This window comes from Mesoplodon mirus, assembly GCF_964341445.2.
Source record: "Mesoplodon mirus genome assembly, chromosome: 3".
Classification (NCBI taxonomy): domain Eukaryota; kingdom Metazoa; phylum Chordata; class Mammalia; order Artiodactyla; family Ziphiidae; genus Mesoplodon; species Mesoplodon mirus.
The window spans coordinates 8,922,663-9,051,093 of NC_138978.1; the positions used below are offsets into that span (position 1 = coordinate 8,922,663).

General features: G+C 53.1%; 5 protein-coding genes across 14 annotated transcripts; 3 read left to right on the plus strand and 2 right to left on the minus strand.

The window, feature by feature from the left end:
- Positions 1-55,814: 55,814 nt before the first annotated feature.
- FBXO2 (F-box protein 2) lies at positions 55,815-62,187 on the minus strand (the record flags this gene model as incomplete). The annotated part of the gene is made up of 8 exons (XM_082612092.1): positions 55,815-56,235; positions 56,467-56,605; positions 57,062-57,157; positions 57,229-57,358; positions 57,804-58,265; positions 60,241-60,308; positions 61,111-61,308; positions 61,637-62,187. 8 exons carry the CDS (start codon positions 62,185-62,187, stop codon positions 56,101-56,103), a joined length of 1,779 nt encoding a protein of 592 aa, XP_082468218.1. The 3' UTR covers positions 55,815-56,100.
- Positions 61,382-67,062, plus strand: FBXO44 (F-box protein 44). Of its 4 annotated transcripts, none has more exons than XM_082612531.1 (6): positions 61,382-61,462; positions 62,789-63,060; positions 64,260-64,386; positions 64,529-64,624; positions 64,714-64,869; positions 65,927-67,062. In XM_082612531.1, the coding sequence occupies exons 2-6, from the start codon at positions 62,796-62,798 to the stop codon at positions 66,093-66,095; spliced, it is 813 nt and encodes a 270-aa protein (XP_082468657.1). In that variant the 5' UTR covers positions 61,382-61,462; positions 62,789-62,795; the 3' UTR covers positions 66,096-67,062. The 4 variants fall into 4 exon arrangements, with proteins under 4 accessions (XP_082468657.1, XP_082468656.1, XP_082468658.1 ...); XM_082612530.1 differs by lacking the exon at positions 61,382-61,462 and adding an exon at positions 61,766-61,846; XM_082612532.1 differs by lacking the exon at positions 61,382-61,462 and adding an exon at positions 61,766-61,846 and having other exon boundaries at positions 64,734-64,869.
- A 1,582-nt stretch (positions 67,063-68,644) lies between these two features.
- FBXO6 (F-box protein 6) lies at positions 68,645-83,914 on the plus strand. 6 transcript variants are annotated; one of them, XM_082612536.1, is made up of 8 exons: positions 68,661-68,771; positions 70,174-70,307; positions 76,097-76,186; positions 78,969-79,264; positions 81,509-81,635; positions 82,120-82,215; positions 83,103-83,238; positions 83,500-83,914. In XM_082612536.1, the coding sequence occupies exons 4-8, from the start codon at positions 79,000-79,002 to the stop codon at positions 83,671-83,673; spliced, it is 798 nt and encodes a 265-aa protein (XP_082468662.1). In that variant the 5' UTR covers positions 68,661-68,771; positions 70,174-70,307; positions 76,097-76,186; positions 78,969-78,999; the 3' UTR covers positions 83,674-83,914. The 6 variants fall into 6 exon arrangements, with proteins under 6 accessions (XP_082468664.1, XP_082468662.1, XP_082468661.1 ...); XM_082612538.1 differs by lacking the exon at positions 76,097-76,186 and having other exon boundaries at positions 68,645-68,718; XM_082612535.1 differs by lacking the exon at positions 76,097-76,186 and having other exon boundaries at positions 68,661-68,786.
- A 92-nt stretch (positions 83,915-84,006) lies between these two features.
- Positions 84,007-89,485, minus strand: MAD2L2 (mitotic arrest deficient 2 like 2). Of its 2 annotated transcripts, none has more exons than XM_082612544.1 (9): positions 89,377-89,485; positions 88,910-88,961; positions 88,697-88,815; positions 87,155-87,226; positions 86,460-86,560; positions 85,568-85,662; positions 85,170-85,243; positions 84,581-84,673; positions 84,007-84,339 (listed from the first exon to the last, which is right to left on the minus strand). In XM_082612544.1, exons 2-9 carry the CDS (start codon positions 88,947-88,949, stop codon positions 84,298-84,300), a joined length of 636 nt encoding a protein of 211 aa, XP_082468670.1. In that variant the 5' UTR covers positions 88,950-88,961; positions 89,377-89,485; the 3' UTR covers positions 84,007-84,297. The 2 variants fall into 2 exon arrangements, with proteins under 2 accessions (XP_082468670.1, XP_082468669.1); XM_082612543.1 differs by having other exon boundaries at positions 89,317-89,485.
- Positions 89,486-96,619: 7,134 nt separating this feature from the next.
- On the plus strand, positions 96,620-121,277 carry DRAXIN (dorsal inhibitory axon guidance protein; the record flags this gene model as incomplete). Its single annotated transcript, XM_082615125.1, has 7 exons — positions 96,620-96,700; positions 110,429-110,889; positions 113,281-113,471; positions 114,852-114,963; positions 115,382-115,471; positions 117,218-117,307; positions 121,165-121,277. Exons 2-7 carry the CDS (start codon positions 110,439-110,441, stop codon positions 121,275-121,277), a joined length of 1,047 nt encoding a protein of 348 aa, XP_082471251.1. The 5' UTR covers positions 96,620-96,700; positions 110,429-110,438.
- Positions 121,278-128,431: the final 7,154 nt, after the last annotated feature.

Below are 128,431 nucleotides of genomic sequence, written 5' to 3' on the forward strand. Positions count from 1 at the left end.
CAAATAAGGTACCAAACGTGCACATAAAGAAACCATCTTAGTCGACCGGCCCTGTCGAGCTTTTAGGTGACTCCAACTCGAGCCTCCATCTGGCTGTAACCCCATGAGAGATACCAAGGAGAATCCACCCAGCGGAGTCTTGTCAACCCACAGAAATGCGAGCGTTAATAATAAATTATTGTTTCAAGCTACTGTGATGGTTATGTGATGGTTTATGTGTCAACCTGAATGGACTAAGGGATGTCCACATAATTGGTCAAATATTATTTCTGGGGGTTATCTGACTCACCAAGCCAGAAAGTTGGGTGTGCACAAGAACACTCCATTAACAAATGGACATGGTAGATACAAGATCAGGCCCGAGCACAAGTAAGTAATGAAGAAATAATCCAGATGCCCGTGGTCCCCACTCCTGCTACTCTGCCTTCTCTCTCCCAGCCTGCACCTATGGCCTCACGAGGAGCTCACTATGATCAGTTGACAGAGGAAGAAAAGACTCAGGCCTAATTTACAGACGATTCTGCACAACACCCAGGTACCACCCAAAAGTGGGCAGCTGCCACACTACCTCTGGGACATCATGAAGGACAGTGGTGAAGAGAAGCCCTCCCAGTGTGCAGAACTTTGGGCATTGCGCCTGGTTATTCACTTTTCTTGGGAGGAGCAATGGCAGATGTGTGATTACACACTGATTCATTCAGGACACCTCCTCCACTGTCACGGTATCCCACACAGCCTTGCTTGCTACCCAGGAACTCACTTCACAGCAAAAGAAGTGTGGCAGTGGGCCCGTGCTCATGGAATTCACTGGGCTTGCCATGATCTCCACCCTCCTGCAGCAGCTGGCCTGACAGGCTGGTGGAATGGCCTTTTAAAGACTGAGTCATAGCACCAGCTAGATGGCAATAGCTTACATAGCTGAGGCCAGGTTCTCCAGAAGGCTGCATATGCTCTGAGTCAGCATCCAATATAAGGTGCCGTTTCTCCAATAGCCAGGATTCATGGTCCAGGATCAAGGGATGGAAATGAGAGTGGTACCAACCACGATTATCCCTAGCGACCCGCTAGAAAACGTCTGCTTCCTCTTCCCGTGACTCTATGGCCCAGAGGTCTTACTTACAGAGGGACAAATGCAAAGGGAATACAGAATGCATAACAAAGAAAGGCAGTTATAAATACCAACTATGACCGCATGACCAGTTACAAAAAAATCGAGCACTGTAATTGTCATGAGTATTTCCTCGCTATCTGTTACAAATACTTTTGTGTGTGTATATACATATATTAAGCGAATATCTTTGTTTTCTTTCCTCTCTTATTCCTTTATCATGTGACATAAAATGTACTGACTTTATGTCAGTATTTACATATTGTTCATTTTACATCATGGTATTTAAGTTATGGCATATCAGGAGAAGAGTAAACATCACTCAAGGACTTTACCTCCTCTTCTGGGAAAGGGATCAGGGCATTTTGGGTTGTATGAAGCATAGTTCTATCACGTTAGGTGGAATTATGACCCTGTTATTGTCTTTATTCGGAGATTAAGTACGTTTAAGGGGCTGTATATGGGTGCCAAGTTGACCAGGGGTGGACTTGCAATGGTTAATTTTCTGTGTCAACTTGGCTGGACTAAGGGTTGACCAGATAGCTGGTAAAACATTATTTCTACCTCACATGTCTGTGAGGGTGTCTCCAGAAGAGATGAGCGTTTGACTTGGTAGACTGAGTAAAAAAGATCACCCTTCACCAGCGCAGGTGGGCATCATCTGATCCATCTAGGGCCTGAATAGAACAAAAAGGCAGAGGAAGGGCAAACCTCCTCTCTTTGCTTGAGCTGGGACATCCGTCTTCTCCTGCTGTGGACATCAGTGCTCCTGGTTCTGGGGCCTTCAAACTCAGACCGGGACTCACACCACTGGTCCCCTAATTCTCATGTTTTGGGACTCAGACTTATACCATCAGCATCCCTGGTTCTCAGGCCTTTGGACTCGACTGAATTACACCACCAGCTTTCCTGGTTCTCCAGCTTACAGATGACAGGTGGTGGAGCGTCTCAGCTTCCATAAGTGTGTAAGCCAATTCCTATAATAGATACCCACCCTTCTATTATATATATATATCTCTCTCTCTATATATATATCTCCTATTGGTTCTGTTTCCCTGGAGAATGCTGACTAATACAGCTGCTAAGTTTGGGGGCAGTTTTTTACACAGCAATTTATCATCAGCATATAACTGACTTTCATAAGAAGGAGAAAGAGTTGTCAGAAAGCTCTAGCAGTGGGAGACTAGGGTGTTCGGTCGCCTCCTTCTGAGTTTAATGTGGGTGAAATTTGAACTCTAGATCTCCCATGAGACCCACCATTCCCAGGTCCAAGTGAACCTGTCAGAGTTCCTGGAGAAACTGACCCTTTGGCTTATTTATTAAACAAATATGAATTAAGTTCCACCATGTGAGCAGTAAAGATACAGCTGGGAGAAAAACAGACACTGATCTCACTTTCTGGGACTTACAGTTCAGCAGGAAAAACAGACACAAATCAAGTGACCCTGAGGGTCCAGTTTCAGAGACAAGTGCCCGGGTTCCATGAGAAGTGGCACCAGCCACCCTCCCACATCCCCATCCAGCCCCGATTGCCTCAAAGGAGTTGACACATGACAAGCCACCTGGGCAGGCCCTCTGTGTGCCTTACCTATAGCCTCATTGGGGTGAGGGGATTAAATAAGAAAAATGTTTATAAATTACTCCTTGCAAGAGGGTGGTGCTAGCGCCCAGTAAATGGCAGCCGTTGCTTTTATCTTCATTATTACCAGGATCATTAATAAAAGTGGGCGTGCTTTACAAGATTCTCCTATTTTTTCCAAATTCATGGAGCACCTATGGAGCATCTTCTCGCCGCCTACTTTGTAACCTGTCTGCACCAGGATGCTCTCCAAGCCCCTGAAACTAGCATCCTCAAATCCTCCTCCTCTCAATCTTTTTCCCAACACTGCTCATCCTGACTTCTTAGCTCTGCTAGCGGCTCCAGTATCCATGACTTGTGGACACTTCGAGCCAAGAGAAGGGACAGGGTGATAGGGCTCTCAGGGGGAGTAAGACGGGTAAGCTTCCAAGCCCAGGGGGCTGGTGGACACCCCATTTCTACAGCCCTTCAGGGTCCCTGGCAGCATCAGCCTCCCCCGGGCGGTAGCCTCGACCAGCTTCCTGATCCAGGAAACTAATTTCTCTCTTGGAAATCAAGCAAGATCTCACTTCTCATTTTGTCAGTCACTCTGTGTTGTAGGAGTTGAGGAAGTTCCAGGACTTCTGTGTTAGGACAGGGGTGGGTGGGTATTCATGCTCAATCAGTTTTAACCATGATCCCTTACATTTGGAGGATGACTCATCTTTCACCTCAGGAACCCTCTTAATCCTCCCCCTTCCCTGTGTGACAGATACTGTCGGTACCCTACCCATGCCCCTTGGCACTCACCTCTACACACAGAAGCTGCCTCCCGCAAACACCTGCAACTCATTCCCCAAGTCCTGGAAAGCATGGGTACCCGCTGACACGGCGGCCACTTCAGCCACACCCAGGGCACAGCTTCCACAGGGGATCTTTGGTGGGTTAATGAAGGTGGGGTTGAACTTGAACTCTAGATCAAACCATGAGAACCACCACTTTCCAAACCTTAGCAATGCTAAGACTTACTCAGCTTCTTACACCCAACCCCAAAGCTCAGAAGCCAGGACCAAAGTGGAAGCCATCTCCCTGTCCATTCATTCATTTAAGACACATGTATTGACCACTTACTCTGTGCCAGCAATGTGGTGGGTACTGGGAACACAACAGTGAACACGAGGACTTTAATCCCTGTGCTCTCTAGGTGAGGTCTTAGAAGATGGGTGTGGCAGAGCCCAACTAAGTACTCACCAATCCCCTTTCCTCTTCCTGAGCACACAGGAAAACTACATTTCCCAGCTCCCCTTGCAGTGGGGGTGGGGCCATCTGGCTAGGTTCTGGCCAAAGGAGAAGCAGGCTGAGTGTTGGGTGTCATTTCTAGGTGTGGCCATAACCCCCCATTATTTTCATCTATATTCTCTCTCCCTCTTATACACTGACTTCAAAGGCACAAGTTTAGGATGGAAGTGTCGTAAAGCAGAAAGAACCAGGATCCCCTATTTCCTGCATGTGGGAGGGCAGGCAACGGGCATTGGCCAACCCACATGGACTACCAGTAGAGTGAGAAATATGGCTTCCACTGAGATTCAAGGCAAAGCTTCACCTGTCCTGACTAATGAAAAGACTAGTGGTTGAGTGTGGAAGAACATACTTTCCAAAGATGGATGAAACCATACCTCCCATCCCAGATGCTCTTCTCATAATGAGACCCTGATACTCCTCCTATTGAGTATTAGGTTCTATGTCCCCTTCCTTGAGTCTGGAGGACCTTCATGACTGTTTCAATAGAAGCAATGTTATATGACTTCCAAATCTTGGTCATAAAAGGTGAGACAGCCTCTACCTGGTTCTCTTGGGATGCTCACAATTAGAATCCAGCCACCATGCTGTGAGGAAGCCCAAGCAGGCTGCAGAGAGACCCACATGGAGAGAAAATGAAGCCCTTGACCCATCCCAACTTGTCAGCCAGCACCAACTCATCAAGATATGAGTAGCTCCTCTTGAACATGGATGCTCCATCCCCGGTCCAGCCTCCCCTCCTGATACCACACAGAGCAGAGATGAACTGTTGCCCTCAAGCCCTGCCCATATGGAGCAAAATAAAGGCTTTTGTTTTAAGCCACTACGTTTTGGGGTGACTTTTGTATGCAGCAAGAGATAACATGAACACCGGAGACACAACCCCAGAGATCTCTCCACCACACCACCTGACTGCCCACCAAACCACCACAAACATGGTGCAGTTTTCTTTAAATAATAAAAGCTCATTTGTTCAATTGTTACTACATCTCAGGCACTAGGCAAAGTATTTATACGTGATTTCTTATTTCATCCTCCCAACAACCCCATGACATGGAGAATAGCATTATCCTCATCTTACAGAGAAGGAAACAGGCTCAGAGCAGCTCTGAAATTTGCCCAAGGGCACACAGCTAGTGAGTGGGGAAGGCAGGACTTAAATCCAGGACCTCCTGACATGACACCAGAGCCTGCCTTCCTGTGGCTGCCTCTCACAGCCTCCCAACACAGGCAGAAATGTGTAGTAGATGCTCTGATATAGTCCTGATTTCATACTATTGCATTCTTTTCAATAAAGGCAATTGTGTAAATATACACGTACACTGATGTAATTTTTAGACTTAATATCTTTCTTTTTGTTGTTTTTGTTGTATGCGGGCCTCTCACTGTTGTGGCCTCTCCCGTTGCGGAGCACAGGCTCCGGACGCGCAGGCTCAGCGGCCATGGCTCACGGGCCCAGCCGCTCTGCGGCATGTGGGATCTTCCCGGACCGGGGCACGAACCCGTGTCCCCTGCATCGGCAGGCGGACTCTCAACCACTGCGCCACCAGGGAAGCCCGACTTAATATCTTTTTCTATAAATCACTATCAAATACCATTGCAGTTCTCTGAAGGCAGCCTGCATTCGAATCCTGGCTGTACCATTCACTGGCTATGTGACAGTAACCTTTCTATGCCTCAGTTTCCCCATCTGTAAAATGGAGATTATAGCAGTGCCAACCACACAGGACTGTGGCAAAATTAAATTAATTAGTAGCACAGGCAAAGCCCTCAGAACTACCAGGTTAGCAACTGTTTGACAAATGTTGAGTACTGTTGTTTCCATTTCCTCCCCAGGGGGAAATAGTTCAGCACAGGTAGGGCAGGCTGGTCAAGGCGGAGGCCAGTGGTAAAATCTGTTTCTCCCTTTCCACCACTGGAAGATCAGGTCCCGGCTCTCCCCCGACACACTCTGCAGTCTTGGGCACCTCAGACCCCTCCCAGATGGGCTGTGAATGTCCCCTCCCACGTCCCAGGGCTTTTGACCAAGAGGTGTGTGAGAAAGTTCTGAGAACTGCAAACCGTGGAAGAAGCACAGCGGCAGAAGTGATGCTCCCTGGCCTCCTGGCCTCCTGGGTCAAGGCTAATCAACAGAAGCCTCTAAAGAGATGAGAGGGAAAGGGCAGGTGGAGGCAGGCACAGGGAAGGGGCAAACAGAGGGCCCCCGGAGCATCTGAAATTCCACGACCTTTCCTTACCACCTGTCCCCCGCCCCCGGTCCCTGCACACACAGATCAGGCCTTGCTAGCTCTGGGCCTCCGGGGCAGGGGTCGTGCAGGACAGTGAGGCCTGTCCTGTCCAGAAGCCACCTCCCTGCAGTTCCAGGGGTTTCTAGAAAACAGCTGGGAGGGAGGCCCCTGGGAGCAGCAGGGGCCAGCAGGGAGGAGTGCCTAGCTCACAGCCCTGCCCTGGAGCCCAAGCTTCCTTCCTGTCAACAGCCTGCCCGGCTCGAGGGAGACGCCGGCCTGCCCACAGAGAGAAAACTAGCGCCAGAGGCCCCTGTCAGGAGCAGCCACGTCCAGAGGTGGCCAAGAAGAGGCGGCCGTCAAGGCCCCCTGATGAGTGACAGAGGTGGGAGCTCGGGTGTGGGCAGAGAGAGCGATGCAGTCAGCCAGACCAGGGTTCAAACGCCTCCTCTGCCTCTCACTGAACGTGTGGCTTTGGGCAAGTCCCTCAGCCTCTCCAAGCCTCCGTTTCCACCGCCGGGAAATGGGGAAAATAACAGTCAATCACGCGACCGTGTATGAAAAGTATTCAGCATGTGACGAGCGCTTTATTATTATTGCTGTTTTTTGTTGTTGTTAGTCCAGTGAGTCTGAAATGGAGTGGCCTTGTCCCTCGTTGTGAATTTCTCTCTCCTAGCCCAAGGACTCCAGCGACTTGTGTGAAGCTTCCCCCAGGATTTCTGCTTCGGGGACAGGAAGGGCAGGGTGGAGAGGAGGCCAGATATAGACCCAGACCCAAGGGCCAGAGGCCCCTGGAGAGGCGAGGCCAGTGGGAAATAAGGACCTGAGTTGGACAGCATCTTCAAAGAGTCGGTTGCCGAGAGACAAAAGGATGTTTTCCTCTGGGACGCTGGGAGGCCATGGGCCCAAATGCTGCACACGTTCATTCCTCGCACGGTTCCTTCTGGCCAGAGGTCTGATCAGAGTCCTGCAACCAAACCCAGCTGTGGGGAAAAGCTGAGGGCGGGGCTGAGAGGAGAGAGCCAAACCTCTGCCTGGGCTTCTCTGCTGAGATGGGGAGCTGACAGCGACCTCCCTTTCCCCAGAAGACCTGGGGAAGGAGGAAGAGCCAGAATGGGGAGTTTGGAGCCTCTGATCATCGGTCCATCTCCACCCCTGAAGGTGACATTGTTACAATGGGGGTACTGCTCCTGCCCCCCTATCTCTAAGTGGGAATGTTATGAGGCTAAAATACCATGATGGGGATGAAAGCTTTCTGGGGCGGAGGCTTCATTCCAGCACTCTTAGGAAGTGGCATTTGGAGTCTTCTGTGATTATAGATAATAGCTCTATGAAGGCATTAAGTTATTACACAGCGTTGTCATGAAGGTACTTTGTGTCACTGAATTTAACTCGCACCCGCTCCCCCAGTGACAGGAAGGGATTCTAGAGCAAACACTTGGGGGCTGAGATTCCTGCGCGAGAGACACTGGGACTTTCTTTTTCTTTTTCCCCTAAAAGAGGCTCTTGACCTCTCTACTCACTGGCTCCTTCCCTAGAAGAAGCCTAGAAATCATGGGAAAGGAAAAAAGTATTTCAGCTAGCAAATTGTCCAGCCTCTATCTTCAGTCACTAGTCAAGGGAATTTATCTCACACGAGTATGGGAAAGAAGAAGACTCTGACCGAAATGCAAATCAAAACTGTAACAAGGTGTCACCTTGCACCAGTCAGAATGGCCATCTACAAAAAATCTACAAATACTAGATGCTGGAGAGGGTGTGGAGAAAAGGGAACCCTCTTGCACTGTTGGTGGGAATGTAAATGATACAACCACTATGGAGAACAGTATGGAGACTCCTTAAAAAAACTAAAAATAGGGACTTCCCTGGTGGCGCAGTGGTTGGGAGTCCACCTGCCAATGCCGGGGACATGGGTTCGAGCCCTGTTCCGGGAAGATCCCACATGCCGCGGAGCAACTAAGCCCGTGTGCCACAACTACTGAGCCTGTGCTCTAGAGCCTGTGAACCACAGCTACTGAGCCCTCGTGCCACAACTACTGAAGTCTGCACCTAGAGCCCGTGCTTCGCAACAAGAGAAGCCACCGCAATGAGAAGCCCGCGTGCCACAACAAAGAGTAGCCCCCACTCACCACACCTAGAGAAAGCCCATGCACAGCAACGAAGACCCAACGCAGCCAAATATATAAATAAAATTAATTAATTAATTAATTTTTAAAAAACTAAAAATAGAGTTACTATATGATCCTGCAATCCCACTCCTGGGCATATATCTGGAAAAGACGAAAACTCTAATGTGAAAAGATACATGCGCCCCAATGTTCATAGCAGCACTCTTTACAATAGCCAAGAGATGCAAGCCACCTAAACACCCATCGACAGATGAATGGATAAAGAAGATGTGATATATATATAGATAGATAGATAGATGTATATATAGACTATTACTCAGCCATAAAAAAGAATGAAATAATGCCATTTGCGGCAACATGGATGGACCTAGAGATTAGCATACTAAGTGAAGTAAGTCACATAGAGAAAGAAAAATATCACTTATATGTGGAATCTAAAAACAAAAAATCAAAAAAACAGACTCACAGACATAGCAAACAAACTTATGGTTACCAAAGGGGAAAGGCAGGGAGGGATAAAAAAATTTTTTTTAGTTTAAAAATTTTTTCAAACTTTGAAAAAAGAAGACTCTGACCTACTCTCATTAGCCCTGAACTGTGTCTGCCCTGAGGTGCCATTAGCCTCCAGCATAGGGACATCTCTGTTCCAACCTCAGGGCCTTTGCATATGCTGTTCCTTCTGCCTACATGCTCTTCCCCCAAGATATTTACACAGCTTACCCTTCCTTCACTCTCGGTTTCTATTCAAATGTCCTTTCCTTAAAGAGACCTCTCCAACTACCCTTGTAAAGAATATTTCCGAGTGCCCTTTATCTCCTTATCTTGCTTAATCTTTCTTCCTCGTTCTTGTCACTGTTCCTCATTCTACTACATGTTCATTGGTTTGGTTTTGGCCCGTCTCACCCACCGAAGTCTAAGTTCCCAGAGGGCAGGAACATCATCTCATTCACGACTGTATTTCCAGCACCAGGAGAAAAGCCAGGCTCAGAGTAAGTGCTAAGGAAATATTTTATAATGAATACGTGAAATAGATATTTATGCTTTCATTCGCTCCTCAACAACTTATTGAGTCACATCTGCCCCAAAGCTCTGGAGCTATAATAATAATAAAACCCAGTTCTGCCCTCAGGGAGTTCACATTCCAATAGGAAGCAGAGACATTGGCAGCAAAGGGTGAGCACAAAGCCAGGAGGCTGGACTCACATTTATCTGTTAACACTGATCTCTCCAGCCTTGACATCTCTCTTGAGCTCCAGACTCATACATCCAGCTGCCTTCTTGAAATTGTCACGAGGATGGGAATTCAAAGCAGAAATCTCAATGTCCCTCTCCACCTGCTCCTCCCTCCTTGTTCCCCATCTCAGGTGCTCAGAACAAAAGTCCAGGCATCATCCTGCCTTCCACTCTCTGTCCTCACCCTGCATCAAATTCGAAGTCCTGTCAGCTCAGTCTCCAATTCACATCCCAGTTCTGACTGCTTCCTCATACATCTTGTCCTTACCTTCCTTTTCCAAGTCAACTGCCTAAATGATTCCAGCTCCTGCACCCACCCAACAGCCAGAGGGATCCTTTTAAAACGTGAATCAGATAATATGACCCCCCCAACCCTTACCTAAAGGGTGCACCTAGAAAAGGTGACCCCCCCTTACCTAAAGGGTGCACCCTTTTCCCCACTGCACCTAGAAAAAAATTCCATCTATTTGCCCGCTGATTTCTCTGACTTCATCCCACACAGCATTCCATGTGACCCACCACCCTCACCTTGCACTGACTCTCCTGTTGCTTCCCAGACACACCAGCCTCATTGCTTCTGCCTCAGGGCCTTTGCACTTGCTATTTCCCTTTGCCCAGAAAACTCTTCCTCCAGATCCTTGCAAAGTCAGCTCCATCTTGTCATACAGCTCTCAGGTCATTCGTTTTCTCAGAGAGGCCGCCCCTGACTATCAGACACAGCCCACCCCACTCCCAGTCACTTCTACCTCATGTGGCTCCCCTACATCACACGGAACACCACCTGATACTCCTGTTCACCTGTGTGTTCATAAAGTGTGCGTCTCTACCATTCACTGGGGAGTTGAAACTTAGGGCAGGGAAACCAGGTGGCGGGGAGGTTGTAGAAGGAAGATGGCAAGTCCTGTTTGGTTTTGTTGAGCCCAAGGGGCCTGGGATTGTCCAGGTGAGGATGCCCAATGGGTAGAGGACTTTTGGGTTTGGGACTCAGGAAAATGTTCAGAGTTAGAGATGGGAATCTGGGAAGGGGTGAAGAGTGAGGGGTGGTGGTATAGAGTAACACAGGAAGTAGTTGGGAGCCACAGCATGTTCCGAGCAAGCGGTAGGAAGACCTAGAGGGGAGGCGCTGGTCAGGTAAGCCAGCTGGGCAGCAGAGCCTCTGCCCTGGGAAACCCACCTGGTGGTCCTTGCAGAGGGGGACTGGGAGGAAGCCACAAAACAGGACCCCCATCGCCTGGTCTCCTAGGAAGGCGTCCCCTTCCCTCTGCAGACAAAGGTCTGAAATGTCATCAGGACCACAGTTGGGGCCCCAACCCAAGCCATTCTCTTCACCCTGCTCCACAGGGACAGCTCCACTGGCCCTGGGACATTGATTCTCCTCCCCCTTGGCTCTTACAGGGCCCCTGTCAATCAATGACACTTAATGGAGTCAACAGGGCAGGGCCAGGGGCCTCGGGCAGAGAGACCATCGCGGTGGTGTCACTGCCCAGGGCTGCAGGGACAGATTTCCCATTAACCCCACAGGCCTCTCCTGGAGCCTCCCTACTTTGACTCAACCCACAGGTTTCTGGCTCCTGATCTCTCCTGGTCCCTGGCTCCTTGCTAGGGAGACCTGAACGGGGAGCACCTGGGGGTGGGTTTCAAGGGCCAGGCACGTGGGCCTTGGGAGCCAAGGGGAGGGCTACTGGAGTGCCCCCTGCTGGTCAGGCCCGGTTCCTGGAGCCAGGAGGCCCAGAGAAGGAGGGTGGCTGTACCAAGTTTCCCAGTTAGATCCTCAGTTCCCAGAATATTGTCAGACAAAGTGTCAACAAGGGCAGTGTCACCTAGTGGTTAAGGGATAGGGCTGGCCTTAGGCCAGGTACCTGAGCCTCAGCTTCTCCACCTGTAAAGTGGGGATAATAAATAGGACTTACTCTCAAAGGGCTGTGGTGAGGATTAGATAAGATGACACATTTAAAATGGTCAGTACGGGGCCTGGCACATCATAAGCGCTCGAGAAGGGAGGGGATCTGTCTTCCCTATTGGAATCCATCATCCTGTTTGGAATGAGATGAATATGGAGAAAAGAGGGTCACGGTGTTCCCCCATGAATAAACCCCAATTTCGTTTCCTCCCAGATTGTTTGGCTCAGGGGAGCCTGTGTTCCGTGTTATTCAAAACATTCTCCAGAGTCAGCTGACCAAAGGCTGGAAACTCATTGCTGCTTGCTACACCCCCCCACCCCCCGAGAAAAGCTATGCCCAGGTGCCCGGTCCTCAGCCCCGGAAGCCCCACCCCTCCGCATCCCCTCCACCGGGGACCCAGGACCTCACTCCAGCAAAGACCCCAATCAGGAGGCTCCTGGCAACTTTCAGGGACTCTGGACCCTTCGGGCTTTCTGATCAGAGGGGGAGGAGACCGAGGGTGGGAGGGGACAGGAGGGAGCCAGAGCTCAGCCAGTTACCGGCAGCAGCATTTCCACATCGAGCCTAGGCTCCTGGGAGAAGGAGGGGTCCTGGGGGATGGTATTTGTAGCCCCTAGCACCAGGCTGGCCCCTCCTTCCCCCGCCTCTGAAAGGAACAGATTCTTCCTCCTGTCTCCAGAGGAAGTGGCGCTTATGTGACAACTTATAGATCTAATGACATATTTCCTGTGTGGGGGGGGGTTGCTTCCTCCAGAGCAAATGGCTGTTGGCAGCTGTTGCCACCCCACCAGGTGGGCAGAGAGCCCATCTCTGCTCCATTTTATAGATTCGAAAACTGAGAATCAGTGAGATTGAGTGCCTCGCCCAAGGTCACACATCTGTTACGTGGGGAGGAGGTTAGGAAGCCCAGGTTTCTGACTCCAAGTCCAGCGTGCTCTCAGGGGTGGTGGAAGGGATGGAGAAAGAGCCTCTTGGGGGAATGATATGAGGTCACCTGCTCCCAGCAACCTAGGGCTCTGGGTACTTTCTCTACAGGGGCTGGGTCCCTGCAGGAAGGCCCTGTGGTGGGGGAGTGGAGACCCAGGTGGGATGGCATGGTGGGAATCAGAGGGGGCACTGGCCTCACTTCCATCCTATCTCCCCGTGTGACCTTGGATGGATCCCTTACATCCTCTGAAACTCATTCTTTCCAGCTGTAAAATGGGGAGATTTCATTAGCAGACCTCTTCTTTTTTTTTTTTTTTCTTGTATTTTTTTAAAATACCTATTTATTGGAGTATAATTGCTTCGCAATGCTGTGTTAGTTTCTGGTGTACAACAAAGTGAATCAGCCCTATGCGTGCATATATCCCCATATCTCCTCCTTCTTCTTTTTTTTTTTTTGTACGCAGGCCTCTCACTGTTGTGGTCTCTCCCGTTGTGGAGCACAGGCTCTGGACGCGCAGGCTCAGAGGCCATGGCTCATGGGCCCAGCCGCTCCGCGGCATGGGGGATCCTCCCGGACCGGGGCACAAACCCGTGTGCCCTGCATCGGCAGGCGGACTCTCAACCACTGCGCCACCAGGGAAGCCCTCCCCTCCTTCTTGAGCCTCCCTCCCACTGTCCCTATCCCACCCCCTCGAGGTCTTCTTTGCAAAGCACTGAGTTGATCTCCCTGTGCTTTTTAGCAGCTTCCCACTAGCTATTTTACATTTGGTAGCGTATATATGTCAATGCTACTCTGACTTTGCCCCAGGTTCCCCCTGCCCACGCCCTATGTCCTCAAGTCCATTCTCTATATCTGCTTCTTTATTCCTGCCCTGCCACTAGGTTCATCAGTACCATTTTTTTTAGATTCCATATGTATGCGCTAGCATACGGTATTTGTTTTTCTCTTTCTGACTTACTTCACTCTGTATGACAGACTCTAGGTCCATCCACCTCACTACAAATAACTCAATTTTGGTTTTTTTTATGGCTGAGTAATATTCCATTGCCACATCTTCTTTAACCATTCATCTGTCGATGGACATTTAGGTTGCTTCCATGTCCTGGCTATTGTAAATAGAGCTGCAATGAACATTGTGGTACGTGTCTCTTTTTGAATTATGGTTTTCTCAGGGTATATGCCCAGTAGTGGGATTGCTGGGTCGTATGGTAGTTCTATTTTTAGTTTTTTAAGGAACCTCCATACTGTTCTCCATAGTGGTTGTATCAATTTACATTCCCACCAACATTTCCTTTTCATCACACCCTCTCCAGCATTTATTTTTTCTAGATTTTTTGATAATGGCCTTTCTGACTGGTGTGAGTTGATACCTCATTGTAGTTTTGATTTGCATTTCTCTAATAATTAGTGATGTTGAGCAGCTTTTCATGTGCCTCTTGGCCATCTGTATGTCTTCTTTGGTGAAATGTCTATTCAGGTCTTCTGCCCAGTTTTTAATTGGGTTGTTTGTTTTTTTTGATATTGAGCTCCATAAGCTGTTTGTATATTTTGGAGATTAATCCTTTGTCCGTTGTTTCATTTGCAAATATTTTCTCCCATTCTGAGGGTTGTCTTTTCGTCTTGTTCATGGTTTCCTTTTCTGTACGAAAGCTTTTAAGTTTAATTAGGTCCCATTTGTTCATTTTAGTTTTTATTTTCATTACTCTAGGAGGTGGGTCAAAAAAGATCTTGCTGTGGTTTATGTCAAAGAGTGTTTCTCCTATGTTTTTCTCTAAGAGTTTTATAATGTCCAGTCTTACATTTAGGTCTTTAATCCATTTTGAGTTTATTTTTGTGTATGGTGTTAGGGAGTGTTCTAATTTCATTCTTTTACATGTAGCTGTCCAGTTTTCCCAGCACCACTTATTGAAGAGGCTGTCTTTTCTCCATTGTATATTCTTGCCTCCTTTGCCGTAAATTAGGTGACCATATGTGCGTGGGTTTATCTCTGGGCTTTCTATCCTGAATCATTGATCTATATTTCTGTTTTCGTACCAGTACCATACTGTCTTCCCTTCCCTCCTCTAAGACTCATTCTTTCCAGCTGTAAAATGGGGAGATTTCATTAGCAGACCTCTTTTTGCTCTCAAACTTCAAAGGGATGGTCTAATATCCTCAGTTGTCAAGTGAAGGACTGAGGCCCAGAGAGCAAAACTGTCTCACTCAAGGTCACATAGCTCTTTGTGGCAGAGCCAGGCTAAGATATGGTGCTGGACCAGACATGGGCCACCAGTCCAGTCATAGACGTTCTTCCATCGGCCAGTTCTGAGACACCGCTGCCCAGCTGGCACCAAGCCAGACCCAACCCTCCAGCTTTTCCCAAGACCCGCTTCTCCCCATCAAGTCTGTGGCTTGAATCCCAACATTGTCCCTGCTGTGGGATTGCAACTGTGTTCCCAGACTCCAAGGAGCTTTTCTTCACAGGGAGGTGGCAGCCAGCCCTGCAGAGAGAACTTGGCGATGGAATCAGAGGGACAGGAAGGCCTCCTCCGGGTCCTTCCCGTGTCCTCTGAAAGCCCTCCCTCTTCCTCGCAGTGAGGGGTTACTGGCAGTAAAGTTGCCAGAAAGGCTCTGGCTGAGATCTCACAAATGCCAAGGGCAGGCCCCCGACCTGGGACAAGCCCGAGACAAGAGGATTCCTAATGCCCTCTCTTCCATCAGAGCAAAGGGCACCAACAGATCATATTAAATAGAACAGTTTCGCCACGATTTTTTAAAGGATTTTTATAATGTTGCTCTTGGACTTCTTTGGCTGCTGGGCACTGATTTAATTGGCGGTGGTTATGCCTTCCCATCCATTCTCTTGTCTACCCGGGATCTCTTACTGATTGAGAAAAATGTAGCTGACAAATTGCTTTCATGCGTAATGACAGTTTTATGAATACCAAATGCAGTAATTAATGCCATTGACCTAATATTACATTTGGTAGACATTTAACATTGATTAATTTCGATTTCACTGGGTTTCTTTTTCCCATTTTATAGCCAATAAATATTTTAAGGTCTCAGATATTTTTGCAGGTTCCTTAAAAGCTTGTAGTTCCAAAGAGCTAGCGTGACCTTGATTGAGAAAGGGACCAAACCTCTCTGGGCCTCAGTTTCCCCATCCTGCTCTCTGGGGGCCCTGCCAGCCATCGATGAACCCTGCAGTGCTGACCCATCCCCGGGATCAGTACTTAGTTAAGGCCAAGCCCCACAGGGCTGCCAGCCTTGCGGTGCAGAAATGCTCAGAACCATACGAAGACAGATACAAAGACCTCCCTCTCACCCATGAAGAGCAAAGCAATAAAAAAACGTTGTTTGGCCAGTCGGTTGAATTTCATTTGTGTGGTTTGGAGTATATTTTCTAGTTAGTGAACCTGCCACATTTATGACCTCCGTTTTTCAATTGAATGGAGAGAAAGGGGGAAAAGAAAGGGGAAAAGGCTACAGTATTTCCCCTGTACAGTCGGCCAGCTGACAGCTGCCCGTCTGGGCAGGACAAGGCTGCACAAGGGCAAGCTCCCCAGGGAAGTGCTGGTACGTGCAGTGTAAGTGATCTGGGTTAGACCTCAGGGAGAGGGCCCCAGAATAGGGAAACCCCCTCCCACTGCCCAGCCCCCACCTGAAGGGAGCTTTGCTGGGTAAAGGTGCCTGGGTCCAGTGCCTCCTCTGCCAGTGAGGCTGGATGATGCCAGCTCAGCAGTGGTCTCTACCCAAGTTAAGGAGGATTGGAGAAAAAGCCGAAGAGACTGGGACATGCCCAGGGGAAGAAGAGAGGAAGGGATGCCCTGGCAGACTTGTCCCCTCATGAGGGGTACCGTGATCGGGTCCTGAACGACCCATGACATGTGGGACAGTGGCCTCAGCTACACACACACCCAGCTGCCAAGGGGATGGGCTTCTGCAAGCAAGCCCCATCCAAGCTGGAGAGAGCCCTCTTCCTCTCTCAGCTCTCCCTCAATCATCTCGCCTCCCCTGCGGTGCACCAGCAAATCACAGCCCCTGCGCCCTTGGAATTCACAACGTACTGGAGAAGTAGACAAGTACGGCAGTCACAGAGAATGGCCCAAAGCTCTGATGGAGGAAATACAGGCTGCCAGGTGGCCCAGTGGGTCTGTCTCACTAGGACTGGGGAGCGAGTGTTCCTGGAAAATGGAACAGCTCAGCTGGGCAGGGAGGAGGGGATTCTGAGAGGAGCCTAGAGAGAGGGATGAGATACATGATTCAGCAACATCAGAGCCCAGGGCGGGCAGAGCCAGCTCCTGACGAGCGGAGCAGGGTGAGGAACCAGAACCCTGACGCTTGCCTCTAGCTGCAGCATCTCCGGGATGAGGAGGGAGGCTGACAGAGCAACTCTAAGCCCCGATTTCAGGCTGCCAGGGCCTCAAATCTTCCACTTTCCAGGGCAGCAGAAGAAGAAACCGGTCCTCCCAGGGGATTTGCATTTTAAGAGGGATCAGAGCTCCTGGAACAGAAAGACCCATCCCCTGCCTCAGCCTGCTTTCCATCCTCCACCCCTCAATGAGCCTTTGCCTCAAATCTCTCCCTTTCCTTTACCCCCTCTGGTCTCCAGACTCAGCTCCTGGCTGCTCGTCTTTTGGGGGTGATCACCATGGTAACCCTCACCCTGGCTCCTGCCCCCCAGTACTAGCCAGGAGCACACTGGGTCTTACACAACACCCCGAGCCTTGGCTGAGCTGGCACTGAGCCTGGTGACCCCACAAGGCAAGGGGGGGAACGAGGGATACTAGACCCTCCAGGGCCCAGCTCTCTGGTTTGAGGGGGTGGGGGGTCAGGAGGGGAGGAAAGATGGATTAATACATCTTCCAACCTGGTAAGACCTTCACTTTGTAATGGGAGTGTCAACGCCTTAACCACAAGGACAAGAGAAGGAGGTGAAGTGGAGGAAACTGAGTCCCGGAAAGCTGGGGGAACCCACCAAAGTGGCCGAACTAGTAGGTGTCCTGGCCCCCACCTGAATCCAAATCCATCTGGTTCAAAAGTTTGTGCAGCCAACCACGAGGGCATCAGGCCCCCAAAACCACAAAGGCTTGCCGGGGCTGAGCAGGTCGGAGGTGAGCGAATGCAAGCAGTGGGTGCTGTAGGGATCTGACAAGCACACGCCCCATCTATACACTTGGCCCCAATTCAGTTCCAGTTGACAGCTGCCCTGCGGGAATACAGGCCCCATGTTGTGAGGTCATCTGATTTTTTCCAGAAAGCAGGAATCCAGATTTTTATATGAAATACTTTGCTTTGTAAAAGTTATCTAATTAAAATACACTTAATTGGATGCTATGTAGATGAAACAAGACATACTTACCCCAGTTTGCACAAATGTATTCAATAAATATTTAATGAGCACCCACTATGTGACAGACAGGATACCCATATTGTCCCAGTGTGCCCAAGGTCTTAAGACAGAAAGTCCTGTGCCCTGGGAACACCCTTAGTCCCTCAGCCAGGTGTTGAGCTGTGGATCTACAGGGGTAGTAAAACAAAGCCCCTGCCCTAAAGAGCTAACACCGGAGTGAGGAGAGAAAATACACACACACACATCACCAGCACAAGGCAGAAGAAAATAATTGGGGGCAATGGATAGATTTAAGAGTGACTTGGGGATGGGGGTGGCCACTTTGGCCAGTGTGATCAAGGAGGACCACTCTGAGGAGGTGACATTTATTTAAACTGAATCCTGGATGTTAAGAAGATGGTCGAGAAAAAAAATCTGCAGTAACAAAGATACGCTGGCAAAAATACGAAAAGGAGTTTGCACAAGTTATTCACTGAAGCTCTGTTTGTAAAAGCAAGACTGGAAACGACCCAGATAACATCAGTGGGCGGCAGGGGGGAGCGGGGATTGAATGGCGATGTCACAGCCACGGGATGGCGGGGACTCAGCTGTAAGAAAGAATGAGAAGGCTCGCTATACACCGCTACTCAGTGACTTATCATTAAGGATATATTATTGAGTGGGAAGTCGGAGTGGAAAAAGATTTGTACAACATGCTGCTATTTATCTAAGAAACTGCATGCATACATTTTGAAAATACATAAGCACCAGAAGGGTACAGTTCAAATCTTTGCTCACATCAGGTCTGTGAGCGCCCCATCAGCCCCAACAAGCCCAAAGTCGATGGGCAGGAAGTCCTCTCTACTCACCATGAGGCCACAGCCTGCCGGACACATACTTTTATTGAAGAAAAATGAAGAATTGGGAGCAAAAATTCACTCTCCACAAAGAAGATGCTAGATTAGGAGAGGGCTTCTCAATCTTGGGAATACTGACGTTTGGGTCGGATAACTGCTGGGAAGGCTATCCTGGGCATCACAGAATGTTGAGCAGCATCCCTGGCCTCTACCCACCAGAAGCCAGTAGCATCTCCCCATTTGTGATGAGCAAAAATGTTTCCAGCCATTGATAAATGTCCCTCAGGCGCAAAACCACCCCCGGCTGAGGACCCTGGATTCAAATACCAGAATACCAGCCTAATGAGTGAACACATCTGTGCCATGATCATTGGTGGCGGCAAAACTCACAAGAGAGAAAATGTGCAGTTGTGGGCCCCCCGGTGAAAATACACAGCATTACCTTTGACGTATTCGTGCTAAATTATCTCGCCTAATGCTGATCAAGCCTCTAGATCTAGATCTTGTAGAGACAAGGGATGAGGGAACATGTTCAGTGACACCATGAAAGATGCAACCAGCAAACTCCAGACAGCAGGAAACTCTAAAATAGACACAACTTGGTTTCTTCACCACATCGGTTGCAAGGACAGAGAGAGAGAGATGACGGGTTAACCTACAGATTAAATAAGACTTAAGAGACATATCAACAAATGGCAACATTCAGATTATCCTATTAAACTATTGTACAGACGATTTACAAACTTCTAAAAGATGTATGACAGCAGACTGGCCACTATAGGAAACGAAATTGGCAATGAAGCCTCAAGCTCTGGAGGAGATCCTTCTAGCATGCAGAAGAAAACAGTCAGGAAGAGAATAATGAGAAAGGGAGCAGTGACATAAATCATTAAGACTTCATCCTAAATATAATACGTGTTCTCAAGGAAAACAGAACAAATGGGGCTGAAGTCATAATCAAGGGTAAAATAAGGGTTTCCCTCGTGGCGCAGTGGTTGAGAATCCGCCTGCCAATGCGGGGGACACAGGTTCGAGCCCTGGTCCGGGAAGATCCCACATGCTGCAGAGCAACTAAGCCCATGCACCACAACTACTGAGCCTGCGCTCTAGGGCCCGCAAGCCACAACTACTGAAGCCCACACGCCTAGAGCCTGTGCTCTGCAACAAGAGAAACCACCACAATAAGAAGCCCACGCACAGCAACAAAGAGTAGCCCCCGCTCGCCGCAACTAGAGAAAGCCCGCGCGCAGCAACGAAGACCCAACACAGCCAAAAATAAATAAATAAAATTAATTAATTAATTTTTTTAAAGGGTAAAATAAAAGAATGCTTAGCTGAATTAAGAAGCCACCTGGGGGGCTTCCCTGGGGGCTTCCCTGGTGGCACAGTGGTTGAGAGTCCGCCTGCCGATGCAGGGGACACGGGTTCGAGCCCTGGTCTGGGAGGATCCCACATGCTGCGGAGCGGCTAGACCCGTGAGCCACAACTACTGAGCCTGTGCGTCTGGAGCCTGTGCTCCGCAACAGGAGAGGCCGCGACAGTGAGAGGCCCGCGCATCGCGATGAAGAGTGGCCCCCACTTGCCACAACTAGAGATAGCCCTCACACAGAAACGAAGACCCAACACAGCAAAAATAAATAAATTAATTAATAAACTCCTACCCCCAACGTCTTCTTTTAAAAAAAAAAGGTCTCGCAAAAACAAGAATTTCTCCTTTAACAAAAAAAAAAAAAAAAAAGAAGCCACCTGGGGGCTTCCCTGGTGGCGCAGTGATTGAGAGTCCGCCTACCGATGCAGGGGACACGGGTTCATGCCGCGGTCCTGGAAGACCCCACATGCCGCGGAGCGGCTGGGCCCGTGAGCCATGGCCGCTGAGCCTGCGCGTCCGGAGCCTGTGCTCCGCAACGGGAGGGGCCACAACACTGAGAGGCCCGCGTACCACAAAAAAAAAAAAAAAAAAAAAAAAAAGCCACATGAATCTGGAGGTAGGCAGGAACCAACGGTATTCCAAGTGAAAACTCAACAAAAATAAATTGAAATGTTGCTTTTTAAAAAAATAAGTATGGGCCAATGGGGGATAAGTGAACACTGACTTGATGTTGAATGATATTGAGGGAATATAGTTTATTTCTTAGATGTGATAATAGTATTGTTGTTATGTTTTTGGAAAGAGTCTCTTTCTCTTTTAGAGATAATGCTAAAATAGCTACAGATGAAATGACACTTCTGGGTTTTGCTTCTCAATAATATAGTGGGGGAAGTGGGTAGAGCTATAAATAAACCAAGACTGATTGGTCGTTAATTAATCATTGTTGGATCTGGATGATGAATAGAGGAAAGGTTCATTACTATATTGTCTTTCCTATTGTATTTGTTTGAAAACTTTCCATAATAAAAAGTAAAAACAAACAAAACAGCATTTAGGGTGAGAACTTTCTAGGCAGAAGTTATCAGCCGTTACAAAGGCCCTGAGGCTGGTTGACCTTGGCCAGCTCCAGGAGGCCAATGTGGCTGGAGCATGGCGGCTGGTGGTGGGAAAGTCAGATGTGGTCAGAGACATAGGAGGGGCCTGACCAGGCAGAGCCTTGGTGCCAGTGAAGAAATGTGGGGTGTACTCTAATTGCTGAAGGACCCCTTAGAGAGCTGTGGGCAGGGATGCGGTAGGATCTTATCCATGTCTCTAAAAGGTCCTTTGATTAACACCACGTGGTCTGCCACATGATGGAATATTAGCCATAAACAGCAATGAAGTACTGATGCACACTATGTATTGGATGAACCTTGAAAACACACCAAGTGGAAGATACCAGCCATAAAGGGCCATACACTGTGTGATCCCATTTATACGAAATATCCAGAATAGGCAATCCATGGAGACAGAAAGCAGATTCATGGTTGTCAAGGGCCGGGGGGAGGGAAGAATTGGGACTGACTGCTAATGGGTTACAGGGTTACTTTCTGGGGGATGGAATATTCTGGAATTAGATAGTGGTGATGGTTGTACCACATCGTGACTACACTAAAATCTAAAATCCACTAAATTATACACTTTAAAATAGTAATCTTTATGTTGTATGAATTATATCTAAAGAAAAAAAAAGACAAGATCCTTTTGGCTGCTCTGGAGAATAAGCAGCTGGGACGGAACAGGATGCAGGCAGAGCAGTAGGGGACACTGCAGTCATCCTGGGACATTGCCCATGTGACAATGGGAAGGTCCCTCTGCTTGCACCCCAGCCGGCTGGTTGGGAAGGAGGGAAAGAGTAATCAAGGTGACTCTTGGTTTAGGCCTCAGCGTGTGGGTGGGAGGTGGGTTGGGGGATAATCAGGCTTCCACTGTACATTCTTAGGTTCTGGGTTCTAGGGTGTCATCACTGCTGTTCCCCACGTAGTCCCAGCCCTTCTCTTCCAGCCCCCATGGGGTGAGGTGGGCCATGCGGCCAGGTCTGATCAGTGAGTTGCAGGCTGAAATGAAGCACATCCCAGACCCTCCAGGGCTCTCTCTGTTCGAGGTTGCCGACAACACTTAAGATGGTGGTCCGGGACTTCCCCGGCGGTCCAGTGGTTAAGACTCTGTGCTTCCACTGCAGGGGGCTGCAAGTTCGATCCCTGGTCAGGGAACTAAGATCCCACATGCTGGCCAAAAAAAAAAAAAAGGATGGTGGCAGCTCCACCAACTGGGTCCTGGGGGGAGAAGACAGGAGCATGCCCCCCATGCGCCCACGATGGATGATTAGTGAGTGAGAAACACACCCTTGTGTTGGTAACCCACTGAGATGCTGAGGCTCTTATCACAGCACAACCCGACCCACCCCACCCCGTGTGATGCCTCTCAGATGGTCAGCCAGTTTTCTCCCAGCCTGCCCCCCAGCCCAAGGGCAGGGCAGCGTTGAGCCCGGAGCTGACAGTGGAAGAGACGTCCTTCAAGCCAACCCTTCAAAGGTTTAGTTTGGACCCTTCCATGCCCAAGCAGCTTGGGGCCAGGAGGGACCCCCAAAGTACTTGTGGAATGCAACCAAGTGGATGGTCCCAGAACAGGAGGTACAGGTTGAAATCAGGTGGAAAAGATAAGGCAATTTAAGAAAAAGTAAATAACAGTGCTTAACCAAGCACTAAACTGAATATAACCGTACCGAATGTATACAATGTTGACAGTTGTGGCTGCAACCAGTCCAGGTGGGTGGAGAGCAAGGCAGACTGGACCCATCCAAGAAGGCATCCCAGAGGAGGCAGCGGGTTTCATCCTGAGTGTCTCACCCAGACCAGGCGAAGGCAGGGAGGAAGCAGCATGGGGAGGACATGAGAGGGGGGAACTCCCGCACGATCCAGCAAAAACTGCCCAAATTCTATGGGGTCGTCCATGGACCTGACCCCCGTGGGGACCCCCAGGAAGATGAATCTGTTATTCTAGTGGCTTCAGCTCTACCTCTCCTTTGGAGTAAGACCTTGGCTCTAGAAGCCTCTGTTATGATGCACAGTTCTTACTGAGGGGGAGACAGTGTTGACGCTAAGATTAGCCTCCCACCACTCCCTCAACACAGCAGGAAGGCCAGGACCCTGGAGAACTGGGGGTGATGGGGCGACACCAAGAGGGTCTGCCACCAAAGACCGAACTTACCACTTGGCCCCCAGCCTGGAGCAGGGCTGGATTCCTGAGCACCAGCCCCTCTGCATCCTTCTCCCGCCCCCCACTCCCACGTCCACCCCACCAATGACGTTTGAGGTCAGGTACATTGGACACTTTTACTTTTACAGGCCAAGGCCACTTTTACTCTGCATGACCGACACTGCTTCTGGAAAATGGGTCAGGCCCCCGGCCCAAGGGGCTGAATGCCAGGGAAGGAGGCGTCGGCAGGCACTTAACTTCAGTGCTTATCGCCACGAATGGCCTGGGGGGCTCTTTTCTCCCTCTGGAACAGAAGAGATCCAATCCCAGCCCTGGACCTGACCTCAAGGGGGAATTGTTGCCATAAGAAACTTCGGGCCCCATCACTTCCAACTTGCGTGATCTTTGGCAAGTTACTTCATCTTTCTGAATTTCAGAGGTTTTTTATCTGTAAAATGGGGACAAAATAAATATGCCCACCTGAAGAACATCATCCATGGAAAGTGCTGGGGACACTGCCTGGTTCGTGGTGAGTTTCCATCACACGTTATTGTTGCTGCTCCTGCTGCTACCGTTGATGTGGTTGTATTATTATTATTATTTGTGTCTGATTGAAAGCTGGCCTCTCGTCTCTGTCAGACCCCATGTGGATGGCTTCATAGCAGCTCCTGGCTAGAGCTGACTGTTTGGAAACAGGCAAAGCCAAGTCCAAATCCCAGCTCCACCGTTACCTTGAAGTTGCTTAAATTCTCCATGCCTCTGTTCCCCACCTATGAAATAATAGTACCTATCTTCCAGAATTACCTGGCCCAAAGGAAGTGGTGAATGCATGCTGACTAAGTTAATAAAGGAATGAAAGCTGGTGTGCCAGTCAGGTGCTTTCAGTCACAAGCAACAAAACCTCCACCCAAGCTAGTTCATAGGGAAAGGGTATTTAGCAGCTCCAGTAACTGAAAAGTCCAGGCACGACAGAGCTAGCTTTGGACACAGCTGGGTCCAGACACTAAACAATGTCCTTCGACCTCTTAGCATTCTCTCTCTCTCCCTCTCTCTCATTCTCTTCTGCACACAGCTTTCTCCACGTGGTAGGGAGAGAGTGAGGCTACAGACAGCTCCAGCTTACATCATCCCAACTAGTGACTTCAGAGGAAAGAGAGGCTATAAAATCCCAGAGAAGAACTCTGATTGGCCCTGCCTGGATCTCATGGCCACTTGTGTAAGCTGGAAGGGGTCCAGTGATGAAAAGCTCCCCACAACCAAATAGAATGGACAGGAGGGATGTTCCCCTAAAGGAGGGGGCTTCTGGTACCATAAGAGGAGGAACTGATGCTGGGCAGATACAAACAATATGGATATTTTGGATACTCAGGGATTCCCAGTAGGGGGACTGGGCAGTTTCCAGGGCGAGGATGCAGCCTGTGACCACAGGGGAGGAAAGGGTAGGGGAGAGGAGAGGGAAGGAGATGTAAGGGGGTTGAGGAATAGGAGAGGAGGGGAGAGAGGAGAAGGAAGTGCAGGGGAAAAAGGGAAGGGAGTGGCGCCTGGACCACACAGTGCTGAAACTCTGAGCTCAGCATCCCTACATGCCCCCCAAAAAACCCTGTTTATAGGAGGCTAACCCCAGTCTAGCCCCAATCCCCCTTGTCACATGGTAGTCCCATGCCCCTTGCCACAGTAGTTGGTTTAGATAAACCAGGTCTGAGCTGATCCATTCAGGTCATTCCTCTGGCACAAGCATTGGCTCTGAAGTGGGCCAGTCAGCCCACCTCGGCTGAGGACTTCGGCTGGGATTCTGGACGGACTTCTCTCTCCTTCTGTTCTAGGAGTTGTGGCTGGAACTGTGCAGCCATTTTGCCACCATGAGGGGAGCGATTCTCCTGTCAAAACTAACACCAGGAATGGAAAAGAGTGGAGAGATGGGAAAATAATTGGACAACTGGTGATACTCTTGAGCTGCTGAGTCAAATAACCCTGGAGGTTGACTTACCACTGGAGACCCAGAGAAGAGCTGATGCTACAGTTCAAATCCGAAGGCCTCTGCTGCAGGGCTCCTGTTTGTTCAGGGGAGGTCAGTCTTTTGTTCTATTCATGCCTTCAGCTAATTGGATGAGGCCCACCCACATTATGGAGGGTAATCTGCTTTGCTCAAAGTCCACTGATTTACATGTTAATCTCATCCAAAAACACCCTCACAGAAACATCCATAACAATGTTTGACCACGTATCTGGACACCATGGCCCAGCCAAACTGACACATAAAATAAACCATCAGAGCGTCATCCCCAGATGCATCTTTTTGAACGCCCTCATGTATAGACAAAGAAACAGAGGTCCAGAAAGGCCCAGTGGTCTGTCCAAGGTCACAGAACAATGTAGCAGCAGAGCCTGGCTGCTTCCATCCTGACTCCCAGGCCAGTGCTCTCTGGACAATCCCCTCGCTCCTGCCATGGCTCCTGGGAATGCAGGGACCAGATGAGAGCAGGAGCCCCAAGCAGGTGAGCCACACTGCCAACCTAACACACCTGAGTAATAGGCCCGGAGAAAAAATGCTGCTGGCATGGGATTTGCATATCATTTACATGCTGTTCCCTGAAGTTCAAAATATATAGAAATTCCTTAGAACTGCCTTTTCCCCTACAGCCTCCTAGCTTTAGGTGCATCCTGTGGAAGGACCCCAGAGAGCACTGCTTCTGCTGGTTCGTCACCTTTCCCCTTCGTGTGTCTCCCAACCCCCAACCTGGGGCCACACGTGCCATTCGTCAAGAAGTCCAGGTTTCCCGCCAGGTGGTCAACGCACCACTGCCCATGTGGGACTCACTTCAGGTGGTACTGAATGGGCATTTTTTATTTTAATAGTCATGCATTCATTTTTATGTTGCTTTGAATTTGTGACTAGTGATGCTGGTTTCCCATTTATGGTGGTGATATAAAGTTTCCCTTTAAACTAAATTTAAGTTTTTTTAAAGTAAGTCAATGGAAATAAATATAGTAAGTAAATAATAGAACAGGCAGTAGGTCGACATAGCCAAAACAGAGATGAAATGACTGAGATTTTAGAAACACTGGACTAATCGAAATGTCTCCTGCCGCCATGTCAATCCACCTCTACTTGGCCTGTCCTCAGTGGAGGTGAAGGCCAAGGGGACACAGTCCTGTGTGTTGGGAAGACATGTCCATTCCCCCACTTGCATCTGTCTTTGAGACACTTGGCCCCAGCACCATGGCATGTCCAGACACCTTGCCCCAGAACCCAGGGAAACGTTCCCAGCAACAATTCTTGGGACCCAGTATCTACCCAAGGAGCATCTCACCAGGACTCACTTCCTCTCATGCCTCTCAGAAGGGGAGTTCCACCTAGACCACCCACCAACATGGAAATAAGCCATTTCTCCATACATAAAAAAGCCTGCAAGGTAATTAATATCGCAGCCATTTAACTCAGCTGTAATACCCTCGCCATTAATAAGCTAGTTAAGAGCTCCTCTTGAAATTAATAACTTGCAAATGACCCAAGAGCCCTGGTTTCCTACCTTCTTTTTTTAATGCAAAAACACACAGAGAATTTCAACAGAAAATCAGCCTTCATTTATGAGCCAGTATCATTAGTCATAACCGGAGAATTGCAAGGAGTAAAAGCCTTTTCCACTTAATTAGAATCTTGAACATCACAGGAAAAGGGACCACATCTAGCACAGGGGATAAGGAGGCAAGAAGGACAAATCAAAAGGAAGAAAATCCCTCCCGTGTAACTGCAGGTCCGCACAGCCAGGTGAGGAGCAGCACCCGGCCTCTGCATCCGTTGCAGTGAGAGAATCCGGTGCTTGCTGTCACATCCGGGGCTGAGGCTGGCAGGGGAGAAATCTGCAAAGACACCAGCGTGTCACATCCATGTCCTCAAGACAAGAGCACTAAAGTCTAATCTTAAAAACTACAAGGGAAGCCAGAAGGGAGAACACAGAGACAGTGAATGGAGAAGCAGAGGCAAGATTAGAGGCTTGGGGAGGGAGGCTTGGAGGCAGGAGAGGAGGAAGAGGAGAAAGCTGTCCTGTCCTTCTCCCCAGACTGAGGTCCAGCCTGTGGCTCATCCCTCCTGGCCACCCTGTCCTGTATCCTGTGTGCTGGACGCTTGGCAAATGCAATCTCATTTTTAACTTCACAATAACCTGCAAGCTTCACGAAATAGCCCGAATTTTTGTACAGGTGAGGAGGTGAGGCTCAGAGACGTGGAGGGACCTGCCGCAGGGTCACCCAGCTCGTGAGTGGCAGGGCTGCGAAGCAAAGTCAAGTCCCTTTGGTGGCACGCTGGGTGGAGCCACCACAGCCATCAACCCTTTCCGTTTGCACAGCTGCCTCTGCTGGGTTGGTTCCCCGCTCTGCTGTCTCTAAAACCTCCCAGCATCCTGGTAAAATAGGCATCATCATCACACTTCACAGATTTGGAAACTGAGGCTCAGATTACCCGAGGGCAAATCCTGGCCAGGGCCGAGGCTGGGACTTGAACCCAGGCCTTGGACTCAATGTTCAGCTCTTGCCTCACACCAGGGCACAAACATCAGGAACGATGCTGATCAAACCAAAACACACTGAGTTCAAATGAACCCCTGGAGGGCAGCGTCTGGACCTTGGGCTGCCTAGAGGTCCGGGCCCCACCTCCACCCCTGGAGCTTGGAGAAAACAAATCAGAAACATCATTGACATAATCAACTCAGTCCAACTGGATTAATGGTACCTACAATAAGAGTTGATCTTTTTAGAGCGTTTCCATGTACTGGGCCCAATGTTAAAGCTTTCACCTGGGTTAACCCACTGTAATGAAATAGACACCATTCTCCTCCTTTTAGAGGTGGGAAAACTGAGGTATGGGGAGGTCAGGCAACAAAGTCACACAGCCAACCAGTCAGTGGCTTAGCCTCCAGAGGCCTGCTCATAACCACTAGGGGACACTGTCCTCTAATATTAATGACAGTAATGCCAACAATAGCTAAATGCTCATTTAGCACAGTTTTAAGCCCTCAGTCCTCATAAGGACCCCCCCAAAGGAGGTGCTATTACTGTCCCTCATTGTATAGGTGAGGAAACAAGGGCACAGAGAGGTAGAGTGGCTTCCCCGAGGTCACACAGCTGGGAGGAGGCTGAGCTGGGATTTGAACCCAGAAAAAGAAGCTCTGGGGTCTGTGCTTTTAGCTCCTTCCCCTCCGTGGCAGAGACAAGGGAACCCTGGAGTCGTCCTGTGGCTTCTCCCAGGCTGCCCATCAGAAGCATTTCTGCCTCATCACCCCCTCCCCCCACTCCTGAGTTCTAGCTCCCCTGCCCCCACCCTGCCAGATGGGTGCCCACAGGCTCCTGCAGGCTGAGCCCTCCTCCCTGCTCCAACAGCAGTTGCCTTCGCCACCATCCTCCCACCAGCTGCCCTCGATGGCCCCTCTCCCCAGCTGAGCCCTCTCTAGGGGTTAGACTAGACCTGGAATGTCCCAGCTCTAAAGATCTGGCAAGCCATCTCATCCACTCCTACGCCCATTCTACAGGTGGGGAGATCAAGGCCCCAGAGGGGATGACCTGACCTGCCCAAGGTCACAAGCTCCTCCCACTGCCCGCTGGTCTCCAGCAGCCTGTTCCACAGCCTCCTGGTGCCCACCCCAAGCTGGCACCCTCATCTCTTCCCTGCATCCTCATCCCAGGCACTGGCATGGAGTAAGACGTCCAGATGAAACTCCAGGGAAAGCTCCCAGCTCCAAGAGGCTCCATCACATGGCAGGGCCGAGTCCCCGAATGGGCCACCTACCACCCGTGGACACAGAACAGTCACCACCAGGAAGCTTAGACGTGGCCTGGGCTCGGCAGCCACTGTCTCTTCCAATTGCATGTGAGACGTGCCCCGCTGGCCCTCAGGCTAACACAGGAGGCAAACGATGCCACAAACGGGAATCAGTTCATTGTCCCTTTTGAGGAACCAGATTTCTTAGGCAGTGGTGCCCAAATGTCAGCTTAGGAATCAACAACATCAGAATCGCATCTCAAAAATACAGCTTCTCATGGGACTTCCCTGGTGGTCCAGTGGTTAAGACTCCATGTTCCCAATGCAGGGGGCCAGGGTTCAATCCCTGGTCAGGGAACTAGAGCCCACATGCCACAACTAAGAGCCCTCATGCCGTGACTAAAAGATCCTGCATGCCGCAACAAAGATCCTGCATGTCACAACTAAGTCCCTGTGCAGCCAAATAAATAAATAAATATTTTTTTTAAATACAGCTTCTCAGGCCCCACTCTCAAGACAGTGTGATCTGGCAGGTCAAGGAGAGGGTCCAGGAAACTGGATTTGAAAAGCCTCTTATTCCCACTCAGCTCACTCTGGAGAGTGAGCTTGGGAACCACTGGTCAGAGCACTTCATTCACAGAGGGTCAAACTTGGGGACGTCTTAAGGATGCACTATCCCAGCCCACCCATCATACAGATGGGAAAACTGAGGCTTATGGTGCTTGTCCTGAGTCACAGAGTGACTCAGAGATGGTGATCTGACTCAGACCCTGGTGTCCTGGCTCCCAGACCAGGATGCCTGCTCTTCTAGGCCATCTGTGGGAATAGCGGGAAAGTCCTTCTAGCTCAGGGCTGGAGGCCACGAAAGAGCGAGACCTTCACAGAGAACTGTTGGATGGAAATGAAGAGCATTGAGCTGGAGACAGACAGCGCCTGTTTCTGCCCATTTGTCCCCCTTCCGTGTGGTCCTGATGGAGCTTGGTCACAATGCTCTGTGCAACACATTCACACACACACACACACACACACACACACACACATGTGAAGGGTGTGTGACTGGACCAGGCTGCCCAGCATTCTCATCCCCCTGATCGTCTCTTGGATCTGTGAGTAACAAACTATGTTTTCAATGGCAATTGCCTCATGATCTCCTGGTCTCACCACACCGAAATAATGATACAACTATACTTTAAAACACTCTCTGAACCTCAGTTTCCCCATTTGTAACCTGGGCTTGCATCCGCCCACTCTGCCTCACAGGGTCTCGGCAGGAATCAGACGTGGTGATGCTGTGAAGAGCCTGGAAACTGGAAAAGGACGCTGCAGAGGAGAGGAGGCGTGTCCAAACCCACAGGCAGCCGTTTGAGGACCCTGCCATCAGCCTGTCGCCTCATGATACCTCTTTGGAGCAGGTAGGGCCAGAATGATGAGCGCTCTCTCCAGATTGGTAAACTGAGGCACAGCAAGGTAAATGACTCACCCAAGGACAGGCAGCTGGTTATTCAAAGATCCAGGACTGGACATTGAGAAAAGGGATGAAGTGTAATCCAGGCCAGCTGGGGTGAACCACGGAGAGGGTCTTGAAGGAGGTGGAGCAGCTGGTAGAGAGACACACAGTGCCAATGTGCACACACGCGTATGCACACGCATGTGTTCACACAGCCCTTTCTGCCGGCCCAGGCAGAAATAAGAATGCGTGCAGAGCTGAGGACTGGCTAGACAATTACCTTTCACTCCCGCTCCTAATGTCTCCCCCTTTGTCCTTGGACACAATTGGGAATCTCTTTTATTTTTTTTTTTGTTTTTTATTTTTGGGGAACTTCTTTTAGATTCACAATGCAGCCCCTTCTCCAGCTGGCACTGTTTTTGCACCTCCCCACGTGACTCCCCCCTCCCCACGATTTTCCGTCACAGCCCTCTTGGCCCAGCGAAGCCTGACAAATCCTTCCTGCAAACGTGTACATCTCAGGCTCAGCATAACCTCCCAAAGTAAAATTAAAACATGTATGAAGTGACTCTGGATAACTTAACAGGTTCTGCTCACAGCAGCATTAACAGCATCTGCTTTCTCCCCACATCACTAACATTTCTTGTCCACAGTAGCCATTCAGGCCAAGTCCATCTTGGCCAGGGAAGCTTTTTGCCCCAAAGACCCCAAGTAACCAGACCACAATGAATAGACTCCCCTCACCTTCCCACCCAGAGTGTGTTGGGGGTCAGAGGAGTGAGACAGCTGTTCTCTTGTGCAGACAGAAAATGACAACAATAATCATAGTAATTGTCAACGTCACCTACTACGTGCCAGGTGCTGTTCTAAGCACTTTGCATATACTAGCTCATTTCGTCCTCATTCCAACTCCGTGAGACAGATAATATCATTGTGCCATTTTACAGATGGGGGCACTTGCAGAGCCTGAGACCATCTGACAACCCAAGATCAGCATCCTCGCATGACAATGATCCCTGGAGCAGAGAAACGGCTGCCCCTTGAGGTGGGACGTGCACATTCCACTTTGCCACAGTCCCCACCGCACCCTATTGTCATACTGTGTATGCCTGGCTCATTTAAGTCACTTGCTCCATCCCTGCAGGTGTCTGGGTTTCAACCCCTACACCATGCTGCCTCTTCCACCCTCATCCGATTCGTAAAGAATCAGGATCTGACACCTGAAGATCTGAAAAAAGTTCCACCTTTCCCCTTGCTTCAGCCCGACTCCTCCAGGAAGCCTTCCTTGTTTAATCATCAACTCTGCAGGGCCTGAGCTAAGAGGATTCTTGCAGGTCATCTGGTCCTAACTCATCACTTACAGATGAGAGACTGGGATTCAGAGAGCCATGATATTCTGCTCCGCGCTCCCCGGGCATCCAGCCCCGTCCCACCAACACGGTCACAACTCCCATTCCTCCCCGAGGCGGGAAACAGGTCTGGCGTTGTTCACATGCTTATTTTACAGATGAAGGAACTGAGGCAAGACTCTGGGTCCCTCTTTGCAATATACGAGGCTGCTCTCATGTCCCAGGTCTCCCTTGCCACCCAGCCAAGGCTGTTTTCCCCCTCGTCACCCCTGACTCTCCTGGTAGTCCCTGAGCTCTAGGACCAGGTCCAGGGCCCCCTCGCCTTCACCTGGGCCTCAGGGATCTCAAGCCTGGAGCTCCCACTGACCCGATATTTGGGCCCTCCATTCGGCCTGCGCCATTTACAGCCCCCCCGCCCCCGGCTATATTCTTTTTCCAGGCTGAGGCGGGGCCTGATTCTGCCCCTGATTTCCCAGCTGGAGAAGGAGCATCATAGAGAGGCTAAATGTGACTCGAGGTCACAGCTGCTGCTGGCAGAACTGGGAGCAGCCCCTGTTTTACCACGTTCCCCTCTCCGCTCTGCACGGCCCTCCACAGAAGCTGAGAAGGGGCTCTGCCCGTTATCACTGTGATCGTCCCCCCGGCTTGGCCCTCCCTCCCGGGACCCTCACCACTTGGGAAGGAGACGTCCCCTTCTCTGGGGTTGGCAGTGGAGTCTTGGACACCCCCCCCCCCAAGAATAATCATTTTCTCAGAGCCTTTGACACACAAGCCCTGGCAGATCCTTACGATTCTGTTCCCTCCTCCTCTGCTGGGCGCTGCCTGACTCCAGACCCCCCCAGCAATGCCCAGACGGCTGTGCAGCTGGTCACTGTCTACACCCCCACACACACACCTACACGCTGCCGTCCTAATTGTCGCTTACTAGGCATCACCACACGTCCTGCACGGTGCAGCTGCCCACCGCGGGGACTGTTGCACAGCCCGTCACTCCCGCAGACCGGGGAACCTCTCCCCCACCAGGCCACTCAATGCCCTCAAGCAACTGTGGGTGGACCTCTGGGACTGGCAGGAAAGGTCCACCCTGAGCCGGGGAAATCTTGCTTGGCCGTAATTAAACTCCACCACTGTGCAGGCTGCAGACAAAAGGGAACCCTTAATGGGATTAGAATTGTCATAAATTAAAATCATAAATTCAATAAACGCCTTACCTGCCTCCCTCTGGAAACGGCTGGCCCACGGCGGCCAGATTTGATAGGCATAATCGAGGTACTGTGGGAAGATGGGTCAGTGCAACCAGGCAGGCTGCAGGTGGGGAAGCCTCTAACCCAAGTTGCCCGCCAAGCTGATGGGGCCAGGCCAGGGGACTCTTCTCCAGAGAGCCTCCCACAAGGGCAGACCATGACAGCCGATAGCGCTCCAGAACCAGCAGTGGCTCCCTATTACCCCCACAGTCTAATGCAGCCTGGCTCTTCACCAACTTGCCACCTTAGAATTTGCTGACACATGCCTCTGCCACCCACCACATGGGCACCCATGAAATGACCTCAGCTTGAGCTGAGGTCTGAAGGATGAGTCAAGAGAGGAGGGTGGGGGAGGCATAAAGAGCTCTCTGTGCAGGGAGGAGTATGTGCAAATGTCCTGGGGTGGGAGCAGCAGGGGATCCTAGTTTTGTGGGACCTGAAGTTTATACAACTTGGGTGGGAAGTGGAGGCTTTAAAAAAAAAATGCCAAAGTATGCAAAATTGCATTCATCATTCAAAAGAGTGAATTCAAAAGAATGCAAAATTAGGTGTGAAAGTTAATGTTTATTTACAATGACATAAAGCTCTAAATAAAGTTTATCATGAAATAATGTTTATTTAGATGAAAAAGGACAACTTACACAGTTTTTAAAGCTGACAAATACCACAAACATTCCAAAATCCAGGAAAAAAATATATATCATTATTAACTGCCTAACACCTCTATAATAGTTTCTTCTTACATTTTTGGCTGCAAACTGTTGTATTCCCTCTTCGTATGTCAAGATTTTGTAATATTTTCTAGAGAGAAGGTAGATAATTCCTTTAGCGTGGTTGAATGAAATACACCCACACATAAAACACATATAGGTATATTAATCTATATATGTATAATAAATATATTTTGTTATATGGGATGCATGAAACACACTAAACGAATCCCCCACTCAGCCTTGACCTAGATGGATTCTAAAACTGCCCATGGCCACTCCAGAGCCCCCTGATCCTAGGGCAGCGGGAAGGCAGAGGAGCCTGAGTGGACAGAGACAGCAGCCTTAACGGACTGCAGTTAACATCATCGACATCAGCAGATTTTATACACATGCTTGACTGTGGGGACACAATGCTCGGGGAAGGGACCTGCGCGGTAGAAAGACCCTGAGCCTTGAGTGCCAGAGCTTGTGGCACATTCACACTTGCTCCATTCAGGTAACTCAAAACAGGCGTGGTGCTTGTGGCATAGAAGGCCTGCAGGAATGGTGGGGGCGTGAGGAGGGCCAGGGGACTGGAGCCGGACCAGCCGGACCAGCCGGACCTTGAAGCTCAAAGCAGGACCTTGAACCCATCTGATCCCCCATTGGTGAGCAGGACAGTGAAGCTGCTGGGGGCAGAGTGGGCTGGAGGGGTGGGGAGCTGGACGCTGGGAAGGTTATTTCAAGAATCCCAGGAAGGGGCTTCCCTGGCGGTCCAGTGGTTAAGACTCCACCCTTCCACTGCAGGGGGCGCGGGTTCGATCCCTAGTGGGGGAATTAAGATCCCACATGCCACGTGGGCGGCCAGAAAAAAAAGAAAAAAGAATCCCAGGAAGAGGACGTGGACAATGGGGAGGGGAGAGGAATAGGGGGGCTGCGTTGGGAGAACCACTTAGAAACTAGCAGCCGCAAGACTTCAGGACAGATTGGAGGTGGGGCTTGAGGAAGGGGCAATGTCCGGGTGACTCCAAGCTTCTGGTTGAGGGATGGGAGGACTCCAGGAGGCGGGGCGGGGCGGGGCTGTGAGCAAGGAGAGGGGCCCCGAGTTCCTACCTCCCTTTTCCACCCCCGGCCCACGGGGCAGAGAAGGGAACTCCTTCCTGACCTTCCCTGCAGCCACCAAAACACCACACTGGGAAGAGACTGAGAACTTTCCAACACGCTACCCCTACCTTGCGACCCAGCGCTTCAGCCCAGGAGGCAGAGCAAAAATCTTGCGAAATGAGAAACAGGGCTCGCTCGCCATGGACCACGCAGCCTCCCAGGCTCCCTCAGTACCCCACCCACTCCCCAGCCGCCACGTGCTCATCCCCACCTCTCAAGCCCCCGCCCCCAGCCCTCTTGGGGTCGCCATTCCCCAACCCCAACTCCCAAGCCAAACCCAGAGTTGTTGCTAGTGCTTATTAAGCCACTAATGAATTGAATTTTTCCCCCTCATTGCATGCTGTTAATTAGTTTCTTGTAGTAACAGAGACTATTATTCTTGGAAGTAATAACTTGGTTCAAGAGGATACGGGGAGGGGGAAGGGTAAGCTGTGACAAAGCGAGAGAGCGGCATGGACATGTATACACTACCAAACGTAAAACAGATAGCTAGTGGGAAGGAGCCACATAGCACAGGGAGATCAGCTCGGTGCTTTGTGACCACCTAGAGGGGTGGGAGGGAGGGAGACGCAAGAGGGAAGAGATATGGGGACATATGTATATGTATAACTGATTCACTTTGTTATAACGCAGAAACTAACACACCATTGTAAAGCAATTATACTCCAATAAAGATGTTAAAAAAAAAAAAAAGAGAGAGGCAGTTTTAAGATTACTTATACTTGCTGGAGGAGGTGGGGGTTTGGGCTCAAGTGGGCGGGGCTAATTCAGGAAAGGAAGGGAGTAAAGCTGACACAATTCCCTTATCTAAAAGATGACTTTTCCTTTGTCTTAATATTCTGCATTTTCCAAATTTTCTCCAATGGAACGCATTATTTTTATCATATCAAAAGTAAAACAGGGGGCTTCCCTGGTGGCGCAGTGGTTGAGAGTCTGCCTGCTGATGCAGGGGACGCGGGTTCGTGCCCCGGTCCGGGAAGATCCCACATGCCGCAGAGCGGCTGGGCCCGTGAGCCGTGGCTGCTGAGCCTGTGCGTCCGGAGCCTGTGCTCCGCAACGGGAGAGGCCACAACAGTGAGAGGCCCGCGTACCGCACAAAAAAAAAAAAAAAAAAAAGTAAAAAAGAAAAAGATTAAGGCAGGGAAGGCTTTAGAGTGTCTAGGGAAATTGTACCTGGGAGGATCAAGCCACAGAGTGCTGGGCTGGGGGCCAGAGGTGGGTGGGCTTCCTTTGCTCCCAGAGCTTCTGTTCCAGGCTGTCCTTTCCGTTCCTTCCCCATGAGCCCACAGCTAGTCAGCCCCAAAGCCGGGGTGCAAAATCAGGGCTCTGCCACCAAGCCCAGGGACCTAACGCGGATCCAAGCTAAGTTATGAAAACAGCTGGGAGTGGTGTCCGCCCCAGATCAGAAATCAGGAGGCCACAGTGAGGAAATGCCGAATAAAAGCATCCAAAACCGCTTGCCTCGGTTTCCCATCTTCACAGAGCTTGCATTCTAGTGAAAGAAACAAAGAAAGAAGTAAACAGAATTTAAAACAGAAGATTGTGGGGGGCAGAGAAATGTACTGTAGTTAGGATGGTCAGGGTCTCCTTGAGGAGAGGCCATTTAAGATGCATTCAAAAGGATAAAAGGCGGGGAAAAACCCAGCCATAAAAGAAGGGTCTTCTAGAGGACGTGTCTGTGTTTACCTCTGAGGAGGGGCCTCAGTGCACTCCCCCCACCAGATTCCTGCTTTGTCCTCAGAGCCCTGCAAAAAGCTATCACTCACACCAATAAAAGCACCAGTTAACCTTGAGTCAGACCTCAATTAGCCGCAAGGTCTTAACTCCATCATTAGCGGGGCGGGGGGGGGGGGGGGGTTGGAGGGGAAGGTAGCGGGAACCGCATCTGATTCCCAAAACGACCTGTGATGTTGCAAAGCGGCCAGAGGCTGACAACTCCTTTCTCCTCAACGGGAGCTCATTTTGCACTTCCTCAGTTCTCCCAGGATGAAGCAGCCACTTATCAGCAGGAGGAACATCCTTGTCTGCTCCAATATGACCCCCATCCTTTGCTGCTGCTGCAGAGGACAGTATTGGGCAAAGCACTTAGGGGCAGTGGTGTGCTTACCAACCAGCTCTCCAAGGGGGCTGGTTACCAACCAGCTCTCCAAGGGGGAAAAGCCCTGATTTGCAGCATCTGCCAACTTCCATGCTATAAATACCCCCACCCTGGGCAGTTTCAAACTAGCAACTTGACGTCACCGAAGGCTGGGTTGAGAAGAGATGCAGGCTGGAGCGAGTCTGCCCAGCACACCAGTGCTTTAGGTGTGACCCTGTGCAAGTTTCCCCATCTGCACAGTGAAGATTAAATGAGATCAGGTAGGTAACATCACCATCGGGAAGGGCCTGACAGAGGTTGGTGCTGATAAAGTAAGGGTGTCCTTCTCCCACCCAAGGAAAGCAGAGGTGTCCTAGCACAAAGCTGAAAAACGTTACTGGACCATTTAGGGACGGAATATCTTGTTTAACCATCTGAGCAGAGATGAGGTGGGGCGGGTTTGAAGGGGAGGGGGCAGGAAAGAGAACGGAGAATCACTTCCCACCCCCAGCCAGCCTCAGTACAGGGTCTGGCTTACAGCGTGGTAGCAGAGGAATGGAACATATAGCTACTTAGGGTCCCCAAGACAGGCACCAAGCTTGGCTGGTTCACCCTGTATGCCCAGCTCCCAGTCCAGGGCACAGCAGGAAACACAGATGTCCAATAAATGTTTGCCAAATGAGTGAATGAATGAATCACAGGGTCCTCTCCAAGGGGAGGATGGTAGACTCCTCCCTCTCTCCGTCCACGCATGTGCACAACAGGCAGCCTGAATCCTGGATGGGGCTCTGGAACGGATCACTGGGCAAGACCCCCCGGGGACTCTAGGGCCTGCTGATGGGCCTGTGGTGCCGTATGAGAGGAGGTTAGAGACAGCCCTCGGATTCCTTGCAGCAAATGCCCCAGAAATAAATATCATACTGCCCTAGCCCGTCCCACTGCAGCCTCTACTATCCTTTCCGTGGGAAGAGGCCTTATTATTCAGTGCCCGCGGTGACAGCCAACAAGTAAATCAGTGGCCTGGAGATTGCTCCCTGGGGAAATTGGATGTGGCTTCTGGTGATATCCGCTCTGCAGATGCTTCGTGGGAGGAGGAGGGGTCACTTTGGGGCAGGAGTGGGGGCAGGTGTTGGGAATGGAGAGAAACTCCCTGCCCACCTTCCTGCTTTCCATGAAGCTCACCTGACTGGGGATACCACCCCACCCCCATGCTGTCACTTCCCAGGCTCTCACTGGATTGGAAGTACCCCCAACCCACCCCTGCGCTGTCACTTGCCTTCCTGGGACAGAACCAGCTCACAGGAAATAGAGGCACATTTCAAAGGAAGCACCATATGGTCTTCTGGGCACTAGTCCTTTCCAGAGCCTGCCCCCCCAGGCACTAAATCCTATACCAGCATCCACCCTTCTAGGCTGGAGTGGGTGGGAACCCAATCCACCAGGTACAGTGGTAAGAGATCACAACTGTTTTCCCAGCATTGACACCTAATTCTTTACTATTTGCCTGGTACATAATAGCCCCTCAATAAATATATGTTGAACGAATAGATGAATAAATGAAGGCGTGAAGAAATGGTTACAGAATAGAACACGCAGGGTATGCATTTTTCATCTATTTCTCTGCCTTGTTACGTTCCTAATCTTTTCAAGGACACACCACCACATTTCATCACGGCAGCCATGTAATTCACTGAGACACGCTAATTTCTAGTCTCTGGCCTTAAGCGCTGCTTAGTTTTTCTTCCTTTCTTCCAGCTGTCAAAATGACCCTACTCTGAGGGCTTCCCTGGCGGTGCAGTGGTTGGGAGTCCGCCTGCTGATGCAGGGGACACGGGTTCGTGCCCCGGTCCGGGAAGATCCCACATGCCGCGGAGCGGCTGGGCCCGTGAGCCATGGCCGCTGAGCCTGCGCGTCCGGAGCCTGTGCTCCGCAATGGGAGAGGCCACAGCAGTGAGAGGCCCACGTACTGCAAAAAAAAAAAAAAAAAATGACACTACCCTGAGGTCCTCTTCCCCCCTCCTGATGGGCATCATAAGCAAACTGGCCCCTGTGTCCACTGACCTCCTGGCCAGCAGCATGTCTTTCTACATCTAAGCAGGCCCCCACGGGATAGCCTTCATGGTCAGTCAGGATTCCAGATGCTAGGCCAGGCAAGGAGCTACTTTGATGGCAGAGGGCTTTCCCATTGCCTTGAAACTTCATGGGGAAGTTCTGGGTAGAGTGCCCATGGAGCCATGAACTTGGTGAGGATTAAAGGCCCAGTTCCAAACTCTCCCCAGGGTCAGCAGGATATAGCAGCACCAGCCCCGCTACCTGCCACTCTGGCAAGTCTTTCTCCTAATTATATCTGAATTATGCAAATCAATACCAATGTCGATATACGATTTCCTCTGACAAGTCAAGAACATGCAAGAAGTGAAGACCTGGGGAGATGGAAACGCATCTAATTAGGAGTGAGTTTCTCTGTTTTTCTCTTGGCTGAGGGAATAAATGGTCGCATGACAACCCCAGAGAAGAGGTCAGGGCGTAGAGCAGGGCAGAGGGCAGACAGAACGTGAAGGTGGGGTGGGGGCCAGAGGGGATCGGGAGACTGGGGGCGTGCTGAGAGCATGATGGAGGTAGCATCAGTCACAGAACAAAAATGTGATCTTGGAGACTCTCTTTCCACTAAGCAGCTTAAAATCCCCCAAAGCTGGAAGTTGGGGGCCCAGGAACACAGATCGGGCATGGTCTCTTACCCCTGGACATAGACTAAGAGAGAGAGAGGGAGGGAGGGAGGGAAGGAGGAAGGAAGGAAGGAAGGAAGGAATGAAGGAAGGAAGGAAGGAAGGAAGGAAGGGAAAAGAAAAAAAAGGATAGGGAGGGAGGGAGAGAGGGCTATCATACATTGGACCTCTGCTACCTACCTCTGAGAAGCATTGTACCTCCAGGCTCTCATTTAATCCTCAACTATCTGAGTTAAGTACTGTTATGACCCCATTTCAAAGATGAAGACAGGGCTTCCCTGGTGGTGCAGTGGTTGGGAGTCCGCCTGCTGATACAGGGGACATGGGTTCGTGCCCCGGTCCGGGAGGATCCCATGTGCCGCGGAGCGGCTGGGCCCGTGAGCCATGGCCGCTGAGCCTGCGCGTCCGGAGCCTGTGCTCTGCAACGGGAGAGGCCACAGCAGTGAGAGGCCCGCGTACCGCCAAAAAAAAAAAAAAAAAACAGATGAAGACAGTGAGGTCAGAGACATGAAATGTCCTGCCAAGTTACTCTGGCTGTGAGCAGAAGGCTGGGACATCAACTCTGGTTGTCACACTGCACTTACTGCTTTGTTAAATGCAACTGGGGGTCATAGGCAGAGCGTGGGCAGGCAGAGAGCTGCCTTTGGAGGGGTGGAAGAGGGGACAAGGACACCCTCCTTGAAGCCATAGGAGCCTTAGGCCCAAGGACCCCTTCCTGCAGGCCCCTCCTGCAAGGAGGAAGCACCAGAGCCTGAGCTTATCACGAGGACTGGCTTAACTCCCTTTACACTTCATGCTTAATCATTTTATTATGGCTTGTCCTCCCCAGGTAGACTGGAACACACCTGATGAGCAATTTATGTACCCCGTGATCAAACATGCTCCAAGCTGAGGGCCTGGCATGAGGCACTATGGCATAGTGGCTAAAATCTTGGCCTCTGGAAGCAGACTGCCTCCATCCAAGTCCCAGCTCTGCCACTGGTAGCTGTCTGGCTTATAACAAATGACTCTCCATGCCTTAGCTTTGCCATCTCTAAAATGGGACTGATAACAGTCTTTGATACATGGTAGGAGCTGAATAATGTTGGCTGTTGTGATTTCTCGGGGCAGGGCACCAGGTCTCAAGATGAACAACGCACCATCTCTGTCCTTGAGGAGCTCATGGTACAAGGAGAATGGGGAAAAGACAGCACCGTGGTAAGTCTTTTTTTTTTTTTTTTTGGCCGTGCCCCGTGGAATGCAGGATCTTAGTTCCCCGACCAGGGATCTAACCCGTGCCCCCTGCAGTGGCAGCATGGAGTCCTAACCACTGGACTGCCAGGGAAGTCCCCGTGGTAAGTCAGTTACAGAGGTGAGCAAAGGGACCATGGGAGACCAGGAAGGAAGCCCTTAACCTTGCCTGGCTTGGTGCTTTGGGGAAGCATGGTGTAGTCAGGGAAGGCTTCCTGGGGGTGGTGACACTAGGGCTGAGTCATGCATGCTAAGTGGTGCTCACCAGGTAGACAAGAGAAGCCACAATTTTGCAGGCAGAGGGCTCAGCTTGTGCAAAGGCCTGGAGGCATTCAGGATGTCTGCAGCAAGCACTGGCAGGCGCTAAAGCTGGAGAAGTGGGCAGGGCCTTGCCTTCCAGAGGCCACGAGTGCCAGGCTAAGGGGTTGGGATTTCATCCCAAAGTGCCAGGGAGACCCTGAAGAGGGACAAGAAGAGCCTTGCACTTTGGAAATGTCGTCCTGCATTTGAGTGGAGGCTGGAGCAGAGGTGCCGAGGAGGCGAGGCAGGAGGCTGAGTCCTAGAGCCCCAGTCCCTAGTTCCCAGCTCCCAGCCCTCAGTCCCCAGCCCCCAGCCCCCAGGTCCCAGCCCCTAGTTCCCAGCTCCCAGCTCCCAGCTCCCAGCCCCCAGCCCCTAGTTCCCAGCTCCCGGCTCCCAGCCCCCAGCATCCAGCCCCCAGCCCCCAGCCCCCAGCCCCTAGCCTCCAGCTCCCAGCCCCCAGCCCCAAGCCCTCAGTCCCCAGCCCCCAGCCCCCCCGCCCCCAGCCCACAGCCCACAGCCCACAGCCCACAGCCGCCAGCCCACAGCCCCCAGCCCCAAGCCCCCAGCCCACAGCTCCCAGCCCACAGCCCCCAGCCCCCAGCTCCCAGTCCCAAGCCCCCAGCCCACAGCTCCCAGCTCCCAGCCCACAGCCCACAGCTCCCAGCCCACAGCCCCCAGCTCCCAGCCCCCAGCCCCCAGCCCCAAGCCCCCAGCCCACAGCTCCCAGTTCCCATCCCCCAGCCCCCAGCCCCAAGCCCCCAGCCCACAGCTCCCAGGTCCCAGCCCCTAGTTCCCAGCTCCCAGCCCTCAGTTCCCAGCCCCCAGCTTCCAGCCCCCAGCCCCCAGCTCCCAGCCCCCATTCCCCAGCCCCCAGCCCCCAGGTCCCAGCCCCTAGTTCCCAGCTCTCAGCTCCCAGCCCCCAGCCCCTAGTTCCCAGCTCCCAGCCCCCAGCCCCCAGCCCCTAGTTCCCAGCTCCCAGACCCCAGCTCCCAGCCCCCAGCTCCCAGCTTCCAGCCCCCAGCTCCCAGCTCCCAGCCCCCAGCCCCCAGCCCCCAGCTCCCAGCTCCTAGCCCCCAGCTCCCAGCCCCCAGCTCCCAGCCCCTAGCTCCCAGCCCCCAGCCCCCAGCTCACAGCCCCCAGCTCACAGCCCACAGCCCCCAGCCCCCAGTTCACAGCCCCCAGCTCACAGCTCACAGCCCACAGCTCCCAACCCCCAGCTCAGAGCCCCCAGCCCCCAGCTCACAGCCCCCAGCTCACAGCTCCCAACTCCCAGCCCACAGCTTCCAACCCCCAGCTCCCAGCCCACAGCTTCCAACCCCCAGCTCCCAGCCCCCAGCCCCCAGCTCCCAGCCCCCAGCTCCCAGCTCCCAGCTCCCAGCCCCCAGCCCCCAGCCCCCAGCTCCCAGCCCTCAGCCCCCAGCCCCCAGCTCCCAGCTCCCAGCTCCCAGCCAGACTTCCCTCTGTAGGGACCCCTGTGGGAGCCAGATCTCAGTGGGACTAGGGAAGTTATTAATCGCTCCAAGACGCCACAGGCCATGGTCCATTTGCTGCTTTTCTTAGTCTGTTTTGAAACTGTGAAATGAGCCCCAGTCATCAAGGCGGCCATAACAACCATCCTGATTCTGACATTTAAATTACAGATGGCATTTTCAATTAAACAGGCGCTCTCAGCAGGTTTAATTTAGCTATCAGTTCTGGTCTGTTCTTTAAGTGCTTTAAAAAAAAAGGCCAGCAGTGAATTCTAGGTCTCCTTCCCAGGAGGAGGGAGTACCTCTGAAATATGACACAACTCTCATCTTCTAGCTCCCATGGGGATTCATGCAGCCTCCTGCAAACAGTCACACCCCACTGAATAATTCACCCTCATGTACTCCCACAGGCACTCACAAAGCTACACATACATACACAGACCCAGACTCCCAGCTACAAATCCAGTGGCTTTGGGGTCATCATTGCCACAAGTGTGCAGAAGCTTGTGGACTCTCCCATCTGATCAAAGAAAGAGTAAGAGATTCTGGAACCGTACAGACTTGGATTGAGGTCTGTGTTCTACTGCTAACTCACTGTGTGACCTGGAGCAACTTACTTAACTTTGCTGAGTCTCAGTTTTCTCAGCTGTAAAATGAGAATAAAGATGAGACCAAGCTGGAATTAGGTATTAAAGTGTCCAGCACTGGTGCTGGCTGATATAAGTGCCCAATAATCCTTGTGCCTCCCCTCTCTCCTTCCCTTACTTAGACTGTCACCCGTCAACTTGGAGCTTTCCCAAGTCCGTTCCTTGGGTCTCCAGGCCTAGATGGTGGTGAGGCGCTGTCCACGGTGCTGAACCACACCTAACACTTCCTTTCAGCTCCAGGTGAGTTATCTCCTTCCTCCCGCCTGGTCGGCTTGCTCTGAGAATCTCCCCCCACCCAAGGTCGCTACTGCAAGTGACCTGAGTGGCAAAGGTCCAGATCTTCTCCTAAGGTTCTGCCTCCCCAAATCCCAAAGTGGCTAAAATCCAGGTTGGGAAGCAGAGGCTCTCAAAGGAACAACATGTCTGGTCCCTGACCTCCAGCCCCCATTGACACAGAAACTCCTCAGCTTCAGCCAAGAAAAAGTCCAGCTGCTGGGCTCCATCACGTTGTAGCTGAGGTTTCTGTTGTCCCAGGTTGATCCCTGCTCTCCTTTTGGGCTCCGGACAGGGTGTAGACAGGCTGCCTTCTCTGGCGACAATGTGTGCCGGTTCCAGTATCGGGGGAAGCTGGCTTTGGAGAAGCTGCAAGTGGCCAATGACTGTGTATTTGCATGCACTGCCTGTTCCCTTGCCCTAGAACAACTTCTGATCAGGTGGAATTAGGGCTGAGGGAAGGATAAAACAGAGATTATCACCCCTAGTTTACAGTCCAGGTAACACAGGCCCAGAGAAAACCAGAAATCTACCCAGTGTATTAGGTCAGGTCTAATTCCCCAGTCAACACCAGGCCAGCAGAGCAAGTGAATGTTCGCCCAAAGAATTAGAGAGAGATTGGGCGGGGAGGAGGGGATCATGAGGCTGCAGCCTAGAATCTGCTTAAAAAACAGTGTCCCCAAGGCTATGTGTTTGGGGCATGGCTGGATCTCCAAGGGAAGGTTTTATAGGAGAGAAAACTTTTTGGCTCTGGCAGAAATTTGTTTGCAGAACAGTTAAAGTTCACAAAGCACTTTCTCAACCACTCGCCTCCTTGGCTCTGGCAGCAGGCCCATGTGCCAAGGACTATTCTCCCATTTCACAGGGAAGGAAGCTGAGGTTCAGAGAGGTGAAGTAACTTGCCCAAGGCCACCCTGGGAGAAAGCAGCAGCATGTGAACTTGAACTCTGGATGTCGGAAGCCCCATTCTCCTTGTTCTCACGCCCCAGGCCACCTTACTCAGAAGGGAAGAGGAGCTGGCAGAAGACAGGGGGGCCAGATGCCCTCTCGGGGCAAAAATGTGGGGGCCTGAGACTGAAGCTATAGGGATTCAGGCCAGACTCAAAGAAGGGAGATGGGTGTGTATACCCACACGCACACACCCCTAAACCCTGCACACCTGCAATCGGTGCTTTCAAGACTGGGCATATCTGGCCTTCGGTAAGGCTGCAGCACCATCTTCCCAGGCAATGCACCAACTCTTACCCTCTTGCTGTCCTTTCTACCATTTCTAACCAAAGCCTCTGCCCTCTGTCCTCCAAGCCTTCAGGGGCAGCTGTGACCAGCAAGGCCCCATATACAGGGAGACACCTATCTACTATATGCTGGATCCAGTAGGGAATTTGAATGCCTCCCTGTGCACCTCAAAACCACATCAATACGTGGGGTACTGAGCACCTGTGGTGTGTCCGGTGCCTGGCACAGAATAAACTTAACTCTATGGAGTAGGCATTATTATGTCAATTTAAGGGGAAAAAAAATTTTTTTTTTTGGTTTGTGGGTTTGTTTCTTTTTTTTTCTTTTTAAATTAATTAATTAATTTATTTTTGGCTGCATTGAGTCTTCGTTGCTGCGTGCAGACTTTCTCTAGTTGTGGTGAGTTGTTCCGCGGCGTGTGGGATCTTCCCAGAGCAGGGCTCGAACCTGTGTCCCCTGCATTGGCAGGTGCATTCGTAACCACTGCGCCACCAGGGAAGTCCCAGGAAAAAAATTTTATCAAGATTCAGAGAGGTCAATAACTTGCCCAAGGCCACCCAGCTTGCCAGGGTTAGAAACAGATTTAAACTCAGGTTCTGCCTGTACTTTTTCCAACCACGCCCACTGCTCCAGGCTGGTAGCTGTGAGATGGGGGTGGCCAGAGAGGACTGAAGGGATTCTGGAAAGGTATCCTGGAGGCGGAGCACTTCTGAATTGCCGTGGACCCAGCCTCTGCTCTGCCTTGGGTACCCCACCCTTCCTTAGGTCCATAAGCCCTGCAGGTGCTCCCAACTCCCACATGCCTGCCGCCCCTTCCCCAAACCCCTGTGAGCCTCTCACCCTGACCCCTCTTCCAGAGGCCTGGAGTACCTTTTATGTATTAGGGGGAAATACTAATAAAATCTCATATTTCTTTTGAGTACTAACTGCCCAGAGTTGCACTGAGTGCTTTACACACAGCATCCGATTTCATTCTCATGACTGCCCAACAAGCTGGCCCGAAGTTTCTTCCTATTTGACAGATGAGGCAACAAGTTCAGTGAGGTCTGGAGCCTTGCTCGGCATCATACAGCCAAGAAGGGATGGAGCTGGTCCCTCTGCACCCAGGCCTGAGCTGCGGACCTTGATGCTCTGCTGTCTTCCAGAACCCAACTCTAAGTCCATTGCTCTATCATCACCTCTCCTTCTGGCTCCTGAGATCCCATGTCGCTGGTGGACAGGGGCCAGGCAGTCCAATCAGGCACTTGAGGACCCCTAGAACCCAGGTCTCTGTCAGCTCTGCCCACTTCCTACCTCATTTCCTTCCTGACTCCAGAGCCTTCCCACTGTTTCCACACTCCCTTCCCGACCTAGGTCCTCCTCTTCCTCTCAGCCCTTCCTCTCCACCCAGAGGAAACAAGGCAGGGATGCTGACTTCCCTCCCCACACCTGCGCACACAGCTGGTCCCAGAACCGAGGTGGCAGGACCCAGGAGGCTGACCCTCAAAGAGAAGCACATCCATCCCCTCCCCCAACACGGCCTCAGTTTCCTCATCTGTAACTGGAAAATTGCGAAGTGGGGGGATGACCTGAGTGCAAATCCCTAAGACAGAAGGCGCCAACACTGAGGTGGGTGTGAAACAGGACTCTCCTCCTCTCCATCCTCTTCCTCCTCCTCCTTTCTTGATCCCCAGGGCAGATGTTTGGTTGACAGAGTAGATCTCTCTGGATGAGCTTGGGGGTGGGGTTGTAATATAAAAAGGCAGCTGCAATATTATAACACGACCTTACATTGGGGGGAAATAAAACAGATACCCAGGGGCTTCCCTGGTGGCGCAGTGGTTGAGAGTCCGCCTGCCGATGCAGGGGACACGGGTTCATGTCCCGGTCTGGGAAGATCCCACATGCCGCGGAGCAGCTGGGCCCGTGAGCCATGGCCGCTGAGCCTGCGCGTCCGGAGCCTGTGCTCCGCAACGGGAGAGGCCACAACAGTGAGAGGCCCGCGTACCGCAAAAAAACCAACCAACCAAACAAACAAAAAAACAGATACCCAGTGTTCTCACAACACAGGCTACAGATAATCAAGCTTGGCAAAATTGTCTCGGCCATTGGTGGATCAGACTGTGGTGGGGCATGAGGCGGGTAGGGTTACCCGGGGAGTGGGCAGAGCTCCTGTGGGGTGAGAGCCCCCATCGGCCCCCTCCCCAGGGCCCCACTTCCCTCTCCCCGGTCAGGCCTCCAGCCCCTGCAGAACCCCAGCCTGGACCAGACATGGTCCCCTCCTGGCAGCTCCCTTGGCCCCAGCTCATTAGCCCTGAAAAACCTGCTCAAATCCAGGGGGAGGGTTTTTCAGCTAAAATAGCTCCATCTCAGGCTAGTTTTTTCCTCTCTTCCCCACATCATTAGTGAAAGTGCAGCCTCTGCAGCTCCCGAGCTGTGTGGGGTAAGGAATGATCCCCCCCACTGCTCCCTGGGGACCCCTGGCCAGGCTGAGGACCAAAGGCTGGGATCTGGCCTGGGGGTGGGCTGGAGGAGCAGACAGAGCTGAAGACCATGAGGAAGCCAGAGGGAGTCCCTGCAGAGCCCCTCATATCCTGCCCAAAAGGACACTGGGTCCCCCTCAGTGAAAATTGGAAGCCATCGCTGTCAGCAGGGCCGTGGTCAGCTGAGTGCTTGCCCTGCACCAGACACTGAGCCAAACACCCACTTGTCCCTGCCCGAGGCTGTTCAGGGTGGGACTCCAAGTTAGACTTTCATCCCAGCGCCCAGTCCCCCTTCTTCGAGCCCCACAGCGTCTGCCCCTCCTCTCAGCCCTGTGGTTCTCAGTGGGTGACTCCACTCCAGGCCTTTCCCACCAGGATGCCATCCCTCTCGCCATGGTAACTAGCTCAGAAGTGGACATGTGAACCCACTGGACCTAATGCTGGAAATACATAGGCCTGGCAGGTGCCCAGCCCCTTTTGGGGTGAGCCTGCCTGGGACAAAGCCACAGAGAACTGAGAGACAAAGAGAAAAACCAAGTTCTGAATATACTGTTGGAGCCTCTGGATCCAGCTTTACCTGAAAGAAACCTATCCTGGGCTTTTCTGTTAGGTGAGCCCTCAAGTCTGCTTTTTTTTTTTTCCAAGTCTGCTTTTTAATTAAACCACTTTGAGTTGCATTTCTGTGATTTATAGCTGACAGAGTAGCAACAAGCGCAAGGATTTTAGCACGCCTCATTTTTTGGATCAGGAAACTAGGCCCAGAGAGGTTACGCTACTTGCCCCAGGTCACACAGCTATGGATGGGCCAAACCAGTGCTCCAGAGTGAAAAGCTCCCAACCGGAACTTGTTCCCCCTGAGGTTCCTGGAGGAAGGGGAGTCTCTGAAGCCATTTTCAGCAGGACAAGGGACAAAAAGGTAACGGGTTGCCATGGTTACCAGCTCAGTGTGTGGTCCCAGACAAGCAACCTCACCTCTCTGAGCCTCAGGCTGGGAACAAAATGTCTCAACCCTGCAGACCGCAGGTGGCCCTCAGGCAGGCAGGATGGCTGCCTCTTGCCCCCCACCCGAGGTCTGTAAGCTGCGGGCTTCCCCAGCCAGGCAACAGAGGTTTCCCACAGCTGTCAGGCACTCCCCACCACATACACTCCACCTGGTTTTAAATGTCTCTCAAATACCAAATTCGGGGCTTCCCTGGTGGCGCAGTGGTTGAGAGTCCACCTGCCGATGCAGGGGACATGGGTTCGTGCCCCGGTCCGGGAGGATCCCACATGCCGCGGAGCGGCTGGGCCCGTGAGCCGTGGCCACTGAGCCTGCACGTCCGGAGCCTGTGCTCCGCAACGGGAGAGGCCACAACAGTGAGAGGCCCGCGTACCGCAAAAAAAAAAAAAAAATTCAATTTCATATAACTCCAGCAGCTCTGCAGTGCAGAATTCATCGGATGAGGAGCCTGCTTTTCGGGGAATAATTCATTTTTCCGGTGTTGGAGAGCAGAGTAATTGATCCACGGGGCTGATGCCTCCCTCCCTTTCTCTTTCCTCAGGACCATCTGATTCCAAATGCAGCCCTGAGACTGTTAGGTCAAAGTCACAGCAATAAATAGGACTGGGGCTTCTGCTTTAATATATTGGATTATTCCACTCGGTGGTAACGAAAAACAAGATTTAATTCCCCGAGAAACGCCAGCAGAGAAAATCATTTCCCTGCCTGCTTCTCCCCTCTTTTCTTTTTGTCCTTTTTATTTTTTTCAGGAACAAAATCTTTGTCTTTGTGCAGGTTTTCAGCCTCGCTACACCCTACACGACCAGAGATTTCCCTGCACCTGCCCACCCCATCTAGGATCCCTTCTCCCTCTCTGCCCAACCCCCCCTCAATCATGGGTCCCTGAGGACAGAGGTTTCTCTTTGAATTTAGACGACATTATGGTGCTTAGCACATTGATCAATTACAACAATAAGCCCGGGGAAAAGACCAGTTAGTACCACAGCTCCAACTGATGGGACAGGAAGCTAAGCGCTGGCTAAGAAAGTAATTTACCTTCCTACTACTCCTCAGATCAAGAGTCCACTCACTGCTTCCTCCAGGAAGCCTCCCCTGATTAAGGTCCAAGTTAGCCGCCCCTCCTCTGGGCTCCCAAAATACAGTGGGCTTTCCCCTCACAGCCTTTTTATTATTAGATGGTAATTGACAGACTTGTGCATTTTATTTATTTAACAAACTCGTCATAGCACTTGCTATGTGCAGGCCCTGATCCAAGTGCTTTCCAAATATTAATTCATTTGATCCTCATAACAACCCTATGGTAGAAACCCTATGACTGGCCCCATTTTACATACGAAGAAACTAAAGCACTGACTGGTTATGTGATTGGCCAAGGTCACACAGGTAGGGATGGCCAGAACTTGGAATCCCGGTGTCTCCTCCTTTAGTCTGTGAACTCCCAAGGGACAAGGACCCCGTTGGTTCACAAAACCCAGAGCCCCCAAATCCCCCAACAATCCCACCACTTACAGGACTGAAATCCCCCGTGAAAGTCACGTGGGAAAGACCCTGGGTGTGGAGAGAATTCCAGCTCTGGAGTGAGACAGATGTCAGCTGGATCCCAGCTGTGTGACCTTGGGCGAGACTGCGCTGCTCTGAGCCTCAATTCTGTCACAGTCTCTCAAATAGGAATGAAAATAGTACACAGGCGTGCTAGGAGGATTAAATAAAGCCATGCACCAACGGCGCTTTGAACACACGTAGTGAGCACTCAGTAGGTGTGAAAGATCGTGGACTATCAACTGAGGGCTTTGGGTATACTTTTGCCACACTCAGAAAAATAACAAATCCTTAACAATCCAAGTAAATGAAGCAAGCTCTGAGATCTGGATGGAAGGGTGGATTTTTCTTAATAGTAGTAGTAAGATGAGTGAGTTGCCAAGAATCACCGAGAAGAATTTTGCAAAGCACACGCAATCCATTTGCTTCTGGGAGTCACCGAGATGTGGGAGAGTCTGAAACAGGGACTCACTGCACCTGAAACAGCACTTGATGGGTGTTTCAGTCATTCAACAAGCGTGTATCCAACTCCTTTCAAGTGCGTTGAAGGCTCGTGGTGGTGGGGAGGGGCACGAGCGTTGGGGCCCCTTGGACCCAGGCTTCATCTCAGCTAGCTCTGCAGCTTACAGCTTTGTGACCTTGACCGTGAGATCCACCTCTCAGAGCCTTGGCTTCCTCGTCTATAAATTGGGATGACAGAATGGAGCTTTGCCGGGGGAGCCAATAACGTAGCCAGCGTAGGAGATGGAGAGGGAGTTGTTCCCTCCTGCTTCTCAATGACAGCAGCCCCAGCCGCAGCAGTCAGCCTCACCCCATCAGCCTCCCATCCTGTGCAGGGAACCTCGGCAGCACTGGGGGCTGGGCCTGGAACCTAGCTCCTTGGAGCAGCAAAGCAGGTTGGCAGGTGTGGTTGCAAGTCCCACTTTGCAGATAAGGATTAGGGGCAAAGTCAGATGAAATCCAAATGTTTCTGCCTCCAAATCCATGCTCTTAACCGTGGACAAGCAGCCTCCCTGATTCCTGGGAGAGGAAGGGAGGAAGGAAAGCAGGGTGGGAAGGAGGCTGGAGACCCCTGCCTGCAGGTTCATTTATCAAAGGTAACACCAGAATGGAGCCCACAAGGCTGGGACAGGTCACAGAGAGATCCCCTGTGGGAGGAAAAGTAGGGGAGGGTGCCAGGTGGCCTGGGATGGAGATGGGGGAGTGACGAGAGAGCTCTGGGACCTCAGGGAGCACATGCCTGGTGTGTGTAGGGGGTCAGGAATTCCCATGGAGCCTCCGTCTGTGTCTTACAAACATCACCTGGGTGGGTGGGTCCATGCTCTTCATCTCCGCTTCTTTGGCTCCAGGCCCCTCCCTAATCCAGGCAGTTCTTCCTTACATCTAACAGAAGTCTTTCCCGCTGCATCACCAACAGACCCTGGCTGAAGCACTAGGAGATGCCCCCGGCACTGCCCACCCCATCTGCAGAGCTGGTGGCGGCTCCTGGCTTAGGGCGGTAATCCTGCTGACAATTAATTGGCTTTTGTTGGAGGAGAATGAATACCGTCTCATCTTATCTTCATTATTCTCCTTGTTCAGCAGAGTCAACACAAGATTAGGTTTAATTTATGGGGAAAAAAATAGCCAAGTCATTACTCACCAGGGGATCAGGATTGGATCTGCCTGGGTGTTCTGTGTTCACTGCAGGCAAGGGGCCACGAGGAAGGCCCAGAGTTCTGCCAAGGTGGGGACAGACTCGGGGGTGGGGGGGGTGAGGCCCCCAGACCCGTTTGAGGCTGGATCCCTGGAGACCACCAGCCCTTTCCAGTCTTAGAGGACTCAGGCCTCGGAGGACTTAGCCTCCTAAATGTTTCTCAGGAGCCTCTGGCATAAGAGCAGCCCCAAAGCAGGGCAGGGGGCTCAGCTTCTGTGGACCCAGACCTAGCCCCAGTCAATGGAAAGCAATCAGGATTTGGATTCAAATCCTAACTTCTGAGGCCCCTTCCTCTGCAGAGAACTGGGCCTCACCAGCCCCGCCAGGGGACTCCCTTGACAATGCTGACACCTAGTGGTGCTTAGAAGAACTGGTCCTTCCCTCCCTCCTCCTTCTATGTCCCCAGATAAGCTATACCATGTATACAAAAACCCAGATTTACAAAGTAAACAGATCAGAAAGGGAAAGAGGGACTTTTATCCATTTCAAAATGGTTAAATAGATTTCCACCAAGAAGTCTAAAAGAAAATTCGGGAATTCCCTGGCGGTCCAGTGGTTAGGATTCTGGGCTTTCACTTCTGTGGCCGGGGTTCAACCCCTGGTGGGGGAACTACCTGCAAGCCGCACGGCAATCAATCAATCAATAAAAGAAAAATCATTTTACCTTCCCTGATCCCTTAACCAAAAGAGCTCAGACACAGCACCTCCTCCTTCTGTCTGGGGCAATGATATGCAGAGAAGCCCTGGAGCCCCACAGTCCTTGTCATTTCCAGCTCTTTCCATTCCTCCTGCCCTAGCTCTGTCCTCTGGCACGTGCCCATCTTGGACCCTGTACCACAGAGAAGTGGCTAGGAACAGCTCAGCTACTTACTCATCATATGACCCTGGGCAAGTTACCTGACATCCAAGTCTGAGCTCTTTCATTTATAAAGTGGGAATATCTCTATCTACCAGAGAGGGCCGTTGAGCAGATTAAACAAGCCTGTGTGCGTAGCACAGGAACCAGCACCAGTAAGGCCTCAGCAAATGCCTGTCGTCCTCACTACCATCATCATTATCGTCCTGTTCATCCTGCTACTCATGGGAAATTTGGTTTCATCAGCGAAACTGTAAGCTTCTCATATCTAACTCCCCAACCCAGCTCCTGCTAGATAAAGGTTTTTCCTTAAAGGACACTGCTATCGCATCTGCTTCTTGTAGTGTTTATATCTTATAAGACAGAGCACACAGTTGGTGCTCAGGAAACCCTCAGGATTGCCTGCCTACATCTCCAACCTCATGTCAAACCACTTCCCCACTTGCTCACTGAGCTCCAGCCATGCTGGCTGCCTTTCTGACCCGTAAGTAAGTTCATTCCCACCTCACGGCCTTTGCACTTATGGCTCCTTCAGTGTTCTTCCGCCAGATATCTGGTTTCTAATCATCATTCAAATGTCACATCCTCAGAGAGATCCTCCCTGATCACCTTGGCCAAAGTAGCACTCCCACCCTCACTCTCTACTTTGACCTCTGTACTATAGAGGTCAAGTGCCTAAGTGGCTGGGTAGAATTCCAGTTCCACCACTACCTAGCTGTGTGGCCTCAGACAACTTGCTTTACCTCTCTGTGCTTCAGTTCTCTCATCTGTAAAAATGGAAATAATAATGGTTCCCACTTCATAAGGTTACCATGATGAATCAATATATATACAAAGGTCTTGGAGTAGTGCCAGGCATGTCTATTAAGTGCTATATCATGTTGGTAATTATCCTATTTATTTAACTGCACGTGTTTATGTTTCTCCATCTAGACTGTATATTCCAGGAGGACGGAGGCCTCGTCTGTTTTATCCCTGCCTGGCAGAGAGTAGGTGCTCAGAAACATCGGTTGATTAGAAAGGATCTTAGGGGCCACGCAGGCCTCTCTCTCCTTAATCACGTTCTGGTGCCTTTGAGCCATGTGGCCAACCTCTCTGCCATCTCTGGCTTCCACACGCCTCAGGGCCCTGAGGCGCCCCCTGCTGGACAGCGTGTAGGTTTTTCCTCGAGGAAAGGTGATAGCTGCCTCCTGTAACTGTCAAGTTTCCATGCCTGCCTGGCTCTGCCCTCTAGAGTAGGGGACAGTAAAACTGAAGGGTTTGGAGCATGCTCTTTGGAGCCAGATGCACCTGGATCAGAGCTTGTGCTTCTCCAGTTACTCTGGGTGTCACATGCCAGGAAAGTCTCTCGTCCTCAAGTGTAGAAGGGGGTAGCGATACCCTTGCCCCCTTCCCCATATCCAACTGGGTTACAGGGGTGGTGCGACAGGATGTACCCTGTGCACAGTGAGCCTTGTGGGCCCCCCTTCCCCCAACGTCAGCCCTCGGATGACCCACAAGAAGCTGTCTCGTGTTCCCAAGCTAAACACCACCAGTGTATCCAGCGGCCCCTCCTGTGACAGACACGCAGGGACGGTTGACACCACCCCCTTATCCAAGCCCCTCAGGTCTCCTCTGTGGGCCCCATGCCCTCGGGAGAGAATCTGGCCTCTGGCCTTCTGGCTCTTTCCTCTGAGAGCAGGCGTTGGCTGGAGGTGGCCTTGCTGGGCTTGCATCCTCCTACTCACTTGACCCCCACCTCCCTGGCTGCTGTGTCTCCCCCATCGTGGCCCCAGAAGCTGAGGTTTCCCTGGGCCTTCTCCTGACTCACTCCACACTTGTTTCCAGCTATCACCAGTGCCCTTGGCTTTGACTGCTGGCCACAGACACTGCAACCCCTCTGTCTCCAGCCCAGAGCCGCAGACTCCTTATGGGCCTCTTTCCTGAAGGCCTCCTGGGGAGAGCCCCCCCACACAGCACCTTTCATGCCCCCCATATTCCCTGACATCCAGTCCTTTGGACACCTGGACCCAGACTCCTGGCCTCTCACATCCACCGCACCTCTCCATCCAGCCTCCTCCTTCAGCCCAGGCGCGGGCTCTGGTCTTCTCCTGACTCATCCCCACGTTTCCCAACATGCTCATCCTAGCCCCTCCTCACCCGAAAGCGTTGCTTTGCCTGTTACTCCTTTACGTAAACCTGGGAGTTCATGGGGGTGACCCGGTTCCTTCATGGCTCCTCATCAAACTGGGCTCCCAGGGCAAAGCATCACTTCTCCTGTCTGATTGGCAACTCAGGTGGGTGTGGAGGATGCCTCTCCCACTGGACTGTGAAAACCCCTAGAAAGGACCAACGGTGTTCATGCAACAAGGGGCTCTGCCTCCACCATCAGACTAGGAGTTCTCAGGGATTTGTCTTCCCTTGTCTGACTGAGGATGCTCCCAGAGCAGGGACTATGCCTCCACCATTAGACTGGAGGCCCCCATGACACTGGATATATCCCTTCCCCAGATGCCCCATCCTCGATGTGGCCAAGCTGGTGACTCTTCCTGGGACAAGGAGTGTCTGACTTACCCCTGCAACTTTAGGACCCTGTGCTGGGCCTGGCCCCTGGTTGGGGCGTCAGAAATCATGAGTGATTGAATGAACCGATGAACAAATGCAGGCAGGCTCCAGCTTAAACTCTGCAAGTCCACCTGACCAGCAGGTGGCATCAGGGCTCAGAATCAAAGGAAAGCTGGAGGGGCATGGAGATTTTATTGGTCATCCTTTAGGAGAGGAGATGTTTCAGACCCTCATCCCCCAAGACCAGCAGCTGAGAGTCCTGGGGAGGGGGCTGGGTTTGAGAGCTGCTGGGGAGGCCAGAAAAGGAGTTCCTGGTCCAGAGCCTGGCACCACACCCTTCCCTCCACCCCTCCCCTCAAACCAGTACCAGGGACCAGCCTCTGGGCAGGGCTTGGAAAATGACCAAGGAGACCAGATGCTAATGACTCTTGTCCGATCCAATACAAGCCAAGGAGGACAGCATGAAGTGGGCGTGAACTGAAGAGGGACACCAAGCTGATCCTTCCTGTGCCCCCCAGCCTGTCACCCCACCCCATCCCCCACCTCAAGCCACTGGCACCCATCCCTGGGCCCAGGAGAACTGGTACCCTAGATGAGATACTGCCACCACCCACCATCCTGCCTTCAGGAAAAAAAAAAACGGGGAGAGGGATCAAGAGAGGCCAGGAGGGGGGCCCCCCACACACACTCGGTTCTGGCTTCTGGGCAGCTTGGGTGTCAGTCGGGCGCCAGGCCCAGCTCCCCGTTCCCTGGCCTCACAATCCCAGCCTTTGTCCGGCGGGACCAGGCCTGGCTGGCTCTGCACCCGCCCAAGGGCCCCTGGAAACCAGAGCAGCTGGAACCCCACCAAGTATTTTTCCAGGCTGGGCCAGGGGCCCTCAAGAGACAGAGACTGAGCAAAGGGAGGGGAGTTCATTCATCCCCGTGTTCATTCATTCCTTCCTCCGACAAATAAGATTTATTGAGCGCCCATTTTCGTGGCAGGCACAGTGTTAGGTGCAGGGGATTCAGCAGCGGCGGGCCCAGGGCAGGCCCACGCCCTCACCCATCTTATTTTCTAGATGCAAATATATACCAACAAAACCCATCTTTCCCTCTGAGGGGGCTGGTCTTCGAGCGTGGGAAGGGAGAGGAGTGCGCCGGATGCGGAAGGTCAGGATGCTACCGACTAAGTCCTATCTACCCCCGCGCCTCTGGCCCTCCAAGGAAGCCGGGGTAGGCGGGAGGAGGGGTCACTCAGGGCTCCACCCACACGCTGCTGTTGGTCACCCGGGCCCCGAACCAGCCCTTCCAGTAGACGCAGTCCTGTCCGCCGTGCTCGAAGCGGACGAAGCGGACGCCCGGCCCATAATCGGTGAAGGTGTGGGAGATCTGTGGGTGGGGAGTCAGGGGGAAGGGGGAGGGAGGGTCAGGCTCGGAGCCCCGAGGCCTCCCCCAGCCACCCCACCCTGGCGCTCTGACCCTCGTCTAGCGCCCTGGATTTCTCAGCGCAGCGTCCCTCCTCCAAGCCTCTCGGCCCGTCCAACCCTGCCCCACCCACACGGGCCTTAGGCGGGCTTTTCACGAGCCCCGCCCCACCGCCCCCCGGGCCTCCAAGCTCACCTCAATCCAGCCACCGTCGTCGCTGTCTTGTGGCACTGCCACCTGCCCGCTGTTGAACTCGGCCAGCACGTCCTCGTGCTCCGACAGCAGCTTCACCGTGAGCTCGTACAGGCAGCCGGCGTCTCTTCGTCCCGAGTACCTGCCCCGAGGGAGGGAGCGCCCGGGGAAGGCTTCAGCCCTGCTGAGCGGGTACTCTGGGCCCAACCCTCTACAGGAGTTAGCCCTGCTGACCGGTAGTACCAATGTTCCCATTTTACAGATAAGGAAACCGAGGCCGGAGAGAGAAAGTGACTTGCCCAAGTGACTTGCCCAAACCCGAGGACTAAACCCCAGGTGGGCCAGACCCAGTGTTGGGACCAAAGCCAACCCACAGGGACACTTTTTGTTGGGACAGCAGGTGGATATTAAAAAACAAAAACAAAAAAAACTTGCCAACATTTAAAACTCAGGAGGGGAGATGGATTTCCACCTTCTCCTGAAAACCCATGGTCACGTGACTGCAAGCTCTCGAGTAGGGAGGCAGCGGCCTCTGAAGCAGAGTAGCCGGTTCCAGTTCGCCCCTCAACCCCGCTCCCCTTCCCCCACGGCCGCTCACCAGTCCTTCACCATGATGGCCGGCTGAGTGGTGTCCAGCAGCTCCTCCCAGTAGCCCTCAGCCTGCAGGTCAATGACCTGCGCTTTGCGACACCACCTGGGAGACTGGGGGTTAGGACTGAGTGGAGGTCCCCTCCCCCGCTTCTCATCCATCCCCCTTCTCCTTACTCGAAGGAGGAGGCGAAGTACTTCTTGACACTCTCGTCGTGGATGAATTCCACCCCGCAGTCTCCGGGCAGCTCCTCCACCCTCCAGCCGTCCCCACCGTGCTCCACGTCGCACCAGCCCTCCAAGTCCTCTGTAGGAACACCACAGCCCCACGCTGGTCACCCAGCCCCTGCGAGGGTGTGGCAGGGTGGCTCTTGCCCCTATCGTGGGGGGGAGGATGAACGCGGTCCTTGAATGGTGTCGCGGTGGGCGTGAATGGTGAGCACTTCCTGTTTGTCCCCAGATTCTCTCTCCCTCCCAGCAGGGTCCTCCGCGGGGCCTGTCTTGCCCCAGCTCCCTGGGGGGTGGAAGGATCTGGGAGAGAGACAACTCCCGCCCGCCTCCCCGACTTCCCCCGCCCCGGAGCAGGACAGGAGGATAATACTACAGTCTGTACCGGGGCTACTCTGTGCTGGGCGCTGCGCCAAGCGCCTTATCTCATCCACCCCTCAAAGCAGGCTGGCCTTGTTACTGCCCATGGTACAGAAGGGGAAGCTGAGCTCCCCAGGCCGGGGTGACAGGGCACGACCCCTCACCTTCCCCGCACGGGTTGCGCAGCAGGTTGCGCCGCCTCTTGCTCAGGAAGTAGAACTGCTGCCAGTGGTCGCGCTCATCCTCGGGGCCGCCCTCGGGTACCAGACCCTCTTGCTGGCACTTGAGCAGCCACAGGGGAGAGCCGTCGACCAGCTCCTTCCAGCGCAGGCACACCAGGCGGCAGGCCTGCACGAGCTGGGCGGCGGGCAGCTCGGCCAGCACACGCAGCAGCAGCGGCTCGGGCAGCTCGTCCAAGTACGCTGCCTCCTCCTCCCCCTCGTCCTCGGGCCGCTCCTCCCCGCCGCTCGCCTCCTCCGCGCCAGCCTCCTGCGGCTGCTCCTCCGGGCTCTCCTCCTCCGGCTGGCCCACGCTCTCTGCGGGCGGGCGGGCGGGGCGCGGCTGAGACTCCCCCCAGACCGCCCCCGCCGCGCGCCCCGGCCGCCCCCACCCGCGCTCGGACAGTCCTCAGCGGGGGCCGGAGTTTCCGTGACCAGAGCCTGGGACCAGGAGCCCGGGGCCACAGATCAGCTCCAAGTCTGAAGAGTGGCCTCAGTTTCCCCTGCAGTGCCAGTAAACCCCATACCTGAGCCGACAGCAGGAACTGATGATATTCCTGACACAGTGAAGCCCCTTAGCCCTCTCGACGGCCCTCTAAGATCCCTGCTCCGGTCACCTCCTCAGGGGAGCCCTCCGCAACTTCCCCTACCACAACATCCTCTCACCTCACCGCTGGGAGTTCCGTCCTTCCTAGCTTTTGTCCAAGGGTGTGACGGTTTATAAACGCCTTTCCCTGGGACTAGACTGAGGGAATGAGGGCAGGAACCGGGTCTGGGAAACTCACTGCTTCATCCCCCGTGCCTGGCATCTGGCGCCCTGCCTGGCTCCCTGTCAGCGGCTAATGTTTATTGGGCACTTACTTAGCAAGTGTTAGGCCCCATTCTGAGCATTTTAATTTTTACTCTTTAAATCCTCGCAGCATCTCTTCTAGGTTGTCCCTATTACCATCCCTATTTCGTTGATGAGGAAACTGAGGGACAGAGACGTAAAACCACCCAGGATCACGCAGCAAATGAGTGGTCGGAGCCTGGATTTGAACCCAGGCAGTCTGGCTCCAGAGCCACCTTTAACCACCACAGCCTTGAGAAAATGATTCGTTGAGTTGAGGGTTATGATTTTGATTTCACAGATGAAAATGCTCAGGTTCAGAGATGGGGAGTGACCTGCCAAAGGTCGCACTGCTGGTATTCAGGCAGGGGATACGGGGATCTGAGGCCTGAAGGGAAGGGAGAACAGGGGCTTGGGGATGGGGGAGGGAAGCTCATTAAAAGAGAACATGTGTATCAAATAGGAAGATGTAGTAAGCGCTTGGGAAGGAAGGTTTCTTCACTCCTTTTCCTATTCCTGGCCCTCAGCTTCCTCGTCTATAAAATGGGGGTAATCCCAGGCCAATCAGACAGTCCTGATGTCCACCTCTTCTGAGGAGGGGGCAAGGGCATTCCAAATTATGAGGAGAGGGACTGATATCAGGAGCTGTGGGCTGGACTGTCTCCTGGATCCTGGCTGGCCTCAGCTGGGCCATCGAAGCCTTGAATAAGTGGATACCAAGTGCCCAGTGTCTCCGGAGGAGGAAGAGACAGTGGGGAAGTGATGGAGCCACTCTGGGTCATGGGGGAGGCCACTGCTCTCAGACCTAGGACAGGGTGGGTGGGGGAGTCCTAAGTGCTGGGCCCTGGAAAGCCAAGGTGGTGGTGGAAACAGGCCAGGCACCAGGGGAGGAACAGGCAGGGCCTAGACCCAAGGCTGGGTGTTGTCAGGACCTGGGCGGCCAGCCCTTCACCTCCTCATATGCAGCATTTCCCCACCGCCCACACTCTCAGCCCCCTGAGAGCCGAATCAGGGTTTATGTCTTCGGAGCCCAGAGCACACAGTGAGTCCTCAGTAAATCTTATTTAGTGAATCTTATTATTCAGCACAGTTCCCTTCATTGTTAGCTTTTTTTTTTTTTTTGCCACATCTTTATGATGTGGGGCTTCACACTTCCCTTTCGGCAAGGAGGAAACTGAGGCCCAGAGAGTCTTACTGACTTCTCCCAAGTCACACCGCAGAACTGTGGGATGGCGGAGAGGAATAATGCCTGCCCTGAAGCCATGTCACCTGCCCGTCTTGCTGCCCACAGCTCTCTGGGGAGCTGGGCCCAGTGCCCTCACCTCTCCACCCCTCCCCCTGCCCTGCCCTGCCCTGGCCCTGGTGGACACCTGATGCTCCCCCGAAAGGTGCACCTCGCCCAGTCCCCTCTCCTGGCCCCAGGCCTGGCACTCAAGGCCCCAGATCTGATTACAGGCCCCCCCACCCCCTCTTGAGCACACACAACTCCCCACATTGTTGCCTTCGGAAAGTTATCTGGCCCCTGGAAGCTGCCTCCGAGGCTTATTCACTCACCTGGATTGGGCCCCTGAGTCCAGGGAATAGCTGGGCCCTGGGAAGAAGCAGGAACCCATTCTGGGGCCCTATAAAGGGTGGGGCAAGGGGGCCATGGATTGGGAGCAAGAGCGGAAGGAGCTGGGATTTTCAGGGCTGGAGGGAGGGGTGGGGATCTTGGCTGCCTGAGTGAGCATCAGTCTGTTTCCCATTGTCTCCCCAAGCAACAGCCACTCTCAGATGGGCCTGGTGAGGAAGGGGTGGGGGCAGGTCTTGTTCCCACCCTGACTCAGCAGGCAACCCCTACAGGCCCAATGGGGAGTTCTAGAGATGGGGAGCAGGGGATCTTTGGTGCCAGAGGAGATGACTGGGCAGTCTCAAAGGGCCCTGAGCATCGGCTAGAGCTGATGTCCCAACTCTCCCTCACCACCAGCCTGGTTCCCACTGGGCATCCAGCCACCCAAATGAAGGACAGCCCCTCCAGACAAGGGATCCCAGGAGGAAGGCTGGGATGGGGTGGGGAGAGGCCAGTAACCCCAAGAAATTCATGGGGATTCAGGCATCTCACGGCCCAGAGTTGGCAAATGGAAGAAGCTGATGGAATAAAAAGGCTTGTGGCCTCTTCCATCCCAGATAGGTCCCAGACCCGGGTCCAGTAGACCCTCAGGAGGCGGGAACGTGGGATTACTCATACGCTATTTCCCAGGTAAATGGGACCCAGGAGTCCTCCCTCTCTGCCTGTCATCTCTCAAGGCCTCCGGCAGATCAAGACACCAGACAGAGGACTGTGCTCCTTTGAGACTGTCTCAAGGGCTTTGCTTGGGTGAAAGTGTGTCGCTCTGTGTATCGGGGCCCCCTCGCTCTCTGATGCCCCCTCTCCGTAGCACTCGCCCGCCTGCCCCGGTCACCCCTCTAGGGCTGAGCGAGTGGATCCGGCGGCGGCGGCTACCTGGGTCACCGTCTCCGTCCATCGCTGCAGAGCGCGGTCGCGAGAGGAGGACCCGGAGCGCTGCGGGCGGGCTGTCCGAGTCCCGCGGCGGCGGCGGCGGCGGCGGCGGCGGCGGCGGCGAGTCCAGGCGCTGCTCACGTCTGGGTCGGGTCCCGGCCGGCCGCGCCTCTTAAAGGCCCCCGCCTCCGCCCCCGCCCCGCCTTTGGCCCCGCGCCGGGACGCCCCACAGTCCGGAACGATCGGCCCGAGGCCTGAGGCTCCCGGTTCCTTGGCGGACCCAGGAGGCCAAGAAAGGTCGGGAGTCGTTTCTTTTTTCTTTTTTTTTTTTTTAATGGGGGCGGGTGGGAGTCCGATTCGGGGCGTCTCCCAGCACCCTCCTGGGGTGGCTGCTGGGAGGAGGCGGCGAGGAGGCTGGGAGAGTCTGGGTCATGCGGAGGGTGTGGGCAGAGGCTCCTCCCGGCACGACACCGTCCCGCCCCAGGTAATTTTCCTACATCTGTCGGGGGCGCACCCCAAGCCGGGTGCTCCCCGCGGGCCGGGGACCGGAGCGGGCCGTGGAGGCGGGGCCGGGGCGGGGCTCGGAGGGCTGGGGCGGGGCCGCATCCACCGGCGACCGCAGGCGGAGGCTGGCTCAGCCCTTGCTGCGGAGCGGGATCGCACAGCGGTGGCAGAGGGCAGGTGACCGGCGGGAGTGGGCGCGGGGAGCGCCGGGGCGGGGACGCGGGGTGCGGGGACCGGGCGGGCGGGCTCGGCGGTTCCGGGCCCAGCAGCAGTGCGCCGAGGGAGGCCCGGCGCGGACAAGGCCCAGGCGGCGGGGTTGCGCGGCGCGGCCTCGAGAGGCGGCGCGAGCAGGAACCCGAGCTGGGGTCGCCATCGATGCGCAGGGGTCCAAGCCTAGACTTTAGGAAACATTTGAAAGCCACGAGGAGGGATGGGAAGTCGAAGGCGCGCGGGGACACCCGGGGCTGGAGCCCAGCCACGGGGATGGGGGTTGGAGTATAGGAAGGCCCGCTCCCCATCGCCCACCCCTTCTCCAGTCCCAGCCAGGCAGAGCATTTCCTCCATGGTCTCGACAAAGTGGCTAGAGCCCTTTGGACCTCGGTCGGAGACAATGATAATTAACCCTCCCCCCCGCCAATATCTCCGCTCCTCCGTTTTGAGGTTGGGAGAGAGAATGCGGAAGGTACCAGACAGGCTGCAGGGCTGCGAATTGTTACTTCCATGCTAAAGACCGTCCGACCTATTGAAAAAAGCTGGCTCTAGATTCAGAGAAGGCTCAGGCTCCTTTCCCCGCTGCTCCTGTCTGTGTGACCTTGGGCAGATCCTGCTACCTCTTCTGCCTCCTTAGAGGCTATTGTGAGGTGCCAGTTAAAAAAATCAGAGCTCCCCTTTTACTGAGCTTCTGCTGTGTCCCAAGCTCCTTGTACCCCCTCTAGGAGGTAAGTACTGTTCCTGGCCCCATTTTACAGAGGAGGAAACTGAGGCTCAGAGAGGCCCAGTGACTTTCCTGAGACAGTCAGTGACAGTACTGCGAGGGAACCTCCACCACCACGGGGTGCTGCGAGTACGGGGTCCCGGGGAGAGGATCAGGTCTGTAGTGTAGCTTTTCAACAACCACAGGAGAGCCATGGCGGTGGGGAACATCAACGAGCTGCCTGAGAACATCCTGTTGGAGTTGTTCACGCACGTGCCCGCCCGCCAGCTGCTGCTGCGTTGCCGCCTGGTCTGCAGCCTCTGGCGAGACCTCATCGACCTCGTGACCCTCTGGAAGCGCAAATGCCTGCGTGAGGGCTTCATTACCGAAGACTGGGACCAGCCCGTGGCCGACTGGAAGGTCTTCTACTTCCTCCGCAGCCTCCACAAGAACCTCCTGCATAACCCGTGCGCCGAAGGTGGGGTGCAGACTGGGTATGACGTGCCCCCAAACACACACACTGTCATAATACCAGCTAACATTCATTAGGCACTTACTATGAGCCAGCCAGGCACTTTGGGGGGTTTAATTCCTTTCTCACAATAATCCTAAGAGGTAGGTACTGTTAGGCACCTGTTTTTCAGATGGACAAACTGAGGCCAAGAGTGGCATTATTCCACTCTTATTCCACTCTGAAGGTTATTTCCCCAGTGACCTTTCCTAGGAGAGGGAATGTTGGCCAGTTGGAATGAATTGTGCCCAAGACACAAGACCAGGAAGTCAGAGCCATATTTTCTTGGCCTGGCTCCCAGACTCCAGGACTAGGTCTACCAGGACTGCCCAGAAGACAAAGGGGGCTTTGCTTATGAGAGAATGAGAGATCCAGTCTTCTTCCCAGCACATTCCAACAAAAGGTAAAACAAGACTTCTGCGGTCATCCAGAGCCCCCTCTTTTCCCTTGCTGTGTTGTAAATGATTAAGTAGACACTTTGATGGGATGAGAACCTCAATCTCTATTATGTGGCCAAATTCTGGAGCAAAATGATAGTAAAACAACCCCAAGCTGTCCAGAGCTTTCAGATGCCTGCCTCACTTGACTCCCCAACGGCCATGTTCTTGACCAGCATGTTGACAAACTATGGTCCATAAGCCAAATCTGGCCTAGGAGCTAAGAATAGTTTTTATGGTTTTAAAGGGTTATTTAAAAAACAAACAAAAAAACCAAAACACTATGTGATAGAGTCAATATGTAGCCCACAAAACCTAAAGTATTCTGACCCTTTATGGAAAAAGTTTGCCAGCCCCTGTTCTTGACCCCAGTTTACAGAGGACAAAACCAAGGCTCAGAGAGAGAAAGCAGCTTGCCTAAGGTCACAGAGCCCAGTATTGGTAGAGCTGGGACTAGACCCAGATCTGTCTGACCGGCACCAGAGCATTCCATCACAGAAGTAGTCTGGTTGTTCCCATCATCAGGATTCCCAGTAGAAATCAGTTACCATGGTGCCTGGCACACAGGCAGCACCTAATACAAGGCAGGCACTGTTGATGTGCAGGGTTCCCCAGCACGGGGCTTGAGGGCAGCTGCTGAAATCCAGGGAGAGGTGCCAGGAGCAAGGGGAACTTGGGAGGCGGCCACTGAGGGGCTTCCCTTTGATACGAACTCTGCTTTCCCACCAGAGGGGTTTGAGTTCTGGAGCCTGGACGTGAACGGAGGCGATGAGTGGAAGGTGGAGGAGCTCTCTGGAGACCAGAGGAAGGAATTCCCCAGTGACCAGGTCAAGAAATACTTCGTGACTTCTTATTAGTAAGATCCAAGGGGTCTCGGGGTGGGGGGAAGCCCAAGTCACTGCACCTTGGGGTCTCTCCTGCTCTGGGAGGGGCAGTCCTAGCCCCCCAGTGCCCTAGTGGCGAGCTCCAGCCCCTCCCACCCCTTCACCCACCCCCAGCACCTGCCTCAAGTCCCAGGTGGTGGACCTCAAGGCTGAAGGGTATTGGGAGGAGCTGATGGACACCACACGGCCAGACATCGAGGTGAAGGACTGGTGAGTGCTTGGGGCGAGGGTCTGGGGGGGGGCCCTGCCACTCAGGTGCCCCGCCTCCACCCTGCCCCCCCATCTCCAAGGCCCTGAAGGGCCCTTCCTCTGCCTGCAGGTTCGCAGCCAGACCAGACTGCGGGTCCAAGTACCAGCTGTGTGTTCAGCTCCTGTCGTCAGCACATGCGCCTCTGGGGACCTTCCAGCCAGACCCAGCAACCATCCAGCAGAAGAGCGATGCCAAGTGGAGGGAGGTGTGTGAGCTGGGAGGGGGACAGGGGGCACATTGTCCGAGGCTGAGACTGCAGTCAGACAGGCCCAAGTTGCGATCCAGTTCTGCTGCTTCTTACCTGGGCTTTGGCTGCTCTGAGCTCTCAAAGATTATCAGTGAGATGATGCTGGTAAAGCCATGTTCGAAAAGATTGACTATTATTAATTACTAATATCAGTTATTACTATTATCTAGGTTAGGGTTCAGTGAACTTTTTCTTAAAAGGCCAGATACAAATAGTTTAAGCTTTGCAGGTTTTACTGTATCACAACTACTCAGCTCATCAACTCTGTCGTTGTGATGTGAAAGCAGCTTTAGCAAATGGGCATGACTGTGTTCCAATAAAACTTTATTTACAAAAACTGGCAGTGGGCCCCTAGACCATAGTTTGCCAACTCCTGATCCAGACCAGTGCTCTCCAGTAGAACTTTCTGCAGTGATAGAAATGGTCTGTCTGGGACTTCCCTGGTCTGGACTTGGCGCTTTCACTGCCATGGTCCCAGGTTCAGTCCCTGGTCAGAGAACTAAGATCCCGCAAGCAGTGTAGCACAGCCGAAAAAAAAAAAAAGAGAGAAAGAAATGGTCTGTCTGCCCTGTCCAGTTTGGTAGCCAAGAGCCACATGTGACAATTGAAAACTTAATAAGAGCCGGTTCATAGTACGACTAGGAACTGAATTTTTAATTTTATCCAACTTTAATTAATTTTAACTTAAATAGCCACATGTGCTCAGTGATGACTGTATTGGACATCCTTTGGCAGCTTGCAAAATTTCCTTCGGTTCATCTGAGCTGCACTTAGATAATCCCGTGGAGTGGACCCAGCAGGATTTTGCTCCATTTTACAGATGAGGAAACTGAGGAGGCACAGACAGGGGAGGTGGTCTGCCCCAAATCAGAGGACTAGAATTCCATTCTGCTGACTCTGGGTCGAGCACTGAGATCTCAGCCCATCCTGGCCCCCTCACCCCCTCAGGCAGTACCCCGCTCAGGGTCAACTGCCCTAACCGCTCTCCTTCCTTCCACCTGCCCCCACCCCCCAGGTCTCCCACACGTTCTCCAACTATCCACCCGGCGTCCGCTACATCTGGTTTCAGCACGGCGGCGTGGACACTCACTACTGGGCCGGCTGGTACGGCCCGAGGGTCACCAACAGCAGCATCACCATCGGGCCCCCACTGCCATGATGCCCCCGAGCCCCCAGCCACCTAACCCCAACTGATAAACTGCTGTCAGAGATGGACTGGGCTTGGGATGGGGAGGTAGAGGCCAGGCTCTCCCAGACTTCCTAGTTCATCCTTGCCCCCCCCCAGTTGCCTCTTCATGGAGCCTCTTCATTTGTACAGCCTTCATATGTTATGGGTAGCTAGCTCTCCACACGGGGGTCTCAACCTGAATGAGGGGGCCCCTGAGGTTGGGGGGTGCATGGTGTTCCCCCAGGCTCCTCCCCCAGATGCCTCTGAGGGAGGGTCTCCAAGCTCTGCTGGTAACCTAGATCTATGTGTCTGCCTTCCCTTGCTGGGTCATTTCTCACTGTCTTCTTTGAGGGCCCTCAGACCTGGGACAGTCAGGACATCTGGCAAGCCTGTGGCTGCCCTGCATAATACAGTTGCTGGGCGATGATGTAGCTCAGACAGGTCTGGGAGTGGAAGGACGGCGCTGCTGGCCCGTCCTCTGCCCCATTCTCTGCCACTCCCAGGCTTTCTCACTCTGTCTGCCTGCTTAGCGAGGTGGCTTTGGTCCAGAGGCTCAGGCCTGGTCTGAGATAGGCAGGCCCAGGGTGGGGTGGGGTCCCGGCCAAGTCTGGACTCTCTTCACTGTCAGTGAAGCCCCAGAAGCCACCTGTGTATTAAGTGAGGGCAGGGCTCTCCAGAAGACCCCCCTGGAATCCTGCACACAGCAACCCAGGGCAGGTGGGGGGCAGGATTGGGCCCTGAGAACTGGGATGTGTGAGCCCTGGATGAGTGGGATGGGAGGGGGGTTTCAAGGACCACCTGTCCACCTCCATGCCTAGGCCAGGCACTCTGTGGCTTGCAGAGCATTCCAAGTGCCCACCCTACCCTTGGAACTGCCATTCCCAGGACCTCCCCACCCTGTCGGACCACGTTCCTGCCTCTCCTTCCTGCTGGAAAGAGAGCAGTTCTCCTATCCCTGCTGCATGTGGCCAAATAAAAGGTGTTCCCAGCCCAACCTGTGCCCTGTGCTTTCTGGGGGAAAAGGCAAACTTCATGGGAGGTCTTGCCCCTTGCCTGTAGAAGCTGAAACGTATATGGCTCTGTCCAAGGTACAGAGAGGGGTTGACATTTCAGGAGCCAGCCTTCGAAGAATGAGGGTCCTGGGACAGACCCCTGGACGAGCTGCAGACATCTCGCACCCAGCAGCCCTCCAGTACTGCCAGCTTCCTCTGGAGGCCTGGCCGCAGGCTGGCGGTGGAGGTTGCAGATATCTTGGGCAACTCTTGCCATCCCAGGCACTACTTACTGTTGTTTCTTTCACTGCCCAGAGCTTTACTGATAACAGACAAAGCCAAAGAATTTATAATGGTGCCTGGCACACAGTAGGTGCACAATAACTACTGTTAAATTGCATTATCTGACTCAACAGTGCGCTAGATTAGGGCCTCAACCAGGGCAAGGACTGTTACGGACCAGGGTTCTTGGTCTCCTTAATCAATACAAATTGATAAGAGGCCAGCCAAGAGTTTCAGATAAGGCTTTCCTGGGACCCCTGCTGCAGCAAGAGGGAGTGAAATCAAGCAACAGTTTCCCTTGCTGGATCCCTCGCTCACTCTGGGGGAGTGGGGGAGCTGGTTCCTTGTATGGGGTGAGGGGAGGGGTATGTCCAGGGGCCAGGCAGGAGGGGTGGCTTAGGTGGTCAGCCCACCCCTTTGGGGGTGGTGTGTGCAGCGGGCATGTGCAGTACCCTGCTTTTGCTCCCAATGCTCTGTTTTTGGGCTCCTCAGAAGTGGCAGTTGGGTTTTTGGTGTTTTTGTATCTTGTTGTCCATAATTTGCCCCAACTGCACATGCACACAGTTATTCTTAGTCCCTTATAGTTTCTTTGTAGCTTGTCAGCTCAAGGAGATTATCCAGGTGCGAGCACTGCAGCAAAGGGTCCAAGGTCCCAGCCTGTCTCAGGACCACCACCCACTAACTGTATGGCAAGTTAGCAAAACACACTCTTCCTCGGAGAATATGCAGCCCTGAGTTAACAACCTGGCCTGGATCAGGCACCCTTGGGCAGTGTACACCCTACATGATCCTTTGTGGTTGCCTGAAGTAGGTGCTTGCTAATTATTTGTGGAATGAAGAAAGGAATTAATGAACTTAATCCCAGCAAAAACGCAGAGCGGTTTTTACCTCTAAGTAAGTCCTAGGGACAGTACGAACCAGGCTCAAGGCCAGAGTTTGAGCAGTCACCCTCCAGGCGGGGGCCCACCTCCCTCCCTGCGTCCAGGGAACCGGAATAGAGGTCTAAGGAGTGGGCCCCAGAGGGGAAGGGCTAGGTCAGAAGGAGGCTCCGGCCTACCGGAGGGAAGTGGAAGCAGAGAGAAATTGGGTCCCCACTGCTGAGCCGCCCACCGCCTGGAAGGAAAGACTGAACTTCAGGAAACAGGTCTGGAGCTCCCCTGACGCCGCCCCAACCCTGAGGACACCAGATTTCTTTGCTCGCGCCTGGGGAAGTGGTCCCGGCATGGGGCGGGGCGAAGTCGCTGGAGCAGCAGGCTGGGGCCGCGAGGGAGGCGGCCTGAGCGCGGCGCGTGACGCAGGCGCCGGGCGGGGCGAGAGCTGACGGCGCCGCCGAGGCCGTAGGCTCCAGGCAGACCCCGAGCTCAGGTCGCGCCGAGCGCTCCGCCCCGCGCCCAGATCTCGGCCCAGGCAGGGGACGGGTAGGGGGGCGACAGGTGCGGGAGGGGGCTTGGATGTTCGGCGCTGGGGGGGCCGTCGGGATGTTAACCGAGCCCGAAGACGCTGTCTCCGGCCGGCCGGGAAACCGGCAGCCGCGGGAGGGGTGCTGGGGGGAGCCGCTTCCGGGCGGGGCGGGGCGCGGGGCGGGGCCAATCTCTAGGGTCTGATAGCTCGGCGCGGAACCCTTAGCTTACCGTCTTGGCCGTCCCGGAGTATCCTCGGCGTCCGAGGCTACTCCGGCTCAGCCTCGCGTGCAGCGCCCCGGCCAGGGGACAGTCTGGGAACTCGGCACCGTCACCCCCGCAGGGCCTGGGACGAGGGCCTAATTTCCCCAAGCCGCAGTTTCCGTTTTCGGAAATGGGCTTAGTTACAGTGTCTTGAGTGGTCGTAGGGAGGGTCTAAGGAGAGAAGGCCAGGGCGTGGCTCTGGGCCTAGTACGTGAGAAGCCCAGTCGATGCGAGGTGGCTTCTTAGGGCTGATGTGGACGTTTCCACCCCAGAATGCCCCAGGATGACCTTCACCCCCTCCACCCTTCTGCATTCAGGCTGTGGGGATGGAGTCTAGTGATAACATGCGACCAGAGCGAAAGACCAGACTTTAGACGATAGGTCGAGGAGGTGTTTGTACCTAAGACGCCGCTAACTTGGAGCCCAGGGACTTTTATTAGGCCTAGACAATGCTTTTAGAAGTTGCCAACATTTAAAATTTGACAGATCTCATGTTTTTAAAAAATGTTTAAAATTCCTCCTGAAAAATGGGAAGACCTGGCCGCGTGGAGTATTTTTCCATCATAGCATTTTGCACAAGCTACAAGTACCTTATTTATCTGTGGTTTTTTTTTTCTCTCTCTCTCTCTCTGATAATGGAAAAATACTTCTCCCTGGGCAGGTGCCAGAGTGTGTGCCCACCCTCATTTTTTTAATGGGATGAAAGCTTTGAGAAGACTGTGAGCTGTGTGAAAATTAAAAAAGGGAAACCTCACTAAAATGGAGTCAGGAAATGAGGAAGAGGAACACTTGACAATCAGTACAATCCCAACATCAAGAGGCATACGTAGCATACCTGGCAGGAAGTGAGACTATTACTGCCAGCAGGAGGAAAAAATGATTTTCTCCTTGCCTGGCAACAGCTCAGCCAATGAGAGACTGCCACAACTCAACCAATGAAAAGCCATTATACTTCCAACTCCCCGTGTCTTCCAATGGGCTTTTTGTTTATAACAGCCCCACCCAACTTTCCCTTCTCCTCTGTAAAAGTCGTCTCCTTTGCTTAAGAGGACTTGTAAGTGGTTCACCATAGTTGCATATCCTGCCTTGCAGTTATTTGCTGCTCCCAAATAAACCTGTTTTGCTAGTAAAATAAGCGGTTATTTTATTGTTTTAGGTTAACATTACACGGAGGTTTCACTGAGATCCAGAGAAGACCCCCAGCAACTCCGAGGCTGGTGAGCAAACAGGTGCTGGTACCCACAGATCCCACAGAACTCACTGCTTTCTCACCAACTTTGCAGTTTGAGGGTAAGTTTTTCTCCTGGATCTGAGCTCCGCTCTTTTTGCGTTTTGAAGCTCTCCAGGTTTTATTTGGGATCTGTTTGAAGGCTTCGTTCTTTTTTGTTAAGGCCTTGTTTGTCTGTGAGTACTTGGTTGGCACTTTGGCCTCACTCTTGAAATCAGGCTGTTCCGACTGGAACTGTGCTAGCTTTCAGTCCGACTACTTTTGGAACCAGGCTGTTCCTATTGAAACTGTGCTGGTATTTGGCCTGTGGGCTGTTTAAGAATGATTCTTTTGCTCTAGAGAAAAACCCCTGAAACATGGGATCCCAGTTATCTAAATGTTTTGAGGGTGCCCCCCCCCTTTTCAGGGACCCTGGGCAATTTTATGTTTAAAAACTGCTGTCTCTCCTTATATACATTTTTAACTAAATGGACCAATTGAAACAGACGTAATTTAGAACATCAGCGACCAACATGGGGAACTTCTGAACTCCCCAAACTTCCTTTCTTAAAATTGTGTTAGACAGCCACAGATCTGCAGTTGTCAAAACTGAATTGGATACCAATTTTGATTGGTATTTTAAGGCTTCCGAAACGTATCAGGAGTCTAAAATTGCCTCTTTGCAATATACAATTTTTAAACGAACTGAAGCAAATAAAATATTAAAATAAGACAAAATGGCTTCTGAGGTCTCTTTTTCCCCTACCCCGTCTTCTTTGTCTCTGGATGCTGGCAGTCATCTTGTGCTCAAGCCCATCCCAGGCGCCATCTTCCTTTCCTTCTGCACCTCCCCAGTCTAGTTCTCTCCCTGAACTTCCCTTTTTCCCTACAGCTCCGCAGACTCTCCCTGTTCCCTCCTCTGAGCCTATCAGAACCTCCTCCTTAAAGGTAGTCTTCTGAGGATTGAAATAAACCCCAAATTACTTATGTTCCCTGGACTAAGACAAATTGTGAGCCACAGTTCAAGAATTTCCTAAAGTAACTGAGGACCCCCATAGGTTTGCTGAAGATTTTTAATACTTGTTCAAACCTACCAGTCTGGTTTCTCAGATTTATATCAGTTAGTCCACGTGCTCGTTGGTGAGGGTCAAGCAAACACTGGATGAAACTAGCCCATGGGAACATTCTGGAGGGGATTTAGAAGAGCAATCCCCTAACTTTTGGCAAGAGGCTAGAACACTCATTGAAAGCCTCCACTGAGCAATTATAGTAGCCTTTCCTAAGCCCGTTGATCAGAACAAAGGTCAGCCTTGCATACAAAAGTCTGATGAACCTGTTCATGGCTATTCTAATCAGGTTATTTTTAAAGAAAACTCTGGTCTTCCTTCAGATGTTGAGTCCACTAGGGTAACTGTCACCTCCATGTTTATTAATGGGCTGAACCAGGATCTTTTTCTTTTATTTAAAAGAACCAGGATGGAATGGGAAACTGTGTCCACTCTAGATTCATTTGGCAGATCAGCTCACTTGCACCCTAGATGAGTCACCAAAAAGGAAAACCCACTGCAATTCTTAATCTTCAACTCCAGCAAATGAAGGTCCCTAAATAAAACCAAAAACCTAATTTCTGCTATTGCAAAACGCCAGGGCATCAGAAAAAAGACTGTTACACATTTAAGCGTTCCAGGAGTTTTCAGCCCTCTCAGCCTTTCCAGGGTCCTCCTGATGCCCGATGAGGGGCCCCGAGGAACTACAGGGGCTCCTCCCAATCCTCCCTGTTAATCGGCTCGAAGCAACAACTCTCCAGGTTGGGAAAGCATCTCTGTCCTTCCTGACAGCGGAGCCACACTCTCGGTGCTCAGCCCCACTGCAGAGCGCTGATGCAGCTCCGATAGTGGGATCTCTAATCACCCTCAACAGGCTCCTGTCCCTGAACCTTTTCCCTTCTGTTTAGGCCCTTTGAGAGATACACACTTTCTCTCCTTAGCTCCTCTCCCTCCATTCACTTATTAGGCCAAGACTTCTTGGAAGAGTATTATGCCAAATTTCTTTCTCCCAAAAGGGGGAAATAATTCTAGAATTTGACAGTAGCCATCAAAATAGCCAACCAGGTAAATTAAAAGACCCTTTGACATCTTTTTTTGTGTGTGTGTGTGGTACGCAGGCCTCTCACTGCTGTGGCCTCTCCCGTTGCGGAGCACAGGCTCCAGACGCGCAGGCCCAGCGGCCATGGCTTACGGGTCCAGCCGCTCCGTGGCATATGGGATCTTCCCGGACCGGGGCACGAACCCGTGTCCCCTGCATCGGCAGGCGGACTCTCAACCACTGCGCCACCAGGGAAGCCCCGACATCTTTTATTTGTTCTTTTTCCGGCACTGCTGGGGCTGATTCTTGAAACACTGATCATTTGTCCCTATTGAATCAGCTACCACCCTCCTTATAGACAAAAATCTCCAACTGACATTGGCAAAATTCACAGTGTACCTCCCATTAAGATTCAAATAGATCCCTCTAAACTCTCTTCAGAATTAATCAGTACTTGGGCTTCCCTGGTGGCGCAGTGGTTGAGAGTCTGCCTGCTAATGCAGGGGACACAGGTTCGGGCCCTGGTCTGGGAGGGTCCCACATGCCATGGAGCAACTGGGCCTGTGAGACACAACTGCTGAGCCTGCGCGTCTGGAGCCTGTGCTCCGCAACAGGAGAGGCCACGATAGTGAGAGGCCTGCGCACCGCGATGAAGAGTGGCCCCCGCTCGCCTCAACTAGAGAAAGCCCTCGCACAGAAACGAAGACCCAACACACCCAAAAAAATAAAATAAATAAATTAATTAAAAAAAAAAAAAAAAGAATTAATCAGTACCCTATAAGTAAAGAAGCCCTTCAGATAGAAAACCCATGATAGAAGATTTCAAGGCTCAGGGCCCCATTATCCCTTGCACAAGTCCCTGTAATTCACCTGTTATACCTGTGAGAAAACCCAAGGACTGAGGATGGAGGTTTATCAAGGACCTCTGAGCAATAAACATTGTTATCTCTCAACACCCATTTGTTCCTAACCACTGCATGCTACTGACATCCATTCCACTTGAAGCAAGTTTTTCACTGTGACTGATCTATGCAGTGTATTTTTCAACTTATTCTAGTTGATAAGGCTAGCCAATATCATTTTGCCTTCACCTGGGACGGACAACAATATACTCGTATAGTAGTGACCAAGGGTTTCACAGAAAGCCCTTCTTACTTTTCACAAATCTTGAAAGCTGATTTGGATGATGTGAAGTCTTCTGCAGGTTCTACTTTGTTACATTATATAGATGATTTGCGCCTATGCTGTCCTTCTCAAACCTCCTCACAGGAAGACAGCATCCACCGGCTAAAATTTTTGGCCTTAAAGGGACATAAAGTCTCCAAAGAAAAATGGCACTTTGCTCAAACTCAGGTTCAGTATTTAGAGCCCGTGATCTCAGAACAGGGACTACTGGATCTAGATAGACTCCATGACATCCTGAACTGCCCAGAATCAAAAACTAAGCTCCTAAGGTTTTCTTGGGCTATCTGGCTACTGTTGAAATTGGATCCCAATTTTCTCTCTTCTGGCTCAGCCCCTACATGCTTTATTAAAAACCAGCAAATCTGACCCCATTAACTGGGGAGATCAAGATGACACAGCTTTTGAAGACTTAAGGAAAAGCTTAATGAGACTACCTGCCCTTGGGCATCCTAATTACCAGCCTCCCTTTTCCCTCTTTGTATGTGAGAAGGCAGGGAATGTCCTCAGAGCCCAAAAACAGGGGGACCATCAACGACCCGTAGGGTATTGTAGCCAACAGCTGGACCCTGTGGCACAGGTGTATCCCCCTTGCTTCAAAGCCATTCCTGCTACTGCCCTTCTGGTTAAGTCCACCAAAGAGACAACCATGGGATCCCCTTTAACCATCTTCGTACCCCATCTTCGTACTGCATGCTTCCGTGCGGTGGAAGCCCTCCTAAATTCTCGTCCACTCAACCCTTTTCAGTCAGTTGCCTCACCTCTCATGAAATCCGTTTGCTAACTGCTCCTCACATAGCTCTTTCACATAGTAATGACCTCAACCCTGCTACCCTTCTCCCCTCCTTCACTGACGCAACCCCTCACCACTGCCTGACCCTTACTGGTCACCCTTTGACTCCGTGTAATAATATAGAGGAGATTCCTCTAACCAATGCAGATTTTTCATGGTTTACTCATGGTTCTTATTTAAAGGGAGAAAGTGGTAAATATTGTGCTGGGTATGCCACTGCAACTCCTTTTGATATTGTTGAAGCAACGCCTTTACCTATGGCTTAATTACACAACAGGCTGAATTATATGCCCTCACTGAGGTTTGTACTTCAGCCAAGGGCAAAACTGCAAACATTTATACTGATAGTCAGTATTCCTTTGGAGCAACCCATGACTTTGGAATAACATGGAAACAACAAGGGCCCTACCTCTAATGGGGAAAAGATGAAAAATGGCTCTTATATCCAAAATCAGTTAGGTGCTATACTCTTGCCAGCTGCCTTGACTATTATTAAGATCCCTGGGCATTCCAAGCTTGAGTCCCTATAGGCTGAAAGAAACCACCTTGCTGATATTTCTGCCCAAAATGCTGCTCTCGAAGGAACCAATGACCAAACTTCCGGTATGACCCAAAAGGATGCTCCCCAAGATAACAATCTAGAAATGCCCAATGCGCCAGAAAAGGAAAAACAGTATTGGGGATCTAGGAACTGCTGGTTCAATAGAAAGAGAAAACTCTGATTTGGGCCAAATAACAAACTGGTCCTACCAGAAGTTCTGATTCCCACACCTCACCACTGTACATGCAGTGAACTCTTGGTCCAGTGACAGAATGATAGCATTCATGAATGAATGTTGGTGGGGAAATATGAATAAGGCCACAAAAAGTACCTCCCTTCTTGTCCCACCTGTCCAAAATACAATCCAGGGAAACCTGTTTGCACTGCTCCCAGACACTTTGAATTGCCTAATGGGCCATTCAAAGTTTGGTAGATGTAGAGGGGAAGGGGGGAGGGATAAATCAGTAGATTGGGATTGACATATATATACTACTCTGTATAAAATAGATAAACTAATAAGGACCTATTGTATAGCACAGAGAACTCCACTCAGTACTCTGTAATGACCTATATGGGAAAGAATCTGAAAAAGAGTGGGTATACATATATGTATAATTGATTCACTTTGCTGTACACCTGATACTAACACAACATTGTAAATCAACTATATTCCAATTTAAAAAAAGTTTGGTAGATGGATTTCACATAGCTGTCCCCATCTCATGGATATAAAGATATTTGATTACATGGTCTGTATGTTTTCTCATTGGATTGAAGCCCTCCCTTGCAGACAGGCCACTGCTTCTTCTGTGGCTACAATTTTGACTTACTATCCTCAATCCTCAGAGTTAGTGGAACATACTAATGGCACTATTAAGACCTAGTGGGCAAAATTCATAGAAACTCTCCCCCCAAAAAGCATTGCCATTGGTCCTTCTAAATCTCAGATCCACCCCTTTCAGAACTCAAACTCTCGCCCTTTGAGGTAGTCACAGGACACCCAGTGTTCCTTGCCCCACCCACTTTTGACCCACAGCTGATGAAAGGAGATATATTTCAATATTGTAAAGGCCTGATTGCTTCTATTAAAAATAACAATGCTTGGTAGAGCAGTCTTCTTCATAGTGCGCTCTTGGGAGACGAAGACCTTAAGCATCACCCCTTGCAACCTGGAGATTTCATGTACTGGGAAAGATACCTCGAGAAGGACTCTCTTCAACCTCACTGGAAAGGCCCCATCAGGTACTGCTAACCTACCCTTGTGCCTCCAGACTTCAGAGAACAGACTCTTGGATTCATGTGACACATCTAAGAAAACACCAGACCCTAACTGGACCTGCACACCATCTGGTGACCTGAAGGTAAAGATTTCCTGGATTTGAAGGAGATGACATCTGATGAGACAGCTTGCCCAAGATGTCTAGACAAGGCCTGTTAGAAGGTTTAGAATTCACAGAAGTGTCTTTCTTTCATCTAGACTATAAAACTGACTCTGGATTCTTATCCAAATTCAGTTTCTTGAATTTTCAACCTACAGTCTGTATCATTGATAAAACATCCGATTCCAAACAGTTTCTTCTGAGATAACAATCCTGTTTAATTACTACATGTTTATTCCTACACTGTGTCATTCCAAAATTTTTTTTTTTAATTTTTTTTATACAGGAGGTTCTTATTATCTATTTTATACATATTAGTTTATATATGTCAATCCCAATCTCCCAGTTCATCCCACTACCACCACCACCACCCCCCCCCCGCTTTCCCCCCTTGGTGTCCATACGTTTGTTCTCTACATCTATGTCACTATCTCTGCCTTGCAAGCCGGTTCATCTGTACTGCTTTTCTAGATTCCTCATATATGTGTTAATATACGATATTTGTTTGTCTCTTTCTGACTTACTTCACTGTGTATGAGTCTCTAGGTCCATCCACGTCTCTACACATGACCCAATTTCGTTCCTTTTTATAGCTGAGTAATATTCCATTGTATATATGTACCACATCTTCTTTACAAAATTCTTGTTTAATTCCTTCAGTCTTGAGTGTGCCCTTGCTGTATCCACTATTCTAAGATACAGACTTTTGGATGGGAAATTCCTGAGAGATCTCCCTCCTACCCCTCCTTGTTACTCAAATGTGACCACAATAGGTTTCCAATCTGTGCACTTTCCCTCTGACATGGGACAGGACACCCAGAAAAGATCCTTCCTGGCATCAAGGGACAAAAGGCCACTGAATGCTGATTAAAAAAACAGACAAAAGCCCTGACTCTTGATCAGTGATGCTTTGGGAGAAAGATCTTGATCAAAAGGGGGAAATGTGAAAATTAATGAAGGGAAACCTCACTAAACTGGAGTCGGGAGGCCAGAAGGGGGGAGTCCTTGACAGTCAATACAGGCAGAACCAATACAGGCAGAACCAATACAGATCTCTGGCAGGAAGTAACACTACCAGTACCCGCAGGAGGAGGAGAGATTTCCTCCTTTCCTGGCAACAGCTTAGCTAGCGGTAGACTTGTCACGACTCAGCCACTGAAAAGTCACTGTATTTGGAACTCCCAGTGTCCTCCAGCAGACTTTTTGTTTATAACAGTCCCTCCCGACTTCCCCATCTCTTCTATAAAAGAATTCCCTCTGCTTTGCTTAACAGGACTGACAAGCGGTTCACCAGTTGCATGTCCCAAATTTCAACTCTTTGCTGCTCCCAAATAAATCTGTTTTGCTGGTACAATATCTGGCTGTTTTATTGTTTTAAGTTAACAGCTGCTTCTTTGGCCAAGTCACAGTGAAAAATGAAAAGTCTTCCCAGTGTCCCTACATGTCCCAGGAGAATATTCCCTTCCCCACCCATAAGTAGATAAGGCCCATCTGCTCCAGCCATCTTGAGTGACAGTGGCTACAGGCCCACTCCCACCCACCTGAGGGAATCCCCTTAGACAGCTGGATAACCAGGATTCCCCCAGGCAAGGTTCAGGCCAAGGTGGTGGCACTGTAATTTTCCCAAAACCCTGTGCAATTCAGATGTAGAGGGAGGAATGTGTTCTTGGGGGCCGGTACCTCTGCAACTACTGGAGAGTTGTTTTGCTCTAAGGCTAGGAGTGTGGCTAATGATGCTGTGGAGCACTCCTCAACCAGCCCTGTGCTAAATGCTTTGCTTGTACTAACTCAGTCCTCCCAGCCCTTCTGAGGTCGGGACAGTTACCACCCTTTTCTGGGGGGGACTGCCTTCCCAGCGAGTCACTCCAGGCCAGGATTCAAACCCAGGCAATCTTGCTTCTTCACCTTCAACGTGCTTTTCCGTTTCTGGGCGTTTCAGAGTGGCCTGATGCCCAACCCAGAACTGCGTGGGGAGCCTCCTCACTGGGATGTTTTATCACAGCTAAAGTGGGCAATTTGGGGAGAGAAAGTTTGTTTCTCAGCCCATCACTTAAGTTGTGAGCTAGTCTGTGGATGTAATAAAGATTTTACGTTCTTTTTTTTTTATATATACATATTCTTTCCCTCACACTTTCTTTTATTATATTTGTATTTTTGGCTGCATTGGGTCTTTGTTGCTGTGTGTGGACTTTCTCTAGTTGCAGCGAGCGGGGGCTACTTTTCCTTGTGGTGTGTGGGCTTCTCGTTGCAGTGGCTTCTCTTGTGGAGATCGGGCTCTAGGCGTGCAGGCTTCAGTAGTTGTGGCACACGGGCTTAGTTGCCCCACGGCATGTGGGATCTTCCTGGACCAGGGATCAAACCCGTGTCCCCTGCATTGTCAGGCGGATTCTTAACCACTGTGCCACCGGGGTGTCCCAAGATTTTATGTTCTAACGGTGAATTCATAGTATTAAAATAACATCACTGAAAGCCTTTGCAGAGCTTACAGACAACAGCATGGCCTTGGCAAAATCTTACGGTTCTCCAGGCCCAAGTGAAAATTAAGCAATTTTTTACTGGGGGGTGGGGCCTCTTAAAAAATTAGTCCCTGAAGACTTTATCAATATTTTTATTGCACTCTTCCAAAGGTGCATAACATGTGGCCACTCTTTGAGGGTCTACCATGTACTGGAAAGGGGCTCCGGTGTTCCCTGGCCCAGGTCCCTGGGGATCTAAGGGGTCCACCTCCTTGGTCAGAGCTCATGACCGCTGTTGCTCCCCACAGGCCTGTGCATGCTTCTCACCCCACCACGGCCATGGCCCTGGTCAGCATCAACCAGCTGCCCGAGAGCATCCTGCTGGAGGTGTTCACGCACCTGCCCGCCCGCCAGCTGCTGCTGAACTGCCGCCCTGTCTGCAGCCTCTGGCGAGACCTCATCGACCTTGTGACCCTCTGGAAGCGCAAATGCTTGCATGAGGGCTACGTCACTGAGGACTGGGACCAGGCCGTGGCTGACTGGAAGGTCTTCTACTTTCTGTGCAACCTCCGCAGGAACCTCCTGCGCAACCCGTGTGCCGAAGGTGGGCCGGGGCCTGCTGCTGGGCTGGTTCCGTCCCTTCCCTGAACCTCAGGGCCTTTGTACTTGCTGTTCCCACACTACCTGGAATGTTCTCTCATCACCAGCACTCCCCCCAACACCTGTCATGCTCCCGTGGTCCCTCTCCTCATCCTTCAGGCCTCAGTTCAGAGATGTGCCCTGATCCCCCATCTGAAAACAGTGTTCCCCACGTCTGTCACATCGCCCCATTTCCTTCCTTCATAGCACTGGTCATAACCTATAATAACTGAATCTTTTTTTTTTTTTTCCTCTGCCACAAATTTCAAGTTCCTGGGGCCTGACACATCTTGCCACTCTGCACCCTGTGTCCACATAGCATGCGCTCAGGAAACGTTTGTTGAATGAATAAACACACTGCAGACCCCCGCCCTTTAGTTCAGTCTGTGCTGCCTAACGTTGAGGGAGGGCTTCCTGTGTGCCAGGCACTAGTCTGAGGCCTTAGCCATGTCATTATCCTCCCGTCACCCCATGATACAAGGAAGAAAATGAGGAATTTGAGAGGTAACTACGATCATGTGGTTTGAGGCTCCTATCTTGCTTATGTTCTCTTATATATTTGCCAGGCTTTTTTTTTTCTTCATTTAGCATCTTCATTTAGTACCAGGCATCGTGCTTCCTGTTTGGGTATAGCAGCAGTAGATTAAGAGGCATAGTTGGTACACTTAGAATCCCTTCCTCTCTTTATCCTCATGAAGATCCCGAGAGTTAGCCACATAAGAAGGGTTTGGCTCCATTTTCTAGATGGGGAGCATGGGACCCCCAAGATGAGTGTCTTGCTCAAAGATCTAGAACTGCCCAGCTTCTGGGGTCCAGTCCTGACTGCCGAAGGCCCTTAGGCCCCTCTTAGAGGCCCCATGGACAGTGCCCCAGACACTCAGTCTCCTGGCCTGCCCCAAATTCTGCTCAGAAGCTGCCCAGCCAGGCCGGGCCGCCAGCTCAGCTCACACGGCCCTGCAGAGCCGGCCACCCAGCCTTGCTCAGCTCTCCCCCGGGCCTGCCCTGGGCACTGGCCCACTCTGGATTTCTGAATTCCTCTTCTGGTTCTCTACTGGGGGGCTCCTGGGGCACCTGGGGAATAGATGTGGGCTCCTAGTAGAGGGAGCAAAGGAATAATTGGGAAAAGCTCTCCTGGTGATTGTTCTGGAAAGCCTGGGGAGAGAAGCACTGTTTCCTGAGGTCCTCTCAGCTCAGTCTGAAGGGGGAGATGGGAGGGACAGCCTTACGCCTACAAACCTGCCAAGGCAACCTGGTGGGGACCCTTCTACCAATACGGGGTTACTACATGCCACCAACCCAGAGGATGCCCAGCCCCCCAGTCCTCCCTCCTGCCCTGGGCAGAGGGGGTCCGAGTGGGCACAGTAGGTTCCCACGACCCACCAGCAAAGCCCCTCAGATCCCAGTACGTAGTTAACCTCCTGGACATCGATGTCAGGGGAATGCCAGTCGTCTAGTAAGTGGCCTGAGTTGGGACAAACTCACATTAGCCATTAAGAACAGAATTACCGGGGACTTCCCTGGTGGCGCAGTGGTTAAGAATCCGCCTGCCAGTGCAGGGGACACGGGTTCGAGCCCTGGTCCGAGAAGATCCCATGTGCTGCGGAGCAACTGGGCCCGTGCGCCGCAAGTACTGAGCCTGCGCTCTGGAGCCCACGAGCCATAACTACTGAGCCCCCGTGCCACAACTACTGAAGCCCGTGCGCCTAGAGCCCATGCTCCGCAACAAGAGAAGCCACGACAATGAGAAGCCCGTGCACAGCAACGAAGACCTAACACAGCCATAAATAACTGAATAAATAAATAAATAAATAAATTTATTTTTTAAAAAAAAGAACAGAATTACCCATACAGGCCCTTCATAATTTAATGGTTCAAGAACTGAAACTTGGGTATTTCCAGAGCCCCTGGGCAACGTAGAAGTGAGGAAAGGTTCGTTTAGAATTTCTGGTCATACCCTTTCTTTTTTTCCAGCTTCACGTTAGGAGTTGACCCGCTCAGGGACAAAGCAGGAGGCAGGGGGCCCAGATCAGAATTAATGTGGTGGGCACAGGTGGGAACGCAGGGAGGGGGGCTTTGTAGGGCGGCTCCAAGGTGCCATGGGTGCATGCCTTGAGATCTGAGCCTTACCTGCTCCCCCCCAGGACCAGGTGGAGAGGGCCAGGCTGAACATTCACCCAGAGGGTCTCATTGCCGCTTCTGTTTTTCCTAGAGGATATGAGATCCTGGAAAATCGACTCCAATGGAGGGGACCAGTGGAAGGTGGAGAGCCTCCCCGGGGCGCATGGCACAGACTTCCCTGACCCCAAAGTCAAGAAGTACTTTGCCACGTCCTATGAGTAAGACGAACTGAACTGAGAAGCTGTGTGGAGGGAAGAGGGTCCGGACAACCTTTTGCCAAATCCCAGGCCTAAGTGAGGGCCTGTGTGTGAAGCTCCAGAAAGGGGGGTTCCAAAACCAGCTCAGCATCTACCCCTTCCTGGGGCGGGAGGCAACTCAGTGGCTGGGTTAATAGGCAGTGGGGGAGGCGAGCAGTTTGAGGAGGCTGGGAGCCCGTTAGGTGGTTGGGGTAAAGTCAGGGGTGGTGGAGGTTGTCCCCAGTCTAGGGGCCTGAGTTCACGGAGGCGCCCTCCTTGGGTGCCCGGGACACTGGGCCTAAGGACTGGGATGAACGCCACCCAGGCACGAGTGGGTCAAACTCCCTGCACGTTCCCCGCGGGCCTGCACGGAGGCAGGAGCCAGAGTCCTGTCCTGCAGCCCCTGCACCACCTCCCTGGGGCCGGGCCACGCCTGGGAACGCACGCCTCGCCTTCTGCTCCGCAGGATGTGTCTCAAGTCCCAGCTGATAGACCTCAAAGCCGAGGGCTACTGGGAGGAGTTACTGGACAAGTTCCGGCCGGACATCATGGTTAAGGACTGGTGAGTGGGGCCCACGCCCGAGTCCCACACTCTGCATCCCTCCCTCTGCTCTTCCTGAGAACCCCTCTCGGGAGGTGCCCACTGAGCCCAGCGGAGTCCTGGGGCAAGGGCTGCCCCCCTCCCTACCGACAGGCCCAGCACTTATTCAACACTGCCCCCCGCACCAACCCTGCATCAGCAGATGTTAACCCCAGTTTACAGATGGGGAGACTGAGGCCTACAGATGAGTTGTCACTAACAGGCGCTGGAGCAAGAGACACCAGGACCCAGCCTCCCTGGACCTCGCAGATACTCACATGCCTGTCTGCCTCCCCTACCCCTTTCACTGTTCATCCCACGACTCTATCCCAAGCTCCTACTCTGTGCCCAGAACTTTGTCCGGCCTGGCCCAGGGCAGAAGCAGGACCCTAATGCGAGCCAGGCCCCAGGGCCGCTACTCTGAGGGTGGGGGGGTCGGGGCTTGAGAGGTGTGCAGGGCTGCAGTAGGGCTGACCAGAGGGTGAGCTCTGTGCAGCCCCCATCACACAGGCCACCCCTCCCGAAGCTCCATTGTAATGTACAGGCGGCGACACAGATCCGACAGCCCAGGACTATATCTCTGTAGAGAGCCTTTTGCTTTTTATGGTGACATCTTCACTGGAACACCCAGAAGGGTTGCCCCTTTTCTCAGATGGGATTATTGAGGCCCAGCGCAGATAGACTGCTTACCCCAGGGGCACAGTGGGGCACAGGGAGCACTGAAGCTGGCTGGGCCTCATGGGCAGAGCAGGGAAATGAAACTCGGGGCTCCAATTTGTGGGCCTGCTACCTGCCTGCCTCCAGAGATGGTGGCCTCCAGGGCCACCTCTGTATTGGGGTACACAGTTCCAAGCCCTCCCCTCCCCCAGGTTCGCCGCCAGAGCAGACTGTGGCTGCACCTACCACATCCGAGTACAGCTGGCCTCAGCCGACTACATTGTCCTGGCCTCCTTCGAGCCCCCGCCCATGACCATCCATCAGTGGAACGATGCCAGGTGGAGAGAGGTGAGGCCTCACCTGCTTGCCCCTCGCCATCCACTTCTCCCAAGGCCAGGATGGCAGGAAATATGGGGCAGCCCCAGGGCCCAGAATGCACCAGTCCTCTGTCTGGAGTTCCTGCCTTCTGGCCGGGAGGCTCTCCCCTGCAGGACCTGACTCCAGCCGTCCCCTCTCCAGCTCAGTGGTCATTTCTCCAGCTCAGTGGTCATCCTGTCTCGTCCCCTCTTCAGTCCTGGTGGTCACTTCCTTTCCCCTCCCCCCCCCCAGGTCTCCCACACCTTCTCGGATTACCCTCCAGGTGTCCGCCATATCCTCTTCCAGCACGGGGGCAAGGACACCCAGTTCTGGGCAGGCTGGTACGGTCCCCGCGTCACCAACAGCAGCATCGTCATCAGCCACAGGATGACCAGGAACCCGGCCCCCTCCGTGGCTCCGCCCTAGACCGTGCAGGGGCCAGAGGAGGTGGCCCGCCTGCCCTCCCCCTCCCCAGGCCCTCCTGACAGCCTGTCCTCCATCAGGGCCAGCCAAGTGCCAAAGGTCCCCTCCAGGCAAGGCATGAGCCTGTAGGGGGCAGCGAGGCCCCCTGCCCCAGTTCCCACCTGGGGCAAAACCCACCAGTCTATGAACTGAACTGTCACGTAGCTCTGACATTTTGTTGTAATAAATGTTTTCAGTAAAACCAGCCTGGGGTCGGGCCTAGGGGTCAGGGTACAGGGTCCTCGGCACTTTGGTAGAGAGGCAGCCTCCCTCCCCTCCAGGGAGTGACAGCCCAGCTCAGCCCTGGGGGCTCTTTATTGAAACAACTCACAGCACAGTATTTGAGGCAGCGTTGGCCAGCGGAATCCCAGGAGGCTGAGAAACTGAGGTCCCAGCACCCTTCCCTGCCCTCCTGGGGAGGATTCCTCCATGAAGGCAAGCAAGCCTGAGCAGCCCCGGGCTGGAGGGTGGGTGGTCCATACACAGAGGCGATAAGAGCACTTGGAATCAGAGTGACTCTGCAACACTGCCCTAGGCTGGGCTCCCAAAGTCCGACAGTTGTGGCATCCACGGTGGGCAGGCACACCCTCAGCTGTTTTTATGAGCTCGCTCCTCCACGTAGAGCTGCATCTAATGGACGGGAACGAACACCATGGTCAGGTGGACAGCCAGGGCAGCTACTGTGGAGAACCCATGGGGTCTCCGACAAGGGTGGGCTATGTGGCCCGAGCCAGGGGTTAAGGGAAGGAGGGAGTTGGGAGCCTAAAGCCAGGCATGCCCTGGTCATCTCCCCCGAGGCTTGATCCACAAGCCGCCTGACAAGGCTTCAGCACACCCTAAATAAAGCACACTCGGGCCCCAAGCAGCTTACCTTTAAGATGTCTGATGTCATGGTTTTCAGGGGTATCAGTCGGGGGTCGTGCATGTGGACGTCCTGCTCATCTGCCAGGATCCAGGGGAAGTCCTAGGGAGGGGACAAGGGAAGGGTGGCAGGGGGCTGGTCCACGGCCCGCCCTCACTTGGCTACCCTCTCCCCTTCCAGAGCTGGCATCCTCAGACTTCGGGGAGCATCAGAATCACCAGGGAGTCGCTGGCCGTGCAGATTCCCAGGTTCCCCCACCGGAGAGAGGCTGAGTCTGTAGATCTGAGCTGGGCTGAGAGCCCCAGTGATTTAACAAGCCCCAAACACCAGTTCTGAAACTGGATCAAGGATCCCCTCCCTTGAGAACCCCCAGTGAGCCGGTGGCTCTCCCTGTCCTCAGTGCCAGGTGCCCAGGTGGGGCGATGACAAGCAGGTGGCCACAGAGCTCGCGCACAGTGAGCCTACCGATGCCAGGCGCTGCCGTAAGAAGTGTAATGAATGCCCTGCCATAGGCAGCGCCCTCGCTCTCATGGAACTCTGGTTTTCAGCCTCCCAGCGGTCTCCCTGCCCCTCCCCACCCCCACCAGTCTCATCTCACCTTGATGACCTGGATCTTCTCCATGTTGCGAGTGGCGGCTTCTCTCGTGTGCACCAAGACTGTGAAGGTACAGCCTAAAGAGGCCAGGGTTTGGTCAAGCCTGGGCCACCCCATGCCTGCCGTGTGGCACAGCCTCTTCCCACCTCCCTAGCTGGCTCAGCCGCCCCGCAAAGCAGAGTGTAAACCCAGTGCTCAGACAAGTCACAGTCAACAGGGAGACTAAAGCCCAGGTGGAGTCCATCAGGGAAGCTTCCTGGAGGAGGTGGGCTTTCAGAAGAGTTCTAAAAGGCAGGAAGGAAGAGAGGAGGCTTGGTGCAGCCAAGTAGGGACCTGAGGACACAGACCAACACAGGTAGCCATGGAAATGCCCAGGGAAAAGGGGGTGGGAGTGAGCACACCTGGGGGGTTGTGGTCCAGGACAGCATCACATACACTGATCTTCAGGATGAAGGCTCGGAGCAGCTGCTCCACGTGGGACAGCAGGGAGTCTGAGCTGGGAAGCAGAGAAGAGGAGGGTCTCCCAGCACATGGGTGTCCCCCTCCCACCAGCAGGCAAGCACCCCTGGAAGCAGCCCTGGGGGTGCAGAGTCCCCCTAGTTCCGAGGCCCTGGCTACCTGTCTCTACACAGCTGACATCATCTGGGGAGTTTAAAACCAAAGCCGAGTCCCATCCCAGGCTAATTAAGTCAGAATGCGGGGGGGTGGGGGTGGGGAAGGGGCACAGGGAACCCCAGTAGGTGGTTCTAATGTGCAGCCCAGTCTGAGAACCGGGACACCAAGCCGGGAAGGGACAGGGCTTGCCCGAGGCCACATAGCAAGTGGGGACAGATTCTAGTGCCCTGACCTCACCACACGAAGCTGGTAGCTGACCAGCCCAACACGCCCATCCAAGGTCAACTTCTAGTTGACCAGGGGCTGGATGGATGCTTGACTGGGAAGTCAGGAAACTGGGTCTGTGTCCTGGCTCTGGGTGACCAGGTCAAGATCATCTCTCAGGACCCTGGTTTCTCCATCTATAAAATGAGGTTGGGACTAGCCATTCACCAACGTTGTCATTTTCCAGGTGTGATACTGGAGGGTCTCCGTGTAACCTGTGTGACGTCCACAGAGACCACTGGGCGGCCGGCTGTGACTCAGACACTAACAGGCCTCGTTAGGTCAGCACACCTTGCCATGTCTCCTCTCAGGCCTTTACAAGGCATTCAGGGGCTGCCTTAAAGGGGTGAGGGTGGCCGTGTTACTAGGGACCTCACACCACCGAGCATGTGGATGGGGGGCGAGGTAGCGTACCTGATGGACAGCAGCGGAGGCTGGGTGATTTCAAAGACAAATTTCTCCACTGGGCGGTGCTCTTTGTCCAAGATGACTACCACCACTTTCTCCACATCATTCTGCAAGGACAGGAGCCCCCTATTCCAGAACTGGACACCTGCCTCCCCCTTACCCCACCCCCCAGCCCCTGCCCCCTGCTCCCTGCCCAGGGAAGAATGGGAAAGGTACACTCACAGCCCTGCTCAGCTTCTAGGCCCAGAGTCCCTGAGAGCCCAGAAAGAGGTTTGAGAAGTTGAAGTAGGCGCCCCCAGACATGAGTGGTACGCGCGGAGAGGAGAGGATGCCTGGGCCCCGCAGGGGTACCAGGATGTCACAGGGAGCAGAACAAGGTAGAATAAGGAAGCCCTGAGGGGCCAAGCTCAGACAGAGCTTGGGGACAAAGGGGGAGAAAAGAACAGGTGAGAAGGACCCAAAACCCTCTGGGCAGGCTCCAGTCAGCCAACTCCACTAACCAGGGCTCCCGGGCCCAGCACGCCCTGAACGTGCCCACATGCCCTGGGGCCTGTCCCTGGGCAGGGGTGGTCTCCAGAGTGCAGGGTACAGGCTTCTGGGTGTTAAGAGTCATGGGGACCCGGCATGGTCCCAGCATCACCCCATCCTGGAGCATGGAGGAGCACTGGGTGTGGGGTGGGCCAGGGGCCTGGTGCCCTCACCTTCTCCAGAAGCGGCTTGACGCAGTGCAACGTGTCCTGGATATACTGGTTCAGCTCCGGGTGACAGGACATCTGCACACAACCCCATGATGGCTGGTAAGGCTGCAGCACTGATGGGGGAGCCGTCGGAGACCCCCCTCCAGCAGCCCAAGGGCCTGTCTGCCTTCGGAGAGCGGCGCAGCAGTTCCCTAGGGCTCCCCACCCAAGAGACAGACTTCCCACCACGAGGCCAAGAACTGAATTATCCACAGAGGGAGAGAAGTTAGAAGATCCTAAGAATTCAGTCTCAACATTAGCATTTAATATAGCATTAGGAGTTCCTGATGCAGGGTCACTGAGCTCCTCCAGAGTCTGAGAAGTCTTTAAATTGTGAGTGTTTGAGCATACAGGCATTTTTCCAGAGACGGGATCCAGAAATTTAATCCATTTTCGAACATTAAGAATCTGGAACGGACTTCCCTGGTGGCACAGTGGTTAAGAATCCGGCTGCCAATGCAGGGGAGAGCCCTGGTCTGGGAAGATCGCACATGCCACGGAGCAACTAAGCCCGTGCGCCACAACTACTGAGCCTGCGCTCTAGAGCCCGCGAGCCACAACTACTGAGCCCGCGAGCCACAACTACTGAGCCCGCGAGCCACAACTACTGAAGCCCACGCGCCTTCAGAGCCAGTGCTCCGCAACAAGGGAAGCCACCGCAATGAGAAACCTGCGCACCGCAACGAAGAGCAGCCCCCGCTCACCGCAACTAGAGAAAGCCTGCGCACAGCAGCGAAGACCCAATGCAGCCAAAAATAAATAAATAAATAAATTTATTAAAAAAAGAATCTGGAACTAAGGAGTTGTGTGGCCTCAGGCTTAACTTCTCCGTGCTTTAGTTACTTCATCTGTGGAAGATCTCATTTAAAAAAAGTGAGGATTAAGTGAGATAAGTACCTACTACACGGTGGGTGCTCAGTAAGTGCTGATTCTTCTTTTCTTTTTCCTTGTATATCTTTTTGTTTGTTTGTTTTTTGGGGTTCCCCCCCCCATATCTTTTAAGCTTCCACCACCTTCCAGTATTCGGTCATTTATTCTAATATTTACTGAGTGCTTTCTAAGGGACAGGCACTTCTCGAGGCTGGGGATAGAGTAGCATATATTTACTGCTTTGTCTGCCTTTTAACCTAAAGCAACCCGTTACAATTAGGGTAAATGAGGGGACAGGGAAGGTGCCTGAGGTTTATAGGAATCCTCTCCCCAAACCAACCATTCACCAGCTTCAGGAGACCTTTAAAATACAAAGATGGGGGGCTGGGGGGCTCTAATCGGAGGGCCTGGTCCCTAACTTCTAGCAAGGGGAACTCCCAGTTCAGAGGGGACAGAGGAAACGCCACTGCGGTGAGGGGTGGGAGGTTGTCGGGCTATCAGCAGCTGCCGGGAACTAGAAGGCAAGGCCAGGCCGCTGGGGACTGAGAGGGCTGAGCCTGAAGAAGGAAGAAAGTTAAAAATCTCCTCTCTACCCACTCTGTGATACGGGGGTGACCCAGTGCACCCAGGGCTCACCTGGACAGGCACGTTGTACTTCTTACGCTTCTGGAAGATGCCCACCGGGTAAACCTCACGCACGTAGAGGATCAGGTGCACCGCCACCTCCAGGAACTCGCAGAGCACGTCGGCCACCACTGCGAGGGGGCAGAACCCGGTGCGCTCGGGGAAGTCCGCCAGCCCAGGACCTCCCTCGCCCCCCGCCAGGGTCCGCAAGTCCAGCCTCTCTACCTTGACCAAAGTTGAGGTCCTGTCGCGTGAGCGTGGTCATCCTTCCCGATACCTAGGGGGTGGGGCAGGAGCGGGAGCTAGTTCCTAAGGCCCCTACAGCCGCAAGGCCCGCCCACCTCCACTGCCCCTCCCCTCCGTCTGGGGGGAATCTGGGCAGGACCGCCCCTCCCTTCACACAGAACCGGAGCAGCTGGGAAGGACCCCCCACGCTGGCGTTAGAGCTCGGAGGCATCAGCTGCGCCGCGATCAGCCTCTGTGCACTGGCCGCCTCGCCTCCTGGGAGTAGATAAGGCCAGAGCTGCGCCCGCATAAAGGGCACCGCCGCAGAGGGAACAGCTGGCTGCGCAGGACCGGTAGCGTGAAGCCGGACACGCGGAAAGCGAAACTAGGCTGGAATAAGCCTTCACCTCCTGCCAGGCTGGATTCTTCCCCTGAGGGAATCCCGCCCTTCTCCTCTTCCCCGGTACCGGCTCCGGCCTCGATTCCGGACTCGGGGCCAGGCCCCCGCGAGGGAATCCACCGACCGATCACTCGCGCCTCGCGCTCAACCAGAGGCCCAGGCGCCGCTCCGTGACGTCCGCGGCGCTCCGACGGGTCCTAGCGCCGGCTTCCAGCCACGCCCACCCCCCGCGCAGCCAACCACGGGTGCAGGAGAGAGAGAGAGAGAGAGAGAGAGAGAGAGAGAGAGAGAGAGAGAGAGAGAGAGAGAGAGAGAGAGAGAGAGAGAGAGACGGCCAGAGGGGCGGGGCTTGGGAGGGGCGGGGCCCTGCCTGGGCGCCGGTGTGATCCCAGGGCCGATGCTGCACCACGCCTCTTCCTTTCAATTTTAGGTGGGCGCGAAAAGAGACAACTTTGGTCTCCACATCGGATCGCAACGTATTTCCCCCCCACCCAGGGCATTTCTTTAGGAGGCGCGGGAAGAGGTAGCGTACGTGTTGCTGGTGAGAGCCAGCTCGAGGTCACAGCTGGGCACTATGGACAGCGACATCTACCGCTAGCTCCGCAGTCACCATCCCCGGAACCTCAGCTGCCCAACCGAAAGCGAATCCGCCGGCTCCGGGGCGGGGACAGGGGAGGGCCGCGAGCACCGGGGACGTCCCCGTCCCCACCCCCACCCGGAGCCTAAATGCAGCCCGTCTTTACCTCCCAAGAAGGTAAAACTTCCCGGGCCGTGCATCATAACAATAGCTGACATTTATAGAGGTCCAGCCATGTGCCAGGGACTGGGCTAAGTGTGTTCCTGGATCAGCTCACTAAATCCTCAAAACAATTCCACGCGACAGTTGCCATGATTGTCCCCGTTTTACATATGAGCCGAGTGAAGTTCAGAGGGGTGAAGTAACCTGCCCGAGTTACCCAGCTATTGGGGGAGGCGGTGGGCATAGTCGTCTTCTGCCACTACACTTTGTAGCTCGGAAGTCCCTCAGAGGCATGGACTCTGGAAGGGCTGAGAGGACCCTGGGAAATAATAATATTAATATTAAAATAATTACTAACATGCATTGAGCACTTATTATGTTTCAAGCACTGATTTCTTTAATTCTCTCATTAACCCTAGGAGCTAAGCCTTCATTTTACAGTCCCACTTTATAGATGGTAAAACAGGCTCAGAGATGTTCCCTAATTTGCCAAAATCACACAGTTGGAATACAAACCCAGTTCTGACTTCTACTCTAACTCCAGGGCTTCACCTTATTTTCAGCCCCTTTATTTTACAGATGGAAAAACTAAGGTCAGAAGTGGCTGAGGAGTTATGGCAACAAATCAGGGCCAGAAGTCCGGGGATCTTGTCTCTGACCTCCAGGGACACAAAAGCTTGTTAGGAGTCATGCCCATCTGCTGGTACACAGATATAGCTAGGAATGTTTACCGTTTACTGCTTAGTATTGGAGACCTGCATCTCCTTCACCCCAGATGCTTTCAAACCTGCATTTACACACTTCTGATGGGGTGGGGGCAGGGGAGAGAATAACTAACCTAGCCCATTAAGCCAAGAATGTCAGCAGAGCATTTCTCAAAAGCAGTCCTAGAAAATCTGCATCAGGATCCCCAGGGAGCCCATTAAATATCTGGAACCTGGGCTTCCCGGACCTACCAGATCAGTTGGGGTGCACAGCAGGGCACTAGCCCTTTAACAAGCTCCCAGGGGCCCTGATGCATAAGAAAGTGTGGGAATTGCAACCACAGTGGTTTGGGCTTTTCCAGGGAAAGTCTGCATTTCATAAAATTGCAATGCTTTACCCAATGGAATGGATAATTTATTTCAGAAATGGATGCACCTGGCAGCACATTTTGGGTACAGCAATCCTTTCCAAGACCTGGGGACCCTGCCCATGTCTTATAGAAGAGGACCATTTCCATATGGAAAGAGCTGAGCAGCTCACTTGCTTGTAGACAGGTGTCCCCTGGCTCCTTTAGATTTAATCACTGAGGATGCTTTGGAAACTGGTGAGATTTGAGGGTCCCTCTTTGCCCGTCCCTGGAGCCCGCTCAAGCAGCATTTTCACTGGTAACAGAAAGTGGCAGTCTTAAGGGGGCAATTCCTTGTAAAGGGTCCCTTAGGATTGGGGTCTAGGGTGGAGAAACTCAGAGCCCAGCTACTCCTGTGGAGTGGCCTCCGAGGCACAGTGTGAGCGACCTGGGGGCTCATGCCAGGCATTCCTTCATGGGCTCTAAGCCCCAGCCCCCACCCCCCACCCTGAGATGACACAGTGCAAGCCACCCATAGGTCTCCTGCCACACAGAGCTAAAGAACTTCAGAGAAACCTTGGTGGACATACACCCCAAAACTCTCATTTTTCCAGTGAGGACACTGATATCCCAACAGCTTTGTTTGACACGGGTACCCACCCTGTCAACTGTAACCTGGATAAAAATGCCTAAGTTTGGGGCTTTGGATTCGGAGCCAGCCACAAACAGAGGAAGCGGGGCTAGGAGACAGATAAGGAGGAATCAAATTGATCGACCTCAGCCCCCAAAAGGCCTCCATCTCATTTGTGAAATGAACAGGCTGGACAGATGTTCCCTAAACCTCTGATGGCCTCGGGTTCCATGGGGGCCAAGAAGCTGGGCATGGGGCAGGGGTAGGGGGCCGAATCAGCATGGGGCCATGGGGGAGCTCTGTGAAAAGTAATCTGTTACTTCCATCCATTCAGCATCTGGTTTTTCATATATTAATTGCATCAGCATGATGGAGGGTCACGGGACCCAGATTATATCATGGGGTTAATTTATTACATTTTTGAATACCCACTTGCTGGGAGACTGTTTTCCAAAGGTATTTGCATATTTTTCACCATAACGACAATGTGTAGGAGGGCATCTGGGAGGGAAGGATGGATGTTTAGGAGGAGAGAGCTTATTTGCCAACTGAAGCAGGTTCCTGAGGGTCTGCAATGGGAACGGAGAGCAAATCACTCCCTAGAGACATTGAAATTGAAACTAAGAGAACATGAGATGCAAGAAAGTTTTGCAAAGACTGCATGGGTGGAGGAAGATTCCTGGGGTTCACTGAACAGCACACAATGAGTGAATGGGGTATAATAACAAGCAATGAAGTGTCCAGACCCCGAAGATCCTTCCAGAGTCCCTACCATTCTCACCATCCTGATCACAGGACATATTATCCATCCCATCCCTGCCTAAGGTTCCCAGGACACCAAACACAGGGAGGTGGGAGGAGCCACAGAGTCAGCACGTATAGCCTGGTGACAATCCCACTGATACCACGATATTCAGGAACGCAGCCAGCTGGGATGCCCCCTGAGCAGAGGCCCAGCCTCACTCATTCTCTTAGTTCAGCACCTCACCAGTGCCTGGCCAAATCCAGGTTCTGAATGAATGTGTGTCCAATGAGCGAATGAAAGAATGAAGGCATAAAATGATGGTGGGCTGTGTCTCATAGCCCCTTGCCTGACGTGAATCCTAATTTAGTCTGGATGAGGAGCAAAGACCTCTGATTTCAGTGCTTGGGCTCTAGGTGGTGGTGTGCAGAGAAAAGCTGCTTTCACAGATGAAGCAAGAGCTGCGGATTGCTCACTACGGTGTCCCTCACACCCACTGGGCTGCTGCTTCTCTCCCCACCACTGCCCCTTAACCAGCTGTGAGGCCTTCCCTCTTTGATTCTCAGTTTCCTCATCTGTAAAATGGGATCATGGTAGCACCAATTCCATAGAGTTGAGTAAGAAGTAAGTGAGATAATGTTTGTAAAAATATAAAGTGCACAATGCCTGGCACATAAATGCCTAATTACTGGCTGTTATGACAATGACATTAAGATTGACATACACACTTGCTAGCTTCGGCAGCACATATACAAAAATTGGAACGATACAGAGATTAGTGTAGCCCCTGTGCAAGAATGACATGCAAATTTGTGAAGCGTTCCACGTTTTTCTAAAAAAAGAGTGGATATATGTGTATGTATAACTGATTCACCTTGCTGTACACCTGAAACTAACAACATTGTAAATCAATGTTATTATATGCCAATAAAAATTCTAAAAAAAGATCGACACACACACACACTGTCTAAGCCCCTAGAGCAAACACTCTGAACCAGCCATCAAGCTTTTCAAAACTCCATCCAAGGGCTTCCCTGGTGCAGCAGTGGTTGAGAGTCTGCCTGCCGATGCAGGGGACACGGGTTCGTGCCCCGGTCCGGGAAGATCCCACATGCCGTGGAGCGGCTAGGCCCGTGAGCCATGGTCGCTTAGCCTGCGCTTCCGGAGCCTGTGCTCCGCAACGGGAGAGGCCACAGCAGTGAGAGGCCCGCGTACTGCAAAAAAAAAAACACAACAACAACCATCCAAAACATCCGTAGCTGTGCCCCTCCTGCCATTTCCATTTCCCAAGGCAGCAGGCAGCCCCCAAGATGCCCTTAAGGTGGGCATGCATCCTCATGGCCCAAGATGCCTAAAGACAAGTGGCTGCGGCTGAAGACAGCTCCTACCCCCGCTCATCTAGTCTTCTGGTGTGAGGCCTGACCTGCCCAGCTGCCCCAGATCCTGGGGTCCACTGCTGACCTCAGACCCAGGTCAGAGCCCTGACCTTAGGCCAGTAACACTGGACGGTTTCCAATAGTTGAACCAGGGCAATGCCCCCATGCCATTCCGTCACTGAAATTCTGCTGACTCCGCGGTGTCATTGACACCTTGTTGGTCAGGGGGACCTTACAGGTCATCTCTTCTTAAACTTTGAACTTTTATCCACAGAAATGCACAGAGAGACACTAAATGTTTTCCACTATTTTAGGGGTTGCCAGGACCTCTGAAGTCATCCTCAACCACAGGGTAAGAACCCTTGATCCAACTCAACTGCCACTTTTTAAAAATAACTGCTTTATTGAGATATAATTCACACACCATAAAGTTCATCCTTTTAAAGCATGCAATTCAGTGGTTTTTAATATAGTCACAAAGTTGTGCGTCAATCACCACTATCTAATTCCAGAACATTTCCATCATCCCAGAAAGAAAACCCCCCACATACATTGGCAGCCAGTTCCCCAATCTCGCCTTCTGCCAGCCCCTGGCAACCAACCACTAGTCTACTTTCTGTCTCTATGGACTTGCCTATTCTGAACATATCATGTAAATCATACAATATGTGGCCCTTTTACGTCTGGTTTGTTTCACGTAGCATTCGTGTTTTCAAGGTTCACCAAAATTGCGGCATGTACTGGTACTTCATTCTTTTGGTGGCCAAATAATATTCTGCTGTATGAATATACCACATTTTGTTTATCCACTCATCAGATGATGGATATTTGAGTTGTTTCCACTTTGGCCATTCAAACATGGGGAAACTGAGACCCAAAGTCACCATAACCTAGATGGGATAGGAGTCCAGACCTCTCTCCTAACATCCACCTTTTCCTGCAGCATCGCTCTGGGAGGACCCAGAGAACAGAGAGTCCAGGCATGACAAACGATCGCCCCACTGGCGAACAGCCATCGCAACAGCATTTGAACCAGAGGATCCAATAACTTGCTTCTGGTTCAGTAAATGCTGGGCCACAGCTTCATCCTTGACAGAGAGAATCATACCCACTGTCCCCCTCCCAGGCCCAAGCCACCATATCTCTTCTCTGCCACTGTTCCTAGCTGGTCTCCCTGCTTTTGTCCTTGCCACATGCAGTCTACTCTCAACTTTGGGAATCAGAGTGAATTTGTTAAAACCTAAGTCAGAGCATGTCTCTGCTCTGCTCACAACCCAATCCATCCTGGTGCCTGCCCGTCAGGCTGATAATATTACAATAGCAACAGCAGATAGTTTTTCTAGAGCATATCCTGTGGGGTCAGGACCTTAGGAACATTACGTCCTTACACAGGCCACTGCACTTAATCCTTGAACCCTGAGAGTTATGGATAACGGTGAGCTCAGAGAGGTTAGGCCCCTTGCCCGAGCATGCGGGGACTGAATGACAGCAGAAGAGGAGCCCAGGCATCAACCCGACTACAGAGCAGAGCTCTTAAAACTCTGAGCCATAATTTGCCACACTGGAGAAAGAAGAAAACGGTCGAAATGGAAGCCGCTGGGCCAGCTCTGGGTGCCAGGCAAGACTGCTGCTTCCCGCGAACGCGGGCCCGCCCCACCGCTCTTTGATCTTTGCAGCGCTTGCGGCCCCCCTGACCCCGCGGTGAGTTATGGGGGCCGCGGGACCCATAACACAGCATTCCGGGACTCCCAGGGTTGGCAGGACGCGGCACCCTGCTCTGTGATGGATGAGCCACCCCTAGCGCTGGCTTTGTCCTGCCTGGGCCGGGTTGGGGAGCATCAGACCTACTTTGGACGGGGCGTGGCGAGAGGCGGACCGTGTGTGTGTGTGCGTGCGTGCGTGTGTGTGTGTGTGTGTGTGTGTGTGTGTGTGTGTTGGGTAGGGGTATTGTCTTTTTCCCTTCCCTCCCAGGGTGTGTGAGTGGGGAGCGGACACTAGCGCAGCCGTCAGTGCTCCCGAGTCTCACCTGATAGCGCTTTGAAGACCCCCCCGGACCCCCACGTCGAAGAGCGACCCCTCCCAGAACCCCGCCCCCAACTCTGCGCACTTTCGGAGGCTACTGAGGCCCCGCGGTGCCCCGTTCCTCCTCCCTCGCACAGGGCATTTCTTCCGTCCCATTTGACAGCCTAGGCGGAATAATCCTTTTGGGGAACCGCCGGCCTCTGCGCTGCCAGGCGCGGCCGCAGCTGAGCGCTCAGCTCCGATCCATTGTTGGGGTCCGCCAGTGACCCCCTGCCGCGGCCCTTTGTCGCCCGCTCCCTGCCGGGCCGCTCCAGATGCGCCACCGCTGCCCGCGCCCCGCCCGTCCCACGCGCTCCGGGCCGCGCCAAGGCGGCTCTTCCGCACCGTGAGGAGGGGGCCCGCCTCTCCCGGTGTCTGCACGGCCGCCCGGCTGCGCCCGCCTTTGTCTGCATTCTTTGTCTGCCCCGCGCCTTCGCGGTGGCGGCGGCTAGGCCTCTGGGGAGCGGGCCCGGAACGCCAAGCGCAGCTGGCGAGGGCGCGCCGGCTGGGAGCGCGCGGGGCCCGGCCCGGCCCGGGGCTGCCCCTCATCTGGGGGCAGTGGAGCCCGCTCGCCGCCGCCCCTCCCCCGTCCCCTCCGCGTGCTCCCGCCCCCTTCCCTCACGCCCGCCCCCTCCCCCTTCCCTCCAGCCCAGCTCAGCCTCGGCACATCCTCCTGCTGCCCGCGCACCTCTCCGCGCGGTCCCGGCTTCGCGGCTCGGCCTTCCGCTGCGCTCGGCTCCCGCAGGCGCTCGGCCCCGCGCCCCTCGGCCCCTGCCCCGCCGGTTGGACAGGTAAGGCTTGGCCTTGGCCCGCCCCTGGCTCCGCCCTCCCGCCTCACCTGGCTGCGCGCCGGGACAAAGGTGGGCTAATTGGAGCGCTCAGGGTCGGGGCGCGCCGGGGACTGAGGCTGGAGGTGAGGATGCTGCTTTCCTCCCTGCCCTCCCGGTCAGTGGGTCCGCCGCCTCCGCTCCTCGCCGCGTCTCCCCTCGACTCCTGGCTCGGCTCCTGGGCCCCTCATCCGCCCGCCTTCCGCCGGACACTCACTTTTCCACGTTCTGACACTGCCTAGCGTGCGCCCTTGCCGCCCTCTTCCGGACGCGTCTCTCGCCCACTCTCCTCCTCGGCACTAGCCTTCTCCCTCTGGGACCCGGTCTCTCTTTGTCTCTCTGTCTCTGAGTCTCTGGGTGGTCTCTCAGGCTGGGGGCCCCAGTCTGACATCGTTTGAAGAAGCTTGGAAGATTCCCTAAGCTCCGGACAGAGCTGGCAGGAGTGCCCTCTGCTTCTTTCGAGGCTGCCTACGGGGCTGGGGTGTGTTGCAGGTAGAGGGAGGTTCTGGCTGCGCCCCCCGCCAGCACTGCCCAGTTCCTCGCACTAGCAACCCCGACAGTGCTGGCCTCGCTCTTCTGGCCCCGGCTCAGGCTCCCTCCCTCTCCACTGCTGGCTTTTCTCCAACTGCGCGCCGGGGTCTCAGATGCCTTCGGGAGCCGAGGTTTGGGTCGTGAGACCTCTTGGGTTTCCCGCCAAGTCTTGACTCACTCCACTGGGTGCTCCCTCTGCCCTCGCCTCTGTCTGGTCTCTCTTGCATGGAGCACTCTTCCATGCTGCCCACCTCCCAGCCCGGTGGCATGCAAGAAGTGTCCCAGTACTGGCTCAGTACCATCCCTCTGGAGTCAGGCAGATGGAGGCTGAGGGAGTGATCTTGGACAAAGGAGCGCACTTCTCTGAGCCTCAGTGTCCCCTTCATAAAACGGGGATAATAGCACCTACCTATAGGGATATATGTGAAAGCAGTGAAAAGAACATATTGGATGCTAGCAAGGCACACACTTGGTGGCCACGGGGGATTCTACAGTCCCAGTCCCTGGGTGGGGTGGGGACAGGGGTCCACAGAAAGGGGGAAATGGATCAAACATTCAGGCTTAGAGACAGTGCAGAGAAACCTGACTGTGGCCCCTCCCGTATCATGGTCACCTCCCCCTACACACTGTTACAGGCACTCTTCTCTCTTTCTCTCCCTCCTCCTCTCTGCTTGTCCTAAAATCAGAGCTTAAAAATCAGAAAGAAAAGGGTGTCTGCTTTCAAAATGAAATCAGCATGGCTGTGTCGATGTTGCCAACAGCTGGTCATTGATCATGAGGCATCCATGTGACTCATTCCCAATTCTGAATCTCTGTCTTGCACCCATTTCTTTTTTAATGGCTCTCGCTCACGAGCCATTTCCTTGCCTCTGGGGGGGGGGATTGTCTTTTGGACCCTGCACCTGTTGTGTAATCACCCAAACCCTCTGACCGTCATCTATGTCATCGCGACAAGTGACACACCACCCCAGGAGTCCGGCAGTGATGTGGGCTTAGGGCCATAATGAGGGCAACTTTGGAAGAGGGACACCTTCTCCAGGCTGGAAAGTTCTGGGTTCCCCTAGCTGAGCTTTTATTTCAGCCACAGCCAGAGCTAGCAACTAGCGCCTTTCTCCTTAAAGAGGTAAGAATGGGACTGGAAACACCCACAGACACACACAGACACACAGACACACACACACACAGAGACACACACACACAGGCACACAGACACACACAGACACACGCACACAGACACACAGACACACGCACACAGACACACACACACACACACAGAGACACACACACACAGGCACACAGACACACACAGACACACACTCAGACACACAGACACACGCACACAGACACACACACACACACAGAGACACACACACACAGGCACACAGACACACACAGACACACGCACACAGACACACACACACACACCATCCAGACTCCTGCTCACAATCCTTCCCACCACTTTCTCTGCCTCCCTTCCCACCGTTCAGTTCACCCCGCTCAGCTTCCCTAAATCCCTCCATAGCTCCCCATTTCCACTAAATTAACTACGCTGCCTGCCTCCCATCACACCCCCGTCGGCACCTTGGGTTTCAGCCATGACGGAGGGCCAATCACCTCCACGCCCTGACTGCCTCCGAGCTTTTGCTAGGGCTCTTCCCTCTAACTAACATGTCTCCCCTTGCAGGCCAAGGTCAGATGGCCCCTCCTGTGGGGAGCCCTCCTGCCCCGCCTTGCCTCCCTGTCTCTCCCGTGGTCTGCACTTACCTGGGCGGGGCTGGGTCTTGTTCCACTTGGGGTCCCAGTGCCTGAGACACAGCAGGCACCACACAGCAGCACAGCAGCTGCTCTGTCCGTATTTGTTCTAACGTATGGAATCCTTGGCCAAGGAGACAGGAATGAACTGACAGTGGCAAGCCACAGGTTATCCGTGGGTTCCACTGGGTCCTGCTGGCCAGGCCAGGGGCAGAGTTGGCCCTAGGGCAGACCGGTGAGGTTGTGGAGCGGGGAGCAAGCCTCCTGGAAAGTCCCTGTGGTACCAGGGGCTCTGCACGCCTCCAGAAGGTGAGGATGATTTCTGTGCCTGATGCGAACAGAGGAAATCGGCTAGACAGGGAGGCGACTGCCCAAGTTCAGCAGACTAGCTCAGCAGCTATGTGACCTGGACCTTCACTTGCCTCAGCCAGAAACATGGCAGAGCAGGGGTTTGCATCCTGGCCTCCCTGACTCCCCAGCCTGCGAAGAGCAGGAGCTGGGCATGTTCCCGGGGTGGGGAGGTGGCATACTAACATCTCTCCACTGGCCCGTTCAGGTGCAGTCCGCCTCTCTTGCTGCTCCAGGCCCTCTGCTTGTCCTACCCCAGCCCTTCCTCTCACGTGGGCCACCGCAGCCAATGGAACACAGGCCTCCCCAGGAAGGACCCTGCCACTAGAGGCCCTGCCCCCCTCACACCAGTTCCCAGCTTTGGCAGCCTCGCACACCGCAACACCATGGCCTGGCATTGACCATCTGGGACACATCCCTGAGTGAGTGTAGGGGTACCGGTGCTAGAATCCAGAGCAGTTGGGATAAAGTAATTGCAGACCTCAAGTTTTTAGGGGCCCCCTCTGTGCCAGGCTCTGGGTTAAGGCCCCCACCATGTGTCATCCCTGAAAGTCACAGCATCAGCACTAGCATTAGTTACTGAGTTAGCATGAGGCGTGGTCAGAGAGTCTGCCTTTGGAGTCAGGTGGCCACAGGTTCAAGTCCCAGCTCTACCACTCACTCTACTTTGTAACCTTGAGCAAATCCTTCAAATCTTTGTCCCAGTGTTGAACCACTGTAACTACTGTTATTACCTGAAAAGTACTGTCCACTTCAATGGGCTGAATTATAAACTAGATAATACATATAAAGCTCTAAGCCTAGAGTAGCTGATGCCCTATAAATGACACCCAAACAGACATTCATTTTTCAGATGTGGGATTGAAGCCCGGAGAGGTTAATTGACCTGCCCAGCTATTAAATGCTGGAGCCAGGATTCACACCCAGGCTTGTCTGACTCCAGGTGTCTTTCTACTCCACACTGACCTCTGCCAGAACTGACAGTGGGCATTTTGTCACTCGATGATTAAGTGATGGGTACAATCAAATTGTCTGGGAACCAAGATAATGAAATTTGGGGAAAAGGGGACCAGGAGGATGGCTTAGGAGAGGAGGAGGGGTGGCGAGTACCTGTAATGTAGCAGGAGGTAGGACTCCACTCCCTCCCCCCAAAACAACACCCCTACATCAGTTTTTTCGAGGTGTGAGGCCTTAGGAGGGTGGGAATTCCCGAGGCTGCTATTGGAAATAATAAAAGCAGATGGTGCTGCCCCTGTGGGAAAGCCAAGCCTCATTTGCCAAGACAATGGTCCCCTCCAGGCTGGCCTGGGCCTGTGTTGACCTGCCCGACCGAAGCCATCCATCACCCCACCGAGGACTGAGGACGTGGCCACCTGTGCCTGCCCCCATGCACACGCAGGCACAGATGCACACACTTCCAGCAGCCCACCCCCAAGCCCCACTCCCGCTCTTTCCCCTCTTCATAATAACAACAGCTACTGTTTATTGCACCCTTACTGGCTACCACCCACTCTGTATACCTTTGCCTCCCCTCATTCTCGCAACCTCCAGCATTTTACAGGAGAGGAAACCGAGGCTCAGAGAGGTCAAATGACTTGCCCAAGGTCACACAGCTCTTTCCACTCTGGTCAGGGGGGCTCTCCCATGGCTCAGCTTAATGGGTTTGGGCTGATATTTTTGTGTTTGAATCAGTAATAATTACATCTGTGCCTCAATCTTTCATGAGGCCTGTGGCCTCCCTGCCAGGTCAGAGTGGGGACACCTGGAGGGCAAGGACTGTGTCTTTACCCACAGAATACAAGTTCCCTCCAGCAAAGTGTATGTTTTCCCCATGTTCTGGGAACCTCCAAGGCCAGAGCTGTGTCTCCCCTATCAGATTGGGAAATCCCTGAGGGCAGCCACAGGATCTCCCCTGTTACACTGGAGGCTTCCTGGGGCAGGGGCTGCTTTTCTTGCTCAGACTGAGAGCTCCCTGAGGACAGGAGCCGTGTCTCATCAGTCTAAGAGTCCTCCAAAGCAAGACCGAGATCTTCCCTGTTACAGTGGGAGCTCCCCAGGGCCAGGGCTATTGTCCCCAATCAGACTGGCAATTTCCAGAAGCAGGGACAAGGTCTTCAGACTAGAGCAGTTTCCCTTGCATGGCATCCAGGTCCTGCACCCAGAGGAGCTCAGCAAGTGGTGACTACCTGGTCCACTGTCCCTGGCAGTCTCCACCCTGGTGCTCCACGGGTCAAGAGGCAGAGTTCTCGGTGTGAGGCCAGGTTGGCACAAAGGCATGCGGAGGGGTAGGTGGGGATCTGGCTGTTCTGAGGCTTAGGGGGGCTGAGAGGCCCCTTCCTATTGGACAGGTGGCACTTTGGGGGCACAGAGCCTCAGGGGGGCAGGGGAGATGGGTAGGGACTAGCTCAGGACTGTCAAGGCCAATCCACCAATGAGTACCCCCCAGGGCAGATACTTCAACTCTTATCTCCCCTCCCCCCTTCCAGGGAGCTCATCTCTGCTGCCTTCCATCCCACCTACACTGCCTGAGTCCCTTCCATACCTGGAAACCTCCCCTTCCCCAGTCACACAGAAGTCCTCATTTCCTAAAGAGTCACATCTCATGACAGGCTAATAATCCCATTTCACAGACAGGGAAATTATGACTCATGATGAGGTGTGATGGTGGGAGGATCATGGGAGGGGCTAGGGAGACAGAATCTAGTCCCAGATTGACTTGGGAAGAGCCCAGCCCAAGAATTTAGGATCCCCCTCCCCTCCCCCACTCTCATTGAGGACATAACTATTTTTGTTTTTTGTTTTTTGTTTTTTTTTAACATCTTTATTGGGGTATAATTGCTTTACAATGGTGTGTTAGTTTCTGCTTTATAACAAAGTGAATCAGCTATACATATACATATATCCCCATATCCCCTCCCTCTTGCATCTCCCTCCCACCCTCCCTATCCCACCCCTCTAGGTGGACACAAAGCACCGAGCTGATCTCCCTGTGCTATGCGGCTGCTTCCCACTAGCTATCTATTTTACATCTGGTGGTATATATAAGTCCATGCCACTCTCTCACTTCGTCCCAGCTTACCCTTCCCCCTCCCTGTGTCCTCAAGTCCATTCTCTATGTCTGCGTCTTTATTCCTGTCCTGCCCCTGGGTTCTTCAGAACTTTTTTTTTTTTTTTTAGATTCCATATATATGTGTTAGCATACGGTATTTGTTTTTCTCTTTCTGACTTACTTCATTCTGTATGACAGTCTCTAGGTCCATCCACCTCACTACAAATAACTCAATTTGGTTTCTTTTTATGGCTGAGTAATATTCCATTGTATATATGTGCCACATCTTCTTTATCCATTCATCTGTCAGTGGACACTTAGGTTGCTTCCATGTCCTGGCTATAGTAAATAGAGCTGCAATGAACATTGTGGTACATGACTCTTTTTGAAATATGGGACATAACTATTTTGATTGAACAATTACAACTACTCATTTTCCAGCCCTGGGGGAATCCACTCCCCCTAAAGAAGACAGGAACCTGCTGTCTTAGATGCTCTAAGACCCCAACTCGAGTTCCAGGTTTGTGGAGCTGACTACCAGGTGGCCCCACTGTTCTAAGAGCAGAAGGGGGTACCTGGGGACGGCCACCTCCATTGTCCTATTCCAGCCATCCCAGGAAGTGTCCAGTCAAGTCATGAGGAGGTGCCAGAGGGAAGAGTCAGGCAGATAATTCCAAGTTAGAGCATTCCTAAAATCTTCACGGCAGTATGGAAACAAAATCAGAGATAATTCCTGCATCTCACAAAATCTGTCCTAAGCACTGCTGACTTGGGGTTCTGGGCATACAAACACTGCCCCCAGGGCTCCCAGGGATGAGAGTGGAGTGAGAATTCTTTATATATATATATATTTTTTTTTTTTTTTTCTTCTTTTTGCTGTATGCGGGCCTCTCACTGTTGTGGCCTCCCCCGCTGCGGAGCACAGGCTCCGGACGCGCAGGCCCAGCGGCCATGGCTCACGGGCCCAGCCGCTCCGCGGCACATGGGATCCCCCCAGACCGGGGCACGAACCTGTATCCCCTGCATCGGCAGGCGGACTCCCAACCACTGCGCCACCAGGGAGGCCCCGAGAATTCTTTATATATTAAGGAGTTAATCTCTTGTGTGCTGTATGAAATGTGCAGAAATGTCCACTGAAGAGTTTTGTTTTTGTTTGTTTGTTTGCGGTACGCGGGCCTCTCACTGTTGTGGCCTCTCCTGTTGCGGAGCACAGGCTCCGGACGCACAGGCTCAGCGGCCATGGCTCACGGGCCCAGCCGCTCCACGGCATGTGGGATCTTCCCGGACTGGGGCACAAACCCGTGTCCCCTGCATCGGCAGGCGGACTCTCAACCACTGCGCCACCAGGGAAGCCCCCACTGAAGAGTTTTAAGCAGGAAAGCTAGTGTCCTATTTGTTCTTCTGACCACAGAGTGGAGGATGTTTGGGTGATAAGCTGGGGCCTGGGCAGACAGCAGCACCGAAGGATGTTTGTGTTACTGGAAACATGGCAGGGAATGTGGCGAGAGTTCTGTGATCAGGGGGCACCTACACAGGGCCCAGTCTGGCCTGAGGCAGCTACTGTGAAGGACAGAATTCAGCCCTTAGCGTCAGGGTCCCCAGAGACGCCCAGCAGGCCACAAAACTCCAGACCCACTTCCCCCACGAGCCGAGAGAGCTCATCACCTGTGGCTAAGAATACTGGCTCCCAGATTGCCCCAGAGGAAGGCTGGGTTCTCTTAAGGGAGCAAGATCCCCTTGGAGATGTTTCTTGGCCTCTCAGGGGTAGAGGTCCCTTCTGGTCCAGGTTTAGCAGAAGGCAGCTACCTTCCAGTTTCTTATGAGCTAAAGAGGGTTAGGATGTTTCCATGTGGAGGGTCCTTTCAAGACCTGAGCTGTGGCCAGGGGAGTGGCAGGAATCAGGGCCCCTTCCTGTTCAGATCCCTGACCCCCAGCACTGTGCACCCCTTTCTGAGGAGCCCTTGAAAGATAGAAGTGTTCCAGTCATCCCAGAGACCCCTGTACTGGTCTCAGGATGCCCATCCCAGCGGCTCGGTGGGTTAGGGTTTCATCTGGGTGCTGGGGGTCAGTCACAGTTAGAGAGGTGACCAAAGCAAGGCAGAGCTCCTCCAAAAGTGAATGAGAGGGAGGGATGGCCCAGGAATGGGCTTGTTATCATCACACATGGCTGTGTTTTGTCTTTTTTTTTTTTTTTTGGCCGAGCTGCTTGTGGGATCTTAGTTCCCCGACAAGGGATTGAACCTGCGCCCTCAGCAGTGAAGGCGCGGAGTCCTAACCACTGGACCGCCAGGGAATTCCCACGTTTTGTCTTTTGAACATTCACAAATATGTCCTCTGAATTCATGCTACTTCACAATACCTGCCCCTGGTCCCTGGGGGCTCACTCCAGAACCTGGAGGGTATGATGTGTCATCCCTCCCCACAGGGGGCTGTCAGTTGGATAGACAGACAGATGGAGGAGTCTTGTCACTGTGGATCATAAATTCCTAGGCTCCCTTGGCAGACCGAGCCCTCGAGACCATCTAATCTAACCCAGTGATCCAGCGGTCTTCTTCCCCTAGTGCCCCCCCCGCATTTTTTTTTGTGCAGTACAGATCATTTCCCATGAAATCTTATCCATAATCCCAACATATAAAATCAATGAAGTCAGCATTTTATGAGCGGTGTAGCACCTCACCAACACCACCAATAATCTCTTCCCCAAACCAAAATTTTCTCCGTTTTGTGCGGATACAGTTTCAAGCCCTACATGCCGTCAGACTCTCTTCAGCCTCTCCTCCATGGAGATGCTGTGTGACCACTGTTATGCCCCCAATGTACAATATTGCCTATTTTACAGTAAGTCAAAGAGAAAAAAGAAGCTGTCTTCATGGTATAAAAGCAGGCAATGGGGCTTCCCTGGTGGCGCAGTGGTTGAGAGTCCGCCTGCCAATGCAGGGGACACGGGTTCGTGCCCCGGTCCGGGAAGATCCCACATGCCGCGGAGCGGCTGGGCCCGTGAGCCATGGCCTCTGAGCCTGCACGTCCGGAGCCTGTGCTCCGCAACGGGAGAGGCCACAACAGTGAGAGGTCCGCGTACCACCAAAAAAAAAAAAAAAGCAGGCTATGGATGTCAGTTGCATTTGTCGATATGAGACTGAGCCTCTAATAGGCTTTGGTCGTTGGTGTCCAGAAGATCCTGGAGCATGTCAATAAGTAGCTGCAAATGGCAACAGTTCTTTTAAACTGCTCACCTTGCATCCCTGGAACACTCTTCAGTGACCCGGGAGAAGGCCAAGTTACTGGGGGGCTGTGCCCGAGTTAAAAGTGTGTAGAGGACGCATTTGAGAGTGTCTGTTGTTTTTACCTACAGTTTTCAAAATAGTTTAACAAATATTTTTTTAAGTGAGGTTAGAATCAAATGCTTAGAGAACCCCTGAAACATCTCTACCAAATATGGTGGCTCAGATGCGTCACTTTCACACGCAAGAAGGAGACGCGGAGTCAGGGAGGGGGGTTGACAGCCAAGTTCTCCTGGGGGGTGGTTGTCTGGCTCACAGCCTGGCCTGAGCGTCATAATCCCTAGGCTTCATCAGAGCATCACTGATATTCCTGGCCCAGGATTCCCATCGGACCCCCTTCAGCCAGCACTGCTCCCACCTCCCACCCCTCTACCCGCCCCCTTCTCCCGTCCAACCCATCAGGCATCGGGTGAGCTGATCAGTAAAGGAGGAATTCAGGCCTCACTGTTGTCTGCCAGGCAGGTGGGCAGGAGCTCCCCTAGTCGCCCGGCCCCCAAATGCAAGGCTGTTGTGGGGAGGTGGGGAGGGGGCTCAGGAATCAAAGCGAGCTCCAGGCTCCATCAACTGCCTTCATTTGCATTAACACTGCCTCCCCGCAGGCTTCTGGATGGAGACCACGCTGGCAGTTCAACTCTGCACAGTATGGGGACAGGATAAGGGCACGAGACAAGCCCCTTTCCCCCTCCTTTGTCAGTTTCCTCTTCCCAGCTGCCTGGTCCCGCCTCCGGGGCCGTTACTGCTCTCACAGCAATGGCAGGAGGTTACGTGGGGGAGGTAGGCGACCCCCGACGAAGCTCAGTGGACGGGCAATGGGGTGCAGAGAGAACCCAGGCCTTGAGGTGGGGCTTTGTCACTCACCAGTGGTGTCACCTTGTGTTTGTGGGTTACCCTCCCAGAGCCTGGGTTTCCTCAGTTTGAAAATAATGGAGAACAACCTGCCCTGTGCAGGGCAATTGAGAGGATGCACTAAGAAACGGATGAAGTAAGCTTGTAAGAGCCTGGGCTTTCCAGCCGCTCAGGGAGTGGCAGCTCCTATGATGACGATTGCTCTTGTTCAGTTTAGTTTTTAAGGAGTCACTAGAAGATCTCTGTTGTGAGACGGCTGTCTCTGGGTTGTGGATGGTTCTCATGTCCCTCGACTGCCCTTGTCCCGGGCGACTGAAAGCTGTTGAGTGTCCCCAATCCTGGGGGAAAGCGACCCAGGCCCAAAAGAGCAGGCTTTATGCGCAAACCTCGGGCAGAACCATCCCAGGCTGATGGGGGTGGGGCACGTGGGGCACCTGCTGCCCCTTTTTTCCCCTGGCTGCTTGATGCTCTCGGAGGCAGGCTCCAGCTGGCTTCCAGACCGGCAGAGTGGATTAGAGCCCGCATCGCTGTGGATCCTTGGTGCGGCTTCTCTAGCAGCCCGTGTTCCCTGAGTGGCTCTTTGCCAGGCTGGCATCTTGGCTGCTGGAATGTGCCAAGATTCAAGTACAAATGCTGTGGGCTTGGGGACAGGGTTCCATGCGGTCTTCAGGACAAAGAGGTGCCAGCATCCCCAAGCCTCACTTAGCTCTCTCCTTCTCTCTCTCTGTCGCACACACACACAAAAACGCACACCCTCCCTGGGAATTTTTAATCATCTGCTCAGGTGTCAGTTTGATTCCATTCCGATCCGTAGTTATCAATGCCTATTATTTGCAGGGTCTTGTAAATCTGACAGGGACAGAGGGGAAAGGGATCTTCCCCAGATCTTCTCAGGGACTTTATTTTATTTATTTATTTTAATATTTATTTACTTATCTGGCTGTGCCGGGTCTTAGTTGCGGCGTGCGGGATCTTTATTTGCGGCGTGCGGGATCTTTTAGCTGTGGCACGTGGGATCTAGTTCCCCGACCAGGGATCAAACCCGGACCCCCTGCATTGAGAACGTGGAGCCTTAACCTCTGGACCACCAGGGAAGTCACTAGTCGGGGACTTTAAAAAAGCCTGATTGCCCCAGCAGGAAATGAGCCGGGCAGAGCTGTGTGGGAGCCCCCAGGGGGTAGTTTTCTGCCGGAAGGGATATTTAGGACGAGTCCCAGAGGATGGGCAGGATTTCCACAGAGAGAGAGATGGGGGTGAAGAGGAGAGGCTGTTCCGGGCAGAGGGAACAGCCTCAGGGAGAAGAGAGAGACAGGAAAGATGGGAGGTGCTCGAGGCCCAGGGCATAGTCTCTATCGGCTGTGCCAGGGAGGAAATAGAAGTCAGGGCTGCAAAGTTAGGTTGGGGCCACATTATACGAGATCTTGAGTACCCAGGTGAGGAGTCTGTGGTTAAATGGGAAAGGGATAGGGAGCCATGGACAGTTTGGGGCAGGAGAGGGTCAGGACCAGAGTAGTTTGGCAGCAGTATGGGCTGGGCCCCGGGGGCTGGATGGTGCTGATATCCATCCAGGAGAGGGATGGCCTCTCAGGTGCTTCAGCCTGCATGCTGAAATCCCCCCTCCCTGCCCCAGGCTGGCTGCATACATGATTTGTGGGGTGCAAAGGGTGGGAGGGAACAAAGATGGCACTGAAGTTGGGGTTCCTGGGTATGATGAACAGACCCATGGCCACTGGCAAGGGCTTGGTAAGAGGACTTCATTGGGAGAGATGGCAAGTATCCGTGATGCATGGGGGTGTAGGGTTGGGATGGGGCTGGGCTTCAGCTCCTGGCTCTGCAGGACCAGTGCCGAGGCTGGTCACCGAGCTCAGAGGCTGGCTCGGGGTCACTGATCGGCCTCATGTGTGTCCACAGGGACAGCACGCTGCCCATACACGCTGTGGGGCTGCCCACCCCTCACCCGTCTGCCAAGCCTCATCTGGTCCCTTGCCTGCACTTTTTGGGTGTCCCGCCTTGCTCCTCTCTGCTCTCAAGGTGGAGGGATTCTGTTCACCGGGCCAGTGTCCCAAAGGTTCCCTGTTGATGGTGCTCTGTGGGTTTCTCCCAGGTTATCGATGTGAGGTCCCCGCAGGACAGAAAGGCGGGGCTGGGTCAGGGCAGCACCCAACACAGACTCAGCCTTTCTCAGCCACAGGGAGGGGAGGGTGGAGCCTGGTAAATGCAGCCTGGCATCTGCCTGAGACCTGGAAATAGGGTTTGAGGGCTCCCCGGGAGCAGAACAATGCTTGACTGACAGGCCTCTCAAAAGGCCCCTCCTTCTCCCACCTGGCTGCCTCAGGAGTGCAGGCCTTGCCTGAGCACCGGCCTCCCGGGCCCTCATTATGGAAAGGCTGGGGCTGAGGCTGGTGGGCAGAGCCCAGGGCAGTAGAGGCCCGCACCTCCCAGGGGACCACTACATGCCAGCTGGGGGATGAAGGAACAGCAGGATAACAGGAGGCTGGTGACCAGACAAGCTGGGGAGGAGCCGTTTCCCTCCCCCAGACCCCTCACTCTTCCCAGAGTGGGTCAGCCTGTCCTCCCCACCCACTTCAAGGGCCCCTCACTCAGCGTTGGCTAACGGTGAACCTGGGGTGGGATGGCCAGTGCGGGGGGCTGCAGGAACTGAGGGGACTGGAGGGAGAGACGCCAGCAGTTATCCCCAGGCCACCAGGCTTTCCTCAGCCCTGGGCAATTACAAGGCCACAAATCACAAGGAAACGGTTGTGTAAGCACCTTTGTGAACCTAATGGAATATGCAGGGGGCCCAGGGAGGCCATAAAAATTCAATCAGCCTGGCTAACCTGGTGCCCAGCTCAGCTGGATGCAGTGAGGTTGGTGTAGGGGGGAGGGCTATGGGGGAGGGGCCCCAGGGGGTGGGACACTCCCATTGTGCCCCAGCCACGAGTCTCCTGAGCCTTAGCTCCAAGTCCTTCTGGAGCATCCGGGGGTGTCGACTCGTCCTCTGGCACAGAGTGGGGAGCAGTGAGGTCCCCTGAGGAGACACCACTTCTGGTGCAGAAAGATGGGCTGTCCCCAGTGTAGGTCAGAGGTAGCTCACCCCACCCTGCAGGGTCAGAGTCCAGCCTCCAAAGCTCCCCAGCCCCCGCAGGGACAGTGCCTGCCATGTCAGAACTGGAACTTGGAGGAAGAGAAAAGGCAAGGCCTGGGCTGTCCTGGGACAGCACGTGGGAGCTCAGAGCACAGGCATAGCAGTTGCATAAATGCCACATACTCCGTGTGACAGCCTCTCTGAGCCTTTATTTCCACTTCAGAAAATAATAGGCATTACTTCAGAGACTCAGTGAAAGGACCAAGTGATAGAAATTCACACCAAGCACTGAACACGATTCTTACTTACAGCACGTGCTCAAATGCTATTATTCCATATGTTTGAATGTAGGCTTTGAGTCAAGTCTCTGGGACTAACGGCCTATTTCTGAGCTTGGGGGGACTCAGCTCATTCCAGGGAACTTAGCCAAAGGTAGTGGTTTGTACAGAAAGAGGAATCTAGACTAATCTGGAACCTGGGTGCTTCTTAAACTATTGAAACCAGGGATTCTCAGCTTCAGCACTGGGACAGTGATTCCCTGTCATGGGGGGAGTCCTGAGCATTGTAGAGTGTTTAGCAGCATCCCTGGCCTCCACCCAGTAAAGTCAGTGGTGCTGCCTAGTTTTGACCACCAAAAATGTCTCCAGATGTTGCCAGATGTCACCTGGAGGGGTGAGGGGGCCAAGTCCCCCTCCATCCCTGTTGAGAAACACTAGGCTATAATAGTGTGGGTGAGGGGACTGGGGAGTGGGGCCGTGGAGGAGGAGGGCTGCCCCCTTAGAGTCCTGCTTTTCTTGCAGGGAAAAGCCCATGGCTGGGCCCACCACCCACGTTGCCCCCATGCTGTTCCTCGCCCTCCTCCTGCTACTGGAGCTGAGCCTGGCAGTCTCCCTGGGACCCGGAAGCTCTGCTCGGAACCTCCCGGAGAATCACATCGACCTCCCAGGCCCAGCACTGTGGACGCCCCAGACCAGCCACCACCGCCGGCAGGGCCTGGGCAAGAAGGAGCGTGGCCCAGGCACACCTGGCCGGGCCCAGGATGGGGCTGTGGTTGCCACCACCAGGCAGGCCTCCAGGCTGCCAGGGGCAGGGGGGCTGCTGCCTGGGCAGAATCCTGCAGGCCTGCTGCATGACAAGGATCTGCTCCTGGGGCTGACACTGCCCTACCCCGAGAAGCAGAGCCGGTCTCCAGGGTCAGAGAGGGTGAAGAAACGTGGCAGGGAGCACAAGAGCCGTAAGGAGAGGTTGAAACTGCACAGAGGTAGCTGGAGGTCTGCGAGGGGGTGGGGCCCTACAACGAAAGGGGGAGGGGGAGTGGGGGAGAGGGATCAGGTCCAAATGGCCAAGGGGACTTCAGGGACAGGACAGGGAGGCGGGGGAGGGGGGGAAAGGGTGGGCAGAGGTGTCAATGGTGTGAGGTCCCTGGGAGGACATCCAGAGACCCCAAAGGGGGCAGGTAGTGGACCCCCAGAGGAAGGGAGGGGTCTCACTGAAGTCAGAGGAATCTGGTATGAAGAGGACGCTGGGAAAGGCCTGGGCATGGAGCATGGGAGGAAGAGAAGGACATGTGGCCGTAGGAGCTCAGTCTTATCAATAGATCATCCTCCTAAATCAGGAAGTTCTACCTCGCATCTGACCTAAATCCATCCTACTGTAAGTCCTGAATAGAGATGGGACAGTTCGGTGCCCTCCAAGCCCATCACTTAATCAACTCCGAGGCACAGAGCAGAGGCCGAGAGCTTAGACTCTGAAGCCAGATCTGCCCCAGGTCTGATTCTGGTTCCACTACTTACTGGCAAGTCACCTTTCTGTGCCTCCGTTTCTGCAAAGTGAGTGTAATGGCCCCTTCTGCCCTTGGGGTAGATTCAGAGACGGCTTGCTATTTGAAGTACCCAGAATGGTGCCTGGCACTTGGCAGGGGCAGTGGGCAGTGGTTGTTACTAGTTAATTCTCAGCTTTCTCTCAGTGCTGAGTCAATGTCCTCCGACCTGGACACGGCTGACCAAGGAGAGCGGTCACGTCCTTACTTCTCCTGCCTCTGCTCTGTGTGTTTGATGGGGTTTCTTCCTCGTCTTTCTGACCTTCCTTCAAGTTCCCTCCACGTTCCCAAATCCCCTGTGAGCCGCACCACCCACTGGTCCCAGCCTCCCCAGAACAAACATGTCCCAGCAGCCCCACCCAGCAGGCTCCTCCCCTGTCTCCCCTGGCCAGAGCCCAGGCAGGCAACCTCGGCTTCCAAGTCTCTACATGTGACATGACTGCCTCTAGGGGCAGACCGAGTGCCACAGGCATGGATGGGGGCGGGGGCTCTGCAGGAGGTGGGTGATGGATCCTCAGCCCCACCTTCTCCTGCAAACAGCTGGGGCTTGCTTCCCTTCCAGGCCCGCTGAGACCCCCCAGGTGGACAGAACACAGGGGAGTGGGCCCAGCTTAGACTCTCAGCCTCCCACCCCTAGGGATCACGTGTCAGGTGGGGTGGGGGCAGTGGCAGCCTTGACAGCAAGCAAGAAGGCATACACGGGGCGTGGACTCAGCCCAGCCCAGCTCCAGCCCCAGCTCCCGTGGACCAGCAGGGCGCTCCCACGAGAGTGGGTGAGTGGAGGTCTGGAGTCCAGGCCCAGGCCTGCTGACCAGCTGTAAGGTCTCAGCCTGATGGGGCCTCAGTTTCCTTCTGTAAAATGAATAGAGCAGTTTCAGTGGTCCCCGAGTCCCCTTCCTACACTCTGGGGTTCATCTCTGGATGGTGGGGAGGCCCCAACTGACCCAACCAACCTTAAAGTCAGATCTTGCCTGAGAAAAAGAGGCCAGGATGAGCCTGGGACCTCTAGCTTTTCTTGAAGCCCCCTTGTTCCTGACCACCCCCCAGCCCTGCACACTCTCCCCTCTCACACTCATCCTACCCCGTGCCCATATATCTTGGAAGGCAGCATCAGTGGTTAAAAGTATTGGTTTTGCAACAGATGGACCTGGGTTTGAATTCAGACTTTGATACTCGCTAGCTGTGTGCTCTCAGGCAAGTTGCCTAACTTCTCTGTGCTTCCGTTTCCTTCCCTGTAGATGAGGCTGAAAGAGTACCTCCCTGCCAGAGCTCCTGCAAAGGTTAGGTGAAATAGTGCTTGTAAAGCAGGACCCAGCGTACAACGTGGTCCCAGCACACAGCATGTACTCAATAAGCAGGGTCATTATCACCACGTAGGGAGCTCTCACCTCCCAGCCTTCTCAAAGGCCTCTGCCTCCCTGCAGTGCCTCTCAGCGTCATCACGTGGCTCCCCTACTCAAACTTACTCTCCTCCAGGAAGCCTTCCATGGTTAATCCTACTAAGTTCTATTCATTGCACTTATACTGCTGGCTGCACCCAACCAACCCAGACTTGAACTTGCTGGAATATTGCTTTAGAGCAAGAATCCTGGGCCATCTCCCCAGCAACACTGCAAATTCATCCAAGACTTTCCCCCTCATGCTGCCCCCAGACTCCTGCTTCCACCCCTGCAGGAGGGTGGGCAGCAGTGATGTCGGCTGAGCCCATAGCTTGTCATATGGTTCCTGCCGCCCCCCTGTTCGCAGCAGGAAATGTGGGTCCTGCTGTGGGCCGATACGGGGTGGTGGGTGGCAAGCAGATAAAGTTGCTGTGTTTCCTGCTCCTTGCCTCAGGCCGAGCCTTGGTCAGAGGTCCCAGCTCCCTGATGAAGAAGGTGGAGCTCTCAGAAGACCAGGCCCCGGATGCCGCGATGGAGGAATCCTCCACCAGCCTGGCCCCCACCATACTCTACCTCACCACCTCTAAGGCAGCACCTGCCACAGAAGAGTCCCTGATCCTGCCCGTCACATCCCTGTGGCCCCAGGTAAGGGGCCCGGGGTGGCCTCGGAGATGGAAGGGTCCTTGAGATGATGTCATGCAACCCCCTCTTAGTACTTTAGAGAGACTGAGGCACAGTGGCAGGAAGGAGCTGGTCCAGGCCAGCAGGGCTGGATGGAAGCCAGGTCTCCTGATGCCCATCCAGCCCAGCTCGGGCCAGGGGGCCCACTGGCCAGGGAGGGCTGCCACTGTCCAGGCAGTGGTCCTGGGGGCTCACTCTAGGGAATGCCAAGGAAGCAAGTGCCGGCTCAGCACACTGGTCTCTGCATCTAGAAGAGCAAGGCCTTTGGGGAAGAATTTTGTACATGCTGAAAAGTACAGAGAATAATAATCTTTAAAACCATGTCCCCATGATCCAGAATTAACAAGCTTTAGTTAACACTTTGACCCATCTGCTTCAGACCTTTAAAAAGGACATATGGAAGGGACTTCCCTGGCGGTCCAGTGGTTAAGACTCCACGCTTCCACTGCAGGGGGCGTGGGTTCGATCCCCGGTCGGGGAACTAAGATCCCACATGCCGCGTGGCACAGACAAAAAAAACAAGAACAGAAACAAAAAGATATACAGAGAGGAAGCAAGCCAGCAAACGTGGCAAATACACCAACCATTGGTGAGTCTAGATGGAGGGTATTTATTGTTGCAATTAACATGAGGTGCATCATTGCACCTCTTCTGGGGCTTTGAAATTTGTTTCAAAATAAAATCATTAAAAATGATCAAAAATAAATATATGTGTAGAAGAAATAAAACTTTTTTTTAGCAGTAGATCTTTCTTATTCTCTTTTTGGGTCTTGCACCCCCCTGAGATTCTGATAAGACTATGGGCCATTTCCGATGAATCCATGGTTACCCATGCTGTCGCAGGGCCCCTGAAGCCCATGTGTTGAGAACCCAGCCCTAGAAGGTGGGTTCACATCCTACTGTGGCCAGGGCTGTGAGTGGAACTGCTGGCCAGAAGTTGCTGTGCCGAGACTGCTGGCCAGGGCTGTGAGTGGAACTGAGCCATGGCCGTGGCCTCAACAGTGCCACAGAGAGCTGATGACATCTGCAGGGGAGAGAATGGGCAGGGGAACAAGCAGCTGGGCTTCCTCCTGAGTGGACACAGCTGCCTCCCCCCGCCTCCCCCAGAGGGCCTGGTGGATCACTTGCCCGACTGCATTGGCTGCCTATAGGCACCATCCCACGTTGGGGGTGGCTGCTCTGGGCGGCCCTCCCAATGTCCCCGGGCTGGGATTGCAGGCTGTCCAGCCCAGGATGAGCTGGCCTCTGAGGAGCCCCTCCTTTGCTCTCTGGTCCTGGGGCCCCACGTTTCTTCTTTCACCTGTTGGGATCTTCAAGCTCCCTCCTCTCCACCCCCTTCTGCAGGCTCATCCCAGGCCTGACGGGGAGGTGATGCCCACACTGGATATGGCCTTGTTTGACTGGACCGATTATGAAGACTTAAAGCCTGAGGTCTGGCCGTCTATGAAGAAGAAAGGTATGCCTACCCACCCCGCCACCCCCTTGCTGGGCTCCCTCCCCTCTCCCACCATCCATTGGGGTAGGGGCCTCGGTGACTCCAGCCTGACCTACATATGTCCAAGGTGGGATGGGGGGCCTGGAGTCTAATGGAACGGACACCTGAAATGGACTTGCTGATCTCAAGTGCTCATCGCGCGGCAAACGCTTTGCACGTAGCAACTCACTTAACCTTAAAAAAAAAAAAAAAAAGTTAGGTCTGTTCTGCTGTTGATCCCACTTTAGAGAAGAGAAAACTGAGGCAGAGAGAGGTATTGTGTCTTATCCAAGCCACACTGTGGGAGTGGCGGTGTGAGCGCTCTCACCCTGGTGTTCTGTGCTTAATCTCTCTGCCCTGCCGAGCCTCAGCCTCTGACCACAGATCCTGTTTTCCCCAGAGAAACACCGGGGCAAACTCTCCAGCGATGGGAATGAAACATCACCGGCTGACGGGGAGCCCTGCGACCATCACCAGGACTGCCTGCCAGGTACCGAACCAGCATCGTGTTCAAGACCCTAGGCCGGGCGCTGGGGGAACCTGCGTGGGGATGGGGGCGGGTGTTCCCAGACACATGAGCAGGACCCTTGAGGGATGGTGAATAACAACAACCACGGCTACCACTTTACTGAGGGTTGCTGCCATACTGTGTTCTATTTAATCCTCACAGCAGCCCAGAGAAAGAGACCCTGTCCTTCCCCATCTTCAGGCGAGGAAATTGAGGCTCAGAGAGGCTAAGTGTTTCAGCCGAGGTCACACAGCTAGGAAGTGGCTCAAACCTGAGTCGGCCTGGTTCTGAACCGCTGCCCCACACTGCCTTCAATCATGATGACCCTTCTCTCCACTTCTCTCTCCTAACGTCCTTTTGGGCTTAATTCTGTCTCTGTCCCATCATGACACTGCTGGGCTTCTTGGGATACTTTGATGACATCCTGACCTGTTCAGCAGCTGAGTCCATTAAGACAGTCTGAAAACAGAGGCCTGGGGTTTTTTGGTTTTTTTGCGGTACGCGGGCCTCTCACTGTTGTGGCCTCTCCCGTTGCGGAGCACAGGCTCCGGACGCACGGGCTCAGCGGCCATGGCTCACGGGCCCAGCCGCTCCGCGACATGTGGGATCTTGCCGGACCGGGGCACGAACCCGTGTCCCCTGCATCGGCAGGCGGACTCTCAACCACTGCGCCACCAGGGAAGCCCCAGGCCTGGGGTTTTGATTGATGGTCTAAGCTGCTGGCCCTTGACTGGGTCAGTCGGAACTTCTGGGAAGACGATAGCGAGGGGGAGTTCGAAGGGCAGGAGTTTTCTGGGGGTGGGGGTTAGGGTAAGGCCTGTGAACAACAAAAGTGGAACGAAGGAGGAATGGACAGGAGACTGTGATGCAGTCGCCCGCTGGCCCAGCAGGGAGCTCCAGAGCAAAGATTGCCTGTTAGAAGAGGCCCCTGCTGGGCAGATAGCCAGGCCCTGGCACCCCCACTGAGCCAGTCGCTGCCTGGGCTGTTCTGCTCCGGAACAGTGTGACATTGGCTCAGGAGGCTCCTGCAGGTGTTAACAGCTGGAGGCTGGCAGCTAACTGCTCTCCTGGCCGTTGGATGGCAAGTGCCTTCTGGAGGGAGATCTGAGTTGCACACCTCCACGATGCTCGTTAATTCAGTGACCAGAATATTCTACAAAACAGCAACCCAACAAGCCATTTGGCATCGGAGAAGCCAGACCGCCAGCTCCCTGAAAGGCTGTTTTCTTTCCAAACCATTGTTTTCACCCTGAGCAGAAAGAAAAGGCTCAAGTTTGGGCCAACTGAACAGTGGCTCTGAGAGTTGGCTCCATGGTGGGCGAGTCCGTGCCGAGGGCCTGCCTCTCAGGGGCTTCTGTTTCCCCATCTGTCCAAAGAGGACGTTGGCTCCATGATCACCGAGGCCCCTCCCAGCTCCGTGCTGACTTCACACCTGGCAGCCCCCAGCCGTTCCACCCAGGGGGGGATCCCACAGCGCCCTCACTCCTCCCATGATCAATCAATTGCCCATCTGGGGCGTCTGGGGTCTCTGCCGCCCGCCCCCAGGGGCCTCGGCCGTGACATTTGTCGGTGGTTCCAGCTGGGAGCCTTGCGCACCAGATGGTCCATCCTGCCAGGGATGGCCCCACCATGGAGATGATGTATCTCCTGTCCAGTGGGAGCGTGTGCAGGGCGCAGGGAGGGTCCACTCGGCGTGGCTGACCGAGTGTGCTTTTGCTGTGTGGGCAGGGACCTGCTGCGACCTCCGGGAGCATCTCTGCACGCCCCACAACCGAGGCCTGAACAACAAATGCTTTGACGACTGCATGTGTGTGGAAGGTGAGCCCGATACCGGGGGCTCCCTCGGTGCCGAGACCTCGCAACCTCCCTTTCTCCTCCAAGCCGGGGTGGGCAGAGAAGGGGGTGGGAGAATCCCTGGGGAGCTGAGGACACGAGCAGGAACAGCTTTGCTCGGTGCCTTCACAATCTGTGAACTCATTTAGTCTCGATTCCTGGCATCGTTGCTCAAATTTGCTTTTCTCACCTCTTGAAATACAAGCTGGCATGATCTCCCATGATCTGGAGGTGGGAGAGGGGAGGAGAGAGGAGAGTATCTTTTAAAATAAGATCAAACCTGAGAAGCCTGGTGCTTTCACACCAGAATTCTATCCCAGGGGAGACATTCCAAGTGTGATAACAAGGGGTGGGGGGTGGATTTCCCAGCACTGTCCCAGGGAAGGATGCACTTGCCCGGCTGGCTCCCTCTTTAACTCCTCTGAGCTCCCACGTGGAGTGGTATGTGCCCTCCTGCCCAGGTGGGCCCAGGTGTACCGGGCTCTGTGCTAAGCCCTTTACCCATTATCTCCTTAATCCTCCCAACTATCCCAGGAAGGGAGCTATTGTTCTCCCCATTTTACCCAAAAGCAAACTGAGGCACAGAAAGGTTAAGCCACTTGCCCAAACCTACATAGCTAGAAAAGTGGGAGAACATTTTAAATTTTGTATTCTGAAAAATTTCAAACATATATTGAGTCGTCAGGATAGTATAATGAACCCCCATTTCCCGTCACCCAGCTTCAATAATTCTCACTCATGGCCAATCTGTGCTGTCTCCCCCTCCCCATCTGCTTCCCCCGTTGCAATAGGATTTTTTTAATCTTTTTTTTTGGCCACGCTGCACAGCATGCAGCATCTTACCCCGACCAGGGATCAAACCTGCGCCCCCTGCAGTGGGAGCGCAGAGTCTTAACCACTGGACTGCCAGGGAAGTCCCTGCAATAAGATTTTGAAGCAACTCCTGGAACTGTAGATATTTCATCTGTGAATATTTCAGTATCACATCTAAGAGATAAGTACTCTTTTAAAAACAAAATACCAAAAATGCACAATAATTACTCAGTGTCATCCCACATCCAGGGCTCACATTTCCTGAGTGAAGGGATTTGGTCTCAGTCCCTCTGTTGACCATTCTGAGATACATGCCCAATTTTTTCTCACATTAGCCTCAAAAATTATCTGCTGTGAGAGCAATAAAGCTGCTTAGGTCCAATTACTCATTCATCCAGTCTGTCAAGAAATATTTATTGAGTGCCTACTATGTGCTGGGTTCTGATAAGGACATTGGGATTCAGCGACAAAGAGAACCAGCAAGTTCTGCGCCCGTGGATTCCATTCTAGTGAGATGAGCAACAATAAGCAAATAAGTAGATAAGATGTCTTTAGAAAGGAATAGGGGCTGTAAAGAAAATAATCCAGACTGGGCTGATGAGGAGTCTGGGAGGTGTTTTAGAAAGGGTGGACAGGAGTGGACTGCAGAACCAGCCACCTGAAAATGAGGGGCGGGGGGATGGAGAGAGAGTCCTAGGCAAGCGGCAGAGCAAAGCCAAGGGCCTCGGGCAGGAATGAGGCTGGAATGTTTGAGGGCGCCTGGCACACAGTAGCCAACGGGGAAGGTGGCAGAAGGGGAAGTAGGAGAAGCTGGCGGGGAGGATCATGCAGGACTTTATAGAGTTATAATGGGAAGGTGTCGGCAGGTTTTAAGCAGGGGAGTGACCTGGTCTGACTTATGAGTGTAACAGCTCACTCTGGCTGCAGTACTGTTGGGGGCAGGAGTGGAGACACAGAGGACCAGCTGGGAGGTGAGGGCATGGAGGCATTCAGGGGTGGAGATGCTGGGGAGCTGCCTTCTGTTACCCGTGTGCAGGGCTGGGGGCCCATTTCGCAGAGGAGGAGACTGAGGTGCAGAATGGCCCGGAGGGTGCTCTAGTCCAGGAAGCCTGGAATAGCGCCAGGGCCTCCAGATCCAGCCTGCCTAGGTGAGGGGGACATGGCCCGACTGAGTTCACACACCCAGCTGGTGCCCAGCTGGATGCTCACTGGGCAGCCCCTCTGCCCAGGAAGGCTTCCTTCCTTCCTCCCCAGGGCCTCAGGTAGGAGGGGGTAGCTTTTCAGGCATCCAAAAGATATGTGTGCAGCCAAAACCCCATCTCCTCGTTTCCCGTGGTCTCTCCCACCCTGGTCGGTCCCACCAGAATTCTTGCTTCCTCCATGGAGACTCAGGCTCCAGAAAAATAAATTGAGTAGAAATGACAGCTCATTAAAGATGGTCCAGGAAGAGGTTGTCAGGAACCCTCTGAGGACCAAGAGTCCTGAGGACTTCTGAGAAATCCCAAAATGTTGAATTCAGGTTCCAGGGCTGCAGTCTAGGCCAGCCTGGATTCTGGAGGGTTCCAGAAGGGCTTCTGTGGCTACCAACCACTCCTGCTCATAATCCCCTGCCCCCCTCCTAAGTGTATTTTGTGTGGCCACAGGTCTGAAAGCTGTGATCCAGGTGTCAGTTCTAGACCCCAAAGCACAAACTTCACAGCAATTCCTTTATTCTCTTGACAGTGACATCAGCAGATCTTAAGCAGGTGATGTCCTCCTCTCTCCCTGTGGCCACTCCTAACCTGAAATGTAGGGATTGCTCAGGCCACACCGAGCAATCTCTTCCCCTAACCCTCCCACCCCCAATCAGGAGGATGTGGCCTTAAATGAAAAACATGTCTACCCATGTATGTCAGGGGATGCCTGACATGTGGTTATGATAGAGCCACAGCCAGGAACCCCTCCCACTGGTGGGCCAGGAGGGCCACGACTACTTTAATTAGGATGGTCAGGGAGGGTCCCTTTGGGACCTGAAGGCTGTGAAGGAGCCAGCTATGCCAAGAACTTCAGGAAGGCATTTCTGGCTGTGAGAACAGTAAGTGCCAAGGCCCTGGGGCCAAAAATGAATGGGTTTACGAGGAAAAGCAAGAAAACTGGGTGTGGCTGGAGTTAGTGAGGAGGGGAGTGGGAGGTGAGGAGAGCAGACAGGAGGCAGGTCCAGGTCCCAGAGGGTCTTATAAGCCAGGGTAGGAAGTTTGGATCTCCTTTTGAGTACAATGGGGAGTCATGGGAGGTTTCATAGGGGAGGGCAGAATCTGCATCCCTTTTTTTTTTTTTTTTTTTTTTTGCTGTACGCGGGCCTCTCACTGCTGTGGCCTCTCCCGTTGCGGAGCACAGGCTCCGGACACACAGGCTCCGCGGCCATGGCTCGCGGGCCCAGCCGCTCCGCGGCATGTGGGATCTTCCGGGATCGGGGCACGAACCCGTGTCCCCTGCATCGGCAGGCGGACTCTCAACCACTGCGCCACCAGGGAATCTGCATCCCTTTTTAAAAAGGTTTTTAATGGACTATTTTTTAAGAGCAGTTTTAGGTTTACAGAAAGATTGCGCAAAAAATACAGAGTTCTCATATGCCCCCCCAAACACACCGTTTCCCCTATTATCTTACTTTAGTGTGGTGCACTTTTTACAACTGATGAACCAATAGTGATACATTATTCACTAAAGTCCATAATTTATATTAGGGGTTCACTCTTTGTGTTGCACATTCTATGGGTTTTGACAAATGCATAGACATGTACCCACCATTATAGTATCACACAGAATAGTTTCATGGCCCTAAATATCCCCTGTGCTCCATCTGTTCACTCTTCCCTTCTCCCTCTGTGATTCGCTTTTTTAAGCCCATTCAGGCTGCTCTGCAGGGGATGGGTTGGTTGTAGGACAGAAAAAAGAAGGGGGTGGTGGTGAGAGGATGCAGGGGGTTCCAGAGGGCGCGGAGGGGTCTGGCAGGGGTCGCATCCCTGACCCCCTTGCCTCTCTTCACCCAGGGCTGCGCTGCTACGTCAAATTCCACCGGAACCGCAGGGTCACCCGGAGAAAGGGGCGCTGCGTGGAGCCCGAAACGGCCAACGGCGACCAGGGATCTTTCATCAATGTCTAGCGGGCCGCGTGAGGCGCCTCCCCACCGGCCAGGGGACTGAGCGCGGGAGGTTTGGAGAAGCCGGGCAGTTTGTTTATAACTCGCGGTGGCAGATCAAATGGGGAGTCAGATGACTGAGGCTGCAGGCTCAGACCCAGGACACTCAGCCCCAGGAGGGGAGCCCTGGGCGAACTGCCCCCGCCCAGGAGCCGAGCAGCAGCACACCTGCAGCCACCACCCGGCCAGTGGGAGACCCACACCGCCAGCGCATCCCGGTGTCCGCGTTCTCCGCGATGGCAATGTCGAGAGCGCCCTCTACCGTCCGACCGCAGCACTGCAATGGTTTCAAGTTTAAAAAGGAAGAGGTTTTCGAGCTGGAAAAGAATGGAAACTCCCTGAGAGATAGGGAAACCAAGGGCGGGAGACGAGTACGAAGCACCTCCTATGTACCAGGCACTGTGCTAAATGAGGGGCATACATTATCTCACTTGTCACATGGCCCTTTAAAGTAGGCATAGTCACCATTTTACAGGGGAGGAAACTGAGGAAAAGTTTTATGACTTGTCCAGGGTCCCACATCAATTCTCCTCAAACCTTCACCTGTGTAAGAATCCCCAGGGATCTGGTTAAAATGCAGATTCCAATTCAGTCGATTCTGCATTTCTAACAAGCTTCAGGGCATGCCAATACTGCTGGACCCAAGACCCCACTGAAAGCACCAGGTCCTGGAGAGTCAGGGTGAAGCTGGCATCTGAACCTGGGTCCGACCAGCTCCAAGGCCCACGTCTTTGCTCCTCCACAACTAAGGACGCATTTCAGGTTCTCCACGGCTTTCGGTGAGAGAGACGTGTTCCCTGGTAGTTCCTTTCACTGTGGTGAAGGCTGGAATAACCGACTATTCTCTTCTTTCCCTGGACAAAGGTATATCATTTAAAAAACAAGAGAAAATGTGCATTAAGCACCTGCTTGCCTATAAGGCATGATTTGGGCAGATTGACCCCTGCCCTCTGGGAGCTGGTATTCTGGGACATGAAGTGTTTGGGGTAAACGGTAAAGCTGTTTCTTATGTCTATGGCCCTGCTCACCCCGTCCCGGGACATGCACTTTGGAGTTGCCTGAAACCTGCCACCCCAGGGGGGTTCTTTGGCCTTTGTAGTTCACGTCCTTTGAGAATCTAATGCAAGCATGGACTCAAAAAGTACGCACATTGCCCGTGTGCACCCACTTTGCATACGTCTTAGAGGTTCCCAGGCCCCCCAGAGACCATCCCAGGCCCCCCAGCCTACACTTCTGCAGCAGAGCCCACTGAAGAGTTGGGGCACCTCTCCTAACAGCCCCCCACAGGCCAGACTCATGATGCCTACCCCAAACACCTCTCTGAGCAGATGTGACTTAGTGGCCACCTCAGGAGAGCCACTTCAATCCCCCCACCTGACATCTCACTCCTGGCCAACCCTCAGGTCCAGGGCAAAGAAGGTTGCCAGCCTTCTCCATCCAGAGTCCTTGCTGGCCTGGACCCCAGCCGGGGGACCACGCCCACGAGATGCCAGGGCTGTTTACTCCACTGGGAAAATCAGTTGGGGTCAAGGGTCCGGCACCAAGGAAAGCAGACAGATCTAGGAGAAACCAAATACACTGGCTCTTTTTGCCCTATTCAAGTTCGACGGGCATGGGAATCTTGGGGAGAAGGGGGACTGCAAGAGATCAAAGCCGGCTACTTGTAAATTGAATCCACTGGCAGTTTTGTCTGTTTGAGACCAGACAAGGCCCACACTGTGTGCCTCACATGGAGTGGCAGATTCGAGATAGTGATAGAACCCTAGCAGGGGTGGTTGCAGGCGGGGAACCCAGAAACGATGGAAAACACAGAAGATCAGGACAAAGCTGAAAGGCCCCACAGAACTACCACTGACTAAGGGAGTTCCATAGCTAGAAACTCAAGGCCTATCTCTTTGCCCTAGCTACTTCCATTTTGCATTTGCAAAGGCAGGGTGGGTGGAATCCTTATAACTCCAGAGTCAGGGATCCCAAAGCCCCCTGTGTGTTTAACAAACCTCTCTACCAGGAAGTTCTTCCTTGGTCTATCTTAAATTTCTTTTGCTGGAACATAAGCCAATTTCCTCTAATCCAGGGTTCAACAAACTGTTACTGTAAAGGGCCAGATAACTATTTTAGGCTGTGTTCCAATGAAATGGTTTATGGACACAGAATTTCATATAATTTTAACTTGTCACAGACCCATTCTTCTTCTTTTGATTTTCTAAATTTCATTTTAAAATGTAAAAACCTCTCTTAACTTGCAGACTACACAAAAACAGGCCGTGGGTTGGATTTGGCCCCCGGACCACAGTTTGCAGATCCCTGCTCTAATCTGCTGGTCTCCACCTTGGCTGCACATTAGAACAGTCTGGGGAACTTTCAAAGGTACCGATGCCCGAGCCCACCTGCGAAGATGCTGGTTTAATTGGTCTGGGTTGTCTCTGGGCTTCATGCGTTTGCAAAGCGTCCAGGTGACTCTGATGTACACTGGGCCCGAGACCCTTCCCTCGCCCTGCTGACTGCACGGGTACAGCTGCCAACAAACGGCCTACTACACCGCTCACCACCTCGGTGACCTTAGGAAACTTAGTTAAGATCTCTGTGCCTTGATTTCTTTATCTGTAAAATAGGGATAATAAATCTTCCTTCATAGGGGTGCTGTGAGATGTAAACACAAAATCCTGGTAACATGCTTAGAACAGTGCCTGGCATATAATAAGCCCTCAGTGTTAGCTAATTTATTTTTAGGATGATTTTAGTAGGTGTTGTATTTTTTGAGATAACAATCCGTCACGTACTCAGAGATCACTATTCAGGCTCCTTTCCCAAGGTGTGTCCCCTAGAACACGGGGGCCGTGAGATGCTCCATTAGGAGAGAGGGGATGGGGTTCTGGGTCAAAGAGGTTTGGAAAACTGCTCTGGGCTCAGCCCGAGGCAGCACGTACAGATTCTGGCCACTGCGGCAGAGCTGCAGGTGTCAGTGGCTTTGAAATAATAATAACAAGATCAGGACTTTCTAAAAATACCCACCCCACCCCGGGGCCGGGAAGAGCCGAGCTGGAGGCCAAGTGGAAACCAATAGTTGCAGGGACGGTCACCTGTGACCCCTGCATTCCTCCTGCGGGAGTCTTCCAGCCACTCCCCAGAGATACCCACCGTTCCCATGGGGCTGCCTTTCTGGGATTTGTCTGGTGATGCCAAGAGGGGCTCCTGAGCCTACTGGAAATGAGTGAAAGGTCAGAGGACATGAAAGCCACGCCACATGGGAACGTGACAGCTTTACCTGCCCCTTGTGGAGTCACGGAGCCACAAGTCACCTCCCAAAGCCACGATCCTTTCCACCACTGAGAAGCTGCAAGTGGATGCTTACTTCAAGCCATATTCAACACATCCAATAAAATCTGATGTCAGGATGGTGGACATCAGCTCCCTGGAAGGGGATCCGCTTTGCAGCTGGAGAGACAGCAAACATATATGCAACCTGCAAGGAACATGTTTATAAAACAACAGGACAGCAGGGAAAAAATACGTGCTGGAAGAGACAGCGGGAAGGGGCCGGAAGATCAAACCATTTAGGCTACTCATTGGGGGTTTCATGGGGTTGAAAGGTGCACCATGACCTTCAAGATGACCTTCACTCCTATGGGAGACAAGAGGGTGTGTGCTGGGGAGGGGTGACAGGATTTGCCAATCTGAAGAGCCAGGGGCTTCCATTGCAGGGAGTGTATTTTCTGAATCCTAAGTCAGGACGGTGGTCTGATGGAGGATAAGCAGCCTCTTTTGGATGCAAGAGGCTTTCTGGTCCCTCCATCCTTTTTGGTTGTTATTGCTGTTGCTGGGGCAAAGGACTAATGATTTTAACTAGGAAGCCAGCAAACCAAGAAGATGTTGAGCACGTGCCCCAAAGAACCATCTTGCCAGAGTTAGAATTCAGGCTCCTTTTATACTAAAAGGGGAGCGAGTAAAGTCAAACACTTCCTGGCTCCCATCAGCCTCCAGAAGGGATGTGTTAATTTCTTCCTCCCTGCAGTCATTCACAGATGGGCCTGGTCAGGATGTTTCTTGTGAGCTAAACAAAGGTATTTTAGCTTAATGCTCATTGTCTGGGAAGCAGGGTTCCCAGAGATGGGCCATTGTGTACAATTTGAGCTTATAGGCAACATCCCTTTAGTGATTGACTTGTCATAGGATACAAAAGGTTCTTCCCTATTACAATTCCCCACTGTCAATGTCCATTCCACACTCTTGTGGGAAAAGGGACGAAGACCTGGGAGCTTGGCAGAAATGTGGGATCCCGGTCCCACCGGGACCTGCTGAACCACAAGTTCTCCAGGCCGTGCTCGTGCACAATGAAGATTCAGAGACGTGGGCCTAGGATGCAGAGGGCGAGACAGGACTGTCAGACGGTCAGGGACATTTGGATGATTTGGGGGCGTTTGCATTCAGGTGTGAGTTGGCAAATCTGAGATCCACTTTGCCTAGTTAATAACCAGCAATGACCACCTCGCAGTCTCTGAGGCCCTGTCTCCCGGGCTGGAACTGGCCTTTACTTTTAGAGGAAATGAATTGAAGCACCTGGGCCTGGGGCCTCAGTCTTTGGGTTTTCTGACTCTTGGGAACTTCCCTGGTGGGGGGGGCTGTCGTTCCTCTTTAAGGTGTTGGGGCAGCAGGGGAGGGGGGAGGTGCTACGCCCTTGTAGTCCTGTGATGGCGTGTTGCATGCGCTCTCTTGAGCTGTAAATAAAGAGATGATGATTAACAAGCCGCCGTGTTGTCTCTCTCTGCCCCTCCAGAGATGTGCAGGCAGTGAGCTCTGTCAGGGGGTTTGGAGGGGACTCTGAGCCTGGTATTTCTCCAGCTACTTACCCTTCACTCCACACCTTGGATTGAGCATTTGCTCAGGGCTAAGCAGTAAACAGGCAGACAGGGTCTCTGCCCTCACCTGGACTGCATCCTGGTCCTTTAACCAGACCTCTTGGGTGGGAGTTTCATATTTTTATCTCCCACTTTAGAGTTGGGGCAGCTAAGGTCCTAGAGAGATTACAAGGCTGGCCACATACAAGGCTGGCGGGCTCATTCCAGGCAGAGTGCAGAGACAAGCAGATGCCAGCTTGGGCAGAACGCGGAAGAACAAAGCACCACCGCCCGAGGCCAGGCCTGGGCAGGCTCAGATGCCGTCTTGGGAAAGGGTGTGAACTGGCGACGGGCAGCCTGGCTTAGCACCAGGGAAGACGTCCCTTATCTCCAGCCAGCAGCTCCAGCCAGCACCACCCAGCTCTGCAGACCAGACCCCCCTAAGCCATCTGATCAGAGCAAGGCTATGTCGTGGCTCTCAGCAGCTCTGCATCCTAAAGCCAAGGTAGGGTCCAGACTCTCCTGGGGGCCAGGGTAACCACAGGTGTGGGAAGCCCTTAAAGGCCTAGTGTACCTGTGGGGATCTCCCTGCCCAGATACCACTGAGGGATTGGCTCCTACAGCCTGGACAGGGAAATCCCCCTAACCCAGGGTTTCCTATAACAGGGGCCTGGGGTACCAGCATCAGGATCCTCTGGGGAGCAGACCCAGGTTTCTGAGCCTACCCGGGCCTCTGACTCAGAATCTCCAGGGGTGGGCTTGGGAACCTGCATGTTTGATAATCACCTCCCCTCATCCCCCAGGTCTGAGAACTACTGCACCAAACCTTCCTGAAAACTCACTTTCCTCCCTGCTTAGGCCCCAGGTAGCTGGCAAACCTCCCACTGGGGATGGGTCTCAGGAATCAAGCCCAGAAGGTCCCCCTTCATATAGGCATCGCAAGTCGCACCCTCTCTGTCCCAGTTGCTCAACCCGGCCGTTGTAGTGCAAAAGCCCCCACAGACAACACGGAAATAGACGAACACAAATGAATGAGCACGGTTGTATTCCAACAAAACTTTATTTACACCAAAGGGCAGCGGCCTGGATCTGCCATCGGTCTGTAGTTTGCCAACCCCTAGTCTATACTGCTGACCCCAGGGTCAGTGGTTGCAAAAAGCATGATGGGCTTCTAAAAACCCCTTCTGTCGTGGGATGTCAACTCAAACCCATTTCTGCTAACGAGAGTCAGAGCAGTCTGAAGTGAAAGGTCAAGACCTGTTGAACCCGAGGCCACAGTCACTTTGATGCTTTTCCTGGCAGCGTGGGTGCTGCCCCTCAGGGGATCAGGTGGCTGGATTGGGGGTGTCTCAGAGTTCTCCAGAGAAACAGAACCAATAGAAAATTTATATTTATGTATCTTTTTAAAATTTTTATTTATTTTTGGATGCACTGGGTCTTCGTTGCTGCGCGCAGGCTTTCTCTAGTGTGGCGAGCGGGGGCTACTCTTCGTTGCGGTGCACGGGCTTCTCATTGTGGTGGCTTCTCTTGTTGTGGAGCACAGGCTCTAGGCGCACGGGCTTCAGTAGTTGTGGCACGCAGGCTCAGTAGTTGTGGCTTGCGGGCTCTAGAGCGCAGGCTCAGTAGTTGTTGCGCACGTACTTAGTTGCTCCGCGGCATGTGGGATCTTCCTGGACCAGGGCTCGAACCCGTGTCCCCTGCATTGGCAGGTGGATCCTTAATCACTGTGCCACCAGGGAAGTCCCAATATATTTATGTATCTTTAAGTGTCTATGTATTTATCTCTTCTTTATATATGTATTTATATAAAGAGATATATTTTAAGGAATTGGCTCATGCTGTTGTAGGGGCCAGCAAGTCTGAAATCTGTAGGGCCAGCCAGCAGGCCAGAAGCTCAGGCAGAGGTTGACGTTGCACACTTGAGGTCACATTTCTTGTTCCCCAAGACCGCAGTTTTTGCTCTGAAGGCCTTCACCTGATTGGGTGAGACCCACCCACATTCTGGCACGTCCATCTCTTTTACCTGAAGTCAACTGCTTGTCGATGCTGACCACATCTGCAAAATGCCTTCACAGCAGCACCTAGATCTGTGTGTGATTAAATCCTTGGGTACGACAGCCTGGCCAAGTTGACACAGAAAACTCACCATCACAGGAAGGCTCCTGGAGCTGGGCTCCCCAGCTCCAGATCTGGATCACAACACCTGGGTGTGTGGTAGTGTTGTCTGTGGCGTGTCACGAAGCCCTGGGCTTCCATAGTCTGTTTGCTAGCTTTAGCATCAGG

What these genes read in the sequence shown, in the direction of transcription:
- FBXO44 (XM_082612531.1), top strand. Translation starts at nt 62,796, where the DNA reads ATGGCGGTGGGGAACATCAACGAGCTGCCTGAGAACATCCTGTTGGAG. An exon ending in GCATAACCCGTGCGCCGAAG is followed by an intron (nt 63,061 to 64,259) that starts GTGGGGTGCAGA and finishes CTTTCCCACCAG; the next exon opens with AGGGGTTTGAGTTCTGGAGC. An exon ending in GCGATGCCAAGTGGAGGGAG is followed by an intron (nt 64,870 to 65,926) that starts GTGTGTGAGCTG and finishes CCCACCCCCCAG; the next exon opens with GTCTCCCACACGTTCTCCAA.
- FBXO6 (XM_082612538.1), top strand. Translation starts at nt 79,000, where the DNA reads ATGGCCCTGGTCAGCATCAACCAGCTGCCCGAGAGCATCCTGCTGGAG. An exon ending in GCGCAACCCGTGTGCCGAAG is followed by an intron (nt 79,265 to 81,508) that starts GTGGGCCGGGGC and finishes TGTTTTTCCTAG; the next exon opens with AGGATATGAGATCCTGGAAA. An exon ending in GACATCATGGTTAAGGACTG is followed by an intron (nt 82,216 to 83,102) that starts GTGAGTGGGGCC and finishes CCCCTCCCCCAG; the next exon opens with GTTCGCCGCCAGAGCAGACT.
- MAD2L2 (XM_082612544.1), bottom strand. Translation starts at nt 88,949, where the DNA reads ATGACCACGCTCACGCGACAGGACCTCAACTTTGGTCAAG. An exon ending in AGTACAACGTGCCTGTCCAG is followed by an intron (nt 87,227 to 88,696) that starts GTGAGCCCTGGG and finishes GGTTGTGTGCAG; the next exon opens with ATGTCCTGTCACCCGGAGCT. An exon ending in CCTCCGCTGCTGTCCATCAG is followed by an intron (nt 85,663 to 86,459) that starts GTACGCTACCTC and finishes TCTGCTTCCCAG; the next exon opens with CTCAGACTCCCTGCTGTCCC.